This window comes from Drosophila yakuba, chromosome 2L (genome assembly GCF_016746365.2).
Source record: "Drosophila yakuba strain Tai18E2 chromosome 2L, Prin_Dyak_Tai18E2_2.1, whole genome shotgun sequence".
NCBI lineage: Eukaryota > Metazoa > Arthropoda > Insecta > Diptera > Drosophilidae > Drosophila > Drosophila yakuba.
In genome coordinates, this window is record NC_052527.2 from 24,805,933 (window position 1) to 24,950,111 (window position 144,179).

Consider the following 144,179-nt stretch of genomic DNA (forward strand, 5'->3'; position numbering starts at 1 on the left):
GAAAGCCGCTATCACGATTTGCACTAGACTAATGAATTTCACTAAGCACTAAGATTTACGTGATTCTTTTTCGAGATAAGTTTAACAAGGGACCGGTAATTGCGGTAAGCTTGTAGACAGCAGCAGGGTTGCATTTTGGACGATCTCGTTAGGTGATGTTAATTATTTATCATAGACACAAGTGGCAGAGTAGAATAAGTGGCGCCAGAATAATAGACTGGAACTCCACAAGTTATCGATTTATAATTTATAAATTTAAGATCTTAACTTGTTGAAATGGTTTTAACCATCCTCATACTCCATAACCCATCGCCTAAAGGAAGCTCAGATTAAATACGAATGGATACAAGTTTGAAGCCTAGTGGATGTATATCAGCACTTCTACATCCAGAATGACGTGTTCAAAGATTCAAATCGAGAACTAGTTGTTGTACGTTCGGCTATGAAAAATGAGATGATTCAGAACGCACACAATTATTATTATTATAATTTTTATACCCGTTACTCGTAGAGTAAAAGGGTATACTAGATTCGTTGACGCCGCGCAAGTTTGTCGATTCATGTTGCCACGCCCACTCTAACGCCCACAACCCGCCTAAAACTGCCACGCCCACACTTTTGAAAAATGTTTTGATATTTTTTTATTTATGTATTGGTCTTGTAAATTTCTATCGATTTGCAAAAAACTTTTTGCCACGCCCACTCTAACGCCCACAAACCGCCCGAAGCTGCTACGCCCACACTTTTGAAAAATGTTTAACTATTATTTATTACTGAGAGGTGTAGCCAACTAACTAAGTTGGGTCTATCAACATCATTAGTTAGCTATTATTAATACTAATATTAAAGCTTTCAACAGGATAGAAGTATCGACCAACAGCCTGAGGGAACATCAACAGCATACAGGACCAAAATAAGAATGCGTTTGATCCGATATTGAAACAAGAGCGTGTCAATAAAATACAGGTTTTTGTAGCGATTAAGAGAACCCCGTAGATCTTAGGACCTTACAATATAGATCGAACAGGAGAAAATGAGGATCCCTTTAGAACATCTACTGTTGCTGTAATGACATTTTTAGGTTCCATCGAGGCAAAAAATAGTCTGGTGGGCCGAGTGTGGGATTTGAACTAGGCGGGCTTTCTTGGTGCTACTTAAAAATATTTTACAGTAACATTAATAAATTCATACAAACACCTATGCGCGAATGTCTAGGTGCAAGCGATCTGCCCCGAACATGCTCCCCAAGTTGGAAGAGGTACAGTTCCAACTATATCGGAATCAATGGGCAGAAAGCCTGGCTTGACGACGGCTCCCTTGATTAGACCAGTAGCTGTACAGACCATAGCTACGCTGATGATGGCTTCCCCACCGGTATGACATCCCGGATGCACCCAAGCTGACATCTCAACGGTGGAATAATATCCTCCTTCAGCAAAACTATGTTTCCAGCCTTGATGTTAGACGTATCAACGCGCCACTTGCTCATTTCTTGCAGCCATTTCTCTGCCAGTTGTATTGTTGCATCTGGGTCACCCTTTCCCAACTGCTGGAGCGGGCGAAGATGAGTGATGTCAGGCTTAGGAAACTTTGTGTAGCTAAAGAAAAAACCGCCGGCCTTAGCACGTAAAGACTTTCAGCTTTTTCTAAAATAAGAATGGGAAAAATCTCATAAGCAAGAGTTTTTAAATAATCGCCGCAAAAAATGGATGCAACGACGAGTCTGTAGAATCGAAAAATAGCCGACTTAACACCAGCCTCCCATAAACCACCAATGTGGCCTACAATAGCCGACAAAGGCCCTCCTGTAATATGAAATGCTCGATTAGGCTGCACTTGATTTGCTGGCAGGCTTCCCATTAAGTGATCCCAAGTCACAGGCTTCATTCTAAAACATTGGACATTTATTGATGACGCTTGCATGAAACGTGCGGCCTCAAATCAGGAAGAAGCTTTGCCGTAATGTGGCAAGCAACACCTGTGATTCTGCATGCAAGTATTACTCATTATAATAATAATAGATACAACGACAACTGTTTACCTTCGCCAGCCGCACGCCCGTCGCCATTGCCTGCAAGGTTTTAACTCCTTTTACCGTGATTCTTATTTTGGTGGGATACCTTGACTTTCGGGTGCTTCCCCCCGGGCCCGCATTCGCTGTCGCCGGGCCTGAATATATATTTGGTTTTCTGACCCAAGAGAATATAAGAAAGCTCAACGGCCGAGCAACGAAATATTAATAATTGTTTTCACATATACATGTCCGACGACATCGAGATCTCAGATCTTCTTGCCTACACGACCGTTTCCAATTCTGTTGTCCATTTCGCAAAGGGCACCATCCGCCCGCGCAACTTTCGACAGTTTCGGATCCGCTCCGGAGCCGCGGTGCACATTTATTCATGTACCACACAGGCCGTGTCATGTTCACGTAACTCGTCTCTTCTTTCGGCGACGACAAGCTTGTCGCGCCAAGAGCCTTAGTGTGACCGTCTTGCCGCTTCTTCCAAGGCACCCGTTGCCCAAGTCAGGTAACAAGCCCTGATCAGCAGAAGTCGATTCTGAGAATGCCCACGGGAGGCGACAAGAAGCCGCATACGATCCCTTCGATCCGCTTTGACAGGTCACAGTCTGCATCTCCGCACCCGTCTCAGTTAAATCCAAAGGCTACCAATTAACAGGCAAAAAGTGATGAATTCGTCAATACCTCCCCCGGTCCCTCATCAAGGTTGACTCGATCGGTCGCATAAATGGCGCAAAGTGCGGAAGATGTCGCATTGCAACGACGGACCGAGTTAGCTTATTCGAAGCTAACGAACCTGAGAGACCTTCGCGGCAAATGTGCCGAGTCCATCTGGACGAAATCAAACCCTTATGGGAAAATGTGAAGAAGGGCTATGATAGCAGCTCCGATCGAGGATCCGCCGAGGATCCCGAAATCTTCACAGTGCTGGAATTCAAATACAGCTACTGTTATTCCGTCTATTCGAGGTGTGTTGCCAATCTAGAAAAGGCGGCAGTCCAGGCCAGTCCGTCAGTGTTCCCACAACTTCGACGACAGGGTGTCGTCTACCGCCAGTGGAAACCGAAGTTTTCGCTGGTGATTATCTTCGGTGGCCCACATTTCACCGCGATATATATCCATAATCCCCGTCTCACACCGGTGGAAAGGTTCTTTCACCTGCTTGCCAAGACGAGTAGCGATGCACACGTGATAGTGTCGAAAGCACCTGTGACGAGCTTTGTGTGTGGCGAGGCCTTACAGATCGCTATAAAAAACAGACGCTTGCTGGTTAACAGCCACTTGAAGATTTTACACAGCCTCCCAACTCCACCAAGCGTCCGGGACCGCCTTAAGAGACTTACAGAGCACAATTCGAAGCTGTTCCAGTTTAGGCTTGGGATTGCCTCTTGGTGTTTATGGTGTCCGCCAAACTTCCTAAAACCACACTTTTCTTGTGGGAGCAATCAATCCACAAGAAGGCCGAAATTCCAACTTGGGATGAGATGGATGCGTTCCAGACTGAGCGCCATCATACTCTGGAGGTCGTCGACGACATCCGGCCTAGCGCCGAGATCGGAAACTGCGAGCGCCCCACCGAGCAGGCTCAACTCATACGAGACCAGAGTGGCTTCCGCCCCCAAGGGGTGTGATCTCTGTTCCAGGGAGAACCACCATACTCGCTTATGTCCACGGTTCCTCGAAATGGATGTAAATGGTCGCTCCGACTACATCAAGAGAAGGCAGCTCTGTCTTCTTCAAGTTCGACTGCGACAGCCAGGACTCGGCCCGCACCTATTCCAGAAGGCACGGGCGCCTCAAAGAATCCCTCAGATGTGCAAGTATGCTTCGCTTCCGGTTCAAAAGCCGTTCTACTGGGCACTGCCCTCATTCACGTGTGCCATCTGGGGGCAGTTTCCAAGCGCGAGCTCTGACTGACCCTGGGTCCGAACCAACCTTCATTACAGAACGGCTGTTCGACTTAATCATGTGGGCAACTGCAAAATAAACATTTGTGGATCCCTTTCCGGCCAGGAAACCATTTTTGGTTGGGTGTTGACAGGCCCAGTCCATTCAGCAGACCCACGGAGGCTATCCGCCTTCTCCAAACGAGTTACCTGCGCCCTCGAAGACTCGCTGGACCAGCACCAGAATGACGCTGTGATCCCAGAAAAACTTGGCTTAGGTCACATAGCCTGTCCACTCCAATGTTACTCGTCACTGTAACGTTGTGTAATTAGTCCAATTCGTAGTTTTACCAGTACTGATTTCCGCTTCTATCTCCGTCCAATTCCTCCAGTCATATCAAGCACGATGTCTCCACGTCCGCGCACCGCCAGCGCATTGGAAAGAAGATGTACTCGAGGTACTAACTCCTACCGTTGCCGAGTCTGCAGTGGTATCCACCCGTTACGGAAATGCCGCCGATTTCTGCGCTTGAGTGCCGAGAAGCGGCTACGGGCTGTCCTCGCCAATCGGTACTGCCCCCGCTGTCTGGCCCACGAACACTCCGACGGAACGTGTTGGCGAGGGGATGCCTACGAGCTGCATCGACGCGTCGCTGGCGACAGCGTTCAGACTGCCAACGACCAGAGTTGGGGATGAGCAGGTTTGCTCGGCCACCGTGAGCTCGAAACGGGACAACAGCGGCCGGTTGAGCTGGTTTTGAAGGTCGAGCCCCACGTGCGCATTCGCACTCCAATCCGGGAGTTGAGCGAGACAGTGCGGGCCCACTTCCGGGACCTTTCCTTGGCCGACGAGCGTTTCTACCTACCCGCTACGATCTCCGTGGTCCTGGGAGCAGACCTGTATCCGCGAGTGATGCAGCCAGGCTTCCTGAAGATCCAGAACGGACTGCCGGTGGCCCAGAGCACCGTTTTCGGATAAATCGAGTCCGGAGCCTGCCACTAGCCATAGCAATGACCATGTTGCCATCCGGGTGATTGCAAGGGGGGGCGGAATGTTTATGTGAGGGGCCACTGTACGGCCTCTGCGAACAGAGCTTTCTCTCTTGTCCGCTTGCCCGTCTTACGCACTTACGCTCTCGCTCTCATCCGAGCTCGAGCTCTCCAAGCGCACCCGAGCCCGCTTTAGCAATGTAAAGCGGGTAAGAGCGCCGCTTTAGTTTTTAGTACAACAATTATGTATGCACCCGAATAAAACGCACGTCCGCCCCCGCTTGCTGTTCTGCTTCTTCGGTGGTCCCCTTTCGATCTATTCGTTTGCGCCGTGGGAATTTGTCCCAATTCGGACTGACTGTAAACACATCTTGGAGGACGAGCCCCTCTACACATATCGTAATATTGTTTTCTGGTTGAATATTTTCATTGACATTAGTTTCAAGGTGCGGATGTTCTTCTTTTTGTTTACAATATTTAACAATAATTTTTTTAGGTAAATATATGCTTATATGCTAAATACAGAGTCAAACTAATTATCATAATGACAAAAGTTGTAATGCATATAATTTTGAGAGAATTTTATCATTTGTTTCTAAGTGTTTTATTGGTTGTAAGCGTGTAACATCGTTGGTGATGTAAATAGTTTGTGTTAAATCTGCTACATTATAAGAAATTAGGAATTTGCATGGTACAATTTTTAATTTTAATAATGTTGTTTCCTGATATTAATATTTTGTTGTTTGTACAATCTTGGTTGACAACTGTTTCAGGAATTTTCCATTTTAAAAGTATTTTTGGTTCTATATAATTTATTTCAAAATTTCTATGGGTTTTAATGTATTTGCATTAAGTTTGCTCTTGTTTAATAAGTCCAACAATACATTTGTTGATTATTAATTTATCTGTATCTTTATGAAATACTTGATTATCGAATATATAAAATTTATCGAATATTTGCTTTGAATATAGTTATGTTCATCTGGGTACGGAACTATTTGAAATATAGGAACTTTAGTGACCTCGCTAGGAGCGTGGGATATAATCAAAATTTCGTTCGTGTCTGTCTTGAGCCAAGTTGATGTTTTTATCTTTAGCATTTTCTCCGAATTTACGTGTTTCAAATAATCGTGTTTTAGTAAGTTTGGGTTAAAGATTCCTAATCTGGTTAATTGCATACCTATGGATTCTGTAAACTGCTCTATGTTGAATATCAGTATCGCAATTTTCTCTTTTTCCACCTTGATCCTATTAATTATGTCTATACCGCTGTTGATTAAGACGATAACCATGTTTATATCATGGGTTTTCACGGAGTCTTCTGACATGTTATTAATTTTTTCCTCTAACTCCTCCCTGTCGTCTTTATCTAATGATTTCGGAGTTGAGAGCGATGATAGCCGAGCTCGGACATCAGAACATCAGAGTCGTAGTTAAACCAGAAGCAACAAACCCGGCTCTCGTGGAAATAGCAGACGTCGATCAAAGTCCCGTGACGATTGCTTTTGTTTCTACCACAATCGGTTCTGTGAAAAACCGAGGAAATGCAGATCGCCTTGCAAGTGGCCAGCGGGAAATTAACCGCCACTTCGCAAGAGGCAGCATGCGAAGTGGACGCGATCCAGGCCAGACGTCTATTCATATTCGACATAAATTCGAACACTGATTATTTGATAGACACTGGCGCGGACATATCAGTTCTGCCCGCCAACGCATTCCCTCACCTAAAACCTTCGTCAACGCATCAATTATACGCAGCCAATGGCACACCAATTAGCACCTACGGGACTTGAGCCCTAGCACTCACATTTGGACTCCGACGACGTTTCAACTGGACGTTCATTTCATCTCTCGCTACGGTCTCATCATCGACATCAAGCAACGCAAAATCATCGATGGAGCCACCTCACTGTCTACGGTCTGCGAACTTCGTCATGTCCAGTACTCACCCATCTCGACCGTTGCCACCGAATGTGAGTACCATGACAAAATTTTACAATATAAAGACCTGACCCTGCCTCCTGTTTTCGATGAGGAACTCATGCAAAATACCCGAGTGCAGCAAATACGGCCAGCCCGTATTTGCAAAGGTCCGCCGTCTGAATGCTGAGACTCTAGCTACCGCCAAAAACGAATTTGCACGAATGCTTGAAGCGGGAACATGCCGACCGAGCAGCAGCAGCTGAGCATTGCCGTTACATATGGTGAAGAAAAAGAACGGCGACCTTGTGGTGACTATCGTCAGTTGAACGCGATCACTGTTCCTGACCGATACCCGCTCCCACATGTCCGCGACATCAACCAGGTGTTCGCCGGCAAGTCCATATTCTCCACCATCGATCTGGTCAGTGCCTATCATCAGATCCCGCTCGCACCGAAAGATCGGGAGAAGACCGCCATTATCACACCATTCGGACTCTTCGAGTTTAATGTAATGACATATGGCCTCCGCAATGCATCGCAAACGTTTCAGCGGCACATGAACAACATACTTGGCGATCTCGACATCGACGGCTTCGGAAAGCACGGTTGGCGCACCCAATAGCCAACGCACCCCTTGCTCTCCATGTTGACGCCAGCAATTAAGCAGTCAAAGCAACGCTTCACCAGGTCAACGACAAACAACTGCAGCCCCTGAGTTTCTACTCTTAGCGCATGACGGAGCTACTAGCGATTTTCCAAGCCGTCAAGTTCAATCGTTTCATGATCGAGGGACGCGCTTGCACTATTTACACCGACCACAAGCCATATGCGTTTCGACAGGATCACGAGAAAGCATCATCACGACAATCAAGACAGTTGTCGTTTATCGCCGAATTCTGCACGAAAATCGAGCATATTAGTGGTGCTTCTGTGGCAGACGCCCTAACCCGCATTGCTGGAATCGAACAAATCGACATTACCGAGTGAGCCTTCAAGATGCAGACGACGAGCTGCAGCAGCAGCGAGACTGGCATCTCTTCGTTGCAATTGCGTAAACTCCAGCTGCCGAACTTCAACATATATTGTGATGTATCATCGTCCCGTATTCGTCCATACATTCCATCGCCGATGCGCAGAATCACATTCGACGTGCTGCATGGTATGGCTCATTCCGGCAAACGCGCCACTGTCAAACTGGTCACTGAACGCTTTGTGTGGCCCAGCCTCATGGCTGTGACATCGCCTCATGGTCGATGTAAGGTATATCGACATAACAGAGCCGCCCTCAGCAATTTTGATGTGCCTGATGCCCTTTCCAGCACATCAACATAGACCTGATTCGCTACGACCATCCAATGACTATCGCTACTGCGATATCGGTTCAGCAGATGGCCAGCAGTACAATTGACTGAAATCACGGCTGAAGAGGTAGCACGCGTACTCCTGCAGGGTTGGATCGCACATTATGGTGTCCCGATTAGAATTACGACCGACCAAGGACGTCAGTTCGAGTCGGGCCTGTTCAAAGAGCTTTCGCGTATCCTAGGCATAAAATTAAGCAAAACCACACGATGCCACCCACAGTCGAACGGAATCATTGAGCGCTTTCATCGTACACTAAAGGCAGCATTGAAATGTCATAATACCGTCGACTGGCACCACCATATGCCTGCCTGGTGATCTCTTTGAGTCTAGCCGGATCGAGGACTGCAATTGACGCAGCTTCAGCCGACTCAAACCTCAGACCACGCTACAACAAGGACCTCATTCGTCGACAAACACTTGCAGACGTGCTCCCATGTCTTCATCAGAGACGGCACCGTACGCGCCCCGTTAAAATCGCCGTACGATGGTCCATATCTTGTCCTGCAGCGAAAGAATAAATTTTTCGACGTAGATGTAAAAAGCAAACGTTTAAGAGTCAGCATCGATCGACTCAAGCCAGCAGTCCTACCCGACAAAGAAGGAAACGAAGGACGTGCAACGACTCAAGCGACTACACCAGATGCATCTGCATTATCGAATAAGGCCAAAATAGCAAAGCCTACAGCAACCAGCGACCCGCTGCCAACATCGACTACAGCGCGAAATGGACGTCATGTGCAGCTGCCGGCTCGCTTCAAGAGCAAGTGATCAGTCCAGCAATCAGCAGTGCTGATTTCTGGGGGGAGTGATGTTGGGACCACCCACCAAACTTCCACACCGTGCCTGCGTCCGTCGGTGATTGGCAAACAGCCAACACCGCGAATGGCACTTTTCGACAGTTAGCTTTTTCGATAGTTTTCGAGGACGATCTCTCTCTTCCACCAGCAGCAGCCGCGTGCAGAACATACGTACTCTGATGTCAAGTTCATAACTTAGTCAATTTCTTATTCATACTCCCACATGTTTATACTCAAATAGTGGCATTCGTAGCTGGTTGGAATTTCCATCGTTCCGGATTGGTATATAAGATATCCATTCTTCGCACTTATTGGGTTTACTTCAATATTGCTGCATTTGACCATAGTGATATGTTGCGTACTTTGCGCTTATATGGCTGGTCAGGAACTATCGTATTTGCTCTTATTAATCTTCTTTTGTTTCTTAAATTTTGATTTAAATTGAACGATTTTCCTGCCGCGGTGTGTTTCCTCAAAATGTTTACTGTCCACTTGTTCAATCCTTCCTGTCTTTTTAAATAGATTGGTAATTTTAATTTTTACGAGTGGAGCCTGTCAATATTTTATATCAACTTTAAAATCATGCCTATTCTTATTAAGATATTCGATCTTATCGATTTTGTTTTGTTGTACATTTAAGTCTGGGCTGCCTGCATATAGAAAAATGTCTGCCGGAGATCGCTTGGTACTATTATGTTTAGTTTTATGATTATAGACGTATAAGATTGTTTCGAATATTGTACATCTACTTCAATATTTTGTTAACAACCGATGATTCTCAGCTTTTCATTTACGGTCTTGTGAAATCTTTCTATATCAGATACACCATTTTTGCTGGTTTTTAGAGAAATTTTTACGCCTTCGGATCTTAACCAGTTTTGCAAAGCTATGCACATAAAAGCTGAATCTTTGTCCGCTTTAATTTCCTGTGACTTTCCCATATCAATGAATATTTTAGTAATAACTCTTTTTGCTTCTAGCCAATATCTACTTTTTAGTTCAACAAGTGAGGCAAATTTCGAATAAATATCAATACAAGATAGGAAGATCTGGTTTCCTGTGAGATAAAAATCTTTTCCCTTGTGTTCAATATTTCTGGTGTTGTTTCATATGTCAATTTTGTGTCTCGATGTTCTGTTTTTGCCAGATTACAGATTTCACATTCATTGATAATATTTTGAATTAGCTTTTGACTATCCGGGTAATAGTATTTTTCTTTAAACCAATTAATGGTTTTTTCTATACCTGGGTGTAAAACTTCCTTATGTCTCTTTAGGATTAAATCCTAAATTTCCGCATAAGTTAGTATAGGGCTTATGATTTCGGTAAATGCCCTCTGGAAGATTAAAAAAATTCTCATCATTAGGGAAGTAAATTGAGCTTTCTTTTTCATCCGCGACATAGTTTTCTTTGCCTGGAAGATATTTTATTTTATAATCAAATTCGTTAAGTTTGATTTTCCACCTTTGTAATTTCATGTTCGGTTCTTTGATATTATTGAGTTATACCAATGGCTTGTGATCACTCATTATTTCAAATGGCCTGCCGAATAAGTATGACCTGAAATATTTTGTCGCCCAAACTATAGCTAACAATTCTTTTTCAATGGTAGCATAGTTGATTTCGTGTTCGTTCAGCGTTCTGCTGGCATAAAAAACGGGCTTATGGTTCTGTGATATTACTGCACCTATAGCTACATTACTCGCGTCAGTTGTTAGAGAAAAGGGCTTCAAAAAATCAGGGTAGATTAATATCGGATCTGAAGTTATCAAAACCTTTAGTTTTTCAAACGATTCAATGAAGTCTTTACATTTGATATCTATTACAGCACCTTTCTTTAGTTTGGGTTTAACTATCTTGGAAAAAGTTAGGAATGAGCTTGCGATAGAACCCACATAATCCCAAAATTGATTTTATCTGTTAAGGTGTCTTTGGTAACGGAAAATTTGCATTAGTTTTGTTGGGGTTTGGTTTAATGCCATTTGTTGTGACAATATGTCCCAGGAATTCAGTTTCTTTTCTCATGAATTCACATTTGTCCAGCTGCAATTAAATAGGCGTCTCTCAGTTTCTCAAAGACTTTCTTTAGAGATAAAAAATGTTCCTCCAATGAAGTGGAGTAAACAATAATATCGTCCAAATACACTAAACAATCTTAGTAGATCAAATCTTCCAAAAGATTATTCATACATCTCTGAAAAGTAGCTGGAGCATTTTTTAGGCCAAAAGGCATACGTGTATATTCGTAATGCCCATGTTTAGTTGAAAAAGCTCTTTTTGCAATAGAATTTTCGTCCATCTAGATTTGGTGAAACCCCTTAGCTAGATCAATGGTTGTAAAATATTGGCATCTACTCAATTAATTCAATAACTCATCCATTCGAGGAATGGGAAATTTGTCATTAACAGTTATCTTGTGAGATTCCTGTAATCAACCACCAACCTAAATGTTTGTTTCCCAGAGGCGTCTGCCTTCTTGGGGACAACCCAAATAGGAGAACAATAAGGGGACTTCAATTTGCGAACGATACCTTGTTCTATCATTTCGTTGATTTGTTTGTTGACTTCTTGGTCAACACTTTGGGGGTACTTATAGGGTTTACGGTATACTGGATCCTCATGCTGAGTCTGGATGATATGTTTAATAGTACTGGTGAAGGTCAAATTTTCGCCTTCCTTGTACTGAATGTCTCTATATTCGTATAGAACCTTCTTTAAACATTCAATTTCCTCTACATTTAGATGCTCGAGTCTATTCTCGTTACATTCGCGTAACTCATTGTTAATCGCGAAGTTGACTATATCGTTGTCAACGGACATGGGATCGAGATGTGTGACATCATTGTCCACTGTGTCACTAACAACTTTTGAAGTGAGGCTTTTTGTAATGCTTTTTGTAATGCGGTCTCCTTCTTCTGTTGTTGATGCTTTGGTTTAAGGCACTTAGGTGAGGTCTTAACCTTTTGCATATTTGGATTGATTTCCTCCACTGGAGCAGAATTATCCTTTTGCTGTGGGTCGAGGCATTTAGATGCGGTCACCGCCACCTTTTCTCCATACAAAAACTTAAAAGGTCTTGAACCTAGAGTTACCGTCTCGTTATCATAATCTATCTTAACTTTCGTATTCTCCAGATACTTTCGACCTAACAGGAAATCATATTTGTCGGAAAATTTGTGGATATATAATTTCTAAACAGACTGAAGTGGGCTTTATTATTATGGTTTTTTAAAATTTTATTGCCCCTTTAATGGTATACACTGTTAGATCTTCTTCTTTTTCTTCTAAATTTTCAAAATTTTCCCTTATGATATTTGTTGGGTCATGCAGCCGCCAAAACTGTGCAGTAGACTAAATTTATAATCTAAATTTTGTCATTAATAGCATTAATAGCAGTTGCGATGCCCATAGTGCATCGCACTCTCTCTCTCTTTGTTATCTACTCTTTCTTTGTTATCTACCTACATTAAGCTCGGGAGCTGCATTTCGGCTGTCTGTTCCGCCAATTGTTACTTCTTCGTTTTTCGGCAAAGACTCAACTTGTGAATTTAATATAGCTCTTGATCGGCCCTAGCTGCCAGTATAATAAACAAAACCAACAGTATCGGAAAATATTCGGCTATTTATTATTCGCAACAGCTATTGTAAAAGCTCAATAGTTAAACATTTGGTGACCCCGACGTGATCGTGTTAATTTGCATACAATAATTAATGCACCTATCTCGTTTATAAATAAATATATCAATATATTAAAACGCAATAGGTTGGACAAGTGAGTGGTGATTTATGTGATAGTGGCTGTGTTAAAGCGAGCTAGCATTATGTACATACATACATTGCTACATATATCATGTGCAGCCGCCCCGTTACGTGCATTGACTCCGCTTGCATTTTCGGCATTTGTTTTGTGCTCATCTTACAGTGAGGCTGGAGCAGATTGATGAGCTGCAAAGTGCCCTAATGTTCCGCATACAGAACTGGAGGAATTGGATTTCGACGAAATTGGCAGTGAAATGAGCGCGAATTTCGATGAATTCAAGGCTAGTGTGCGCGCGGAAATAGCCAAGCGCAATGTGCATTTCGCGCCGCACTCGACGCGTGCGGATGGTGTTGTGCCGAGGCTGATGCCGTTTCCGTTGCCGCCTGTGCAAGAGACTAGCACTTTGACTAAACTGCCTAAAGGCAGGTCATCAGCTACGGCAATGCATCTCGAGCCGCTGCCGCACCTGTGGAATCAGGCATCATACGCTGCTCCATCTAGATGGTGTCTTCAAGCACCCACACTGAGCCTTCTGCCCCGCTTTCGACTTCTTCTACTCTAATTGCCAAGGATCTCGGTAGTGACCTTGTGCTGCTAGCCACTGCAACCGTTCTAGTGCAGAATCGGTCGGGACTGTTCGATCCCTGCAGGGCCTTGTTAGATTCTGGCTCTCAACTGCACTTGGTCACCTCTCGGTTTGCAAATCAACTGCAACTTAAGAGGTCGAGGTCGTCTGGCTCCGTCACTGGAATCGGGGATTCCAATTTCGCGACTGATGAATTCTCGGTAGGAATTGCGATGCGGTCTGTCACATCGAATTCCTCAACGAGCATAACAGCTGTTGTTCCCAATATCACGGATCGCTAGCCCAGCTTTAATGTGGGCATTGGGGATTGGAAGATTCCAGAAAACGTGCAGCGCGCCGACCCGGAATTTCATAAAGTTCAGCGTGTTGACCTGTTAATAGGAGCTAGCCTGTTTTGTGAGCTGCTGTGCGTAGGTCAGATAAAGTTGTTGCCAGGACTGCCACTGCTTCAAAAAACTCGTCTGGGCTGGTTGTATCTGGAGGCTGCGCGCGCCCGTGCGGTAGCGCCTTAATAGCTTCACGCGATCCTTCTTCAGCCAGCGAGGAAAACACTCCCGGCCCAATAGTTCAAGCCGCGAAGGAGGAGCTAGATTGCAAGTCGTCAGTCTGGGCGCATGGACCAACCTATCTTATGGAGTCTGAAAGAGATTGGCCAACAGCTGTTTGTCCTGACAAACCGGTGCTCGAGCTTTGTCGAAGTGTGTTTATCGTAAAGTCGCCATACGTGGATGTAGTTGCTAGCTCAAAATTTGCAAATTCTTGCCTCTCACTGCAACAAGTGTTTGCATACATTTACAAATTTTGTAGTGGAATTCGTCATCCTGGGCTCACCGTCGCACACATTCAAAAGGGTACTCAGATGATGCTGGGTTTGGTGCAGCGCGCGCATTTATGGGAGGACAGGCAGTCTCTAAAAACGCTTGGAAGAGTTTCCTCGTCTAGTCCCATATCCTCGCTTTCGCTGTTCCTGGATCAATTTGGACTTCTTAGACGATAGACTGGCGGTTCATCCCTCTACGGTCGCCCCATTTCGGTGGACTTTGGGAAGCGGCGGTGAAAACGGCAAGCATCATATCAACGGCGCTGTGGGTACGGCGGTTCTGACCTTCGACGAGCTGAGGACGCCACATCTCGGCAGTTATTAACTCCAGACCTTTAGTTCCCATTTCAGAGAACTCTGCCAATCTGGACGTCCTCACTCCTGCGCATTTTCTTAATGGTGCTTCTCCATCGTCGTTTGACGAGCCAGATATAACGGCTCTTAACTGTAATCGGCTTGACTCTTGGCAGCGCATCTGCTTTCTTCAGCAAATCTTTTGGTCGCGATGGAAGGAAGAATACTTGACGTTGCTCCAGCAGCGCTCCAAGTGGCGCACCCCAAAGCCTGGCGTAGCCGTGGACAGCGTCGTTCTTGATAAGGACGAGAATCTACCCCCAATGAGATGGCCTTTGCCGAGAGTCATGCAGTTGATTCCTGGCAGAGACGGCGTCGCTCGAGTTGCAAAATTGAGGACCGCGTCTGGATTAATAAGGCGGGCAGTGAACAAGCTGTGTGTGATTCCCCTTGAGGAAACGGGGGAGGATGTTGGGTCATGCAGCCGCCAAAACTGTGCAGTAGACTAATTATACCCGTTACTCGTAGAGTAAAAGGGTATACTAGATTCGTTGAAAAGTATGTAACAGGCAGAAGGAAGCGTTTCCGACCATATAAAGTATATATATTCTTGATCAGGATCAGTAGCCGAGTCGATCTGGCCATGTCCGTCTGTCCGTCCGTCTGTCCGTCTGTCCGTCCGTCTGTCCGTCTGTCCGTCCGTATGAACGTCGAGATCTCAGGAACTACAAAAGCTAGAAAGTTGAGATTAAGTATACAGACTCCAGGGACATAGACGCAGCGCAAGTTTGTCGATTCAGGTTGCCACGCCCACTCTAACGCCCACAAACCGCCCAAAACTGCCACGCCCACATTTTTGAAAAATGTTTTAATATTTTTTCATTTTTGCATTGGTCTTGTAAATTTCTATCGATTTGCAAAAAAAACTTTTTGCCACGCCCACTCTAACGCCCACAAACCGCCCAAAGCTGCCACGCCCACACTTTTGAAAAATGTTTTGATATTTTTTCATTTTTGTATTAGTCTTGTAAATTTCTATCTATTTGCCAAAAAACTTTTGGCCACGCCCACTCTAACGCCCACAAACCGCCAAAAACTGTCCTTCGCACTTACACTAGCTGAGTAACGGGTATCAGATAGTCGGGGAACTCGACTATAGCGTTCTCTCTTGTTTTATACTCTTTATATTGTAAGCCGAAATAGTCATTAATAGCAGTTGGGATGCCAAAGTGCATCGCACTCTCTCTCTCTTTGTTATCTACTCTCTGTTTGTTATCTACCTACTTTAAGCTCGGACGCTGCATTTCGGCTGTCTGTCCCGCCAATTGTCACTTCATCGTTTTTCGGCAAAGACTCAACTTGTGATTTCGATATAGCTCTTGGTCGGCCCTAGCTGCCAGTATAATAACCAAAATAATAAACAAGTATCGGAAAATAAACAAACAAACTTTCTTCGGCTATTTATTATTAACCCGAAACGAGAGAATATTAAGAAATAAAATTGTTAATATCATGAAGTCGAACTAAATATTTTTTCTTGGAAGCCATACTAATCCTAAAGGATGTCCGAAACATAAAGTAACTTTATAAGGGATCGCCAGCCTTGGCTGTAGGAAGCGATCATGGTAATGTGGGGTTAATGGGTGCTAAACAACAACTCAGCATCCACAACTTGTTGCCTTCTGCCACTCTCTTCCGGTTTTCTCTCTTCGGTCCCTTCCTTTCTTTTTTTCCCTACCCCTGCACGCGAATGCATATAATTACTAAATAGAATCGGTTGCGCGAGCCTTTGCGAAAGCAGCTTCTCTCTTACCCATCTACCGAACCGGACCAAGCGCGTGCAATCTTCTGCTATCTCACACTACCATCTGCTCGCATATCAATAACATTCGTTGTATGTTACATGTTCTCGTATGAATATGCAAGGCATAAATATTATATATTAGTCATTATCTACTTTTGAGCAAGGTTAATTACATTTTTCAGCTATATTTACCATCGGTAATTAATATCTATTTACTATTATTCATAAAGTTAATTTTGTCATAACGTCATAATGATTTGAAAATTTTTTTAAAAAAATATATTTGTTTAGTCGAAAAGTGTTTTGGAATACTAAACTCATATATTTATTCAATTGTTTCAAATTTTGTATGATTATTTTTGATTGGATAATTTCAGAAGTTAACCGTTATTTAGTTTATGATTGAACATACATCAATATTTTATTATGCATTTTGAATTTTATTTCTGTGGTATTTCTTCCGAAGATATTTTTTAAAAATTCTCGAATGTGTGCATTGTCTTGGGCTTGCGTTGCTGATCTGATTCTAAGTCTCGGGCACGTTTTTGGGGAATACTAATCATCTGAGTGCTATGGAAACCTTTTCTTTGATTGTTGTGATATTTATACCCGTTACACGTAGAGTAAAAGGGTATACTAGATTCGTTAAAAAGTATGTAACAGGCAGAAGGAAGCGTTTCCGACCATATAAAGTATATATATTCTTGATCACGATCAATAGCCGTGTCGATATGGCCATGTCCGTCCGTATGAACGCTGAGATCTCAGGAGCTACAAAAGGAACTAGAAAGTTGAGACTAAGCATACAGACTCCAGAGACATAGACGCAGCGCAGGATTTAACGCCCACAAGCCGCCCAAGCCTGTCACGCCCACAATTTTGAAAAACCTTTTTATCTTTTTTTCATATTTTTAATAATCTTGTAAATTTCCATCCTGGTTCCCCACAAGCTCTTATGTATGTAAATGTATGTCGACCATATATAAGGTAAATATATATATGTATATAAGTTTATAAATATATTCGATCGGGGTATTAAACATCGATTTCTTGTGAACTATAAAAGCTAGAAATTTGAGATGTAACATGCAGACTTCAGTTACATGTATTTAGTTACACAGTTAGAGAGCAGATTAATTGGCATTCAAGTCGCTACAACGATCGGCTTTAACCCCACACCAACCACCTAGCGGCTTTACTGGCTAACCTGACGACCAGGGAAAGAATGAAGAGGCGTCATCCAGGATACCTTTGAACTAGTCTACTTAATCTAAACTATTATTCCAAGTTGTAATTTATCATTTCTGTTATGCTTTCATGTTATGTTCGTTGCCACTGTTGGTTCCTACGTTTTAAGGTCATTCAACTGGTTGAATCTCGTAAAATAAAACAAGAGAGAACGCTATAGTTCTCCGACTATCTGATACCCGTTACTCAGCTAGTGAAAGTGCGAAGGAGGCTCTTCAACATTCACAATTTTTGGCGGTTTGTGGGCGTTAGAGTGGGCGGGCAAAAAGTTTTTCTGCAGATCTATAGAAATTGACATTACTAACAAAAAAATAAAAAAAATATCAAAACATTTTACAAAAGTGTGGGCGTGGCAGCTTTGGGCATTGGAGTGGGAGTGTCAAAAAAATTTTGCAAGTCGGGAGAACATGACACGTCTAAAGTTTGGTTGTGAACATTACCCATATAAACGATAATTGTAAAATGAAAAAACTAACTCTCGCACTAATGAACGCATCGACTGACCTCGTTAAACATTCTACAGCGTCTTACCCAAACATATTGTTTAAGGGACACCATGGGAGAGAGAGACTGTTGGCAATGCTGTTAGGATCTGGCTGATGAAATACACTCTCAATACATCTAGGCTGCCTAATTATACTAACTTTCACCAATCCCACATATGTTTGTATGTAACTTAACGTTTATGGGCATACAAAGTTTCTTTCCTTTTTTGTATACATTTTGGATTGTCATATCAATATGCTTTATATCGTTTCGTTCTGCGTAATACATACTTTTATACAATTTTACTCTACGAGTAACGGGTATAAAAAGTTATATTATTTAGATAACTAGAATCGCCATAGTTGTGACCCCGACTAGTGTAAATTGTGCGAAAATTTGAACACAATTTTTCGTTCTATTGTGAAATTTAAGTGCCCGCACACTCACACACATACGTTGACTCAAGTCTACGCGCAACAACCGTTACAATTTGCAAAATTTACAAAGAAGACGCCTGAATTTCAACGACGAAAGCGATCATACCGTTTGCACCACATTGTCGACGACACTGACAAGTTCGACTTGGTGACACTTCATTTGGAGGAAGATGTGGTTTTAGCTGTGGAGGATTTGGTCACTCGTCCACCGGCAGATAACAAGAACGCAGCAATCAAAACAAGCTTGCTGCAGAAGTTCGTTGAGTTGCCCGAATCCAAACTGCGACGACTACTTCAAGGAAAAGGTGCCACCGGCATATTTGCCGCTTAATCTTGGCAAATATGCGACGAAAGCATAATTAAGATGCTAGCTTCCATTCGTCCGCTGCTCCCCTTATGGCATAAGACGGACTTGGACAAGCTTGCGAAGATCGCAGACAAAATGCTCGAAGCCGTTAGGACGTTAGCATGTGCCATCGGTACATCCAACTATTGTTTCTCCTGCGAATCCGGCTATCTGCGCAGTTTCCCCTGCAGACTTTGAAAGTACGTTCCGACAATTTACGTTCGCTCATGCAAGATGTCACGGCATTGAAAAAGGATGTCAAGCGCATCCAATCACGCACCCGGTCACGCAGCTCATATGCTTTATCAGACGTGGCGTCAGACCGATAATTCCGTTCAACAGACTTCATGAGCACAGGAAAATCTTTGTTTCTACCACAAACGCTTTAGTAACAACGCAAATAAATGCCGACTACCTTGCGCAGGAAAAGCTTTGTTTCTACCACAAACGCTTTCCTAACAACGCAAATAAATGCCGACCACCCTGCGCACGCTCTACGCCGTTAAACTAGAGGACAGGACAGCAGCAGCAATCCATCAGTTCAGTCAGCTGTTCCACGGGAAACGGCAAACGGCAGCGTTTACACGTCACCGATCGTACCTCCATCAAAGCACAGGCGAATCAAACATCCGTTTCTACTGTGCAGGGTATTTCTAAATTTCGAGACATATGGGACACCCGTTTCTGACTGACCAAGACGCCTATCCGGAGATTAACTTGCAACTGCGTAAAAGGAAATTAACTTTCTGATCGAGCAAGGCATATATCCAAAAGTCCTTTGTCCAGCCCACTCCTCATGGTCACCAACAAGACGGTGGCTGGAGAGCATGCGGCAATTATCGTAAGCTCAACTCGATTACGATACCAGATCACTATCCGATTGCACCCACGACTTCACCGAACAGCTACATAGTGGGAAAGTCTTCTCAATGCTTAATTTGGTAAAGGTGTACTACCAAATTCCCATGGCAGAATATATACCGATATGCCAAATAGATTGTGGAACTTTCTTCTTTGCAAATATTTGTAAATAATCGACGCTTGTCAAATTATAAAATATAAATATGCACGTTAAATATATTTTTATAAAACCGTTGTTCTATTTACTTTCATAGTTCCACAACTCGTTAAGATGGGGGTAATATTTATATACAATATAAAAAGGTACATGCTGTAGGCACCCAAGTACGGGTGGTTGACGAAGTAGCAGAAGAACTCAAGCTCGTACTGTAATTTTTAATCAACTTATAATTTATTTTCTTCTCATTTTAGAACTATCTATTATTAGACAAAAGTCATTAAAAAGTGACCAAGAGCTGGAAATATCATATAGAAAAGCAAAGGAGTTAGAAATATTTATTAAAAAATTTACATCGAAATTGGAACTACTTAACGACAAAATATATAAAAAGAGGATTTACCATGATGTAGAGGAGAGTGAATTCGACCACGAACAGTCTGAGCAAACTCAAAAACTAAAGGTATACTTTTCGGCCTACTAATTTGAATTATAAATAATAGTATTTTTTCGTAGATTACAGAGCTTAAAATTCTAAAATTGGAAGGAAAAATTATTGAGCTACAAAACGAAATTGAATTTTACAAAGATTTTGTAATAGATAACCACAGGGAAACACTATCATGGGAAACAAAATACAAAATGCTTGAAGAAACTATTAAATGGGCGAAAAAAGAGCGCTCTGTTAAAGGTGAAATAGGTCTGATGAAAACTGAAATACACCGCATGAATATAAGATATAGTCAACTTAAACGAGCCCAGGAAAGTCTTGTTTTAGATCTAGAGCATTGCGTTATGCATCGTGAACAAATCTTTGTCAATGCATCCGTCAAGGAGCACTTACAAACAAAATTTAAGCAGAGAAAAAATGCTTCTCAAATTCAGGTAAGACTTGATGAAGTTCACAATAGGACTGAGCTGATAAGTAATGAAATAACATTTTTATCGGAAAAGCAATTAATTGATGACGTTAATAAAATTGAACGTATGATTTATATGCTCCGTAGAATTCAGACAGATCTTAACGATATAATTAAGGAGGATGCCAACATTCAGGATCGAATAGAAGAAGGAGTGTTGGCTAAACATGCTAACCTGGAGCAAATAATACGAAAACAGATGAGAGCAAAAGCTTATAAAAAGCTCAATTCATTAAAATCACAGCAAGTAATACTTCGTTCTGAGCTGACAGTTCAACAGATATCTCAAAAGCAAAGCGAGCTAAATTATAATCTTACAGAAATTTCAAAGGCTCTTTTGTTCTTGTGTTAAAGTACTTCATGTTCTTAATGACTAGAGATATAAATTTATAATTTAAAATGTATCAATACAGATAAAAATTGTGTTGTGATGTTTGCAGCTTGGGGTTGGAATCAAAATAAAAACATCGGAAATACCAGAATGTGGCATACAAGTTTAATACAACTGTTTTAACACAATCTGGGAGGCCTGATAATGGGGTGTTTACTTCGTTTTTGAAAATAATAAACATACATAAATATAGTGACATATCCATAAGTGCCTAAGACTTGAGCACATGCCTGCACACTAACACATACAACATGTACACACAAACACACCCCACACTACTCTGGATGTACCCAACAGATACCAGATACCTGATAAGTCACCCACTGGTAGACTAACTATCCGTTGCCTAATTTAAACATTCCTTGCTTAAGCCCTCGCATCATCGTCACGTTCTCACGTTCAAAGCTCGGTCTCGCAATCCCGAAAAAACAGAAGTATTAGATTTCAATAAACAAAATAATAGGAATCTAAGAGCACTTGTATCCAAGAGCGAATGCACTTGAATCCAAGAGAAATCCAAAGACAATTAAAGTCAGCAACTCCAAAGCTTTCTCTCTTCATTTGATTAGAAGCCTAAAGTCTAAAGTCCATATAAGAAAAGCTCGAAACCGAGGCCTGAACGTCAATCAAATCAGAGTAATTATCAGAGTTCAGTTTAAGGCCTAATTATAAGCGATCGGTGTTCTTCTTAACTAAAAATATTGTAATCATTCAGTAAAATAAAAATATATTTTTTTACATATGAGTAATGCGATTATTTAATCATATATAATATTAAAACGACTGCTATAAGCAAAACTTATGGTGAGGTTAAGGCATTAATGGATAGTAACATCCATCTATTAAACAATGTCAGAGTAAACAAAAGACACAAAAAAAGGGGTGTTCAGAAAATATTCCATAATAAAAACCTAAGGGAAGAGACCATGGGAAGAGAGAGAGAAACAGCAAATTGAAGAGACGCATAAAAACTGCGCTTCTATAACAGTAATGAGTATAATTATATAAATCCAGTGTGCAGAAAGGACTGTAAAGGGCCACTGTCTGAGCCAAACCTGCCAAAAAATATATAGGGAGAGTGAGCTTGAAAAAGCTAACTAAAACTTAACCCCTTAAAAAACTCTCTAGAGCACGCATCGGACGATCTAGATGGAATGGCAACATGCTGTAAAAGACATACAAGAAATAAGATCAAACTTTGACCAATTTTATAAATGTCTTACGCAAAATCGAAAGCTTCAACAAAGCACAATAAATAAGCACGTAACCAATTCTGATCGAATGCTTCAATAAAGCACGACAGATTATTTTCGACAATAGAGAAAAGTTGACCGCTAAACATTGATCACAAGTATCTAAAGTCTTTCGTAAGTTACGGCGAAACTTACAAACACTAACAGTTAATATAGAATCAGCTGCAAGTGATGAAATAGAGGAAAAGGAATTCGAGACAAAAATATATTCGAGATATATTCGGATATTCTGAATTTAACGATTCCTGCTGTCATAGAATTGGCTGAGAAATTTGAGCAGAGATGGACGAACAACTCTCTCTCGCTCTCGCGTTTCGTAGTTTTAGTTCATTATGAATTTAACAATACACCAATCCTAACTAAGCCGCCATTTCAACTGTCAGAAATGTCAACTGTCATACAGACGTGTATAAATTAGCTTATTCCTCCAGTACGGATGTTTTCTGCGACTCAAGACGCTGGAATTGTCTTTTTACTAAGTCCTCGGTGTGTCCGGCTGCTAAGCCAGAGAGTGATGACTTCTTATGGAGGTTAGGATGGAGGGTGTGACTCAGTTGGGGCGCGTCAGCATTGTTTGCATAAAGCTACTTAGTTGCTAGGGCATTATGAACGTTAACAATGTGGCTGCCGACTCAAATATATTGACCGCTCTATTAGATGTTATCTACTCCCCCCCTCAGATTATGACCATCCTCGGTTATATTAAGCTTATCGATGGTTTGTTGTATTTCGACGGAGGCTCGCTTTCTCCTTAATGCCAAAAAAAGGATGAGTGAACCAATCAGACCAACGTTCAGGAGTACTCCAGTTCAGGAGTACATCTGACCTTGACCCTAGGATAGTATTAGTATTAGTATATATTATATATATATTAATTATATTATAATAATTAATATAAAATGAAGTTACTAAATCCATTTTTTAATAAGCTGGATTAATTATAACCACATCAAGAAAATGTACATATTTCCATTTTATAACTTAGTCGGGAGCCAAAGCTTTTTGGTGTTTTTGTGTGACGACCTATTCTCATTATTCAAGTGCATGTATGTATGTATGTATATATCGCATTACTTAAATACCAAGCACCTGTACAACTGTTCATATCGTTAAATATTAAACCATTTTTCCACCGACATGGGGTAACAGCCCCGTCGAGAGTAAATATCTTTGAGTACTTATTAGTACTTGTTGCTAAAATAAATAATTATTTAGCTGTGGAAAATTTGGATATTGGACATGTTGGTTAAATATCGAATCGTTATCACCACCTAAAAATAAGATGTGGGTTAAAAATAAAGTAATACATAAACAAAATTCCACGTTTTGTTCCATTCAGGTGGCCGACAACTCATTTCCCAATATACTCGCTATTCTCAGTGGATATTCGGCCAGTACGGCAAAAAAAAATGTGTGTGATACTTTTGATGAAGGCTGCTTAGACAAAATGCCCATGATATGGAAGTATTTCGAGAATGCCTGTTATTTGACAGGATATGCGGAGGACGAGAGTGACTCAAATCATTTTAGCTACCTAAAGCCCGGCTTCTCGAAGAAGCCGATGGACTACTACTTTCGTCCATTGCTTAGGGCACTGGAGTCCGAAATGGATGTGTATCGATTGTGTGTATAGAAAATGTTATCGGACTGAATAACCCTAATTTTAGAAGCTTCTAATAAACTAACTATTGTGGTGTCATGTTCAATTAGTGATTTCAGATCGGCATGATCAAGGATATTGGGATTTACTATGTTAGCTTTAGCCAATGTTACAGTGAGAATTAAATTTTGTTTCTCTGTTGTCAGCATTCTATTCCTCGCTAGTAGTGCCTCGTACAGATGCGGGGTGTAAACCAAATTGTTATTTCGGTCTTTAATAATTTTGTTCATGGTGTCGGTCAGTCTGTTTATCTGCTTCTGAGTTTCGGAGTTTATGTTAATCTGCCTGGAGTTTGAGTCCACTATCTGAACTTCAGTCATTCTGATTTTTAGAAAATCTGAGGCGTCAGGAGTTCACGCAGCGGCTGATGATCCGTATAAATGTTAATATCGCGAGTGCCGTATAGTTAGTGTTGTAACTTGCCTAAAGCCAACACTATGGCCAACAATTCTCTTTCATTCGTGGCGTAGTGTGACTCGCTCTCATTTAGGGTCCTCGAGATCATAGTGATGGGTTTTTTATCTTGCGATAGAACCGCACCAATACCGTTCGCGGTTGCTCTAGTGCCTCAGGCAAACACGATGTTCAAACACCAGTACATCTCCATCTGTGACGGGAATGTATTTGTCGGTGATCCGTGCACTTGCCCCTGCCAGGGTGATGAGCGTTATGAAGGCGAAACTGCAATCCAAACGTAGAATGAGACCACGGCGTATTTACTTAAATCTGGCTTATTAAACAATATGGTATAAGCAAATTAAAAGTGGGAATCTTATTTGAGGTTGTCCTTATGGACCACCCTCCCCTTAATAAGAACAGACGTTCTCAGGTCTGCCTGCACTATTTTTATTGTTTTTGAAAAAACCCTCGTCTCCTACCTCAAAAACACGGTTTTGCCAGCTGGGTTGCATCTGTTGTTGTTTTGCTGGGCCTTTATCAACCTGTCTTTAATGCCTAGGCAGCGATCATCGGAACCCTTGTGGAGGATCTCTAGCGGTTTCACTTGGGTGTAGGGTCTTATTATATTCTATCGTTGCCCTCAAGATTAGTTCTGTCGTATCGCGGAATTTTTTTGTCTAACTTAAGACACCTGGCTGTCAAGTTGCTGTGGAATCGTTCCACTTAACCGTTTGACAAGCTATGCAGCGGGGCCGCGTTCACAATGTCAATGTGGTAGCTGTTTTTAAGTAACGAGGTCAGGGAACTCGACTATAGCGTTTTATCTTGTTTTGTACTAGCTTTCTTTATTAAAGACGTTTACTTCATTGCCCATAAACTGCAAACAGTTTTGTTTTTACGTATGCCTGATTTCTTGTTTATTTATAGTGGAAGGCAAAAATGGTTGATATTAGGAATATAACAATAAGTCAAAAAGTTTTAATGACCTCCAACTCATAGAAAAATGTTGTTTAAAGGTCTACGGTACGGTTGTGTGTACGGTTTACACTCTGTTTATATCTTAAGACCGATTTCTTCCTTTTATAATGATTATTAACCAAAAAAAAAAAAACACCCTAACGCAATCATTAAAATAATGATTAGAGACAAATGTTGCATATTTTTCGTGAAATGGTTGCTACCATTCTGCCAAAAGTTGATGTGCTCTGTGGGATTGGATTATAAACCAATCCTCCTCTGACTACTGTCGTTAACTTAACATGTTTTTCATGATTCACACCGTCGATTTTGATAAATCATATTTACGCGTTTGTCTTTAGAGTGAATTAGAAGTTTATATATTCATCACTGAATTTAAAAACTTTAGGTACACAATATTAAAATACTTTTGTTCTGCGTATTTTTGTTTATTTGGATAACATAAAGTTAATTGAAAATATTCAATTGCAAGAGTGTTTCTACAACCTACGCATACATACATCGCCAATTGTATTATAATATATTTAGTATTTCAACTTTTCCAGAAAAAACGTTAGAGATGGAGGAATTTAATTCAAACGGATCAGTGGTTAACGGTACGGGATCTATGGAAGTTCCTCAATCTAATGCTGAAGTTATAAGGGGACAAATATTTGAAGTGGGTCCTAGGTATATTAAACTCGCCTATATAGGTGAAGGAGCTTATGGAATGGTTGTGTAAGTACCTATTAATGATTTTCAGCATACAAATGTAAAAATGTGTTTTGTAGAAAATTTATCGAAACAAAAAAATTGTTTTGAAGAACGTCTTATTGTTCCTTTCTTCAAAATTCATAATTTTGAAACTTGCCCTATATCACTATCGAAACGCACGGTCTTATCTTTATTTAATTCTCAATTTAAATAAAAGCTGAGTAACGGAAATATTCCAAATCGTCTTCTCTTGTTTTTATTTTTCTGTTTCATGTAATTCATTTTGTTCCTTTATAATCCTTTAAAAATAGTATTTTTTAATCAATGCTGTTTTCAAAAATTCAGTGCATAGAATGTCATCAATCATCTGCAGTACTAAGCTATGACTAAGCTGCAAAAGTGTTTCTCCTAACATTTTGGATAATTTTAAAATTTTGTAAATCTTTTTTTTCTGTCTTGACATGTCAGTCATTTCTTTTATGAACTTAATGTTCAAGGGTCGACAAAAGCGAGTAGACTAGACTGCTGGACTTGGTTTCCACGCATAGGTTTAAAGGTACAATGGACGTTATAAAAGCAGAGGAGTTAATAGCTTTTGGGTCGTGTAGAGCTGTGTTCAACACTTCCCTACGTAAAAGAAACTGTCTATGCCACAACTGAAACAGCTCACCTTCGCCCAGTGAAATAACGTGCTTAAAACTTTTTTCCTAAATATCTCTATAGCCGCACAAAATCGGAAGATAAAGATCTTGGAGAATTTTAAATTAAAAACCAAGTCAGCAGTCCTTGTAAAAGTCGACCGGGACTTTAACACAAACGATTTTTCACTAAAATTGGCTTCGCCTCGTCGTATTATCGCTGGTTATTATGATTAGAGTGATTTACTAATAAGCTAAAAAAGTTAATTTGGAACATTTTATTAAATGCTTTTTTTTAAAATTTTTTTATTTGCTGAATACAAATACATAGTAACAAAAAATAAATATCAGTAGCAACCTGAATCGACATACTTGCGCAGCTTCTATGTCTCTGGAGTCTGTATGTTTAATCTCAACTTTCTAGTTTTTGTAGTTCCTGAGATCTCGACGTTCATACGGACAGACAGACGCACGAACAGACGGACATGGCCAAATCGACTCGTCTATTGATCCTGATCAAGAATATATATACTTTATATCGTCGGAAACGCTTCCTTCTGCCTGTTACATACTTTTCAACGAATCTAGTATACCCTTTTACTCTACGAGTAACGGGTATAAAAATTATTAAAATGGGACGAGGAAAGCATGTCACTTTAGATAATCGTGATATGATCAAAAAACCAGTTTTTACGGAAAATCATTCAGAAATATTTGTCGAATCCTTTAATGCTCGAACATAATGATACGAAATGCAATCTCGTACAACGAGAAGCTTGAAACACGTGGGAGAAAACAATCACTGGGCACCCATTTCTTCAAAAGGCTACTTCCTAGTAGCAAGAAGGAACCATTTAAAGCTGCTACCGAACTGAAAAAGGATCTCAACATATACGCAACAGTGCAAACAGTTCACACATGTCTAAGGGGAACATGGTTTAAAAGGCTGTAGTTCAAGGAAATTCCCTCTTTTAAATGGGAGACACAAACACAAGCGCATTAAGTTTGCCAAGGAACATTTAAAATGGCCATGCGAAAATGAAGGAACTTTTTATGGTTAGATGAGAACAAGGTTGTTATATTTGGATCTTCATCGTATGTAAGGCGCCCTAAAAACACGAAATATAAGCCAAATTACGCAGTAGAAACAATTAAACACCGAGGATCCCGTAAAATGTTATGGGCTTGTTTCTCGTAGTATGTAGTTGGGGCAATACATTGGATAAAAACGGTGTTTTGCTGACGGTACCCTTTGCCGAATACTATCAACAAGACTATGACCCCAAGTACACCAGCGGGAAAGCCAAGGACTAGTTTTATAATAAATCTGTTCCTGTTGTCGAGTGGCCTGCACAGTTCCCAGGTCGTAATCCCTTTAAAAACCCCTGGTCGGATATGAGAAAAGCAGTTGTACCTTCAAAGCCAACTAACAACGTATAACTTTGGGCTATAATTAAGGAGTCATGGAGCAAAATATCCCTAAAACAGTGCCCAGCCCTAGTTGATTCCATGCCAAAACGTTGCGCTCCTGTTATTGGTAATAAGGGATACACAACCAAATATTAAATTATTAGGATAGGTGTAGCTTTAATACCCAAGCATTTGTTATAATTGAATTTGTTACTATGAAGTTTAAAATTTAACATTTTAGCTTTTTTCATGAAGTGGTTCTGTTTTATTTTTCGCCTAATTTTGTCGTTCTTAATAAAGTTCCTTATTTAAGATAAGAATAAACAGAACAATTGTAGTTCTTTTTAATTTCCTAATAAGTTAAATGTTTAACCTTTCTAAAAAGGTATTTCGGTTTATATTAAACTCTAAATTGTAGGTAGAAGACTTATTTAAAGTTTTACTGGGCCAGTCAGCGATGCTGTAAATTAAAGTAATTCAGTGTGGTTTTAACTGAAGATTGCTGTGAGCAGGTTAACTGGCCTGTTGCTAGTCTTGGAGTTAAAGAACAATAATATATATATAAATATATTGTAAGCGCGCTACATACAAAACTAAACCAAAAGCCAGCGGCAAAGCGGATGCATAGCCCAAAGAAAATATAACAATTATAAGAAATTATACAAAGAACTTAAAGCAACAATAATTCGGAAGTCGACTTGGCGATAATGCTGCCCTTGAACATGCTCTAATGTAATATCTCAATATATTACGATGACAATTTAGTGACAGCGTTTAACTCGGCTTTTCGCACTATGACTTCATTTATCGGCCAATGTTTTCGGTTCTTTTTTCTTAACTAGTAAAGAAACACTCGGTTACTACTCTCCCCTTAAGATTATAAACGTCCCGGTTATATAAAAGTCTTTAGAAATTCCCTTGTTGGTCGCCTTTCTCTTATGGATTAAAATAGGAGGAGTGAGGCAGTGAGAATGATACCAGCTCCGGCAGCAAACCAAGCTCTGGAGGGTTCGGTCGGCTTCTTAATGTTCCTTAATAATTTGTGGGTTGTGGGTATTCAGTCCCCAACACAGCAATGGTGTAGCCTCTACTCTAGAAACGTATTTAATCCCGTATATGATGACCTCACGGTCGAATGTGCCGAGGAAGCTGCACTTTACCATTTTTTGAAAGCTGTTAACGGTGCATGACGCCGTCGTCTGCCAAGGATGGAGTCTTCAGGTTGTTGGGTTAAGTGCGGCAAAGTGCTTTACTGGCATATTGACGCGTAGATTGTTCTATCGCTGTCAGATAGGGCCAAGATCGCATTCAGTGTTTTCTTGTCGTGGAAGTATAGTGTAGTTATAGTTATTTTATATGATATTTTTCTGGCAAGCTTAGTATAGGTACCTTTGTGGGGTGCTCAATAAGTACAGAATTCAAGCTTTTGTGGACAGCGTGAAAAAAAATCGACTTAAATGGATTTTAAAGCCCTAAGATAAAATCGTGCCACAAGAAACCACCATCTCTCATGCAATTAATTCATTCACGTTTTTCCCGTGCCAGCAACGTTTTAAAAATATAATTTAAGGCTGATTATTTTAGATCTTCTGAATTGTTGTTGTAATAGTTTCCAGTTCGTAATAAGAAATTGAAGCGCATTTCCGGCCAGGAAACCCTTAAACCCATAGTCCGAGCAGCTGGCTGAGCAATCAGTTTGAATGCATTCAAGAAATATGTATAAATATATATACAGTAGCGAGAGCACTGAAGAGATTTAAAAGTAATTGATGAAGAGAGCAGCTGACTGCGCAACAGGTGACCCCGGTCCATCGACCATAGGGATAGCGCTTTTCTAGTAGACGCACTAAGCTCGTTGCTATTTAGAGCGGGAGCTGGTAGCATTGAATGATAATGAAACTCAATCGACGAACCTGCTTGAGCAAAATCTCCAAAAGCCCATACGCATCTGATCCAGAGACCGACGAAAGCGCAGATCCACAGAGAGCGATGAGAGCAATGCTATTCGCAAATAGACGCATGCGACAAAAAACAACAACAAAAAATGAAAACGAATTAAGGAGAGAGAGAAAGTGTAGACAAAACAGAGCGCTGTGCGGCAGGGCATCAACTTCAAATTGCATACAAATGCTAAATAAAGCTGCTCAAAGCTGAGATTAAGACAAAAGACGGACGGCGAAACTGCTGATCGTTGAAATTGTCGTTTGGAATAGAGCGGTAATCCCAGAAGAAGCAAAGTTCAATTAAAAAGTTTTTTGAGTTTTTTTGCTGCCGCCTCCATATTAAATCTCTTTCACAAAAATGAACAACCAATCCAGAGGTCTGCTTCTGGTCTGGAGGTCTGGATGGATATTATTAAAGACAGATTGATAGTTGACAAACTTAAACTTATTTACATCTACGTCTATTTTATCTAAGGGATTGCATGTTATTAAGTCAACCTTAACTTATCCGCAACTTTCAACTTATTCGCAACAATTTAGACAAACCCTCAAGCTTTGTGTCTACCTTACGACAACGCAACGATTCGAAGGCTGGAAGTGGGCAGCAGTAACTTCGCAATTACACTCGGACAAAAAAAAACGCGTCTGCTCACAACGAATGCTGATCAGAGACTATTTTGTTAGAAACCAACGTCAACTGTTGCTTGACTTCATCATAATACTGCACTTGACTGCACTGCTCCCTGATGCAGAAGCTAGATCAATGTCTTATCGACAATATAAACTAGCTACTAATAACGAACTTTATGTACCTTGTAGCTCGTTGCTAATAATAGATCCACTGCTGGCCTCGATTTAATAACTATACCCATTTGTGGCAGAAGCTACGCACTCATCTTATGATCCATCGAATTCAAGTGTTATCTTTATTATGTCTAGTTTAAGATCCCATGGGATCTATGGAATTACGGAAGTTCTGAGATACATCTAAAATTGAGTCTGAAGTGTCTATTTGCGTCTGATGACGCAAGTGTAATGTAGTACCGCGCAGTAGTTCATCCTGGCGTGTGATCAACTGAAGATAACGATGTAAAGGTAATGACTTCCAGCTGCTAATCTTGTACATATATAGGGTGATTGTTTAGCTAACATGTTTTTATCACTGGTCTAGAACTCGATTTTTTTTTTCATACACACACATACATACATACATTTACATACTTTACACATGTTATTATTATGGTTTTTGATAATTTGCAAACAAAAGTTTGGACCAGGTTTTATAATGGATCCGAGGAATCTACAGCTCTGTGAAATATATAAGTCATGGAGTTATATAAAAATTGTAATAAATGGCGAGTAAAATGGCATATAATTAATTTAAATGATCTTCGCTAAAGCTTGTAGTAGATGCCTAGTTAGTTAGTTTTGAGAAAAGCTTTTCCAGCTCTCTGGGAAGATATTTATAAATGTAACCATTAAAACTACCGATTTTTTTTGTCTATTTCCTTTCTTATCTTGAATTCCAAAGCGTTTTTATTATTTTGGTGTATATTCAATCCGATACACATTGAATTTTTCGATTTTCGAAGACAACACTCACAAGTACAATCTGGATCAATTCGTTGCTTTCAGCATGGAACACCTTAGTTATATTCCTTGAAAGACGGAGAACGCATAAATTGGACATTACACAACACTAAATTCCAAGAACGATATATAAAATAAAAATATACATTAGACACCTTAAAGATTATTTTCCATAAGTTAGTTACATTTTCTGGACCAATTTAAAACATTTTATGTTTTTACGTTCTTGACCGGTCAATTGGCCTCCTAGATCGGACGATTAAAAACCTTAAGGCTATTATATGTAGGGCTATATTAAAGTGTATGTTTATACAGCCAAGCCCACTTTAATTGACGCATTGGAAGGCAAATTTAAAGCAATTATTTGTAAGATATCTTCCGAAATGTTAAAATAAAATATACCAAAATTGGAATAAGCCGATGGACGGGTTGTTTCCCCCCGGGCCCGGACTTCTGAGGGGGGCCTGGATTTTTGACGGAAACATAACTTATATCATATAGGCCCGGGCCCGCCGACAGGGGGGGGTGGGACGTGTTGTTTCCCCCCGGGCCTGTATTCCCTGTCGCCAGGCCTGCCTCTTGCGGTATGTGAAATTACAAGCTACAAATCTAAAGCAACAATAATTCGGTCGGCAAATCGACTTGTCATAATTAATAATTCTGTTCTTGCGGTATGTGTAAGAAATTAAATTACGATTTGCTGACAATTCACTCAAGCTTTGAACGCGGCTTTTCGCTTATTTTGCAATTCTCAGATAATTTTTAAAGATTTTTTTTTTAATTTGTCGCACTTGTTAACTTATAAGGCACATTTCCTTTCTCGTTTCGTGCATAAAAAATTATAATTTCTACAGTTCTTCTATAGGTATACAATAGTTTTTTTTTTAACCAGTACACGTAGAGTAAAAGGGTATACTAGATTCGTTGAAATGTATGCGTAAACGATAAGTAGGTAAGGAAATAAAAGGTCAGTTGCCTATTTACCGTTTCGTTTCCGAATCAATTTCCTGCATTCACAACTAAAAAAACATTTTTAGCTCAGTCGATATAAATTCTTGTCCACTTCTATCGATTGACCTAAAAATAAACTTAAATGCACGATTCTAACATTCTTGACATTCATAAGGACAGATTGACACGACACATGAAGACAAAGGATTCTAATTACATATTTTCAACAAATCTGGTATACCCTTGAACTTTACGAGTAACGGGTTGAATAATGTATAAACATTCACGATATGTTAATTATTCTTCCATGCTACCGTATAACTAAAAATAATATTTAGATATTTAATTTTCCTTGAACTTCTCCTTGAACTCCAAATGAATTGATGTATGATCGGATGGCTGTATTTTGAGATTTTAAGTAATCGGCCAATATTTCCTGAAAAATTATAAATTAAAAATAATTCCTGAAATCATTAACCGTTTCACAGTGGCGCCTTAGATACTTCTGGGTTACAAAAATCATAACTCTCGAACCAGTTGAGATATTTTTTATAATAATTTTTTTTTTAGGTAAGGTAATTTTAGTACCTTTTGATTAAGTCATAAAATATGGCGTGATAAATATTAGATTTTATACTCGACAATTAATGTTTTTGGATGCAGTTTTCTCAATTTTTATCTAATTTCGACAAATACTTTTCATTTGTTTTCTCCGAAAATGCTAATATGGTACATATTTAATGTTTTAAAAATAAAAAATAAATAAATTTTAAAGAAAATAATTTTTATTTTTTTTTTATTTTGTCATTTTTACATATATTTTTACCTTTTTTTTTTCATTATACATTCATTTAAAATCATAACAAAGTTAGGGATTGAAAAACAAGGCGCCAATACAGGAAAAAATTTATGCCCGCCATACAATTTTGTACTGCAGAGCGACTGCGCTTGAAGCAGAATTTGCACTAAGCCGCGCGTTTTTTACGCTGAGTTGAAAGTATCTTTTGCATGGGAAATTCGTGGAGGGACGTCGGGGGACCCGATCTATGATAAAGAATTATGATTATGATAAAGAACATATTCAAGAACACCTCATACGCCAAACCCAAAATCCGGTAAAATCCCATTTTTTGTTTTCCATCAAAGTTGAAAAATATGTGAGAAATTAGTACTTCGGTTTGTCTGCACTTGCAAAATAAAATACTTTTATTCTACCTTGGTTTTACAAAGATTTGATCACCCTTTCATTAGGGACCATAACCAAGCCGGTCGGTTACACATTTTATCTAAAAATTTACCGCAAAGTCCGAATTTTTTTATAAAAAACACCTGCTTCTTTTGTAACCCAAAACTTTCAACTTTGAACACGTGTGACTTCTAAAATACTGAACCGATTTTAATCATTTTTTGGATTCAACCCCTTTGAACTATTACCTGTTGTCATCAAAATTGTTGTATAGTATCTGTATCTGTATCTTTTGCGCCATTGTGCGTCTGTTCAATGGAATGCATGTTTTCTTAATCCTTTGTCAGATATACAAACCTATACCATAGTGCTTGCAGGAACCTTTTCAGGCATTCATCGCCGACACTAACATCCAATTAGCTCTATCGTATAACATGGTGGTGTCCAATTGCCTATATGTCTATCCAGACATCCTTTTTTGTTTATTTTACAAAGCAGTATCAATGGTTTTTCCTTGGCCTATGAATAAGAAAATCAATTGTTTATAATATATAGGATTCTTTATTGAAACCATATCCAACTGACGGTTTTTTCAATATTCTGCAACCACTCTGAAACGATCAGCCCTAACATTTTGGGGCAGTTTCCTTCAGTTTTATTACCCCATTCACAGATATATACAAATGTAATTGATTCAATAATTAATACTCTTTCGTTGCAAATATGCTCACCACGTGCCATTATTTTTACGCTATAATTAATTTGCAATAATTTAAAATTTTAAATATATTCCATAAGTTTTATAAACAAATTGTAGTTCTTTTGATATAATCATTATACTCCGCACCCTTCGAATTAATATAGCTAACTTTGTACTATCTCTTAAGATATGTTATCTCTTAAGATTGATTATAACATATTTTTCTTGGAAATAAAGTAAAAGGAATTCCCTTTTAAGCAAAATACATTGGTATGAGTAATCTGTAAAAAGTATTAAAAGAATCGTTGTTTGGCAACGCCCATAAATGGCAAAAAGTCCATAATTTTGAAAGTATTTTGAGTACGAAATGAATTAAGTGTGCCAAAGGCACAGACTTTCCAAGAAAGTGACGGCAGCCTGAGATCAGCTTCGTAGCATGCGAGATTGCTTAAATCTTCGTCTGAAAGACGCTACACCAATCCGGTATTGCGAAGGAGAGTTCTACGTATTGGTCTATCAATATTCCGGTACCTGATCCCACTACAAAACGGATTGACAATGTAAGTAATAATAAGAAATAACTAACCTGATACGTTTCGTTACCCTATCTCTTGGAGTATTAACCCGTGAGTATTAACCCGGGACTTTGGCTTTAATATTCGCAGTGCGTCTAGTCACAATGCTTTTATCCACTTGGGAAGTGGAATCCCAGAAAACTTGAACTCTCGACCTTTTGGTTTGCTTAGTGGGTTTTGGTATTGGCCGCTAGACAAGCGAACCTAACCTATTCCATAAGAGGGTATAGATGACAGATTCTTAAGGCAGGCCCCGCCTCAAGTAAAGCTGTCAGAGAAAAAGCTTAACTGATTGGTCCCTTGGTAAGGAAACCACTTCCCATTCTTGGAAATGATGACCACCCTCATCATCTCTCCACATTCTGGAAATATATTCTGGAGAAGACACGCCTTGAAAATCATTGGCAACCAAGTTCATGAGTTCCATGGCCGTTCGTTTCCACCGATTTGTAGGGTATTGTATTATATTACTTTAATAATGAAAATACAACCAATTTTATAGTTGTTTTCTAACCATGTCTGAAAGCATTGCAGATTCATTACTAGACATAACGGCACCGCTGGAATCGTTAGCACTATATAATGTGCTTGTTCCGCGCTGAATGGTTCTGTCCTCATAGCAAGTACGTCCCTGTGAAGCCATTGGTCTATTCAGTGTATTGTTTACGTTATTTGGTGAACTTGGTGGAGTATTATGTGCAGTGTAATGTTTACTAACAAAATCTTGCTCTTTCCATCCATTTTTTTTATAAACGTCTCGCAAATCATTATGTTGCCACATGGTGTATAAGACTTGACTTGCAAATTTCAACACACAAGAGGTATATTTTTCTTTCCGTTTTGTTATGTTCATAAGTCTATCTATCCCACCTGAATCCAACAAGGAACGAGAAAACTCCGGATTTTTTTTTATAACCTCATTAATTGTTGCTAATACAGCTGTGATTGTATCATCTGATGTATTTTGGTCATGTTGTACATTTCCAGATGGAAGTTTTTGAACTAAGTCACGCATTGCGTACTTTCCAATTAGTTCTTTGTTGCGTTGATCTATAGCCAAATTGCGTAGTGCTGTAGCGACTGCACAAACTACGCGATCCACTTCCATTCTTAGAAGCTCAACAAGTATCGGTAGACCTTTTTCCTTACGCACTGTTGCGCGAATATCAATACTAGGTTGCCAATAACATGCAGACAAATTTTGAATTGCTCCAGCAGCGGCTTCAAGTGTTTCCGGATTAGAACAACTTTGCAACAATGACAAATAGTATTGAACTACTTCAGGTTGCCATAATTGCTCGTATCCCTTGTTTAATTTGTTATATGTGACAAAACTTTTAGAATAGTCAGCCGAAATATTATATTCGTTGAGAGCATCGGAATTGTTAGCTTCTTTTTTTTTTTTATTTGTTCCAAAACAGCCCAAATTGTCTCCTGAAAATAAGGAAATAATTATAAAACTATATAATTGCAAAATTTGAAATTAAAGAGTATAATTTTAAAATTGTATCTTCATAAATTTTTTTTTGCCAAAATTTTACGTAAGTGATTAATAAAACATCGTTTTGAAATATAAAGGTTTTTATATAAGGTTGTCAAATATCTCCCTTCCGCCTTTTTGTCTTTTGAATTTCGCGGCTATGTACAAAGCGCTACAGAGCTCGTATCTGGCAATACTATACATAATTTGAAAGGGTTGACATAACCTACAAAACGACGCTATGCATGATTAGTTTGGATATTGCGTTCAACAGTTATAGACGTGTAAACATGGAGTTCACTAACGCCGAAATTCGCGCTATTTTAAAGTTTTCCTTCGTTAAAGGCAAATCCGCTAGAGAAACGTTCCGTGAGATTAATGGTGTTGATGTTTGGGTGCCGCATGATTTGACGCAAAAAAACCTTCTGGACCGAATCAACGCCTGCGATATGCTGCTGAAACGGAACGAACTCGACCCATTCTTGAAGCGGATGGTGACTGGCGACGAAAAATGGATCACATACGACAATATCAAGCGAAAACGGTCGTGGTCGAAGGCCGGTGAATCGTCCCAAACAGTGGCCAAGCCGGGATTGACGGCCAGGAAGGTTTTGCTGTGTGTTTGGTGGGATTGGAAGGGAATCATCCACTATGAGCTGCTCCCATATGGCCAGACGCTTAATTCTACCATCTACTGCGAACAACTGGACCGCTTGAAGCAGGCGATCGACCAGAAGCGTCCAGAATTGGCCAACAGGAAGGGTGTAGTGTTCCTCCAGGACAACGCCAGACCACACACTTCGTTGATGACTCGTCAGAAGCTACGGGAGCTCGGATGGGAGGTTTTATCGCATCCACCATATAGCCCGGACATAGCGCCAAGTGATTACCACCTGTTCCTGTCCATGGCGAATGCCCTTGGTGGTGTAAAGTTGAACTCAAAAGAGGCTTGTGAAAAGTGGCTGTCCGAGTTCTTCGCAAATAAGGAGGGGGGCTTCTACGAGGGAGGTATTATGAAGTTGCCGTCTAGATGGAAACAGATTATCGAACAAAACGGCGCATATTTGAACTAAATCCGATCACTGTAACACTTTTTATAAAGCATTGAATAAAGAGCAAAAAAGCGGAAGGGAGATATTTGACAACCTTATATTATATTTATACCCGTTACTCGTAGAGTAAAAGGGTATACTAGATTCGTTGAAAAGTATTTAACAGGCAGAAGGAAGCGTTTCTGACCATATAAAGTATATATATTCTATATCAGGATCAATAGCCGAGTCGATATGGCCATGTCGGTATGAACGCTGAGATCTCGGGAACTACAAAAGCTAGAAAGTTGAGATTAAGCCTACCGACGGCAGGGACATAGACGCAGCGCAAGTTTGTCTATTCATGTTGCCACGCCCACAAACCTCCCAAAACTGCCACGCCCACACTTTTGAAAAATGTTTTGATATATTTTCATTTTTGTATTAGTCTTGTAAATTTCTATCGATCTGCCAAAAAACTTTTTGCCCCGCCACAAACCGCCCAAAGCTGCAACGCCCACACTTATGAAAAATGTTTTGAACATTTTTCATTTTTGTATTAGTCTTGTAAATTTCCATCGATTTGCCAAAAAAATTGTTGTTGTGTTGAAGACTCTCCTTTGTATTTCTAAAAGCTGAGTAACGGGTATCAGATAAGAGGGAACGCTATAGTCGAGTTCCCCGACTGTTTTCTCATATAGTCTGCCCTTATTAGTTTGTAACAGCTAGTGTAAGTGCGAAGGACAGTTTTTGGCGGTTTGTGGGCGTTAGAGTGGGCGTGGCAAAAAGTTTTTTTGCAAATCGATAGAAATTTTCAAGACCAATACAAAAATGAAAAAATATTAAAACATTTTTCAAAAGTGTGGGCGTGGCAGTTTTGGGCGGTTTGTGGGCGTTAGAATGGGCGTGGCAAAAAGTTTTTTGGCAAATCGATAGAAATTTACAAGACCAATACAAAAATTAAAAAATATTAAAACATTTTTCAAAAATGTGGGCGTCGCAGTTTTGGGCGGTTTGTGGGCGTGGCAACATGAATCGACAAACTTGCGCTGCGTCTATGTCCCTGGAGTCTGTATGCCTAATCTCAACTTTCTAGCTTTTGTAGTTCCTGAGATCTCGACGTTCATACGGACAGACAGACGGACAGACGGACATGGCCAAATCGACTCGGCTATTGATCCTGATCAAGAATATATATACTTTATATGGTCGGAAACGCTTCCTTCTGCCTGTTACATACTTTTCAACGAATCTAGTATACCCTTTTACTCTACGAGTAACGGGTATAATTAACGACACCGTTATGGAAGCTAACAAGCCCTAATAACGTTTCTATCGCATTGTTGCTGTAGACGCATATGTCTTAAGAATTAAATGCTTCCCATGGCTTACTTTCCGCGGCATAGACAGTCCTAGCCTTACGCATGATCCAATAGATCCAATTCTTCCCAAAGATTCAAATCTAATTTAATCAAAATCGGAATTCTTTATCAAAAAGGGACAGTCGGAAAATAGTAAAGTAGTTATTATAGTTCCGATGTTTTGATTATATATCGTTCTAATTCGGTAAGCACCAGCTTTTTTATAATATAATTTTTCAAAACAGGACGGCTGTATAATATAATATAATATGCCGCCGTAATAGAAAACAAATCATAGTTAGTAGTAATCGATCGTAAAGTGTTCTTATTCTATTCTTTTACAGAAATGATTCAATACTGCAAGCGTAGACTCCATTTTTGTCTTCAAAGGTTTTAAAATAACAAAACTTCTTATTCATTTTAAATTATATCAATAAAACGAACGGGGTGCTCATTATTGACCGTACAATCGTACAGGCGATATGCCAGAGTATACAACCATTATCAGTTATCTTTCGATTGAAAGGACTTTCGTTTGTTGGGTTTTAGTGCAATCGCCTTACAACTGAAAGTTTAAAGATGTTTGCTTACTGTAGGTTTTCTTCTATCCCATGCGTCTTATTCATCAATGCTTTAGTTGGAGACCTGTTCCTTAGGTAAGCAGCAGTATGCACTGCTTCAGCCCAAAACTTTTCATCCAATGCTGCATTTGCTTTAAAGCCATTTCAATTAAAGTGCTGTTCATCCTCTCTGCCACTCTATTCTGTTGCGGTGTACGTCGAACAGTTAAGAATTCCATTTCTTTCAAAAATATTGTAGAACGCGTTATTTACATATTCAGTTCCGTTATCACTTTGCAATATTTTAATTGTTTTTCCCGTTTGGCATTTAGCCATTTTCTTTAACGATTTAAAAATATTTATGACTTCCGATTTATATTTTTACTTTTCACTTCACTTTACTTTACTTTTTTTTTAAAACTTTACTTATGCACGTAGTTGTGTTAACGTTTAAGTGCCCATACCTTTTATGCAATTTTATAAGTTTTTTTTATCACTGTTGCAATGTAATTGTAATTCTTATGCTTCAAACAAATTATTCACTTGTATTGCCCTCTGCAAGTTTTCTTTTTTTTTAATTTTTTATTAGCACTTTACAGCCACTATTTACAACTTTGCTAAGTGATATAATATTACACTCTAATTGCGGAACATGGAGTACATCTTTAGAGGTTATTTCACATTTGTGTTTTCAGTTTTATGTTTCCACGACCTTCTGCATGAACATATTTGTTGCCAGCGAGATTTATTTTATTATTTTATTTTTCGAACCGATCAAATAATTCCCGCCGCATGCATATGTGAGCCGTCGCTCCACTATCTAAACACCATATATTTTTGTAAAGTGAAGTGTTATTGCTCAAACTGCATAGGGAAAAACAAGATTTAGCATTCTCGTCTTTATATTTGTCTTTTCCTCTTTCAAGCCTATACTTACTTTAAAGCTGACATTTTTGGACCGTTGATAATTTTTCAGCCCTCTTTCAGCGTTATTCGATTCAGCGCTTTAATTCTTTTTCACAAAATAACAGTCACAATTTTTTCGGCGTTCCCTTTTTTTGAGCAACTGTATTTTCAAATTTGTTAAACAATGGCACTATTCTCACAGGTCCCGACGGCAGATGCATATCTTTTAATAGTGTCGAGGCTTCTTTGCTAGATTAACATTTTGTGTTTGCTAGCTCACTGGTTTAAGCGTAATTGCTTCTAAGGCCTTTTCTTCTTTTAGTTTGAAAATTTTTAAATTATTCTTGTGGCTACTAACCACAGCTCTGGATGCACAAATACACTTTTCATCTGCACACAACACGAATCATAATTTGACTCACTTAATTTGTCTATATTATATGTATAACTCATTTTATATTTATTTTTGTTCACGTAAAGAATAATGTATATATTTAGAGATCAATGCACACAGGAATGATCGACTTCTCTAAACATATGAGGACATCTTTTCTGCAAAGGGTTCAGAAGAACAAAATTCATATTGGAACAGCTATCTATATCCTCTAATATGTATTACATTAACTTCATATACTAGTAAGGGTTGACTAAAGTAGTTTAGTATTTATGTATTGCAGATGCTAACACTATATGTATAAACATATATTTTTTTCAGGTCTGCAGATGACACGGTAACTAACCAAAGAGTTGCAATAAAAAAAATATCGCCGTTTGAACATCAAACTTACTGTCAAAGGACTCTCAGAGAAATAACCATATTGACCAGATTTAAACATGAAAACGTAAGTACATATAAATATATAAGATATAAATTTATAAGATAAAAAACTCTTTGCATTAAAAAATAAAACTTATTTATAAACAAATGTTTTGGCTTTCCCAGAAATTGAATTCTATATTTTCTGACCTTACTTAATTTTTTTGCTATGCTTAATTTTTTGAACCTTCTCATTTTTGAGACTAACAATAAGTGTATCAAATCTTATAACTAGCAATCATGTAGACTGGAACAGTAGAAATGGCCCTGACAAATTATGGCTGGGTTGGATGGTCTGCACATTGCAGAGGGGTTTGGTTGGAAACCCGATTCAGACCCGTGCGAGGGGATTAGGGTGTGCAAAGAGTTTTTCATTGTAGGACGCTTTTTTTGCTTGTCTATTTCATTTTATACTGCGAGAATGCCGAGGTCACTGTAGATGTTTCGGTTTCGAATATACCATGGTGCAGATCGCAGGATCTTGGATTGAGCGCGCGGTATGAGGTGGAGGTGAAGAGCAGGACCTTGTAGACCAGACTCTAGGGCGATCAGGCATTTATGATCCAGTGGAGGCTGCTGGTTTTCAGTTTTAGATGTAGTTTCTTGTATTCTTGTTTCTGTCGAGGTGGATGCCGAGATACGATACTTCTTTGACTTGAGGGATCTGCTTGCTATTAAGGCAGAGCGGAGGGCAAGTTTGCCTGTTAAGAGTTTGCTTGCACTTTTGTTCGTTTTTTTAATACGCCAGTCAGGTAGCCACTATCATGACTATCATGAGGTGATTGGCGAGTTGGCTAGTTGCACCGACTGGACATCTAGAGCGGCTAAGGATCGCAGTGTCGTCAGCAAAAATGGATGTTGTTATTCGGTCACTCGTGGAAATACCCGCTGTGTAGAATACGAATAGAGTTGGCCCAAGTGCGCTGCCTTGTGAGACTCCAGCTTCGATAGGGTAGTTGTCGCATATTGTTGTATTGCACCTTACTGCAAAGGCTCTGTTGTTAAGGTTAGGATTTAAGGAGCTTATGAGTGTACCCATTAATTTTATGCATAAGTCCGAGCCAGACGCGGTCGAATGCTTGAGATACAGCGAGGAATATCGCGGTGCAATATTATTCTGTTAGCTTGCTCGATAGGTTCGTGTGTTTCTCTGAAGCCAAATTGGTGGGCTGGGGTACTGTTGTGAGTTTCCGTATATGGTATTATGCGAGTTAGAAGGCATTTTTCGAATAGTTTGGACAGGCATGAAAATAAACGTATTGGTCTGTAGGATGACGGATCATGACGTGTGATCTTTTCCAAGCTAGGTATTATTATAATGATTGATTTTTTCCATTTACTTGGGTAGTAGCCGAGGCTTATGATTCCGTTGAAGAGTTTACAGATGACCTTAACAGCACAGTACGGAAGTTTCTTTATAATGTTCGTAGTTATTAAGTCGCCGCCTGGAGCATTTTTCGGATTCAGCTCCCTAATATCTTTTGTAATCTCATTCGGCTGAAATGAAGTTGTCGTAGGTTCCAAATCGGAGTGGATTTGGGGGAGAACAATAGCATTTGCTAGGGGGTTCGCCTGAAAGACGCCTCATTTCCAGAACCAGCTAGCAGGCTGGTTTTGAACATTTTATTTTCCACATCCTTCCGTTTTGATGTTGAGATTCTGGCTTCTGTGACGAGTACCTCTTCCAGAGCGGCGGTAGAGCAGTCAATCAATTAGATCTCGAATCTTTATGGGGTCTGGATGCCAATATGTGGGGCTACCAGTAGAAGTTTATTGCTCCTTTTATAAGTGCATTATACAATTGCCTTCCCTTGGGAGTCACGAGGCGTAACCCCCAGGGCGTGTGTTTGGCATTGTAGTTTTCAGCAGCTATGAAGTGATCCCCCAGAGGGTTCTAGAAGTCAATGAACTCACCTTCAGAGATAGTAAAGAGAGGTGGACAGTAGACATATGCATTGCAAAGACTGCAGTTTAATGGACGTGGCTTGCAAGTAATTTTTTGCAAATCTTTTGTGAAAGAGGTGTTTAATGCGTTCTCTGATTAAGATGCCGGTTCCGCCGTGGGTTTTACCATCCGGATAATCTGTGCGGGAGAATGTAAAACCGCTTATATGGAAGTTATATCGCCCAGTGACGCGCGTTTCAACCAGTAAGGAATTTAATTGACTCCTTATATTCCATAAAGTGCTCCTTCATGGTTTCTGCAATAATATTGACTTTTTGGGTCAGCTTTCCCAAATTCCGGTTTGCTTCTATCGTAGTTGCTCTTACTAATTCTTCCGTGGCATTGATGACCGAGGTCTGATTGTCAACATATTCCATTAGATGTTTTTCGTTTTTTATGATCGTTTGCATATTTTCATGTATTCTATTTGCATTTCCGATATCAAAGAACAGTATAAACGTTTTCTGTCGGTTGGTACGGTGCCGTAGTATTTTGTCTTTTTCTTTGATGTTGTCAATTTTTGTCCGTATTGTCGTGCCGAAGGAATCGCAGTAGTCCTTGAAGTCTCCCGTTTTTTCGCTAACCAATCGCGATTTTTCCAGGAAGTCCTCTGATTGTTTTATGACATCAAAATAGGCTTGCATGTCATAATAAAACAATAATTGCCAACTGGATGTAGCGACTTCAATTTTACCAATTTTGTTTACCATAACTGCAGCTTTTGCGTTGATGTCGTGAATTTTCCCAAGTTCTTTGGCCTGTTTTCGAGGTTCCAAATTTTCTGTCGCAACATCAATACACAGCATAGCACAGTTGCTATACTTCCTGTGCCATTCCTTTTGTCTTTTGAAACTCGCTGCCTAAGCTTCTTATCCTTAATGGACGCGAATTTAGCAGTGCTTCGATTTGACATAGTAACGATGCAAATTCTTCATATGTAAACCTGTTTTCACCAATAACTCGTTTAAGGTGATTCTTCACTGATTTTACACCGGCCTCCCATAAACCTCCCATGTGGGGCTTCCCGGGGGAATAAAGTGCCACTTGATGCCTTCTTTTTCTAGTGTAGGTGCTAACTCATTATTGTTTTTAATGGCAGCTACAATTTCTTTGTCCAATACTCTTTGAGGCTCCCACGAAGTTTGTTCCATAATCTGAGTATAGGTTCTCACTCTTGCCTCGTCTTGCAAAGAACCGTCGAAGAGCCTCCAGGATTTTGTCTGACGAAAGGTCTTACAGCTTCCAGATGTATCGCTTTTGTTGCCACACAAACAAATACACAAATGTATCCTTTATACGTTTTTTGACCTCTTCCCTTTGAGCAGCGAATCTGAAACAGTATTTTGAAACGAGTAATCAGCCGTTACTCGATAAACTGGTAAATTTCCCATCAGTTGACTGGACATCTCTTGCTTGTATCGTATGCATACAATACATTCCCTTAAATATTTCTTTAAGGAATTTTGTATGCCAAATATCCAGAACCCCCTTTGTATATAAGTTCTCATTATATATATTATTCCGCCATGCAGAGTTTCTTTATGAGCATCCTTTGCAATTAACCAAGTCAAATGTGACTTACCCAGTATAATTGGATGTTTTACATTATAGGGTTTGTAGTCGTCCACCAACTCGAAGTACGCCATCACTTTCCATAAACGGATTTAGCGCCTGTAACTAACTCTTTGGGTCTAATGGTCTTTTGTTTTTGAGTAGTCTGACTTCGTGTCCAAAATCCAGCAGTTGTTGTATTTTTACCACGGCAATCTTCGCTAGATTTAATTCCTCGACCGTAAGATGTGACGGCTGTTGCGAGTTTCCTCTCAGCTTTGTTATGAAGCGCAATACATACGCCATTACTCTAAGAAGTTTGTCGATCGATGAATACGTCGATAAAAGATGATTTTGCATGTTTGTTTGTGGATACCACAACAATTTCCGATTCCTTTTGAGTGGGCCAGTGTTGTGCATCTATAGCTAGCCAATTCGGCCCTCTCCACCAAATTTACAGATTTTAAGAGCTTGCGGTGATATCCCTCTTGAAGCCACGTCTGCTGGATTCTCTTCCGATTTAACGTAATTCCATCTGACATTGGGAACTAGTTTATTGATTTCTTCCACTCTAATTCTGACGAACTTATCTTTGCGGCGCTTGTTCTGTATCCAAGCAATAGTAATTTGCGAATCACTCCATGCATGCGTTGTGATTTTGTTGCTCCATATAGCCTGCACCTTAGCTAATAACTTTGCTAATAAATGCGCAGCACATAATTCCAACTTTGGAATTGTTTTCCTTTTTTTTATAGGATTTACTTTGCTTTTTGCTGCTAGCAAAGTAACTCTGCCGCCTAATTATGTATACACAGCCGCTGCATATGCTTTCTCTGATGCATCGCAGAATCCGTGTAGCTCCATAATACCTTTGGAGCATCCAGTCCAGCGTGAAATGCTAATTTCTTCTAAATATGATAGACCTTTAGCATATTCCATCCACCAGTTTGCTAAGTTGGATTCCAATTCAACGTCCCAAGTCATCGGTAACTTCCACAGTTCCTGAATAAAACATTTGCCTTGAATTGTTACCGGTGCCAACCATCCTAGTGGGTCGAAAATTCTGGACAACTGTGATAACACTAACCGCTTTGTTATGCGTGTTAGCATTGGGTTTTCTGCCGAAAACGTAAATGTATCCTCCTTTGGATCCCATTGAAGTTCTAAGGTTGTGATCGATTCATTCTCCTCAATGCAGATTTTCTCCGTAGCACCGTCGTCCTGAATGTCGGCTAAAATACGTTTGTCATTTGCAACCCATTTTCGCAGATGCATGCCGGCCTTCTCCATCACTTGTCTCAATTTCCTTTGAAGTTCATAGTACTCGTTGACTGAGTCTCCACCAGTTATGAGGTCATCCATATAAAAGTCGACTCTAATTGTTTCTGCTAAGACGCTATCCTCTTGGCAAAAGCGATCTGCCAACTCTCGTAGACATCGGACTGCTAAGAAAGGTGCTGCCGATGTGCCATATGTTACGGTTGTTAACTCATTGATCGGTAATTTTGGATCATCTCTCCATAGGATATATTGGCATTCTTGGTCTTTCTCAGCAACCTTTACTTGGCGATACATTTTTTCATTGTAAGCTGCCATAACATATTGCCACTTGCGCCATTTAATTAGAATATCGAATATATCCTTTTGAATCTTAGGGCCAGCTATAATAACGTCATTTAGGCTCAGTCCATTTGTCGTCTTTGCGGATTCGTCAAAAACTACTCGTAGCTTCGTAGTTAAGCTTCCAAGCCTGATGATTGCTTAATGGGGTAAATAGTATTTACCTTGACCTGTTGTCTTTACAGATTCCATATGTCCCATCTTAAGGTATTCTTTCATGAATTCGTTGTATGCAGCCGAGTTCTTTGGGTTTCTTTGAAACTTCTTTTCCATTTGCATAAGCCTTGCCATTGCCTGTTTGCGAGAGTCTCCCAGCTTTGCCTCTTTGTGGAATGGAATTGAAACCACAAATCTGCCTTCCTCGTTGATGACAGTTGTTTCTTGGAATTTTCTTTCGCATTCTGCATTGTCTGTAATCGTCTCATCGGCTTCATCTTCCAATTTCCAAAAGCGTTCCAGGTCCTTTAGAGTTATTGTTGTAGTGGCACTTATAATTTTTTGTTTTGCTGCTCGAGTTACATTTTCGGACACAATCCATCCAAATCTGGTTTTTTGTCCCAAGATTCCATTCACGGTTTTTATTTTCTTCATCATAATCAGGGGAAATATATCCACACCTATCACCATGTCAATTCTGCTTGGCTTGTTGAATCGTGGATCTGCTAGCCTGTAGCCCTTCCACTCTTTGTTGATATCAATATCAAACTTTTTTCTGGGAAGGGCTCTATGGAGTTTTGGTAAAACCAATGCTTCCGTTGATGTTTTGAAGCTGCTTGCAATTTTTGGTTTGATCGTCAGGTGGACACTATTTTTTGATAATTGAGTAGTCTGGGAGATACCTTCGACCTCTATAGTACTTCTTACTCTGGGAATCCTTAATATTTGTGCTGCTTCCTCTGAAATCAGCGTCTTCTGGGATCCACCGTCAATAAGCGCCCTCAACTCGTTGTAACCTCCAGCTTTGTTTTTTACTAAAACAACAGCTGTAGCCAATAGTGTGTCTTGGCCTTGCTTAAGGCTATTGCTGTTGATACTGCGTTTTGTGTCTTCATGAAGAAGGCTGTTGTGTCTTTTGGAGCATCGATTGCATGTAATTTCCTTTCGATAGCAATATGCTTTTCAAAGCATCTAAAGCACATGCTGTTCTTTTGAACGAATTCTTTTCTTTTTTCGATTGATTGTGCTCTGAATTTGAGACACTTTATCATATCGTGGCCATTTTTAGAGCAAAAGGCACACGATCTAACTTGCACTTTTCTTGTAGCAAGCTGAGCGGTATTTTTGGTAATGGCATTTACTGAGTTCTATTGTTGCTCAATAAACTCTAGTACATCTTGTAAGGACTGTATAGCTCTTGCCTTTTTTACATGCTGTTCATACAGCTGCAAGGCTTCTGGCGAAAATTTCCGCAGCAGAATTTCTGCTAAAATTACGTCAGCAGAGCTTTCTTTTTTTCCTTTTTCCATTATGATGAATATGCTCTCGGTCGCAGTATCCGAAAACTTCCCTAAATTTTTCTCATCATGGGATAGCAAGCACTCCAGTTCCATTAATTTGTTAAAGTGTTGGGAGAATATTTTTATACCCGTTACTCGTAGAGTAAAAGGGTATACTAGATTCGTTGAAAAGTATGTAACAGGCAGAAGGAAGCGTTTCCGACCATATAAAGTATATATAATCTTGATCAGGATCAATAGCCGAGTCGATCTGGCCATGTCCGTCTGTCCGTCCGTCTGTCCGTCCGTCCGTCTGTCCGTATGAACGTCGAGATCTCAGGAACTACTAAAGCTAGAAAGTTGAGATTAAGCATACAAACTCCAGGGACATAGGAGCAGCGCAAGTTTGTCGATTCATGTTGACACGCCCACTCTAACGCCCACAAACCGCCCAAAACTGCCACGCCCACACTTTTGAAAAATAATTGATATTTTTTCATTTTTGTATTGGTCTTGTAAATTTCTATGGATTTGACAAAAAACATTTTGCCACGCCCGCTCTAACGCCCACAAACCGCCCAAAGCTGGCGCACCCACAATTTTGAAAATTTGTTTGATATATTTTCATTTTTGTATTAGTCCTGTAAATTTCTATCGATTTGCCAAAAAACTTTTTGCCACGACTAATCTAACGCCCACAAACCGCTAAAAACTGTCACTGTTGAAGACTCTCCTTCGCACTTCCACTAGCTGAGTAACAGGTATCAGATAGTCGGGGAACTCGACCATAGCGTTCTCTCTTTTTTTTGATATGCAAAGAACAAGAGCCCTCAGAGCGACGCACAGTGGCGCATTAGATACTTTTCCTAAATTAAATTCAAATTTTGATGACAACGGATCGTTGCGGATATCGCATTCGACAGGTAATAGTAATAGTATCAAAGTTTAACATTTTTTGGGTTGCAAAAAAAGCAGGTATTTTTTGCAGAAAATTTTGAAATTAGGTAAAATATGTAACCGACCGGCTTGGTTATGGTCTCTAGGCAAAGGTTTATCAAATCTCGGTTAAATAAAGGTAGAATAAATGTATAATATTCTTTCCAAGTGCAGGAATACCTGTTTTCCCGAAGCACTAATTTTCACATATTTTTCAACTTTGATGGAGTATATAAATCGATTCCCTACCATTTTTTCCAGTATTGGCAGCATGTTTTTCAATCCCTGACTTTGTAATGATTTTAAATGAAGGTATAATGAATAACTATTCTTCAAGAATATTAAATTAAGTAAAATTGAATTTTTTGCTTTTCCAACCTAATGCGTTATTTATTGGATCTTCTCTTATTATGAGACTAACATTAATTATTCAAATCTTATTATATAAATTTGTTTAAGTACTATATTAAATAGTTGTATTAGTTAGAGACGGCCCTAGAATTTCTTTGCTGGGCTGGAGAATCTTTGCGCTTTAGTCTGCTGTGACTACATACACGCGTGAGCGACTTCGCGAGAGGATTTTCGTGTACGGCGAGCTTTGCTTGATGTTTACTCTTTCTCATCTGGATTTCCTCGTTGAAGAGGTTTATTATGAGGTCTCTATGGATGCTTTCGCTGCGTAGGTACCATGGTGCCCCAGTGATAGTTCGCAGAATCGCTGACTGAGCTCGCTGTATAATTTCAATGTTGGTTTTGGACGCGTTTCCCCATAATTCACAGCCGTATGTCCAAATGGGTTTCAGCACGGTATTGTAGAGAAGTACTTTGTATTCCAGACTAAGCGGAGAGTTGCAATTAATAAGCTAGTGGAGATTGCCTGCTTTAAGCTTCATATGAGTCCTTTTAGATTCTATATGTCGCCGCCAGGTGAGGCGTCTATCTAGGTGAACCCCGAGATATGTTACTACGTCTGATTGTGGGATGAGTGTATTGTTTAGGGTACATGGTGGGCAGGTTTGTCTATTCAGTGTGAATGTTACATGTCTGCTTTTGGTCTTGTTTATCTTAATGCGCCAGTCCGCAAACCATCTTTCCACTGTTTTAAGATGACAGTCAAGTTTTTCTGTTGCTCTTGATGGGCATTTGGATCGGCTGAGTATTGCGGTATCGTCAACAAACGTAGAGGTTGTGAGCTGATAGTTTGTAGGCATGTCTGCTGTATATAAAGTGTAAAGAACGGGGCCCAGCACACTTCCTTGGGGAACTCCAGCATTGATGACGCGGTCGTGTGAAGTCGAACTGTTACACCTGATTGAGAACACTCTTTTGAAGAGATAAGATTCGAACACTTTGTGCGGAAGCAGTTTTGTGGGTATTCTGCGGAAGCAGTTTTGTTATCTTGTACATTAGTCCTTCCAGCCAGACTCGGTCAAATGCTTGTGCGACATCTAAGAATATTGCTGAGCAGTATTCCCGGTGCTCAAAAGCAGTACGAGTTTCGTACCTGTTCGATCGTCCCATGATTTTTGCGAAAACCAAATTGAAACACAATATTTCGCATTCTTAAGTAGGGAGCTAGGTGTTTTAAGAATGCCTTTTCAAACAGTTTCGAGAGACACGATAGGAGACTGATTGGTCTGTAGGATGAGGGTTGCGTTATGTCTTTGACCGCCTTTTTCCACCTTTGGGGATAGTATCCAAGTTTCGTAATAGCGTTAAAGAGATTGCATAAGGTCAGAACCGCACACGGTGAGAGTTCTATGATCATTTTTGGTATCACCAAGTCGTGTCCAGGTGATTTTTTGGGCTCAAGATCTTTTATTATAGATGCTATCTCACGTTGACTAAATGTTATTGGATTCATTGGTGGCTGGATTTTAATTGCTACAGGTAGGACAAATGAGTTGCTAGCAGTATTTGGTTGAAATACGCCTTGAAGGTGATCGGCGAATGCACTTGCTCTATCTTGTTCGCTGCGTATCCAGCTTCCTGAGGGGCCTCGCAGTGGAACGACTGTTTCTGCTGGTGGCTGAATATTTTTGTGTGCTTTCCACAAAGGGTTCTTCTTGCTGGTGGGCGATAGTTGTTCGATATATAGATGCTGGGCGTTTGCTTCCTCAAGCTGAAGTGCCCTGGTTAGACCACGTGTTGCTATTTTTAGCTGTTCCTTAGCCTTTGGGGGTCTGTGATTCTGCCATTCTCTTCTTAGTCTTCGTTTTTCAAGTACTAGCTGTTCGATTTCGCGAGTTGTCTTGGTATGATTTGTCATTTTGTGTGTGTCTGAAGGAGTAGAGGCCTTGGCTGCAGCAACAAGATTTTTCTCCATCAATTCGGTCAGGCGATCAATATCCTCATGGGTAGATACTGTTTGAGTTGGTACCATGTGAGTACAAACATATTTCGTGTACCTTGCCCAGTTGGTCCTGTTGCCTGTCAGCCTGTAGGTGTGCTCAGTTATATGTGGTCGATGCCTGTGGGCAAGTAAAACTGGTGAGTGATCTGATGATAGTTCTGCAAGTGACTCAGCCGTAATATTATTTCTAGGGATCTTTCTTATTATTGCGAAGTCAATGAGATCCGGGAGCTTATTTGGATCTGCTGGCCAGTATGTAGGCCTACCCGGAGTGACATAATCGATCTTATTTCGAGGCTTAATGAGCGCGTTGTAAAGTTGTTTACCCTTTGGGTTTAAAAGGCGTGAACCCCAGTGCGTGTGCTTGGCATTGTAGTCACCAGCCGCTATAAATCGCTCACCGAGTGAGTTGAAAAATTCCAAGAATTGGTCTTCAGAAACTGCAAAACGAGGTGGGCAGTAGACTGCGGCCAGAGTGACGGGGCCGATGCTAGATTGCATGCTTATGGTAGTGGACTGCAGGTAGTCCGTTTCAGTTCTATTATGAAGGTGATGTTTGATGCGACCTCTGATAAGTATGCTAGTGCCGCCATGGGCTTTTCCGTCCGGATGGTTAGTGGCGTAGAATAGGTATCCTGGAACATGGAAGTTGTGCTTGTCTGTTAGATGTGTCTCGGAGAGGAGCATGACGTCAATATTTTTTTCGGATAGGAACTGGGCAACTTCGAGTTTATGCCGTGAAACGCCATTCGCGTTCCACATAGATATTTGAAGTGGAGACATTATGTTGATTTTGATGACACGAGAAGCTGTATCAGCATATTTTGGTTTCGCATAAGCTCTTGCGTTGTGGTTTGCATGAATGTCATAAGTTCTTTTAGGGTTTGCTGGAGTGAGATCATCATTGTTTCAATGCCAGTTGATATATGTTGCGTTTGATCGTTCGAAGTAGTTATTTCCGGTTCTTCCCGCGTAGTAGTTGACTTTTGTGTTATTGGATTCACGCTTTTATTTCCCGATCTTAAGGCAGTAGCGAAGGAAACGCTAGGATTGGTACGATGTGTAGGAAGGCGCAGTGTGACTGATGTGTGTGGCCTGAGCTCGTGTTGATTCTCCGTGTTTGTTAAGACGGTTCTTTAGTTCCTTATATACTACACAGCCACGCCAATTCGCTGTGTGACTTCCTCCGCAGTTGCTGCACATTTTAACAGAGCTGTCTTCCTTGTTCTTATGACAGTTCGCTGTGCTGTGGGCATCACTACAGACTACTCAGATAGAGTTCAGTGTACAGTAAGCCTTAGTGTGGCCATATTCTTGGCAGTTAGTGCACTGCTCTGGGCGGTTGCGCTTGTGTGGCTCTTTTACTGTGATACGCCGATGCAATATGAGCTGTAACTTGTAGATTGGGTGAACTTCATTTTTTTTTTAGTACCTGGCTCTCTGGCTCCAACTCGATTTTGAACATTGGTTTTGGTTCCTTATTTTTGTTAAGTTAGCGCTTCTACGATTTCAGTGGTCGAAACAGTTGCCTCAATCCCTTTGAGAACAACCTGTAGGCCCCTTGCGCTTTTTAGTTGGTATGTATAAAAGTTTTTTCCTGCATCGTCCAGGAATTTGGTTAGGATACGATGGCTAGCCTCGGTGTGAGTTTGAACTTTTGTTCACTAAGGCATTTGAGGTTTTTTCGCGAAAGTATATTGGAGGAGGCTTAACCTTCTTAGGTTCCTCTTTGGATGGCTTTGCCGTTTGTACACTTTCATCAGTAGAATTTGCCAGAAGCTCAAATCTGTTGGTGTTTGCTGGCGTTTTATTAGTGACATCGTCTCTTGTAATTTTTGCCTTATTTTCGGATAGTTGGTTTTTATTATTTTGAAGGCTGAGTTTTCTTTTTATTGTTATGTAGCGATCCATTCCAGTCTGTATGCGGAGCAAGTACTTGCGTCGACGAAATTGAGCGAGCCGATGATACCGTTCCAGTTGTTGTTGTGATTGCAGTTGCAGTGGTTGTTGTTGTCACAGTACTAGTCACCGTAGGCAAGCGTAAAGAAATTTCGCAAGCTTGCTGGTTTTGTGACGAAGCTAGTAATGAGGGAGAGCAAGAACGCGCTCTTTCTTGACTTGTTGGCAAAAGTAAATTCGTCGAGTTAGGGGTGATTGACCGCTCGCTGTCTGCAGAAGTCGCGGAGACGTATGAGAAGTACGCGTTGTTTCGTTGCAATGAGAGCCGGCGGTCGTCTTGCTCGCGTTGACGCTGAGCGCGAACGTCGTTCTGACTCATAGTTGTTGTTTTTATTTGCTTTTTTATGGTTTTTGGTTTTTTTGTTTGAAGTTGTAAAAAAAAAAAAAAAAACTACTTCTTTGTTTCAAACACAGAATATGTATTCGAGCGATGGTGGATCGCACAGAGCGTCTCTTTCGCTTTTGATTTATTTATTTGTTTTATATTAATAGCCATTCACTCAGATTAACCGATACGGAGCTCGATTAAAAACACGTCTTCACACGTCAACGAACGGCATGCCAGACATTTAATCTCAACTTTCTAGCTTTTGTAGTTCCTGAGATCTCAACGTTCATACGTTCAACAAAAAATTCAAAAAAGACAACATTTTAAGTTTTAAAAATTTTTGGAAATTCCATATCTTTAAAACTGGACGTGGGCAAAAATAAAGTACAACAAGAGAGTACAACAAGTCGAGTTCCCCGACTATCTGATACCCGTTACTCAGCTAGTGGAAGTGCGAAGGAGGCCTTCAACACTGACAGTTTTTTCGGTTTGTGGTCGTTAGAGTGGGCGTGGCAAAAAGTTTTTTGGCAAATCGATAGAAATTTACAAGACTAATACAAAAATGAAAAAATATCAAAACATTTTTCAAAAGTGTGGGCGTGGCAGCTTTGGGCGGTTTGTGGGCGTTAGAGTGGGCGTGGCAGCATGATTCGACAAACTTGCGCTGCGTCTATGTCCCTGGAGTCTGTATGCCTAATCTCAACTTTCTAGCTTTTGTAGTTTCTGAGATCTCGACGTTCATACGGACAGACGGACGGACGGACAGATGGACATGGCTAAATCGACTCGGCTATTGATCCTGATCAAGAATATATATACTTTATTAGGTCGGAAACGCTTTTTTCTGCCTGTTACATACTTTTCAACGAATCTAGTATACCCTTTTACTCTACGACTAACTATGATCAGCACCTTTCAATCACGTGGGCCGTGCTTTAGTTTTTAGCATTGAAACCGCTCACAATGAATTCATTGCATTTTGTGATAGTGCATTGAGCGCATCGAGAAAATTATATATTTTCCCTCATAAAAGAAGAATCTGAATAATAGGTTACCTAACCGGCCGTCGGTTATCCGACGCACTTAGACCATTAGAGGTCCGTTGTGATACCGTGTCTGTTTTCTCGTTTATGCCCGTCGAGGTTCGTGTGAACTTAGCAGTTTCCCCAGCCAGAGGCGCTGGTGAATTTTTGTATCCGATGTCGGACAGGTCGGACGTGTCTATCAGGAATCTGCTTCCTAATTGAGCAAGTCTTTTCGCTTGCAGTGCTGGACAGTGGCATAGTAGATGCTCCACCGTTTCTTCCATTTCTTCGTCCCTACAGCTACGGCAGAAATCATTATAAGGGGCATTTAGTCTTCTGGCATGGGTGCCTATCAACCAATGCCCTGTGATGACTCTCATAGCAGTGCTGTGGTTTGCTCTCGTCAATCTTAAAAGTTTCTTTTTGAGCTTATTTTTGGCCATATTTGGCGTGTTAGCCGACAGTGTGTGGTGTTTTCCCATATTGTCTGTTTGTTACGGTTTAGATTTTCCCTAAGTAGTAGTTAACAAGTGGCTTAAGGCATACTCATGCCCTCCATCTCTTGTACGATTTGATAGCTGCTTGTCTGTCACTTTAGTGATTTTAAGTGTTTAGGGCCTCCCTTATTGCTGCCACTTCAGCTTGAAAATCGCTGCAATGATAGGGGAGTCTGAACGAGATGCCTAGGCCTAGCTGTTCGGAGTAAGCTCCTCCTCCTACTCTGTTCTGTAGTTTTGACCCGTCCGTATAGAAGCATATAGCATTCCGGGGGCCAGGTGTTCGTGAGTTCCAATCGTGCCTCTCTGGGATGATTGTGTTGAAAAGTGTTTGTATGTACTCCGTTGGAGTGCAGTAGTCTGTCCAGGATACATGAGTGACCCGCTTCTTGTGGGTTCCACTGTTTGGTATCTCTAAGCCTGATTGCCGCTACTGTAGCCTGTTCCATGCCAGCTAGTTCTGGTCTTGGGAGGTTGAGTATGGCATTTAGGGCTTCGTTTGGGGTGGTGCGTAAAGCACTGCTGATGCATTTTTGCTAGCATTTTTATGCTGGATTTCTTTTTCAGAGCCGGCCACCATACCACGACCCCGTACAGTAGTATTGGTCTGACGTGCCCCATTTGAGCCCTATTGCTTTCTTGCACGTGAAGAGTGTTATTGAAGCTTTTTTATATCTGTCTGTGAGATTCAAGTTCCAGTTTACTTTCCTGTTACGCCCAGGTACCTTGCGCTGTTACTGAAGGAAAGTCAGGTGAGCAGTTGGTTTATGAGTCCCACCAAGTGGCGGTCCACCCCAAGCTCTGTCAGGGCTTGTCCGGTAATCGCCGTTGGGATGACGTTGTTAAAGGCTCGTTCTATGTCCAGGAAAGCTACCAGTGCATATTCCTTTTGCGACTTTAATTTTTCAATCTTGGAGACGAGAGAGTGTAGTGCTGTCTCTGTCGATTTCCCTTTCTTGTAGGCGTGTTGCGTGTCTGTGATGAGACTAGGGAGCCATCTACTCTTTTAAGGTAGCCTAGGGTTGTGGCCGATTTGGACAGTATTTTTTTTAAGTCTGGCTGCTTCAGTTGTATTTTCAATTTCTGAGCAGAAGGAATGCCACGAGGATCGCTTTGCTTTCCTGATGGCTTTTTTGTAGTTTGCAAGGGCTCTCTTGTAGGCGGTCCACAGGGCCTCCTCATTTCCTGCCTTGGCCCTGTTCAAAAGGGTTCTGCAGTCCATTCGGAGTTCTGCTGACCACCAGGGAGGTTTTCTTTTTCTTTTGGGCTTGCTATTGGGGCAGGTCTTTTTTAGTGCATAGTTGCAGGTTTCTGTGAAGATTGAAACTAGTACGTTTAGACTAGAGATTGTTTGGGGGTATGGAGGGGGATCCGTTGGGACTTTTTCCCTTAAAAAATTTATGTATTTTTTCCAGTCTGTTTTCCTTGGGTTTGTGAAAAGTGCTGGTTTTGAGGGGTTGATTGTGAGTGTCGTTTCTATGTACCTGTGGTCCGAGAAAGAGTGCTTATCTAGCACCCTCCAGTGAGTTACTGTCTCTAATAGTGGTTTAAAGACGAGAGTTAGGTCTATTACCTCTTTTCGGTTCTTAATGATAAAGGTGGGGTCATTACCTTTATTACATATGAAGAGATTTGAAATGAAGATAAAATTAAAAAGAGACTCACCGCGGTCGTTTGTGTCTGTACTTTCCCATTGTGTATGTTAGGCGTTAGCATATGTTTTGCTTTTCGCTGTCTTCTACCAGTCTCCTAACCAGTTCATCCGCCTGTTCTTGCCTTTCGTAGGCCATGTATGATGACAGCACTCGGAACGGAGATGGCTGACTCTCCACGGTGGCTGCCGCGTTGTCTGCATCGCTGTACTTATGGAGCAGAAAAATGCTAAGGTGCTTTTTGGCTAGAATGCAGGCTATTATTTTACCTTCGCTGGGAGCTGTAAGAAGCTTATATTCCTTAGTCCCTAATCCTGAAACCTTTCCTCCCATTATCCAAGGTTCCTGGATTAGGACTATGTCGACTCCATCTTCAGCCAGATGGAGTTGAAGAGCAGCGGAAGCTGCCTTACTGTGGTGGAGGTTTATCTGCAGAAGCCTCACGGACATCTGCTGTGGGCCTCTCCACCACGGTTGTTTCGGCTACCTCATCGTCCGATGTGTCTAGGTCTGTCAATTGACCCATGTTCGCAAGGCTGCGGAGGATTGAGGCATCGGTCAAGTAGCCGTCCTCGGTTTCCGATGCCTCGATCTCGGAGGCGATCTCCTCGATCACTCCTCCACTGCCTTCCTGATCCTCCTTGGCGGAGTCCGGTTTGTAGACCTTTATGGTCACTGAGCTAAACCCGAAGATTAGCTTCCCGTGAGTGACCTCAATGGGAGCTAGGGACTCCTTGTTTAGAATAAGGATGGCCTGGTTTGTTGGTCCCTCCATTTCGTCGACCTTCACCACTCGCCAGTCCGAGGTGGGAAGGTGCGGGTTGCAACGCTGCAGCATGGTGAGGATCTAGTCCGGCGCCTTGATGGATGCCGGGATCCAGATCCTTGCACGGGGTCGGCAAGGTACGTCGGACCAACTCACCGCCACAAGTCCGGCGCCCTCATACACCTCCCCCAGTTCTTTTACTGCGGCTTTGTATAGACCGTCACAGGCGATCACCTTGACGCCGCCTTGGAACCGTCCCACGTCTTTGCAGACAGGAGGGGGGCCAGGTTCCTTGGCTAGAATCTCGAAGCAGTTTATGGCTAGGGCTACCTGCACCCACTTCCACTTATTACGTGGAATCCTGCCACTCGGGTCGTTTTTGTCGACCACGCCCAGGAGAATGCGGTTTTTCGCGATTGCCACAAAGGATCCCCCTGGCTGTTCGCGTTGCCGCTTTGCCGAGGGGTCGGAAGGGACGTCCTGGGAGCGCTCCCTCTTAGGTGGAGGACGCTTTTTGACCTCTGTGGGCTTGGGTGGTTTGTGGGCTTCCTTGCCGAAGTTTGGCAAATCGGATTTAGCCCATTCCACCTTCTTCATCCACTCAGCCGAAGAAGCCGTTTTTGATCTCTCCTGGCTGGGTAGGATTTGACCCGCATATCGTTCCTCTGCGTAGGTATGTTTGCCTTTACCGAATGCCACTGGGTGCTTGCCGTCCTTGGCTGCGCCTGAAGGGGGCATCATGGCACTAGGGCCTGGAGATGTTCCCATGGCGACGGCTTTGGGCGGCTTGCACTTAGTCGCCTCAGATTTGAGGCGGTGTTCACCCGAACCCGATCCTGTGGTGTTGGCCAGGCAGGTGGGCTCACTCACCAACTTCGCTGCCTTGAAGTTTGTACGGCCAGACTAGTAGACCGGGTAAGGCTTCTTAGAACAGGGGGTCGCCAGGTACCCTGAGCTCTCCGTTTGAGACTGAGCTATTTTGTGACCCGGGCCCTCAGTCAGGCTGACTCTCGGCACGGGTCGAATGACACCTTAGTCCGGCCCGGGACGCCCGACTACCATTTGCCAGCATCCTCTGGCAGAAACATAACCTTGCCAGGGGACCTGTTTCCAGCCGCCCTTGCGCGGAGGGTATAGTCGCAATTCCGGGTGTATGGACAGTTACGGCGCGTTCTTCTAGCAAGCTTTAAACTACACGTTATTCCCCTTGTCCATCACCCGACTGACGGATATCTGAACAATAAGTGAAGACAAATTTCTCGGTTGTGATAAAGAACCAAGCTATTTCTGCTTTGGCTTTAATCTAACAAACGCAAGCTTGACAAAGTTCGTTTCATTTATCGACATTTTTTTATTTTAATTTTATTTATTCGGTGTGTTTAAAATGTATACTTGTTTCATTTCAGATTATTGATATTCGTGATATTCTTCGGGTTGATAGCATAGACCAAATGAGAGATGTTTATATAGTACAGTGTTTAATGGAGACTGATTTGTATAAATTACTTAAAACACAGGTAAGGATGATCTCGGATATTTAATTATAACGTATTAAAAACCCATGGTAGTTATATCGGATATGTTTGGCTGTTCAATATTTAAGGCCATGTCTTTGCTATATATCAAACAACAAATTTGTATGTATGTACTTTTACGCTCTCTATAAGCATGGAAGCTCTTTTCTACAAGGCGTAAGGAACTGTTTTACTACGTTCTGCCCCCTACAATTTGCTGACCGGCTAACTCAGAGTTGGAATGTGATCAGCAATAGGGCTCAAATGGGGCACGTCAGACCAATACTACTGTACGGGGTCGTGGTATGGTGGCCGGCTCTAAAAAGAAATCCAGCATAAAAATGCTACCAAAAATTAAAAGAGCTGCGGCACTCTGCATCAGCAGTGCTTTACGCGCCACCCCAAACGAAGCCCTAAATGCCATACTCAACCTTCCAAACCCAGAATTAGCTGGCATGTAACAGGCTACAGTAGCGGCAATCAGGCTTAGAGATACCAAACAGTGGAACCCACAAGAAGCGGGTCACTCATGTATCCTAAAAAACATTCAAATAGTCCTCTCCAGGACAGACTACTGCACTCCAACGGAGTACATACAAACACTATTTAACACAATCATCCCAGAGAGGGACGATTGGAACTCACGGACACCTGACCCCCAGAATGCTATATGCTTCTATACGGACGGGTCAAAAATACAGAAAAGAGTAGGAGGAGGAATTTACTCCGAACAGCTAGGCCTACGCATCTCGTTCAGACTCCCAATAAGGGTGACCATAAAACACTTAAAAACTCAAAACCAGGAAAACTCACATGTAAACATTTTTAGTGACAGCCAAGCAGCTATCAAATCGATTGGCTCAATCTTAAGTCACTCGAAAACAGTATCGAATTGCCGCTCATCTTTACACGAGATGACACAACAATTCGTAATCAGCCTTATATGGGTACCCGGACACAGGGACATAGAAGGCAACTGCGTCGCAGATGAACTAGCTCGAGAAGGCACTACCGCGCCACTCATACAAGAGATGGAGGGCATGAGTATGCCTTTAGCCACTTGTAAACTACTACTTCGGGAAAATCTAAACCGTAACAAACAGACAATATGGGAAAACACCACACACTGTCGCCTAACACGCCAAATATGGCCAAAAATAAGCTCAAAGAGAACGTCAAAACTTTTAAGACCAAAGCAAACCTCTGCACTGCTATGAGAGTCATTACAGGGCATTGGTTGATAGGCACCCATGCCGACGACTAAATGCCCCGTATAATGATTTCTGCCGTAGCTGCAGGGACGAAGAAATGGTAGAACATCTACTATGCCATTGTCCAGCACTGCAAGCGAAAAGACTTGCTCAATTAGGAAGCAGATTCCTGATAGACAATTCCGACCTGTCCGACATCGGATACAAAAATTCACCAGCGCCCTTGGCTGGGGAAACTGCTAACTTCACACGAACCTCGACGGGCATAAACGAGAAAACATACACGGTATCACAATGGACCTCTAATGGTCTAAGTGCGTCGGATTACCGACGACCGGTAAAACCTAACCTAACCCTAGAGTCTTTTAAAAAAAAACCTCAATTTTTTTATAAATACCTTTATGTTGGCATTGTGAAAGATCTTCAGAACCCAGTAGAATTCGCCGGTCTGCCATCGGAAAATAGTTATTTCAAAAATGATGGCTGCATTCTTCAACTCCGAATGGTAGTATACAAATCTTTTTTTTTTTAATCACCGAAATCGATGTTTGTTTGCGTTCGCGCTCATTAAGAATAATTTGATGATAGCCAGCCTTGAAGTCTAATGTCGTATAAAAATTTTACCTTACCTAGGGTCCCCAATATTATTGTAAAATTTGGCATGGGATGTCTATCACGAGACGCAAATTCCGATTACCCGCTTCGTCGACTCATACTACGTTATTGTACGGCAAGATTGATTACCATTTTTTAGCTGATTAAAATATCCAGAGTCCTGACTAACTACCACCGACGTGTTGTAATGAAGAGCTTTGTAAGGGGTTGCAAGCAGTCCTTTAGCATACTTAGAAAAACAGTCTAGAGGCTAAAGGCGGTCCGTCTGAGCAATCGACGATAGTGAAATTGACATCATGGCAGGTATGGTGTGATCTGGTGATGTGCAGAGCTTCCGGACCCCATTTGAGTTGAACTAAGGAAAGGCACTGCGATGCCCCTGCTTGTTTTAAGAGGGCAATGCCTATTTTTCCGTCGAATGCTGACAAATCCGGTAAAATAAAGAATCTGACTTTCGTATTTCATAAAGACACGAAGCAATTTTTTCTGACTCAACCTCTGGTACCAAGGCTACGGCGGATGGCATGTCTTTTGATTTTGCTGAGAAGAGCACGTCCGCGAGATTACGTCTTCAAGGAACTTGTCACATAGTACCTACGTCAAACCTGCCCCATGTGTTATAATCACCTCATAGGTCTGCTGTTTTCATTATACCCGTTACTCTAAAGATTCGTTGAAAAGTATGTAACAGGCAGAAGAAAGCGTTTCCGACCATACAAAGTATATATATTCTTAATCAGGATCAATAGCCGAGTCGATTTGGCCATGTCCGTCTGTCTGTCCGTCCGCATGAACGCTGAGATCTCAGGAACTACAAAAGCTAGAAAGTTGAGATTAGGCATACAGACTCCAGGGATATAGATGCAGCGCAAGTTTGTTGCCGCAGCGCAAGTTTGATTCATGTTACCATGCCCACTCTAACGCTCACAAACCGCCTAAAACTGAACCTCTGATAAGTTCTTAATCATAAGCTTTACAGAACAATCTATGACCATCAGTTCATCCATATAGACGAATGCTTGTGTAGGCTCGAGACCAGAAAATGCGATAGTCATCAATCTTTTAAAGTATTGAAAATCACGTTTAGTTCAATATCCTCATCAATAAGACTAGTATCTATGTGTATTTTTATGTTTATTATTTGTATTCTTTAATATTTTATATTTCCTTATTTGCAACACCATTCACCACCATTCACCAGAGATCAAAACGCAAGAGAGATAGAGAGAGCTTGTTTCCAGAAGGCGATATTATTAGTGTGGCCAAAACCGATATACAATTAAAATACTTAAATACAAAGGCCACTGATATTTTTGTAAGGGAATAGCGATAATTCAACCCCTATTTCCCCCTTCAAGAATTGCATTAATAAATTTATAAACTCAAGATCAACAATTCATTTGTAATTATAATTTACTTATTCTTATGTGCATTCTGGAAGTAGTTAAATGATCCAGCATTCGCTGCAAAGGATACGGGAAACACCCAGAAAAACCGAATCAGATCACGGTTTAATTTAATGTTGACAAAAAATCGTTTCAAAGTATAGCAAACAAATAACTCGATAAACTAATTTAACTTTATTCAGCATTAGCAAGTCTGGTTCAATTATCACAAGTCCCAATTGATTTCGAAGTTCCAAGAATTTTACTGCAGGCAACGGCTTCGTGAACATGTCGGCAAGTTGATTCTCTGTGAAAATATACCCAAAACAGATAACATTAGACTCAATTTGCTCTCTCGCAAAATTATATTTTATATCTACACTGACGAGCAAAACTGTAACACGAGTTGTATATTCTAACTTCAACGGTCAGTATCTTCTCTCCTATTTTATGTACGATAATAATCTTAGTCTTGTTTTGTTGCTACTATATTTGACTATCGCTTGTGAAAATATGAAGCGATTTGATAATCTGGAATAAATATGCCGAAGCAAAATGTAAAAGAAGTCAAATGTTACAGTTTTGCACTGGGGTGATATATTAAACGAAAATTTTTTTTTAAATTATTTTAATAATGAGTCCACAGCCCTTTTGATTTTTTTAGCTCCGATATGCGATTTGGCATACTTTGGGTATACCGTAGCACCATTTCAGGAGGAATAGCGTACCAGACGTCCTTTGTTCTTTCCCACAGCTCCATCATTCCACTTGGAGGGGCTGCATATTTTGCCAGTTGGGATTTATACACAAAAACGGAGTTGGTCCCTTGGTGTTAATTGAAGGTATAATGCGGAAGGAACAGTACCTAAACATTTTGCAACAAAATCTTAAAGAAGTGATTCAAAATATGGGTATTGCTGCTAAAAAATGCATATTTCAGCAAGATAATGATCCCAAACACACTTCGAATTTAGTGAAAAATTGGATGGAAAAGCAACTTTTCAGTCGCTGAAGTGGCCACCGCAATCTCCGGATATGAATCCAATCGAAAATTTGTGGAGCCATGTAAAATTCCAACTGGCAAAATATGCAGCCCCTCCAAGTGGAATGATGGAGCTGTGGGAAAGAACAAAGGACGTCTGGTACGCTATTCCTCCTGAAATGGTGCTACGGTATACCCAAAGTATGCCAAATCGCATAACGGAGCTAAAAAAATCAAAAGGGCTGTGGACTCATTATTAAAATAATTTAAAAAAAAATTTTCGTTTAATATATCACCCCAGTGCAAAACTGTAACATTTGACTTCTTTTACATTTTGCTTCGGCATATTTATTCCAGATTATCAAATCGCTTCATATTTTCACAAGCGATAGTCAAATATAGTAGCAACAAAACAAGACTAAGATTATTATCGTACATAAAATAGGAGAGAAGATACTGACCGTTGAAGTTAGAATATACAACTCGTGTTACAGTTTTGCTCGTCAGTGTATATGTTTACTACGTTTATGACGAGGGATTCATGGCTATACTAATGCATCCTTGTTATCTTCGTAAATTTTGATTGGGATTTTAAGATCGATGCTTATACTTTTAAGAAGAGGTTTTACCGCAAGGCTTCTCTTACAGCCTCAAATAACGCCATATACTCAGCTTCAGGTGATGAAGCTTCAAAATGAGTTCTGCCCCTTGGTGTTCCAACATATTAGATTACAATCAAACATTTTTAACGAATTCCCTGTTTTACTCTTCCTATCAAACTCGTTACCTCCCTAATCAGAATCTACATATCCAATTAATGTATTTTCAAATGATGAATTTTTTCTAAAACTAGTTTCATTTCACTTGGTCCTTTTAAATATCTAAAAACCCTTTAAGACTCTGCCATAGCTCAGAGTTGTTTTTGCTGCTGTATCGACTTAATATATTTACGGACGTATACAAAGCATTATGTTCATTTAACACCCTATAAGATTACGACACGGAGCATTGCATTTTTCGTCTGAGTTAAGTAACTCATAATTCCGTTTGTTTGGTAAAGGAGATCCGACTGCATTGCATTTATCCATGTTAAATTTGTTTAAGATTCTTTTAACATACGCAGCCTGACTCAATTAAATTTTATCTTCATGCATTTCTATCTTAATACCAATAAAATGTCGTATTTCTTTTAGGTCAGTCATTCAAAACTTTTCCATTAAATACTTTTTGAAATTATTCACTGTTACCATATTTTCTGTAGCTATCACAACGTCATCAACATATAAAAGCACAAAAATCTTTTCTCTGATGTCATCTTACGAACCAACACTTCAAACCAGCACCTAGCGGCTTGTTTGAGCCCATTTGCCTTATTCAATTTACATACACTGTCACCTTTAAATGGAATACCCTGAGGAAGTCTCATATATATTTGCTTCTTTAACGTGCCATTTAGGAAAGCAGTTTTTATATCCATTTAATGTACTTTCAATTTATATTGGACTGCTAATGATAACATAGATCGGAAACTTGAAATTCTAGCTACAGGACCAAAAGTCTCTTCGTAATCTACTTGGTATTTTTGAGTAAATCCCCGTTGGAACAAACCTGGCTTTATACCTAATTGGAATTCCTAGTTCGTTATATTTCAGGTATTTCTGTAACTGTCCAGGTATTACTTAAATTATGGGCATCCAATTGAGTTTTAATAGCAGCTTCCCATAAAGATTTTTCACTTCAACTTTGTATTTCTTCAAACGAACTTGGAATGTCGTTAAAAATAGAATGAGCATTTAAAATGTAATTGTAACAATCAATTTTATCTTCCATGTACGATATTTGTGGCTTGTTCTTTAGCCTATCACTTCTTCTGGACACACATTCATCACTTTCAGTTGGTTGTTCTATAATCAAACATTCTCCATACTGTTATTCTGTATATCTATTTCATTGTTTTCTTTACTTTCATATAGTTTACAAGCTGCATCATTAGCCTTACTCTTATTCGGAATACTTTTTTTTATCACATTCCTTACTCTTATTTAGGATATTAACTTTATCACAACTTTTTTTTATCAGTTTTCTTACTCTCATTCGGGATATTAATTTCACTTTTTGCAACTCTAGAATTAACCATATTTATTTCATCTACAATTACATCTCTTGCGACAATGAATTTCGTATAATTGACGTCCTGTTTGGTTCATAAGCAACATAAGCAAATAGTTTTGTATGACTTTTCATCACTGTTAGGCCAAATATTTTTAAATATTTTAGAAGAGGTTTTCGATTGTGCCATGCCTCATACGAGGTTTTTGAACAATTATTAAGTGTTCTAGTTGGAATCCTATTAATTAAATAGGTGGCTGTCAGAACAGTCTCACCCCAGAAGCTTTTATTTAATTAAGCACCATTCACCATGCTACGATCTTTTTCAGTTATTGTCCTGATCATTCTTTTTGATACGCCGTTCAATTGCGGTGTATACGGCACAGTCAAGTGATAACTTATCCCTTTCTCTACACAATATTGACGCATGTCGCTATAAAGATATATATAGAAATGAACCATTTTAAGGTTGAAATGCGCCTCACTTTTGGATAATAAATCCTAAATCCAAAAATTGTAAAAACATCAGATTTGTGTTTCCTAAATATGTCAAACAATAATGTGTGTATTGATCAACGAAAATAATGTAGTAGTAGTAGTGCTATGTATTACAAACAGGGGTATATTACAAACAGACGTAATTTTACTTGTTTACCATTTTAACATGCTTCACAAATCTCATCAACTGCATTAACCTTATCAAAAAGATTTGCCTTTACTAATGTGACCTAATCTCTCATGCCTTAACCCGATATTCATTCTTTTTATTATTCCCATTTAATTTAGGCTTTAAATTTAAGAATCGGGGTATCGAACGTACCTGAATTTTCAGCAACAACAGATTCATTTTGGAATATCTTTACACCGGTATTGCCAAACATACGGGCATGCAAGCCTATTGAAGTCGCTTCACAGATATTACATTTTCTGCAACATCCTGGCAATAGAGCACATCTTCAGGCGAGATTTGGTTTCCATTGTTGAGTCCAACAATTCCACGCTTCGTTGCAAAAATAGATTCGCCATGTTTGGCAACTGCAATTTTTATAGGCGCCTCCAGGTTGATGCAATCCAAAAAAAGTTTTTCGTCATTATTTAGATGGTAGCACCAGAATCCAAAAATTTGGTCTTATTGTTTTCAAAACGATTTAACACGTTGCTGTGTTTGCTTTCTTGTTATTTTCTTTATTTCTATCATTTATAATTCTTTTTAACGAATAACAATCTTTTTTAATTCCACAGTAATGACACTTGATATTATATTCTCCTTTTCCCGTAAATGGTTTACGAATTACGCTGTTACTATTTTTAAATGATTTTTACATATTATTGTTGTTATTATAAGCAACTGCATTCATCACTTTCCTACTTGTGTCCCTGCTATCGTTTTTAATTTTTATCTCGTGATCGAGCAATCTGTTCTTTACGAAATCTAAAGTCTCAATCGTAGTTATTACCCCATTGTATGACAAAGGCAAGGTCAAAAGTAAGTAAGACATTTGTCCATCTCTTCGATTTTCGCTCCCGACGCTAGAAATTCACTCATCGAACGTCTTAAAATGAGAAAGTAGTGCCATCTCACTCGGCAGCTTCAGAGACAATAACCTTTTTCGAACTGCTAACTGTGACGCGAGACTCTTTCCCTTGATAGTACATCTAAATTTCTAAGAATCTGTTGCGCCGAGTTGTCGCTCGTTGCAAAATTAAGAAACGAATCACTAAGATATTCTATTATAGTGCTCTGCTTTTTCCTAGGAATCGTCAACTTTTTGCGGAATATCTTTATCAATTACTTTTAAAACATTTAATTCGGCGAATAGGGCTCTGATTCTAAATGTTTATGTTTCGTTTTGCCTTTTCTATTTTTTGTATAAAAAGACATTCAGATCTCTTTATGCGGTAGATTTTCACAACTTAAAGCAAACCAAAAATGAATATCACAATCTAAGACACACCGTAATCTCGGCCCATAACCTATTGAAAATCATGTTTATGATTTGTATTCTTTTATATTTTATTTTTCCTTATTGAAACACCATTCACCACGAGCTGCACACAGCAGAGATCAAAACGCAAGACAGATAGAGAGAGCTTGTTTCCGGAAGGCGATAATATTAGCGTGGCCAAAACCAATATATAATTAAAATACTTAAATACAAGGGCCAATGATATTTTTATAAGGGAATAGTAATATTCCAACCCCTATTTCCCCCCTTAAAAATTTCATTTATAAATTTACAAACTCAAGATCAACAATTTATTTGTAATTATAATTTACTTATTCTTATGTGGTTGGTGTGGAAAGGAATTATGCGCTAGTTTTAAAGCAAATGGTAATGGCTTAAAACGGTATGAACCGTTTATTGTTGAAAATGAAGATATATTTCTTGCAACGGGCAACAGTTTTTAATTGTTTTGACGACATTTCTTTTTATCTAAGTCTGGGAGAGATTTTATTGGTACTAATAATCGATAAATTGTTGTACTTGTACCACCCCCACAAAACGCCCAAACCTGCCCGCCCACACTTTTGAAAAATGTTTTGATTTTTTCATATATTTATAAGTTTTTTAAATTTGAATCGATTTGCAGAAAAACGTTTTGCCACGCCCACCCTAACGCCCACGAACTGCCCAAAACTGCCACGCCCACACTTGAAAAATGTTTTTAATATTTTTTCACAACTTTGTTACTCTTGTAAATTTCTCTCGATTTGCCAAAAGAAAAAAACAAATTTCTCCCTCGCACTTCCACTAGCTTAGTAACGGGTATCAGATAAACGGGGAACTTGACAAAAGAGTTCTCTCTGGTTTGTCATCTTTCAATCTCAGTTTCTGCTTATATATGTAAATTGTTTGGCGATACTGGTTCTGTCGTCAGACCAAATATATCTGTTTATTTACCATTCAGCATTTCCAACTGTGTTCTATTGTGGCAATTGTTAGTTCGAGCAACACCATAGTTCGAAATTTGTTCATATTCTAAGTTAATCAAAAGGTAATGTGATAACTTGTCCATTTCTTCTATCTTAGCACCCGACGCAATAAGCTCTGCTATCAAGTCATCAAAAAAATGGAAATGACTCACAAGACAAGTATCGCCCTTTAACTTCAATGCCAGCAACAGAGAACTGCAGCAAGCCACCGGCACCCTAAGTGCACCCGCTAAACACCGGGAGTCTCCGCACCCGGGTGTTTGGAAACACTATATTTTTAGCAATGACAAATACCCGGGTGTTTTGCCACCAGGGTGTTTTTTGTACTTGCACGAAAACACCCGGGTGTCAGCTGTGCAATGAAGTTTAGAGTGAGTGACGCGCAAGCAAAGATCGGACATTTCTGTATGCATAAAAATTGTATGGGTAGAAGCGAGTCGGTTCAAAAAATTTAGGGTGAATGGAAACACCCATGAAAAAGGTCTGGCACATGTTTTTGCGTTTTGATGTATCTAATGTCTTAACAAAAAACAAACTTATGTATTATTAAATAATATATTATATATATTATTAAATAATATATTATATATATTATTAAATAACATAACATAACAATATTAAATAACATAAAACATAATATATGTTTACCGAAACACCCGGGTGTTTCCGAAACAAAAGGCACTTGCCTTTTTCTGCATGTTTGCCTTTTCTACCCTTCGTTATGAGTGGCGAGTGATTGGCACCCGCGAGGTAGGGTGCCGCATTGATTCGGGTGCATAGGATCCAGGGTGTTTGCAGACACCCGAATATTTTGAGCGGGTGTTTGTAAGTACCTGCGATGACTGGTGTGAGTGTCACCCGCACTTAAATTTGTTGAGTGTGATTAGGGTGGCAAAAAATGGCACTCTTGCAGTTCTCTGGCCAGCAACTTCTTCCGTACAGAAAGTTGCGAAGCCAAGCTTTTACGTTCATAAATGGCATCAAGATTTTCCAAAATCTGCTTGGCATTATTCTCTGCATTGGCGAAGTTAAGAAACGAATCGCTCAAGTATTCAATTATAATATTTTTAGCATTGCTGTTTCTCTTTTTCCATTGATCGATCTCTTCTATTGCGTCTTTCTCAATAATGTCCAATAAATCATTTTCCTCTAACAGAGCTCTAATTCGAAAATTCCAAAATGAATACTTATCACCGTTAAATGCCTTTATATTCCGTTTTCCTTTTTCCATATTCCTTGTCTGATAAATTTCGGCGTCTAATTTTTTTTGTTCTTCTTGCACTTTATGCTTTAGCACGTAGTTTCTGTAATCCGTGTGCACTTACACAACCTCAAATTCAGCGTCCAAATTTTTTTCTTGATTTTTTTTTTTCTTTTTTTCTTTTTGCACTCTATGCTTTAGCAGTTCCTGATTTTTTTTGTGCACTTACACAAGCACAAATTTGGCGTCAAATTTTGGTTGTTCTTCTTGCACTCAGTTTCTTTTGCAACAGTTATTATTTAAAATCACTATTATTTAATTATTTTGTGTCTGGGCCCATAACCTATTGTTTAGACCAAGAATACAACCAAGAAACATATATGATCATGTCAAAACCATTCTCATGTATACAATTATACACATAGATATATGGACATTTACAACAAAAGTAAAGTATCAGTATTACGTGTGTTAAGTATTACGACAAAAACATTCTTTGATGTTGCAATTGACTTAAAAGCCCATTCTCAGGTTGATTCGGTGTACACACCATAAAAGCCGTTGACAAAGTTTGTCATTTTGCTTTGCGGGCCAAACTTTCCAAGCTTGGTAATCATTGTTCCGTTTTAAATTGGATAACATCATATAGCAAATAGGACTTATTATCGAGATTGGTGGGGTTGCTACTTCTGGATTTCCTCAAGGTAGTTATCTGTGCCTTTGCTTTTCATTCTCTAACAATCCTTACAATTCTCTAATTACCTGCTATACGCAGATCAGCTCAAAAGCTATATGACAATTAGCACTATTAGCTTCTTGCTTCAGTGTGATTTGGATAGAATTTGCAAATGGTGCACTTAAAGTAAACATCCTTTAGATATAAACAAATGCAATTTTGGTACAAACTAGCAAATGCTTGTCAAGAAGTGCTTATTCTTGCTCCATAATTAATGAACCTTTGTCCCTTTTAAATGAGATTTTGGACTTGGAAGTTTATTTTTTTGGGAATTCGAATTATATTCTTCCAAAGACTAATGCAATGTTTGGGTTTGTTAGGCGAAATACCATTCAGTTCAGAGATCCGTACTAGTGTCTATCTGTGTACTATCCCTTCGTCCGTTTTAGGGTGGAATATGCTTCCATTATTTGAGGCCAACTGTTCATGTCAATAGACTTGAACGGCCTGAGACAAAATTTATAAAATTTGCACTCCAGTCCCTGCAGTTCCCTCATTCCCGTCCTTGCTCATTGGAGGATCGCCGTTCAATAACTGGGCTGATGTTTGTTAATGATATATTGAACGGAAACATTAATAGTTATTATTTTTTTTTTGGGGTTCATGAATATAAATATTCTAGCAAGAAGTCTTTGCACCTTGATCCCATTTAATAAACCCACTGTGGAGACCATTTATGCGCGAAATTTACCCATCTATGAGGCGTTGCGATTATTTTAATCTCTTGCTGCAAGCATTTGCTTTAGTTGGGGAGCTTATAGACTAAAGTTTAAAAAATACCTTGTAATTTATTTTTTATATAGGATATAAGCGTAATGTATATTTGTAAGTAGCCAGACAATGTTCTATGTTTCCGTTGGCGTATATAAATATTAAAAATTGTTTTGATTTCTTTAATTCTATTAGTTTCCTTTCTAATTTCCATCGATATGCCAAACAAATTTAATTCTACAAATAAATATTTACTCCGCACCAGACTAAAGCTTTTTTTCTTCTTTTTTGCTATATATATACACTGACGAGCAAAACTGTAACAAGAGTTGCATATTCTGACTTCAACGGTCAGTATCTTCTCTCCTATTTTATGTACGATAATAATCTAAGTCTTGTTTTGTTGCTACTATATTTGACTATCGCTTGTGAAGCGATTTGATCGTTTGGAATAAATATGCCAAAGCAAAATGTAAAAAAAGTCAATTGTTACAGTTATGCACTGGGGTTAAATATTTAACTGGACTGTGGGATCTCTAGTCCAATACCAAGAGCGTCCATCTGACTCGAAACGATTAATTTTGATTTCATCTGACCATATAACCTGAAAAACCAAATTTCGAGTCAGATGGACGCTCTTGGTATTGGACTAGAGATCCCACAGTCCAGTCACCAAGTAACGTGAAGCAAACCGTGGAGCACGGTGGCGGATCAATAATGGTTTTGGCTGTACATACAAATACATACAAAAATGATATTAATCCCAAAAAAAATTTTTGTAGCCATGTAAAATCCCCACTGGCAAAATATGCAGTCCCTCCAAGAGGAATGTTGGAGCTGTGGGGAAGAACAAAGGACGTCTGGTACGCTATTCCTCCTGAAATGGTGCTACGATATACCCAAAATATGCCAAATCGCATAACGAAGCTAAAAAAATCAAATATTCCAAACGATCAAATCGCTTCATATTTTCACAAGTGATAGTCAAGTATAGTAGCAACAAAACAAGACTAAGATTATTATCGTACATAAAATAGGAGAGAAGATACTGACCGTTGAAGTCAGAATATGCAACTCTTGTTACAGTTTTGCTCGTCAGTGTATATATATATTTATTTTACCTCGTATTAATGATAACCATATTTGCTTTCATTTCAGAGGCTTAGTAATGATCACATCTGTTACTTTTTATATCAGATATTGCGTGGACTTAAGTATATCCATTCAGCAAACGTCTTGCATCGGGACCTAAAGCCAAGTAATTTACTGTTAAACAAGACGTGCGACCTAAAAGTATGTAAATAACTATTATTATTATACTATAAAATATATTAATGTAGAGCGCTAAGCAGCTGGTAAATGGTGTGATTAATACATCGTAAATCGTAAAGTTTAGGCAAAAAAAGACTATTATCCAAGAGAGGAAATAAGCCTTTAATGTGGAGTCTTTCGTTCGAAAAATATCGTTAGCTAATTAAGTAAATATGGACGAAAGCGAGAATTAGATGAGACAGAACTAATGTTTGGGATTGTTAGGCAAAATACTATGCAGTTTACACTTTACACAGTTTACCATTTAGAAATGTGCATTCCATAATACAGGATTCCGGGAATCATACTCAGTATTAAGCAGTAGTTAATGCTAGAGGGTAAATACTCTCAATTTCATCGAAAACCATAATGGACACAGTTGGATTGGAGTATGAAAATACTTTAGACTTTAGATACTTTTGCTTTATTAAAATCATAACTCTTGAACCAGTTGAGAAATTTTCATAATTTTTAATGAAATTTTTAATTTTAAATGAAAGGTAGTTTTAATACTTTTCGATTAAGAGGTAATACAATATGGTGTGATAGTAGATTTTAGACTCGAAAATTAATGTTTTTAGAGGCAGTTTTCTCAATTTGTATCCAATTTCGACAAATACTTTTCATTTGTTTTCTCTGAAAATGCTAATATGGTACATATTTCATGTTTTAGAAACAAAAAATAAATAAATTTTAAAGAAAAAAAATTTGTTTTATTTTATTTTGTATTTTGTAAATTTTTTCATAAATTTTTTACCTTTTTTTTACAAATAATTAAAAATAATCATTCAATTTTACTTCGTAGCCGTTCGTTGACGTATGAAGACGTGCTTTTAATCGAGCTCCGTATCGGTTAATTTTGAGTGAATGGTGATTAATATAAAACAAATAAATAAATCAAAAGCGAAAGCGAAAGAGACGCTCTGTGCGATCCACCATCACTCGAATACATATTCTGTGTTTGAAACCAACAAATTTTTTTTTTTTTTTTTACATCTTCAAACAAAAGACCAAAAAAAAAAAAAACAACTATGAGTCAGAACGACGTTCGCGCTCAGCGTCATCGCGAGCAAGACGACCGCCGGCTCTCTTTGCAACGAAACAACGCGTACTTCTCATACGTCTCCGCGACTTCTGCAGACAGCGAGCGGTCAATCACCTCTAACCCGACGAATTTACTTTTGCCAAAAACTCAAGAAAGAGCGCGTTATTGCTCTCCCTCATTACTAGCTTCGTCACAAAACCCGCAAGCACCAAACACTTGCGAAATTTCTTTACGCTTTCCTACGGTGACTAGTACTGTGACAACAACAACCACTGCAACTGCAATCACAACAACAACTGGAACGGTATCATCGGCTCGCTCAATTTCGTCGACGCAAGTACTTGCTCGCCCTGAGCCAGCGATCAAAACAAAAACGCAACTTAACGGTTCTGCTGTGCTAGCAGAAAACCAAAACATAAACAAGAACGCCGGGTCGACCATACAGACTGGAATGGATCGCTACATAACAATTAAAAGAAAACTCAGCCTTCAAAATAATAAAAACCAACTATCCGAAAATAAGGCAAAAATTACACGAGACGATGTCACTAATAAAACGCCAGCAAACACCAACAGATTTGAGCTTCTGGCAAATTCTACTGATGAAAGTGTACAAACGGCAGAGCCATCCAAAGAGGAACCTAAGAAGGTTAAGCCTCCTCCAATATACATTCGCGAAAAGTGCCTTAGTGAAAAAAATAGCGACATTAATAGGAGAAAACTCGTTCTACATAATCCCCCTAAGAAAAGGGAACATTTATAAAACAAAAGTTCAAACTCACACCGAGGCTAGCTATCGTATCCTAACCAAATTTCTGGACGATGCAGGAAAAAACTTTTATACATACCAACTAAAAAGCGCAAGGGGCCTACAGGTTGTTCTCAAAGGGATTGAGGCAACTGTTTCGACCACTGAAATCGTAGAAGCGCTCAAGGAAAAGAACTTTAATGCAAAAATGGTCATTAACATACTTAACAAAATTAAGGAACCACAAACAATGTTCAAAATCGAGTTGGAGCCAGAGAGCAAGGTACTAAAAAAAAATGAAGTTCACCCAATCTACAAGTTACAGCTCCTATTGCATCGGCGTATCACAGTAGAAGAGCCACACAAGCGCAACCGCCCAGTGCAGTGCACTAACTGCCAAGAATATGGCCACACTAAGGCTTACTGTACACTGAACTCTATCTGCGTAGTCTGTAGTGAAGCCCACAGCACAGCGAACTGTCATAAGAACAAGGAAGACAGCTCTGTTAAAATGTGCAGCAACTGCGGAGGAAGTCACACAGCGAATTGGCGTGGCTGTGTAGTATATAAGGAACTAAAGAAACGTCTTAACTAACACGGAGAATCAACACGAGCTCAGGCCACACACATCAGTCACACTGCGCCACAATCGGGCCCCTCTTACACGGCACCCCTTCCTACACATCGTACCAATCTTAGCGTTTCCTTCGCTACTGCCTTAAGATCGGGAATTAAAAGCGTAAATCCAATAACACAAAAGTCAACTACTACGCGGGAAGAAAAGGAAATAACTACTTCGAACGATCAAACGCAGCATATATCAACTGGCATTAAAACGATGATGATCTCACTCCAGCAAACCCTAAAAGAATTTATGACATTCATGCAAACCACAATGCAAGAGCTTATGCGAAACCAAAATATGCTGATACAGCTTCTCGTGTCATCAAAATCAACATAATGTCTCCACTTCAAATATCTATGTGGAACGCGAATGGCGTTTCACGGCATAAACTCGAAGTTGCCCAGTTCCTATCCGAAAAAAATATTGACGTCATGCTCCTCTCCGAGACACATCTAACAGACAAGCACAACTTCCATGTTCCAGGATACCTATTCTACGCCACTAACCATCCGGACGGAAAAGCCCATGGCGGCACTGGCATACTTATCAGAGGTCGCATCAAACACCACCTTCATAATAGAACTGAAACGGACTACCTGCAATCCACTACCATAAGCTAGCATCGGCCCCGTCACTCTGGCCGCAGTCTACTGCCCACCTCGTTTTGCAGTTTCTGAGGACCAATTCTTGGAATTTTTCAACTCACTCGGTGAGCGATTTATAGCGGCTGGTGACTACAATGCCAAGCACACGCACTGGGGTTCACGCCTTTTAAACCCAAAGGGTAAACAACTTTACAACGCGCTCATTAAGCCTCGAAATAAGATCGATTATGTCACTCCGGGTAGGCCTACATACTGGCCAGCAGATCCAAATAAGCTCCCGGATCTCATTGACTTCGCAATAATAAGAAAGATCCCTAGAAATAATATTACGGCTGAGTCACTTGCAGAACTATCATTAGATCACTCACCAGTTTTACTTGCCCACAGGCATCGACCACATATAACTGAGCACACCTACAGGCTGACAGGCAACAGGACCAACTGGGCAAGGTACACGAAATATGTTTGTACTCACATGGTACCAACTCAAACAGTATCTACCCATGAGGATATTGATCGCCTGACCGAATTGATGGAGAAAAATCTTGTTGCTGCAGCCAAGGCCTCTACTCCTTCAGACACACACAAAATGACAAATCATACCAAGACAACTCGCGAAATCGAACAGCTAGTACTTGAAAAACGAAGACTAAGAAGAGAATGGCAGAATCACAGATCCCCAAAGGCTAAGGAACAGCTAAAAATAGCAACACGTGGACTAACCAGGGCACTTCAGCTTGAGGAAGCAAACGCCCAGCATCTATATATCGAACAACTATCGCCCACCAGCAAGAAGAACCCTTTGTGGAAAGCACACAAAAATATTCAGCCACCAGCAGAAACAATCGTTCTACTGCGAGGCCCCTCAGGATGCTGGATACGCAGCGAACAAGATAGAGCAAGTGCATTCGCCGATCACCTTCAAGGCGTATTTCAACCAAATACTGCTAGCAACTTATTTGTCCTACCTCTAACAATTAAAATCCAGCCACCAATAAATCCAATAACATTTAGTCAACGTGAGATAGCATCTATAATAAAAGATCTTGAGCCCAAAAAATCACCTGGACACGACTTGGTGACACCAAAAATGATCATAGAACTCTCACCGTGTGCGGTTCTGACCTTATGCAATCTCTTTAACGCTATTACGAAACTTGGATACTATCCCCAAAGGTGGAAAAAGGCGGTCATAGTGATGATTCCCAAACCAGGCAAAGACAACCCGCAACCCTCATCCTACAGACCAATCAGTCTCCTATCGTGTCTCTCGAAACTGTTTGAAAAGGCATTTTTAAAACACCTAGCTCCCTACTTAAGAATGCGAAACACAATACCATCCCATCAATTTGGTTTTCGCAAAAATCATGTACTAATGTACAAGATAACAAAACTGCTTCCGCAGAATACCCACAAAGTGTTTGAATCTTATCTCTTCAAAAGAGTGTTCTCAATCAGGTGTAACAGTTCGACTTCACACGACCGCGTCATCAATGCTGGAGTCCCCAAGGAAGTGTGCTGGGCCCCGTTCTTCACACTTTATATACAGCAGACATGCCTACAAACTATCAGCTCACAACCTCTAAGTTTGGACATACGGCTGTGAATTATGGGGAAACGCGTCCAAAACCAACATTGAAATTATGCGAGCTCAGTCAGCGATCAGCAGTCACAGCAGACTAAAGCGCAAAGATTCTCCAGCCCAGCAAAGAAGTCCTAGGGCCGTCTCTAACTAATACAACTATTTAATATTGTACTTAAACTAATTTATATTATAAGATTTGAATAATTATTGTTAGTCTCATAATAAGAGAAGATCCAATAAATAACGCAATAGGTTCGAAAAACAAAAAATTCAATTTTACTTCATTTAATATTCTTGAAGAATAGTTATTCATTATACCTTCATTTAAAATCATTACAAAGTCAGGGATTGAAAAACATGCTGCCAATACAGGAAAAAATGGTAGGGAATCGATTTATATACTCCATCAAAGTTGAAAAATATGTGAAAATTAGTGCTTCGGGAAAACAGGTATTCCTGCACTTGGAAAGAATATTATACATTTATTCTACCTTTATTTAACCGAGATTTGATAAACCTTTGCCTAGAGACCATAACCAAGCCGGTCGGTTACATATTTTACCTAATTTCAGAATTTTCTGCAAAAAATACCTGCTTTTTTTGCAACACAAAAAATGTTAAACTTTGATACACGTGTTCATACATTTCTAAAATACTGAACCGATTTGAATTATTTTTTGGATTCAACCCTTTTTAACTATTACCTGTCGAATGCGATATCCGCAACGATCCGATGTCATCAAAATTTGAATTTAATTTAGGAAAAGTATCTAATGCGCCACTGTGCGTCGCTCTGAGGGCTCTTGTTCTTTGCATATCAAAAACAAAAGAGAACGCTATGGTCGAGTTCCCCGACTATCTGATACCTGTTACTCAGCTAGTGGAAGTGCGAAGGAGAGTTTGCAACAGTGACAGTTTTTGGCGGTTTGTGGGCGTTAGATTAGTCGTGGCAAAAAGTTTTTTGGCAAATCGATAGAAATTTACAAGACTAATACAAAAATGAAAAAATATCAAACAAATTTTCAAAATTGTGGGTGCGCCAGCTTTGGGTGGTTTGTGGGCGTTAGAGCGGGCGTGGCAAAATGTTTTTTGGCAAATCCATAGAAATTTACAAGACCAATACAAAAATGAAAAAATATCAATTATTTTTCAAAAGTGTGGGCGTGGCAGTTTTGGGCGGTTTGTGGGCGTTAGAGTGGGCGTGGCAACATGAATCGACAAACTTGCGCTGCGTCTATGTCTCTGGAGTCTGTATGCCTAATCTCAACTTTCTAGCTTTTGTAGTTCCTGAGATCTCAGCGTTCATACGGACGGACAGACGGACATGGCCAGATCGACTCGACTATTGATCCTGATCAAGAATATATATACTTTATATGGTCGAAAACGCTTCCTTCTGCCTGTTACATACTTTTCAACGAATCTAGTAAACCCTTTTACTCTACGAGTAATTGGTATAAAAATATGTAGGTGTTTAAGGTGTGGGTTTGGCAGTTTTGGGCGGTTTGTGGCCGTTAGACTGTGCGTGGCAACATATGTCAACAAACTTGGGTTGCGTCTATGTCTTTGGAATCTTCTTGCTTAATCTTTCTAGCATTTACACTTGCCAAGAAAAAGTGGCCGCAATGTTAATAAACCTAGTTAGTGTGGAACATATATGGCGCATATAATTTAAGTACAAAGAGCAACCATATATTCAATGTTTCTAACGTCCTGCCCCATATGCAAAGTCCTGTAATATTTAGCGATCGTATATGTAAATTGCCTACTCGAAATAGTCAACTTTTGTATCTTACTTTACACTCATAGAAAACATTATTTGAAAATCGTCCTAGAAAAAATAAAGCCCACAAAATAAAAAAAAGTTCCATAAAGTCAAGAGAACACACCCTAACAGCTAGGATACGGAACCTGAATTCAAGACACGCGCCATGAACATGTTTTATTTCTTAATTTAATAACGGGTATTTAGCCTTAAAACTAAGGCCATTTGGACATAAATGTCTCTGTTATTCTAATTATAGATTATTGATCCTGATCAAGAATATATAAGTTAAAAGATATTTTTAATTTTCTTTTAAAAAAAAGAACACGTCGGATTTTATTGGTGTTAATTTTGGAACTGACTGGACTAAGTTTTACAATTAATAATTACACCTATTCTCTGCCGACGTCGCTGATGTCGTCGAAGCCGTCGCTGCCGCTGTAGCTTTGCCGCTGCCGTTGTGGCTGCGCCGTTGTCGCTGATGGTGTCCGATGTCGTTGGAGTTCCCACGACTTGGCCGGTGCAGACATTCTGCTGATGCGGCGCACGTGGCGGATGCACTGCCGTCGTAGCTGGAGTCAATGTGCCTGTTCTTGCTGAGCTGCTGTTTGTTGTGCAATTTCTTGGTTTATGTTGGGCTGCATTGGGCTTGTTGTTGTTATTGGGACTTCGTTGACTGTCTGCTCGTGGCGGATGTACTGCATGTGGTGGAGTCGTGATCGAGATTTGGGTTCTTGTGTGTTCTTATCATATTTGGTCTTAACTCCTCCCCCTTTAGACGCAGACGTCCTCGGATGCGATGTAGAGGCGTTTCCGGGTTGGTCCAGTAGGTGTCTTTGGTTTTGTTTCCGGTGTTTCAACTTCCTTATTTAGCTGGTTGCCCCTATGAGATAGCTTTTGTTTTGCTATCCAGCCGATTGCCGCGATGAGTGCCAAAAGCAGAGTCCCTGTCACCGAGACGTTGATTGTTGCTGTCTTGGTGCTGTCGTCTCTTATCATCTCAAGCTCCCTGGTATTGTTCATATTGAATTCCTTTAGCATTTGTAGCGAAAGAACTTCTTCCACCTTGCTCTCTCGTGCTTGGAGTTGAAGAACTGGGGGTGCAGCCTCGGCGTACGTCATCATCTTTGTCTCATACACGTCATTTGCTATGACGATTGTAGAGTTCTGGGATTGGACTAGGAACGTTCCTTCCAAAGTTGTCTCCTCCCTGTCGATGAGTACGGTGCCTCTGAAGTCATTCAGGAGAATGGTGCCGGTCAGAATTTCCTCGTGGTCCGCTACGTGTTGGCTATTGATGATCTTGCAGTTAGGTGTTCGGCTTCTTAGTAGCGGTGTGATACACGTGTCGTTGCTTAGGTCTACTAGGTTTATTTTATTACAGATTGACTTATCGTTATGGGTTTCACAATTTCCTTTAAGGCCGTAATTTATTTGGTTACATTGGATGATTTTAGTGTATTTTATCTCGTATATTATTTTACCCTTTTTTATTGGTTTTAGAATTGTATGTGTACAGGTTTCGTTCGAAATTAAAGGTATGCTAATAATGTACAATAGGTTTTTGCCGTTGGTGGCTATTTTTATTTTGGAAAATTCTAGCAGTTCTTCTATGTTCATGAAAACAATTTCTTTATTGAATAGGTTTTCGATTTGTTCAGTTTCATATTCTGATAATATAATGGAATTTATGGTATCTGTTTTTGCCCAATCTATTGCATGGACTAGGTTGTTAAGTTCTTCTTTAAGTATGTGTAATTTATATTGCAACAGAGAGATTTTTTCGTCTATAAAATTTTTATTTTCTGATGTGGCCTTAATTATATTGTTGGTTATTAAGCTTAACTGTTTAATTCTATCATTTAGTACTTTATTTATTATTAACTGTTTATTATTGTTCTCGAGCTGTTCGTTTATTTTATTGATTATTATTTCTTTGTCATGGTGGTCCGGTGAACCGGCCAACCATTTCCATGCCGTTCCCAAAGCATCTATTGCCCTTTTTTGTTTTTTAAAAGGTTTAAGTTTTCTTAAGTCTGATTCCGACTTCATAAGTTCGAATTTTAAGAAAGGGAGAAGTGGGTGCGTTTTATTAATTTCATTTAATCTGTTCGATATGTCACCGAACGCGGATTCGTATTCTTCAATGTTGAACACGTGGATAATTTTAAATGTCCCGTTTTGTAGAACAGCGGTTCCCGTTTTTATGGGAATGAGTTGGGAGTGGGTGTAGTCTAGTATGGTAACCCGTCCGAAACATGTTGGAAATAAGAGTAACCTGCGAATGAATGTTATTTCTTAATATTATTTTTGTGTACTATTCTCCCTGAATGTGTTTTTATGGTGGTGTTCCTATCCTCTTGGACTATTTCTTTTCTGTATCTCGGTGTTAGTTTTGACCCTAACCTTTTATCTATTTTCACATAAACTGTTTCCCCCACCTCGTATTTCTTTATTGGGTTCTTTCTTTGGTTGTGGTATTCTAAGTCGGTATTCTGTTTTTTTTCTATTTTTTCGCTGATCTTTTTCCTAGCATCTTGAAGTTCTTGGGGGTTTGCGCTTAATTGGTTTCCGAAAAATAAGTCTATTGGTTTTTTTTGTGTTGTTGAATGAACTGAAGTATTGTACTCTTCAACTGCTTTAAAGAGTAGTTCTTCAAATTCAAGTGTGCTTTCGTCTAGCTTAAGGCATCTCATTATCTCTGTTAGAGTTGAATGAAATCTTTCAACTTGCCCATTGCTAGTCGAAGTATAGGGCGGTGTCGTGTAGACTTTTGCCTGCAGCTGCTCTTGCAGCAGAAACTTGATAGCTGCTGAATTTAGAGCCTTTTCGTTGTCTGTTACAATCTGCTTGGGCATACCGAATGCTATCATGATTTCTCTTAGTGGATGTTTTATATCTTCCGATGCTTTTGATCTTAATAGTTTTATCTGGGCATATTTTGAAAATTTATCTATGGCCGTTAGTACTAGCTGGTTTTGGGTAGTGTAGATGTCTACATGAATGATTTGTCCGGGGTACGTCGGTATGGGGGTTGGTTGAATCTCCCCATGATGCGGATGTCTGTCATATTTGGCTATTTTGCAAGTCCCGCATGCTTTTGCCGTGGCTTCTGTTTTTTTTCGAAGGCCAGGAAAGAAAAACTTGCTTAGTATCTGGATTTTATTTTCAATGGCGTTTCTATGCGCCCTCATGTGTTCGGAAGCTACGATATTATCCTGTTCGCTCTCTGAACTCACGTCCGTGACTTGTTTCTGCGTGTATCTAGTTTTGTAATTGTTAAAGTGCTGTGGGTAAATATTCTGGATTTTGCCCATTACGTGTTCGGGTGTGAAGATCCCGTTCACGATTTTTGGGTTTAGATGTTTTTTTAGAATATCCACCAGATCTTCCTCGGAATATGATTTCTTTTTTATTATGTGCCTATGAAAAGTAGGAAAGGGAATTTCGAACGACTCTTCCTCTTCTTCTGATATCAGGAGAAATAGTTGGTTTTTGAATACATTAATGGGGACATTTTCGACTAGTATCAAATTATGCGAGGAACTTTCGTCGCTATGAACCGTCGCCGTTGTACTATGTATTTGGGGGTTTGTTGGGATTCTGGAAAGTGCGTCGGCTACTACGTTAGAGGTACCCGGCTTGTATCTTAGCTCGTGGTTGTATTCCTCTAGGTAGCTTTTCCATCTTTTAAGTTTCCCATTATGGTTCTTTGAACTAAGAGCGAAAGTCAACGGTTGGTGGTCAGTGTATATTATCACCTTGGCTGTACCGTAAAGGTACATTCGTAGGCTCTGAAGTGCCCAAACTATTGCTAGCATTTCTTTCTCATTTGCTGCGTAGTTTTCTTCGGTCTTCGAGAGCGTACGGGAAATGAAAGTGATCGGTCGGGATTCTTGTTCTAAGACGGCGCCTATGGCGAAGTTTGAGGCGTCCGTTGTTAACTTGAATTCCTTACTAAAGTCTGGGTACGCCAGTATGACGTCTTGTGAGGCTAAAGTTCTTCTTATCTTATCAAATGCGCTTATCGCGTCGTTGTTCAGATCTATCTTTGTTTTATTTGAAATATTTTTTGGGAGGCGACCGTTTTCGCCTCTCAATAAGTTAGTCAGTGGTTTTGCGAGTTTAGCATAGTCGCGAATAAAACGCCTATAGTAACTTGCTAGACCTAGGAAAGATCTAAGTTCCTTTAGTGTTGTGGGGATCGGAAATTTTTCTATTGCTTTAACTTTATCCGCGTTTGTTTTGACGCCTTTTTGTGAGATAGTGAATCCCAAGAAATTTACCTCCTCTTTGAAGAATTCACATTTGTCCATCTGCACTTTCATATTGGCTTTTTCTAATGTGGCAAATATCTTATCTAAGTGCGTGGTATGTTCATTTTCGGACCGGCTAAAGACGATAATATCGTCGATATACACGTAGCATATTTTTCCTACGTGTTCCCTTAGAATATCGTCTAATGCTCTCTGGAAAATAGACGGTGAGTTCTTTAAACCGAAAGGTAATCGAGTGAATTTTCCGCCGTTGATTGCGAACGCAGTTTTTTCTATGTCCTTTTCTTTAAGCGGTATCTGGTGGAATCCGCTTTTGAGATCTAGAACGGAGAAATATTTATTGTCACCCAATTGGGCGATTATTTCTCCAATCTCAGGGATAGGGTACCTATCCGAAATAGTTACGGAGTTAAGTTTTCGATAGTCAATGACTATCCTATACTTCTTTTCTCCGGACGCGTCGCTTTTTTTGGGGACTATCCATACGGGTGCGTTGTATGGTGACCGTGAAGGTCGTATTATGCCGTCTTGTAGCAATTGTCCCATCTGCTTTTCTACCTCGGGCCTTAAAGAAGTTGGGTACGGGTAGTGTTTACTATACACCGGTGCATCCGATGATGTCCTTATTTCACCTATTACTCTGGTAGTGTAAGTTAGTCTTTCATCTGGGTCCGCAAATAAGTTCAAATGTTTCTGGGTGAGTGAATTTATAAGATTCTTCTGACTGTTCGACATATGCTCCATTCTGAGCTTTATGTTGTTTACTGATTGAGTCACTAGTTGTTTCACTCGGATATTATAGTTTCCATTTAATGTTAGTATATCGTTTTTAACGTTAATAACCGCGTTTAGTTGTTTTAGTGTGTCGTTCCCTAGGATGCCGTGGAAAGTTTTGAGTGTAGGCAGTAAGAAAAATTTGATGGGTCTATCTCTGTTATTGAACAGAGTGAGAAAAGTATGGTGTGTTATTGGGGTTTGTCCTCCCACTGAATTTGCGAAAAATTTCCCTTCGTTCTTTTTTGGGTGTGGCACCAGATTTGGTTGGATGTAGTTCTGGTTCGATCCGGTGTCTATGAGAAAATTTAGTTTGGTGCCATCTTCCATGATGCATTGGAAGTATGGCAGAGATGACCCGTTTAACCTAAAAAATGAACATCCGAAGCGTCGACGGGAGTCGATTCGCTTTCCGGTTCGTTTTCCTCAGATTGCTGGTCACACAAGCCCGTAATTCCCTCGGAATCGGCGCTAGCGAAATAGGTCTGTTCCTCGGGGTCAAGGTAGTAAAAGTCGCCCTCTACTCCCTCGGATGCCTCTTCTGGAACCCCCGTGGCAATGTGAAACTGCCTAAGGATTTTAGGTGGAGGTCCGTTTAATGGGGCAGGTCGTTTCCCAGAGAAGTCGTTACCATTGGGTCTATTCATGTAATTGATGTTGCCTGAACGAATGGAGCCGTCGATGTCCATTGGTAAGGGTTTCGGTTGTGGTTTAGGGGCCGTTGGACGCGGAGGCGGATAGAATTGCCGTGCTGGCTGATAATTTTGATTTGTGGGATACTGGGGTCGTTGACCGCGTTTCTGTTGGTCAGCTGCTCCCGTTTGCCAGATCGGTGGATTTCCGGTAGTGCGTGGGTCTGTCGTATGTTGGGGAGCTGGACTATAATATAGTCTAGGGTTGAAAACTCTCAAATTTCCCGCAGAGTCTGCTGTAAGCAATCTCCTTGGTATGGACCTGTTAAAGGCAGGCGGCTGCGCTTGCCTAGGAGGTACAGGAGGTGCATGCTGCCTGAATTTGGGCGTGAACGCGTTCCTTTGTTCCTGATTGTCAACCAATTCACACAAGTGTAAGGCGTGACCGAGATCTCTGGGTTCTTTGATGGCCAAGAGTCTGGGCAAGTCTCCATTTAATCCCCGTATGAAAGTATCTAAGGCCTTTTCTCGATAATTTTGTTTCAGGGCATGGACACTATCAGGTTTTAATTCTTGCACGCTGATTTGATTAAGGATCAGCGATAATTGGTAGTAAACGGCCTGATAGAATTCGGCAATGGTCAGTCGTCCTTGAGTCATCGAGAACAATTGGTACTCTAGGGTCTTGAGGTCGCGTTTGTCAGCGAACTGATCCGTTAGGCATTTTGCAATCGCCTTCCAGTTCAGAGGGGTATTATAGGATTCTAACACGGCATCGGCCTCGCCGGTGACTTTGTTCCTAATCGCCAACGTTATCAAAAAATATGCGTTGGTGTTTTCCCTACCCTCGTACAAACTCATTATTCTAGATACATTCTTCTTCTAAGAACCAAATTCTGTGCGGTTTCCTGAAAATTCTCTGATTAGTTTTGTAAGGTCTGGTAGTTTTTCGGACTCGCCTGGTAGTGGGCCGATAAAGGGGACATCTTCTAACATTTCTGATGGTCTGGCTTTATTCAAAAGTTCCCCAATAAACTCGGTTCCGCCTAATGCCTCTTTGATGAGAGACATAATTACCTGTTTTAGCTCTGGGCTAGCTACCGGTGTACTGGTGGCCGTAGGCCTGCTTCCCCCGGGTTGTTCCCCGCTATCGGTACCTATATTAAGTGCAGCTTATGCACTTGCCAATTCTCTATCTTTTGACATGTTAAAGGCTTAAGGATTTGTTTATTTCGGAAAACAACTAATAGATGTTTTGGGTTTTCGGGTGTTTTTTCTTTTTGAATATCGATGTATTTTTTCTAAAATTATTTAAGCTTATTGTATATTTCTTTTAAGTATTTTTGTTTAAATTCTATTTTGACTTATCTTCAATAGATTATTATTCTCATAAGATTCTTATCTTTCTTGTTTTAAAATTTTTTCTTGTTTTTAAATTTACTTTTCTTTCCTTTTTTTTTAATTCCTCTTGTTAGTATAGTAGTGTTTGTTTTTAAACTTATTTTTCTAGCTTACGCGATAAATAACATTTTCGGCGACGTTCCCTCGATGACCCCTTGGGTTTGATCCTTTTTGTCCCACGTTGGGCAGCGACGTAGCGGTGTTCGGGTGTGGGTGACTCGGGACCCTTGGTGGCACTGAGTTCCTTCGAAGGCTCCTGCGGACGGACACTGCAGGAGAGTCGGCGATAGTTCTTAGACCGGTTAAACTGAACCTTAGGATCTTTCGCACTTGTTCACTGGACGCACTTGAGGTTGTGGCTTCTTTTTTAAAGGCACTTTTACACTGTGCGATTTTTTGTCACTTCTACTTATTTTTTGTAGTTGTTGATTAGTCAGTGTTCACTGTGGCTATATTTTAGGCACTGCGACGCGAACTTGTAGCTGCTTTAGGTACTTTAACGTTACGCGTGATCCTTTCGACGAAGGCTCTGTTTACCGGTCCCTGTTCGGGCGCCAGTTAAAAGATATTTTTAATTTTCTTTTAAAAAAAAGAACACGTCGGATTTTATTGGTGTTAATTTTGGAACTGACTGGACTAAGTTTTACAATTAATAATTACACCTATTCTCTGCCGACGTCGCTGATGTCGTCGAAGCCGTCGCTGCCGCTGTAGCTTTGCCGCTGCCGTTGTGGCTGCGCCGTTGTCGCTGATGGTGTCCGATGTCGTTGGAGTTCCCACGACTTGGCCGGTGCAGACATTCTGCTGATGCGGCGCACGTGGCGGATGCACTGCCGTCGTAGCTGGAGTCAATGTGCCTGTTCTTGCTGAGCTGCTGTTTGTTGTGCAATTTCTTGGTTTATGTTGGGCTGCATTGGGCTTGTTGTTGTTATTGGGACTTCGTTGACTGTCTGCTCGTGGCGGATGTACTGCATGTGGTGGAGTCGTGATCGAGATTTGGGTTCTTGTGTGTTCTTATCATATTTGGTCTTAACTTATATACTTCACATGGTCGAAACCGGTTCCTTCTGCCTAATACATACTTATTACCGAATCTCGTATACCCTTATACTCTACGAGTAACGGGTATAATTAATGTAACATATTATTACACCCAAAACCAATATATAGGCGCCTCATGTATGATAAGGTAGTATTTAGCAAACTTATGCATTGCTTCAGCAGATGCCAAATGTTGACACAAACATGCTTTTCAACTAAATTTGCAAGTAATAGGAAAAAAACCGATTGTGTCAAGCTAACTATTACTAACAAAAAATCTGGAATCATAATGTCACGGAAAAAAAGAAAGTATTTTCTTCGATCCACTTCTATTAAATAGGATGCCTAAGTAAATTTGGGAATGTATCGACAAATAATAATATCAAAACTATTGTATAGTGAGGCTTTGGTTTATACCCCGTGCCAAAGTGTTTAAGATTGATATAGATTATTAGTTTTTGGTTTTTTTTTACTTAACTAAAAGTCGTTTTCACTTTCAAATGCTACATAATTACAGATATCAGGCGAAATAGAATATCATTTAAACCTAGTTTTTAATACTTTTGGTTGATTTTTATTTTAATGGTACTCAAAATGACAATATAAAATGTGGATAACTCTAAATAAGAACAAGAGAGAACGCTATAGTCGAGTTCCCCGACTATCTGATACCCGTTACTCAGCTAGTGGAAGGGAGAAGGAGAGTCTTAAACACAGTTTTTGGCGGTTTGTAGGCGTTATAGTGGGCGTGGCAGAAAGTTTTTTGGCAAATCGATAAAATTTTCCAAGACTAATAAAAAAATGAAAACATATCAAAACATTTTTCAAAAGTGTGGGAGTAGCAGCTTTGGGCGGTTCGTGGGCGTTAGAGTGGGCGTGGCAAAAAGTTTTTTGGCAAATCGATAGAAATTTACAAGACCAATACAAAAATGAAAAAATTTCAAAACATTTTTCAAAAGTGTGGGCGTAGCACCTTTGGGCGGTTTGTGGGCGTTAGAGTGGGCGTGGCAAAAAGTTTTTTGATAAATCGATAGAAATTTCCAAGACCAATACAAAAATGAAAAAATATCAAAACATTTTTCAAAAGTGTGGGCGTGGCAGTTTTGGGCGGTTTGTGGGCGTTAGAGTGGGCGTGGTAACATGAATCGACAAACTTGCGCTGCGTCTATGTCTCTGGAGTCTGTATGCTTAATCTCAACTTTCTAGCTTTTGTAGTTCCTGAGATCACAGCGTTCATACGGACGGACAGACAGACGAAGAGACGGACGGACGGACAGACGGACATGGTCATATCGACTCGGCTATTGGTCCTGATCAAGAATATATATACTTTATATGGTCGGAAACCCTTCCTTCTGCCTGTTACATACTTTTCAACGAATCTAGTATACCCTTTTACTCTACGAGTAACGGGTATAACAATTTCTGCATACAAAAGTAAAATGAAATGACGTTTCTTTAAGCCCCACTCCCAATATTTTATCGAATCTTAATAAATTATCATTTCTATTCTAAAACATCTTAGCGAAGAATTATTAAAATTTTGAGATTGCATTTATTTATAATGAAATAATAATACGCCTTTTATAAAATAGGTATGGTATTCAAATAATAATTTGTCAAAAAGCTGGTACCAAATTAAAGCGATCTGGGATCGACTTTATACTACCTACAATAAAAGACTTTTTGGAAAACTGAGAGACAAGCTTGTGTAGAATCGGATGCACAGCTGTTGATAGGGATCAAGAACATACACACTTAATGTGGTAGCAAATGTTCCCTGGAACATTTTGGAACGTCAAACTGAAAGCAAACTTGCTCTGCTTTTACATATGTCCTAAAATCTGCATGCTGAATCTCCACTTTCAAGCTTTTGTAGTTACCGAGATCACAGCACTCATACTTACGGACAGACAGACGGACACAGATCGACTTATAACACATCATTGATAATATGCAAAGGTTTTAGACATACTGCAAAAACAAGTTTTTTTTAGTTTGGCGTTATCAATTACAAACCACGATATGAAATGACACCGAAGTCATATCATATTATACATTCATACAAACACTTCAATAATATATAATATATATTTCTTTCGCAATATGAATCAAAACCGGAAATGTTTTAATCAGGTTCGGTTTATAAACGAACTTACAAACTTCTTCTTTCGTGTTATGCATCAATAGAAAAGTATCAAACATTTTTACTGCGACTATATTTTACTCTACATATTAAGTATTTTTATAAGCACTATAAACTATACATCGATAAAAAAAAAGTAAGCACTCTTATTCTTGCCTGCTACAGACTTGTCTAACTCATTCTGTAACGATGGCGGGTATCGCTTAAAATATGAGATTTCATCTTGAAAAATGTTTGATCAGATGCCGTTTAAATATTGTGCATATCGTACAACTTTATCTGCAATTTAATTATCCTATGATTATGATTAAATTTGAACAATAAATAGCTAATATATTTTGGCTTTTATCAGAGTATATTTTAGATCAGAGAAAATGTGCTTGCCGATCGAGCTTTTTTTACTTTCTTTAACATCCTCTAAATTGCTGCATTCCATCGCTAGTAATGGGGTTTAAGTGGTCGGTATTCCTTATATATGAAATCCCGGCGTAGGAGTTTTTATTGTTGTTTTTATAGTAAAGTTTTCAATTTTATTTTTATTATTATATTGATTTCAAACATGGTTTTGTATTATTTTTATACCCTTTATTCGTAAAGCAAAAGGGTATACTAGATTCGTTGAAAATTATGTAACAGGCAGAAAGAAGCGTGTCCGACCACATAAAGTATATTTATTCTTGATTAGGATCGATAGCCGAGTCGATCTGCCCATGTCCGTCTTTCTGTCCGTCTGTCTGTCCGTCCGTCTGTTCGTCCGTCTGTCCGTCGGTCTGTCTGTCCGTATGAACGTCGAGATCTCAGGAACTACAAAAGCGTTGATATGCAGCATGCAGACTTAGACGCAGCGCAAGTTTGTCTATTTACCTTGCCACGCCCACTCCAACGCCTACAAACCTCCCAAAACTGCAACGGCCACACTTTTGAAAAATGTTTTGATATTTTTTCATTTTTGTATTATTTTTGTAAATTTCTATCTGAGTAACGGGTATCAGATAGTCGGGGATCTCGACTATAGCGTTCTCTCTTGTTTGGTGCTTAACTTTATTCTCAAAAAAAATGAAGAGCATTTAGAGAGAGCAATAAACATGTTCTCCGTTTTCGCGGAACTTTCGTGAATGTTATTTGTGCATTAATTGTTGTAACAACAATTACATTACATCAGACTTGGACGATTTGGAGGCGAAGCCTTCCTCAACATTTCTTCTGGTAAGTATATGTATTCTTTAAATTTAGTGTATATCAATACGCGAAAAATAAAACAAAATTAAGGTAATTTATGTAAAATATTTTTTATTTTTTCCTTTATTTTAGCATCTTAACGAAAAATTCGTTGAAGTCTACTATGAAAATTTCGGGAGAAACGGCAAAAAATTTAAGTAATATCCTGTTTTTATACCCGTTACTCGTAGAGTAAAAGGGTATGCTAGATTCGTTGAAAAGTATGTAACAGGCACAAGGAAGCGTATATATATTCTTGATCAGGATCAATAGCCGAGTCGATCTGGCCATGCCGTCTGTCCGTATATTGATGGTAAATTTCTATCAATTTGCCAAACCACTTTTTGCTATGCCCACTCTAACGCACAAAGTTGACACGCTCACACTTTTGAAAAAGGGGTTGATATTTTTTTCATTTTTTTATTAGTCTTGGAAATTTTTATAGAGTCGGCCACGCCCACTCGAACGCACACCAACCGCAAAAAACTGTTACTGTTGAAGAGTCTCCTTGGCACTTCCACTAGCTAAGTAACGGGTATCAGATATTCGGGGAACTCGACTACAGCGTTTTCTCTTGCTGTTATAGTATTCGTGCAACGAGCATCGCATGTATGAATGCCTCGTCACTTTTACAGCAGTCTAACATCTTGACATCTTTTGCAATTTTCTCCAACAATAACACAAATATAAATCAGTACAAGTTTTATTTTTAAGTAAACCTTTTGATTAAATATTTTAGTGTAATATATATACTTATTTATATAATTAAAACTAATAAAAAAGTAAAAACAAAAAATAAAACATCTTAAAAAAATATAAAAACAACAATACATCGTTTTATTTGGGAAATTTTTTTGAAAAAAAATGTAATTCAGGGCTTTGAAATTACCCTCAATTTAGGAACATTTTTCAAAATTTTTTTTTTAAATGCTCTCGATTTAAAGTGCACCTATACTTTAATGGAAATAATCCCAATGCAAGAAAATTTGCCATACATTTCAGAAAATGGCCTACTTCAAAGTCAACCTACCATAAAACTAAAGCAATATTATGCTCTCTTTTGAGTGTTAATTTTTCTTAAATTGAGCGCAAGTTGGTAATGGCTCCTTTTTAGGGATATTTTCTGAATTTACAGTGTAATTTTTAGGGGGATTTCGGGTAAGCATTTTTATGTGTGTAAAATACTTCGCTTATTGGGTAGATAAAAAACCTATAGATACGAGTATATAAAATCATCTCTTGTAAGAGCATCAAGTAAGCAAAACGTACGACCAAGGAAAGGGACCAATCAGAAGGTTCTAAAAAAATATGATGTTATGTATGCATAGGACTCCACTTGTTTGAGGATTGTGATTTTTTTACAATTACCTGTGAAGTAATAGGGTATACTAGATTTCCTGAAAAATATGTAAAAGGTTAAAGCATTTACAAAAAATAAAAAAACATGTATGTAAGGTATTAAAGCCAGTTTATTAATAGAATTATGCTGGATGTGTAACAAAAGCTTGCGGGATGACAATTAACTGAGATGGCGCCTCCTCGGCTCTGCTGGCGATGGCTGCAACTTGAAGACTCAACGACTCGACGACTTGACCCTCCGACACACCAACTTATATGCTCGGACTTGATCCCTCGACGACTACTTTCAACTTGACAACTGGACTCTAACTTTTTACGATCTTATGGTAATTTTCTGCTCTTCGTATGCCTTGCACTCGCTATATTTTCTCGACGCTAGTGATGTTACTTCCTTAAAAACTATCGTAATGCTATCCCTTAGTGGGCACGTTGATAGCTATCGATAGCCAACTCTACTTTACATTCGGCCATCCTGATAATCTGAGTCTGACCCAGACGACGCAGCATCTTCGTTATCCGCTACATATTTCCAAAGCTTCATGTTATCAACACTGGTAGAAGTAAGAGCTGGTCCTTCACCGAATGCTGCCTTCTTAACATCGTAACGCCCATTTCGCTTCACCTTGGTTACTGTGTATGGACCGATGAACGAACTGGCCAATTTTTTACCAGCCACAAATTGAGTTCGCTTAATAGCAACCAGGTCACCTTCTTTGTAGAGCCTTTCCATGACTCGGTTCTTGTCGTAGTTCCTCTTGTACGTTTTTTGGGCTTCTTGAATTTGTCTTCGGGCCTCCATTCTCATCTGGTTTCTTTCTTGATCGAAATCATTGGCTATTTCTTCCTCCAGCAACGACAACACATTATCGCTCACTTTGTTGTGCATTTGTACCCCAAATAGTAACTGGAACGGGGTCTTCTTTGTGGAGCAGTGGACATGCGAATTTATAGCTCCTTGAACTTGCGCTACAAACTTATACCACTTGGATGGATCTTCAGCAGACAATTTAGCTATCATTGAGATAATGCATCTGTTTACACGTTCAATTTGTCCGTTTCCTCTGGCAACTCCTGTTGTAGTCCACACATGCTCAATTCCATTTGTGGTCATATGCTCTTGGAATTGATTTGACGTAAACGCGACTCCTCTATCGCTTATGAGACGAAGTGGGTGGCCAAAGACAGCTGACCATTCCTGCAACTTCTTCACGACCTCGTCGCTTCCAGTGCTTTTGGTTGGGAATAACCACACAAACTTGGTGAATGCATCCACGGCTGCAAAGATAAACCTATACTGCTTAGAAGTCGCATCCATCGGTCCGAGATGATCAACATGAAGAGTATGTAGTGGCTTATCTCCCTTGTCAATACAGAACAGCTGACCTTCTTTCTTTCCAACCTTCTTGTTTAACAGAATACATTTCACGCAGTTGTTGATGATTTGGCCTACTTTTTTCTCCATATGCGGGATCCAAAAATGTTGCTGCAAGGAATGCATAGTTTTCTGCAGGGCAAAATGCCCAATATCATGTGCTTCCTTTATTATTTCGTTCTCCATTGATTTAGGGACGACTATGACCTCATTACCATCCACTACTTTGAAAAGTAATCCTCCCTTTAATTGGAAGTCCTTGTAGGGCTGCGACTTGAGAACTTCGAGAACTGCTGAGATATAGTTATCTTTCTGCTGAGCTGCCTTTATTTGAACTGAGATCTCCGACGCTACTACAAAAACATCCATCGGATAGCGACTCAGACTGTCGACGTGTTTCATTTTATCTCCAGCACGATGCTCAACTTGGAATGTGAAATCTTCAAGATACAGAATCCATTCAGCTACTTCCCTGGGTACATCCTTCTTCTTCACCGTCTGAGAAAACGCTGAGCAATCGGTGAGCAACTTGAACTCGACTCCCAGTAAGTAATGGCGAAACTTCTTGACCGACAGATACGCAGCTTTAACTTCTAAAATATAACTGTGGCGCTTTGAATCTGCTGCTGAAGTTTTCTTGCTCCAATATGCAACTGGATGAAGTTCGCCTCCGAATCTCTGCATTAATATGCCACCAAATCCATTCATAGAAGCATCAGTATGTAGTTCGGTTGGTGCTTCTCTGTTATACAACTGCAGGACAGGTTCATTCGACAGTATATCCTTCAGCTGGTTCATTGCGCTCATTTGCTCGGCTTCGAATATAAACTCGGTGTCCTTCTTTAACAAATTTGTTAGCGGTCGGGCTATTACTGCATACCCTCGTACAAATTTCCGGAAGAATCCTGTCAATCCTAAGAACGATTGGACATCTTTAATGTTTTTGGGTCGAGCAAACTTCTGAACAGCCTGTGTTTTTTCCTTTCCTGGCCAGATTTTGCCGTCCTCCACTGTGTGACCCAAAAAGCTGATCCTCTTTTCCAAGAAGGAACACTTTTTCCACTTAATGCGCAATCCATATTTAGCTGCCTCCTCCAGGACTTTCTTTAGCTTGACTATGCACTCCTCATTTGTTTGAGCGAATATGATTATATCGTCGACGTAGATCTGCATGACATCTTCTTGTATCAGGTTTTGAAAAATGGCATTGACAAAACGGTTAAACACGGCAGGTGAGTTGCAAAATCCAAACGGTGCTTTACAGAACTCAAATAAACCGTCTTTGGTGATAAACGCAGTGTAGCGACGACTAGACTCCTCGATCGGTACATGTAAGAAGCTGTTCTCGAGATCCATGACAGTGAATACTTTCGCAGATTGCAGCTTTTCTAGCACTTCATCAATTAAGGGTACAGGGAAACTGTCTCTGAGTACCATCCGGTTCAGCTGACGAAAATCAATACAAATTCGGTTTGTTCCGTCCTTCTTCTTCACAATGACAACTCGACTTGCGAAATTTGACGATGACTTCCGTACTACTTCATTCTTAAGCCAATCGTCCACTTGATCTCTAACGGCGGTCGCTTCCACAGCTGAATATCGGCTTGGTTGGTGACGAAATGGTTTTATTTGTTCGTCCGGTACGATCTTCATCTGAACAGGGCACTCGATAGGAGATTCAGCTGGCTTGTAACTGTCGACCAACGGCTGAATTATCGGCTTGAACTGTTCGGAAACGCATATGTTATTCTCGGTCTCGACAATATTGTAAATACTTAGCTCATTATGTCCAGCGCTGTCTGGTCGCGCTGACACCTTGGTGAAAGTGAATCCCTCTTCGTCCAACGTGACCCGGAACTTAGAAGCGAAGTCAAAACCAAGCAGTGCGTCATCTTCAATATTTTTATCCGGAACCACAAAAAATTTTTGTTCCACCTCAGCTCCATCGACGCTCACAGCTCCCGTAAATGTACCCAGCGGCATGGTTTTAACATTTCCTAGGCCTCGCAGTACAGTGAAACATTTTTCCAATTTCACGTCGGTCAGTTTCCTATAAACTGAGTTGCAAACGATTGACACATCCGCTCCAGTGTCCACCAGACAATTTATTTCAATTCCGTTCACGTTAATCGCCTTATGTCGTTTTGAAGACTGAACCACCTGCACAGATCTGGATATTTGTGGACATTCTCTTGCAATATGTCCTACGCCTTCACATTTAAAGCACTTGGTATCCATCTTGCAATCCTTCCTTAGGTGCTCCGCTGACCCGCAATTAAAGCAACGAGTATTTCGGTGACTGGCACTGGATATGTTTTTCTTGCCACCACTGTACGACTTGGCTTGATTGGACATGCACTTGCGTTGATATATCTCGAATTTCTCTTTCAGTTCGTGAAATTCTTTACAGCTGTACAGGTTAAATTTGAATTCACTTGGTATATCTAACCCGTCCACAATGTATCCAATAAGAGACTCTTCATCAATCGTTCCTTGTGCTGCTATATTTTTCATTATCAAAATATACTCTTGGAAGCTCTCATCTTTCTTTTTCTTTCGATCTCCCAGTTGGGCATGTAAATCGGCACTTCTCATTGTACGCCTAAACTCTCCTATTAATACGTTTTTCAGCTGCTCAAACGTATTAACAACTTCCGAATCCAAGAACAGTTTTGCCAACTTTGAAATCTTTCCACGTGCTTGTACGTATTTCTGTTGTTCGCTCAGGCCATATGCCTCGGCATTTTGCTCAAAGTTATTGAACCACTTCTCCACAGGAATAGTCTCTCCGTCATAGTCCGGAACCACATTCGCAAAATTTTCAGCTGAAATTGTGGTTCTATTCCGCTCCCTGTCAGTGGCTTCGTCTGCTTGAATTTTCAGCGTTAGAAGCTGAATTATTTGTTGAAGACTCTCGTTATTCATCTCTTCCTGAGTTTGTATTTCCAGTTCACTTCTGTTTTTCTTTTGATTTTCTCCTTTTCCAACTTCCCTTCCGTTGCGCGTTTGCGATCGTGTTAAAGCATGCGTTCTCTCTTGCTCTCGCTCGTCGTCGCTCATGCTTAAGTACACGCTCTCTTCTGATGACGTACTGACGCTTTGAATTTCACCACGGATTGCAATTAGCTTATGTATCCAACTGATTTGACCGGATCGGGCCTCAAATGTAAGGCTTTAGACCGGGACGAGCCCCCAAATGTAAGGTATTAAAGCCAGTTTATTAATAGAATTATGCTGGATGTGTAACAAAAGCTTGCGGGATGACAATTAACTGAGATGGCGCCTCCTCGGCTCTGCTGGCGATGGCTGCAACTTGAAGACTCAACGACTCGACGACTTGACCCTCCGACACACCAACTTATATGCTCGGACTTGATCCCTCGACGACTACTTTCAACTTGACAACTGGACTCTAACTTTTTACGATCTTATGGTAATTTTCTGCTCTTCGTATGCCTTGCACTCGCTATATTTTCTCGACGCTAGTGATGTTACTTCCTTAAAAACTATCGTAATGCTATCCCTTAGTGGGCACGTTGATAGCTATCGATAGCCAACTCTACTTTACATGTATATTTAATTATATTATGTATATCCCATATGAGATCCCAGGAACTATAAATGCTAGAAAGTTAAGATGTTAAGCATGAAGATTCCAGAGACAGACGCAACGCACGTTTGTTGACCTACGTTGCCAAATTAATTCCTAACCATTCTTTATATTTTTCTTATAATAATCTGAAATGGCATTAACGCTACAAGATGCATGAAGAATATAATAATGTGTTATTAAAATGTTTAGAACTAAAATACGAGGGTCGTTTGATAAGTCCGTGACTTTTTGTATTTGCCGCGCACCTGCTCTAAATACAACACTGCTCCTGTCAGCAGTTATCGATTAACAGCTGACTGTAAAATTTTGAGAAAGCTGCGTTTTTTGGTTTGCGTTTTATAGGCATTGAAAGCAGACGATCTCGTGAATTTTAACGAAAATGGAAAAAAGTGAATTTCGTGTGCTAATTAAGCATTATTTTTTGCGTAAAAAATCCATCACCGAAACCAAGGAAAGACTTGATAAATATTATGGGGACTCTGCACCATCAATTTCAATGGTTAAGAAATGGTTTACTAAGTTCCGTTGTGGTCGTACCAGTACAAGTGATGCCGAACGTTCAGGTCGCCCAAAAGAGGTCGTCATGCCAGAAATCGTCGACAAAATCCATGGAATGATATTGGATGATCGGAGAATGAAAGTGCGTGAGGTAGCTGAGGCTGTAGGCATCTCAACTGAACGGGTACATCACATTTTACATGAATATTTGGACATGAAAAAGCTTTCCGCGCGATGGGTGCCGCGATTGCTCACACACGACCATAAGCGCAACCGTGTGACCATTTCAAAGGAGTGTTTGGCGATGTTCAACCGCAATCCAAACGAATTTTTGCGCCGTTTCGTTACCGTAGACGAAACATGGATCCACCACACCACACCAGAGACCAAAGAACAATCAAGACAGTGGGTTTCTCCGGGTGAACGTGCACCAAAGAAGGCCAAGGTGGGTCTGTCGGCCAACAAGGTCATGGCCACAGTTTTTTGGGATGCACAAGGTATCATTCACATCGATTACCTTGAAAAGGGTAAAACGATCACCGGCGAATATTATTCAGAGCTTTTGGACAGATTCGATATTGATTTGAAGCAGAAACGACCGCATTTGGCGAAAAAAAAAGTGCTGTTCCATCAGGACAATGCACGGGTGCACACGTGTGTAGTCAGCATGGCAAAATTTCATAAATTGGGCTACGAACTGCTACCCCATCCAGCATATTCTCCAGATTTAGCCCCCTGTGACTATTTTTTGTTTCCAAACATGAAGAAATGGCTCGGCGGTAAGAGATTCGAGTCAAATGAAGAGGTCATCACAGAAACAAACGACTATTTTGAGGGCCTTGAGAAAACCTATTATTTGGAAGGAATAAAAAAATTGGAAAAACGCTGGACTAAATGTATAGAGCTAAAAGGAGATTATGTTGAGAAATAAAACGCTTCTTTGACGAAAAAAATATATTTTATTCAAAAAGTCACGGACTTATCAAACGACCCTCGTATTTTAAGAAGTGGTTTAATTTTGGAAAAAAGTGTAAAAGAGCAAAAATTCAGTATTAAAAAAAAAAAATAAGGTGAGAACGATATAGTAGAGTTCTTAAACTTTTAGATATCTGTAACTTATTTATAGCATGTGCTAGGAATTGTGAGATATGCTAGTAGGCAACCGAATGCTTTCAGAGTTGGTCGGCGGCGGTCACATTTAATGCATACGATTTAATTACTCAATACAATACAAAATTTTACAATTTAGACTTAGCTAAATGCTGAAATAGCTCAAATATTTCCAGTCAAGAAGATTTCTGTTCCATGTATACAAGTTTTTATGAATTGTGGGCATTATAATGGTCGCTGCAATGTTCTGAAACAAACTTGCGGTGCTTTATTGTCTATCTCGTAATTTCTACTATATGTAAATTTTATAGTTCCGGAGATTCCGCTGTTCATAAGGACGGACATACATCTCCAGCAAGATTATATTTCTTCTACCAGTCCACATACTTTTAATTATGATACTTATAGCTTAATTTTCCTTGAACTTATACTGTAAGACTAAACTTTCAAAACAAAAAAAACGTAATTATTCCTGTTGCACTTATTTTATAGATTTGCGACTTTGGATTGGCTCGTATTGCAGATCCCGAGCATGACCATACTGGCTTTCTCACAGAATACGTTGCTACTCGGTGGTATAGAGCACCTGAAATTATGCTTAACTCAAAAGGATACACTAAATCAATTGACATGTGGTCCGTTGGCTGCATTTTGGCTGAAATGTTAAGTAATCGGCCAATATTCCCTGGAAAACATTATCTGGATCAACTTAACCATATTCTTGGCGTGTTGGGGTCGCCGTCCCGGGACGATTTAGAATGTATTATTAACGAAAAGGCAAGTAAAAACTAGATTATTAGTTCAAAATAGCTAACAATTTCTCCGACATTAGGCACGGAACTATTTGGAGTCTTTACCATTTAAGCCAAATGTACCTTGGGCGAAACTTTTCCCAAATGCTGATGCGTTGGCTTTAGACCTTCTTGGGAAAATGTTAACATTTAACCCCCATAAACGGATTCCTGTCGAGGAAGCTCTTGCACATCCCTATTTAGAGCAGTATTATGATCCTGGAGATGAGGTACTATATTTAATCTGCAAAATATACATTTATTCATCCTTATACATCCCTTCTCTGAAGTTTCTCAAATAATTTTTTGCTATTTGATGATATAAATGAGAATATATGTAGGCTATACAATTACAGGTTTATATACATTCATAATTTAAGCCATCTATATTTTTTGGAATCAAATCCGTTGATTTTTTGAAAGTTATACTTGAAAAGGTACCTGCTGGTTTCCTTTGGCTAGCAGACGAGGTGCAGCAGAGGAACTTCGGGTTTTGGTGAACTATTTAATAGCTACATGCATACCGTAATAAAGCCCTTGGGATATAAAAAGGAAGGAAGGGGCCAAGAAATTAAAGAAAACGCTGCGAATAGCTAATAATAGCGAATAGTTGAAGCTTAATCAGAGCAGATCTCGAAGTAGAAGTCGAGATCAGCAGCAACAGACAACTCCTTATTAGCAGGAGTAGTGGATGCGTTGGTGCTCGTGCTAGGCTAGAACTTCCTCACACAAGGCGGAGAAGTGCTGGGAGCAGAGCTAAAAGCATTCCGCAACATCAGAGGAACATTATATATAGCAAAGACTTCCCTTGACAGACGACAAACCAATTAACCATAGATACTACCCAAACAATCCAAAGTTCAAGGAGAGATCAATGCGAAGAGCTCTCACAAAGGAAGTACAGCTGGCCCATAGTCGTAATAAAGATGAAAATAGGCAAGTGGAAACTGTGCCTGGACTTAATGAAGATCCCCGCGAAGTCTATAAGGAACGACTACTTAATGCCACTACTAGAAAAGCCATGTATCAGCCCGCAAAAACATATCTACATAGGTCCCTGCAGACGCCATTTATAAAACGCGTTTAAGAAGTTTCTCGTCGACATGTATATAAAGCAGCAATTTACGGTAAAAACCATAATAGCACGGCTTTCCGGTTAAACCCAGAAGAACTGTGATGAAAGTATGGCCAAAGTGGCCGGTTACTCGCCAGTGTTCCTGACGCAAGGCCAAGAGCCGATCGTCGATCCAAAGCAATAGAATTAAACGAATGAAGTTAGCATATACGGACAAAATACTTTTCGGTAAAATTTTGCCTTTATTTTTATGTACCTTATGTATTAAATCTCTATGTATTACTCTTTGTGTTATAGGCTGGTTTTGTTGGAACTCGGGTTAAATGGAATGTATATGAATGTTGTCGTTTCGATCATACTATTCTGCCCAAGATAGTTCTCAGGATTTTGAATTGTGGTCGCCAGTCTGACAATACGAGTAGTTCTACTTAGATGTGCTAAAAATGCTTTTTGCTACGCCTACTCCAACGCCCACAAACAGCCCAAAACTAACACGCCCAAAATTTTGATTATTATTTCATTTTATTTAATTATTTATTCCTTAATTTCTACCGATATTCCAGAAAATGTTTGAATTTCTCGTTTGCCCTGACGGTTAATGTTTGTTGATTTAATGATTTAACATTTTGAATGTAATAAAACGGTCGCTATATACAACATCAAAGCGTCCGCGTTTAATTATTTGCCTATGTAATTCCAAGTACAATATATCTTAATTGTCGGAAATACCCTATCATACGTCTGTCAAAATTTTCGGTTTCGTTTTCCTTTTTCCCAATCCCTTTGCATTTGCATTCGATTGTGGCGTGTGAAGTGTTTTTTCCAAACATTCATAAAGTTAATTATAACAAGTGAGAACGCTATAGTCGAGTTCCCCGACTATCTGATACCCGTTACTCATCTAGTGGAAGTGCAAAGGAGAGTCTTCAACACTGACAGTTTTTGGCGGTTTGTAGGCGTTAGAGTGGGCGTGGCAAAAAGTTTTTTGGCAAATCGATAGAAATTTACAAGACTAATACAAAAATGAAAAAATATCAAAACATTTATTAAAAGTGTGGGCGTGGCAGCTTTGGGCGGTTTGTGGGCGTTAAAGTGGGCGTGGCAACCTGAATCGACAAACTTGCGCAGCTTCTATGTCTCTGGAGTCTGTATGTTTCATCTCAGCTTTCTAGTTTTTGTAGTTCCTGAGATCTCGACGTTCATACGGACGGACCGACGGACGGACAGACGGACATGGCCAGATCGACTCGGCTATTGATCCTGATCAAGAATATATATACTTTAAATGGTCGGAAACGCTTCCTTCTGCCTGTTACATACTTTTCAACGAATCTAGTATACCCTTTTACTCTACGAGTAACGGGTATAAAAATCCGTGCGCATATAAAATAGACGGCCTCAAAGGGAAAAAAACTTTAAAAGCATTCCCAACTTTTTTTCAAGTTTTGATTGTATGTATATCTGTAATTTTACAACAGAAAAACAAATTATTTAAATTAAGAATAAATAGAAATTAAATTTAAATTAAATGCAGAAATTTTTGCGAGATTTTCATGTATTTTTAAAGGTATTTACAGATATTAGCCAGAGGAATTCTACAGAAAAGCGCAAGGCTTTTTCCTGAGGAACCCCCTAAAGAAAAATTCCTGAGGTAGTCTCAAGGTATTCCTGAGGTCTTTCCCTGCATTTATCATCAAAATTTCTTAAGGCATATCCAGGGAACATCCCTAGGATTCCTCGGAAAAACCTTGCTTATTTTTCGATATTCCCTAGGTATTCCTCGGGAATTCCTGAGGAGCATATTCGTCTAGAACAATTAGGTTTTGTATGTGCGCAAAACATCATCGAAAAGCATCGTAAACGCGCTGATCACCAAATACCCACATTTATATTGAATTCCTTAAAAATTGTTACGTCGGTGTATTCGTGCCTGTGTCCTGTGAAAGGACCAGGCCGAGGGAGGGGCATCCGATGTTCAGGCACCAGGATGCCGGCATAAGCTCGTCGATTTTGGGTCGTGGGTATTAGTAGTGCCTGAAAGTCCTCACTGCCCTACAAGCGGTAGCTTGATCGTAAAACGATCGGGCAATGTTTCGGCCACGTTCCCTCCCCTTCATGCTTCCGCATGCCTGATGGATCATCGCGGGCCGCGCAGTACGATCCCCTTTTGTCAAGGTTGTCCGTCAAACGTTATGTCATCGTTTTTGACCTACTCCACTTCGCGCGTCAGCACCCCTTCTGGATATTTACCTACTCATTTTGTTGTAGTTACAATAATAGCATAATTTTATTGAGTAATAGATTGTTTGCTAGTGCCATGTAATACAAACAAGAATTAAAAAGCTAGCATACAAAATTTATGATAAGTTGGCTATAACTGTTGTTAGCGAGGAGTATCGAATTCATCACCAAGCAAAGGTGCGCACGTCAACAAATTCACGACTACAAACGTCGCTCTAAGGGCTCTTGTTTTTGCATAACAAGAACAAGGCGGATACTCGTCGCTGAAAAGTAATTTTTATTAATTTAAAACAACATGGAACACAAAATATTTAACTCCTATTAATGAAATAAATTGCCTGGAAGAGGCTGACAATAAGATATTTTTCTTTAAACCTGACACAAATATATTTATATGTAGTAATGGTGTTAAAATAAAATGAGCACGGGAATATATGTAAATATATGAATATAAAAAAAACTTGGAACAGGGTTCCGTCAAACTTACCCCACTTTAATCCGGAGCGATGAGATCTCGACGCGTTGGATCCTGGGTGTTGCTATATACATATATAGTGATGGAGTTATACATACATATAGTTTCGTGCACCACTTAATTGTAACCGAACAATAATAAGATATACACAAACACAATATAAAAGCACTTCTCTGTTCTGTTCTTTTGTAGCACGCTTTGGCTGCTATTCGGCTCTCAGGTTACTTGGAGCGAGCACTTGCTGTTGTTTGGTTTTTGCTGATGTTCACATTAACGGCCTTTAATTGACCTTTTAATTGTTTTGCAGTTTGTATTTTTAATTAAGCACTTTGCGGGACTCCGGAGACAATTCTGTCCAGGACATGGTGATGGTCCCTCCTCCGCTGTACGGATCTCTTGTACATTTTTACGATCTTTAACTGAGCCAGGAAGATCAGTATAGCAGCGATGAATTCCAGGGTATGTTGTACTCCTTCTATTTCCTGTTTGTGGTCGACAACCTCCTCACATTTGCTGTGTTGTCGGACTCCTTGCCGCCCATCCTGAGAATATCGTGGAACTATGGTCTTCCTTCAAAGTGTGTTCCTTGTTAGTTCTGTTATTTCCTTTAAAGGATGCTAGTGTCCTTGCTCCTTGACGTTTTTCTTTGAGACTGGAGTTATCCCTGAGTCTTCTCCTCGATGGACAAAAGAATGATTGCCCGGGTATCTGACGTACGGATGTTTTCCCGGGTACCGCCGGACGACGGGTGTTTACCCGGGTAACTCTCCATCTGCCTGCCCTTTCATCGGTGAGCCATGGTCTTTTTATACCGGCACAGAGCTTTTTTCTGATCTATTGGTCTTCTATGCCAAGTGTTCCCACCTAGGAATCATATTTCTCACTTTCCCCTATTTTGGGTAGTCAATACCCCCTTCGGTGAAGTGTACCCGGAACTGGTGTTGATTTTCTTTACTTTCTGCAATCTATTGCGGCCGCTGACCGGATAATCGTTTACTGTCGACTTGCATTTTCTTTGTCGCAATGCTGCTTTTTGATTCCAGCTTTGAATCTTTAAAGTCTTACGATCTTCCAAAAAGGGTGTATGCAACAAAATCCTATTAGAATTGTTAACCAATGCTCTTGGTTGGTATAAAGAAATGAACGCTAGACGTACCTCGAAAACTAAGAGAAGGAAAGTGGAACGATCCAATCGCTTCAAGGTGCATGCTTGGCTGGGGAGTACAAGGCTTCGTCTGAACATAACTTTGCTATGCACTGTCAATGCAACTGAATGAAATTGATAAAGCCATAGAAGAGAGCTTTAACGTTAACTTTTTTTATCCAAAAAGGTTTGTTCCATCGATGACGAAAGAGCTGTTGGCATAGTAAATGTCACCTGCACAAGATTAATGGTCACAAGAAGTCGGGACAAATGTTCCATCAAATTATAATCATAGAAGCATATGCGTTAGATTTCGTCCAAGAATATTTGTGTTGAAATCAATGACCCTTGGAATATCCTGTGCTCAATTCATTGTAAACTATGTTCAAGATAAGAATGCGAAGGAACGCAAACTAGAAAGTTCACGAGCATTTGAAGCCATTTCAGAAGCGACCAAAGTAGAAGCAATGGAGACATACGCTGCCGGAGAAAGTCCTCGGTTTGTTTTGGGAACCGAAAACTGACATGTTTAAATATTTTTTTTTGATTTGCGCGAATGAAATGAAAAGGAAAGTCCTGCTTTTCCAAACCGCAACAATTCAAATTCCAAGACATATAGCTGACACTATTGCACTACACACCTTTGTCGACGCCTGCGATTTCGGATATGCTGCGGTTTGCTATTTTCGCATAAAAAAGATCGTAGACATTACGGTATCGCAGGTTGTAGCAAAAAGCAATAAACCACTTTCTATTCCACGCATGGAACTACTCGGCCACAAAGGTCATTTCTAAACCCAACGTCGCCTAATGGGTTAATGGTCCAATGTTTCTTCGACAACCAAAGGACCAATGGCCAGACCCACCCACTGCACATATTTCACTCAAACAGAGTCATAAAAAAGCCGAGCTGTTTAAACTAACCGTTTGTTTGTACTAAACGTTTACATTGATGATTTCAAAGTATACTTAAAGTATACTTGCCAGAGCGCCATCACATCAGGGAGAAAGAATCTATCATATGTCCTTGAACCACAGCAAATGGCACTGTATTATTCCCACGTGTATATCTATCACACATCGGCTTGGCCGATTAAATTAAATAATGATTAAATAAATGTCCATAAATTAAAAAGTTATGTGAAAAACTTGGTATTTACAACAAGTGCCTTTGGTTAAATGTAAATGCTCTTTTAATATCTGCCGTGTGAAGAACGAATATAATTGGAAAATCAGACTAGGTAAAAGTCCAGTGCACCGTAAAGAAACATTGGAATGCAGTATTCCCGTATTTTGGGATGCCGTTCGTATTTCGGTTTTTATTGTGTTGGCTCGCTCTATAGGCTAACAGCTTTCTGAAAGAGCAAATTAATGACATTTTACAAGGTTAAACTTATTGATCTGTACGAAACTGTATGTAGCAGTAACAGCGGCAACAGAAGAAACCAATGACGGTTGAGACCCTTTATGGACAAATAATTTGGATCGTGGCTGCATATCTGGGCATACAAAGAGATCGATTGCGACACTGTGAATGAAAGCAGGACGTTGTTACCATAGCGTAGAAAAATCCGGGCAGAAGAGATCTACCGAAGTCCAGCCCGGACTCCGATCTTTTTGTACCCTTGCCTTCTAAACTATGATTATTTTACGGATGATAACTAGAATACATAAATGGGAGATAGAGAACATTGCGTATACCTACGTAAGGTCTATTAGTGCTCTTGTCCTGGAAAAGGACTTGTGCAGAGGATTAGGTATCCGATGCTTAGCGACCAGGTGGCCAGACCAAGCTTGCTGAACAACATAAGGAGAATAAACATTAGAAGTGCTTGTAAAATAATTTCATTAGTACCGTTCGTCAGTCATCAGTCCTCCCTGCCCCACGAGCTTAGCTGTCGCCTGATCATAAAACGATCGGTCAATGTTTCGCCCATATCCGCTTCCGTCGGATACAAACGTCGCTCTAAGGGCTCTTTTCGTTGTGCATACAAACTCGCCACTGAACGCAAACTGAATTAATAAAAAGAATATTTATCATTAAACATTTAATTATAATCAGTAAAATCGCATTGACTGGAAAAGGCTTACAATAAATAACTTAATTTCGTTGATGTGTATTCTATAAATATATTAATAAAACGTTGTTCTATTCTTCTTCCAGCCTGTAGCTGAAGTGCCATTTCGGATTAATATGGAAAATGATGACATTTCTCGAGATGCTTTAAAATCATTGATTTTCGAAGAAACTTTAAAATTTAAGGAGCGACAACCAGAAAATGCGCTTTAGGCTTTAAGAATTTAAGTATATAGTAAAAACAATTGCTCCATTAGTGTAACTTTTATCGTAATTTTCTCAGATCTCAGATTAGGGCTTTTACACAAAAAGCTTGCTAAAATGAGACAACCTCCGATTCTTACAATTTTCACTTACGTGTGAATATGAAAAATGGCCCTAAATATTTTCTAAAGATAGGAACTAAAACTATGTGTGATGTTCGTAAAATGCATTAATTTTTTTATTTATTTTAAAATTAACTTATATTTAGGTTACCTGATGTAAAGAACGTGTATAATATTGGGATATTAACGTCGTAATATTTAAGATCTATAAAAAAGTTTACCAAAACAATGAATTTAAACATTTAAGTTTTGTTGAATGGCAGTTGCTTTGTTTAAATAAAAGTTCTAAAATAAAATAATTTAGGCGATCAAAAATATAAAAAAATAACTCGATTGTAGCAAACTAAATACGCTCTTTTTGATTTAATAGTCATAATCATAATAACATTTTTTAATTATATTAATAAGATATTCGAATCACGTCACTTTTTCCAAATTCCATTAAGTACTTCAAATTATAAAAAAGTATTTATGACCAGCTGGCCGCTTTTAAAAAATAATAAAGTTTTTATCATAATTTAATGTGATTTATTAAGACTAGCAGGGAAAGCCCTTCTTCGATGTTTAAGTGATTAAGCTAATCCACATTTCTAAATATGCCATAGCACGAACGATACCAAATTTTAAAATTGTTTTGCTATTTAAAGGTTACTGCAAGACATAAATTTGTGTGCAACCGAATCTTTAAAATACGTCTTTTTGGCTTTTTGTGTGGAAAATAGGATTTTTCTATATGTTAAAAATTTACAATTTGCTATTTAAAGGTTACTGCAAGACATAAATTTGTGTACAACCGAATCTTTAAAATACGTCTTTTTGGCTTTTTGTGTGGAAAATAGGATTTTTCTATATGTTAAAAATTTACAACTCTGTTTTCACACTAAGGATTGGTGAAAAATTTTGGATTTTTAAAAGTTTGGAAAATTTAAAATATTCAGATTTGCACACTTTAATATAAAAAATGTAAGTTATTAATATTATCAAACAACATTTTTAAAGCAAATACTAACAAATTTTAAGAATTCACATTTCAAATAAGATTTACATTTATTCCAAATCATTTTTGTAAAATAAAATTGTATGCAGAGTTGTAAATTTTATTTATATTAATTTTGGAATAATTAAGGTAATTAAATGCGATTTCCAGTCACAAAAAAATGTTTTTGATTACCATTAAATAAGATTAATTTGTAAAGAACTGCTTTGCTCATTTTTTTATAAAGGGTAGTAATCTAGGATGTAGTAATCCGTTGAAAAGTATGTAAAAGGCAGAAGCCGATGTCGAGTCGATCTGGCCATGTTCGTTTGTCTGTCCGGGAACTATAAAAGCTAAAAAGTTGAACCTTAGTATGCAGTTATGCAAATTTCTATTAATATTCGACACACATTTTGGCTACTGCCATCCACTAGAATATAGTTTTCTATTGTAATGTCCACCAAATGTGGCAATTTCTTCCATTCACATCAACTAGCTGAGTAAATCGACTACAGCGTTCGAGAAAAAAACTATTTAATGATGATTTATAAATTTAGATTTAGAGCCTTCCAAAACACTATATCAGCAAAAAAAAAAATTAGATAAGATCTAATTTTGTGTAAAAAGACTTAGTAATGGTTGCTTTAGAAGCACCAGAGAGTCAGAATTAGAGATCAGAACATTATATTTTGTAGGGTTCATCCAGCTAATAGCTACGTAATTTGAATATACTTGTAACACAGGAGTTTAGCCGACTTACCATTTCACTATCAACTTCACCACGAATAAGATTACAAATATGGACGGTTCCAAGCATAGTCCTACAGACGGTTAGAAATGGTAAGTTAACTAACATTAATCGGATGCGATACTAATAAGTTTTCAGTCATGTAAGAATAATCAAATTCCTTTTTCCACTCTTGACTTTCTTGAGAATATGTGAAATAGGATCTAAAAATTAAAGTATTGGGACCAGAAGAACACCAAGATCGTCAAATCGACAAAAGGTCATAAATATACACTTGGAGTTAAGTTATCACGGGACTATTTGGGGTCCAGTACTTTTTGAAAGCTGTTTACATCGGATTGTAAGTCTAAATGGGAAGCGAACTACCATACCAAAATACCTCTTCATCCTAAACATTTAGTCAGGGGTCTAACCAGCGTTATTAACCAATCTCGCCTACAGCACAATACATTGTTAAGCTCAGCAATAAGTATTAGACCCCAAATTGTTTTCTGTTAGTTAAGATTCAATTTAATTTTTAATACACTTATTGTTAGTCTCATTTTAAAGAAAATTTAATAAATAAACCTAAAAACAAGGAAAAACTCGTGACTGGTGGCGAGGAGGCTTAGGGAGGTTGCTTGAGCTAAGGAAAGCGAAACAGATACTGGGCTAGCACTGTCCTGGCCGGTCGCGGCTGTTCGTCTGCTCAGTTAATACAGGCTTACGCCAGCAGTCCAGGTAACAAAGTAGTGCGTACGTACCTATAGACGGCGTCCTTGTCTCTTTCGCATGTAAATGCTGGGCAAAAACACGTTAGTCCCAGGCTCCCCGCTGGAAAGTTCCACAAGTAGGAATGTTTGTATTCCATTTTGCCGGTCGTGATACAGTCTTTTATATTTCCGTGAAGCACTCTGTAAGCATTACTTGAAATGCTTTTGTAAGGATTACTTGAAATGCTTTTGTAAGCATTACCTGAAAGGTTTCTGTAAGAATTACCTTAAATGCTTCTGTAAACATTTCTTGAACGGATGTTTTCCGAAACAAATATTCCAGAATATTTATATTACAATACTGAGGATTGTTTCTGGATAATTTTACGAATTAATTTAAAAATGTCTATTGAGTGCGTTTTAACTAAAATAGAGGAAGTGTTCCCAAAGAATATAACACAGTCCCGGTTCAATATATATTTTATGTTGTCTAAATAAAATAAGTCTTTAAATGTCAGTATCAGTAGCCTTCTTGATTTATCCTGGTAGAGGAAAGGCAGACATCTGCCATATATAGATAATATACATTCATATGACTGTAAATGACGGAAAAAAAATAAAGCTGAAAAGAAAAGAAGAAACCAAAGGAAAAGAAAAACGCATAATTAAATTTAATTTAAATATTTATAAATATTTGTTATATTGTGCTTTTTTTTTCTCATTTTATTTACAATCTGTCTTAATCTGACAATAAGTAAATTATATAATTAAAATTAAATTAACAGGGGTAGTAGTTATTCATTAAGCCCTACTACATATTCTATATTTCACATGTTTTAATAGTTTTTATCTACCTATGAGGGAGATCGAGCAAACTGACAATCTTGACGATTTAAAATTTAAAGAGAAACGCATAAAAACAACAAAAATCGTTTTTGTCATTTACAGTACCGTTCGCTTAATGTGTGACTTCCCTTTGTGACTTTTAGATAATATTTTATATTTTATATATATTCCAGATATTTGTACAATAAATGTACATTTATGATTTTGATTTTTTTTACATATATGTACGATGAATGTGTCCATACATGTATATGTACATATGTATGTTATATTAATATTATTTATATAATATTTTGTATATGTATTATGTTAATATTTACAGTAATAAAAAGACGACTTATTTACTATAATAATTAAAAAAATTCTGGTATTTGCGAAGGCACATAAAAATTGGGAAGTGGACGACTGGAAAAAAGTTATATGGTCTGATGAATCAAAATTCAATCGATACCAGTCGGACGGAAAACAATATTGTTGGAAAAAGCCTGGAGAGTCGCTGCAAAGACGGCACGTACAGGAAACAGTAAAACACGGAGGAGGAAATGTCATGGTCTGGAGTTGTTTTACCTGGTGGAGCATTGGACCAATAAAGAAAATAGAAGGAATTATGAAAAAAGAGGACTATTTAGATATTCTGCAGACCCATCTTTGCGATTTTGTTGACAAATGCGTTTATGATGAGAGTGATATCACATTCCAGCAAGATGGAAATCCGAAACACACGTCCAAAATCGTGAAGGAATGGATCGGAAATCAAGACTTTAAGTTAATGGAGTGGCCAGCTCAGAGTCCTGATCTCAATCCAATCGAAAATTTGTGGTCGATTGTGAAAAGACGATTGGGACTCTACGAATCGGTTGCAGCAAACCAACACGAGTTGTGGCAACGAATCCAGCAAGAATGGAAAGCTATTCCGAAGGAAATTATTCAAAATCTGGTGGAAAGTATGCCTAAGCGAATAAAAAGCGTCATTAGAAATAAGGGTCTTTGGACTAAGTACTAAAAGATAAGCTTTTCTTTAAAAATTCAAATTGAGCATAATTGAGTACATGCGAGTTAAGTTAAATTTCATTTTTTCCTAACGAAGAGAATTACATTATTGTTATTTTTTTTTAAGAATTTGTAAATAAATAATCAAAGAATCAACAGTAAAAGTTTGGGTTCATTTGCTTAACTAATACCTTCTTTTATTTAGGCCAACAGTCAAAAGTTGCAAACATGTACTCATACTTGCACGCCACTGTATGTATGTTATATTAATATTATTTATATAATATTTTGTATATGTATTATGTTAATATTTACAGTTATAAAAAGACGACTAATTTACTATAATAATTTTAAAAATTCTGGTATTTCTGCAGAAACTGTGTGTAGACGAAACGGGGCTCGGATCGTACGATATGCACGATTGTAAAAATGTTGGGTTTTTATTTTCCTTAACATATCCAAAAAAAATTTACATATACAATACATGTCTAAATGTACACCAGTGCGCGTGCAAGTTGGGAAAAGCGGAAAGAAAACAAAAAAAACAGTGCACAGCTCATGTCGGAATGAAAGATTAAGAAGTCCGAAAGCTTACAGAAATATTTTTTTCACATGAAAAAGTTAGCTTTCAGAGGAAATGTAGTTCTCTAATTCAATACATCGTGAATACAAAAAATCAGAGCGAATCTAAAGAAAAACTTAAGTGCTACGAGGTTCCTCGCGGAAAATCTAAAAGTGAATATACCCAATAAATATTCACAAAAAAGTCACGCCAAACTTAAACATGAACTTTAACAAACGTAATGTTACAACTGTGGTGCCAAGGCGCATACATCGAAAAACTATGAAAACGAGAGCAAGGGTGGAAAATTTTTTCACTGTAACAATTTCAGGCATATCGTGTCCAACAAAAGCACTCTGTGAAAATATGGGCGCAGCCAACATGAGAAAGGTGTCATCTACTCCTTCTTTTATGTGCATAACAGTGAAAGTATAGAACAAAAAGTACACTGTGTGGATTGATACCACCGGAAGTAAATATAATTTAATTACCGATGCTACTTACAACAAGTCAAAGTTAAGGGACTGCAACATATGTCTCGTCGGGTATGGCAAATTAGACAAAAACAAGATCAAACCGTTATGATCGTTTGATGACATCGCTTATGTATGGAGTGAAGGCGAATTAACAAAGTTATAACCAGAGATCACTTCCTCCTACCTTTAATCAACGATCAACTCGACAGACTACAAAATGCAGTGGTTTTCAGTTACATCGACTTAAAGATCGCATTCTTCCAAATAGTGCAGGAAATAAACATCGTTCGTTACTCACAAGGAAAAATTTCAGTTTCTGCGAGTACCTTTCGGTCTGTCAAATCCGCCAAGCGTATTCCAAGCTCATGTAAACGCTATCTTCAAAGATTTAAACAGCAAAGGAGTGGCTATACTATGCGTAGACGACATATTAATACCTGCAAAAATCGAAGGAAAACTTTTTTTAAATTAATTAACATCTTTATTTAATATTATTCAGGAACAGGTCAATTAAAGCCTTTAACCTAAATGTTGTCTTAAGTAAATAATCTCTTAATTATAAAATATAATTTGTTTTCATCTTAATATATAGGAATAGGTCAAATTTCGAGTAGTGAGGTTTCAGGTAAATAATATATTCATACTATCATCTTAGAAGCAGCCCAAAATGTCTTCTTTTGAGCCTGCGAATTGGGATAGCCCCCTGTAATCTCCGGGCGAGACGATTACGGTGGAAAAGGAATTAACGAATTAGTTTGTCTCCAACGAAAACGCAAGCTGTGACTTCATTCCCAGAACCAACCAAACTAAAGCAAACGCTTTAATAGATGGATTTGACGTCGTTTTGTTACAGAAATCCCCAGATGAATATCAATGTCATCCCGTATACTACATGAGCAATAAGACTTCCGATGCCAAAGGAAATTCAGAATCTACCTACTTGGTTTGCGCTTTAAACTCATTACTGCTTTGGCTAAAACTACCCAGAAGAAGGACGCCCGCGTAGCTCGTTGGATCCTTCAGCTGCAGGAATTCCAAAACGACGTCGAACACAGAGCTGGCACCCGTATTCGCCACGCTGATGGTCTCAGCTCTAGCTCTGGTCGCGCTAGTATAATGATGATCACGGAGAACGGCACTCACAGTACAATGAAGTATACCCAGGCACAAGCCGACCAACTCAAAGCAATAATCGATATTTAATCGGAGAAGACAATACAACGATTTTTATATCAGGCAAGGTCTTTTGCACAAACTAGTCGACGACAGCGAACATAGTTGTACCTGCGGCTATGAAACTAGAAATCATTAAGCAACCACATGAGCACGGCCACTTTTCATTCGAGAAGACTAAGACTAACTTATGGGAAAAAAGTTGTACGTACCTCTAGAGTTAACGCACAAGGAAATGGACAGATTGAGATGTTGAACTCTACAATAGTTTCAGTCCTTTCAAAACTTTTAATTGACGACCCACGATAATGGTAAAAATTCGTAACAGCGTTGATGACGTTGACGTGTTGTAGTCATCAACTCGTTTGCTAGGAGCACCAAAACTACACCATTCGAGCTATGAACGGGCTCGAGGATAAGCCTTAGTTTCGATGTCAGATGCTAGAGGATGAAATGATTTACAGCTTCAACGACGAATGCGATTAATTTAGAATCCAAGAAAAGAAGCATATCAAAACAAGAACAAATAGAGATACAATCTACGACAAACTAGACTGGCTAGCCAGGCTTAATACTCATTTTGAAGTATTTGGAACTATACCGCATTACAAAGGTTAATTCAAACGGTACTTATTTTATTATACCCGTTACTCGTAGAGTAAAAGCGTATACTAGATTCGTTTAAAAGTATGTAACAGGCAGAAGGAAGCGTTTCCGACCATATAAAGTATATATATTCTTGATCAGGATCAATAGCCGAGTCGATCTGGCCATGTCCGTCTGTCCGTCCGTCTGTCCGTATGAACGTCGAGATTTCAGAAACTACAAAAGCTAGAAAGTTAAGATTAAGCATACAGACTCCAGAGACATAGACGCAGCGCAAGTTTGTCGATTCATATTGCCACGCCCACTCTACCCACAAACCGCCAAAAACTGTCAGTATGGAAATTTCTCCTTTGCACTTCCACCAGCTGAGTAGCGGGGTTTCAGATATTCGTGAAACTCGACTATAGCGTTCTGTTTGGTTTTTTTTTTGTTTATTGAATCTTCCCTTTTAAGGGACTAACAATAAGTTTTAAAATCTTATTTTAAGCGATACTTATGACGTTTCAAAAGATTCCGTATTTAGTGAGGGCCCATTATACTGATGGCTTCTTCCTTGGAGGTGTCGCCAGATATTAAATCGTCAAAAAAAAACTGAAGCATCGACCTCACAGCTCGGTAAGATGACAGATTTGTGCCAAACAGCTTAAACATGCACAGATCATCTTGAGAAGAATCTCTCCACACAATGGACTGGAAGCAGCTATCCTTAACATTATTTAAGAAGTATCCTGAAGAAGTTGATGCCGATCCATCAGAAACATCGCGAAGTTTGGTGGTGGTGCTTTCATGACACAATGATGAGCCTTGTCAATAAAAGCCTTGTATTGTGCCATGACGGCTGGACGATGCTAGAGAGATAGGAATCTTTGCAGAGCTTGCTGGGAGGACTTCCCCAACAGATCTAAACTGAACTTGGCTGGCAATTGAACAGAATAATTCCCAGCCGGCGAGTGAGCATAGTGTTTAAAGAAATGCGCTTCACAGTCAAGCTCTTCCCTAGTAGCACAGACAATGGGCTCGGCGCAACTCTCCACCTCCCAAAACCGCCGAAGCAGCACCTCAAGACGATCCAGTTGGGTTTTCTCATTGGGTGGAACAACCGCGCGCGACGATAATAAAGCCTTGCCATTGGAGCGACTGCAGCCTCCGCAAACAACCCAGCCTCAACAAGTCCTTAGAACCCGGCAGAAGTCTGACTTGACCAATGCATAGCAGGTCGTAAAATAATAAATCAACGCGCTGCGCTGTCTTGAAACTAGAGACACCTATTCCGTTAACAAAAGTGGGCGACTTTGTTTTTTTAAGCTGAAGTAGAGCACGACAAGTAACACAAGTTCCTAAACGGTTATTCACTAACACAGTGGCAGTGGCTAGGAGTACCACATCTTTGCCTAAATCGTGCGCAATAAGCGCTGAATATGGGTCAGGTAGTGCAGAGGGTTCTATCGCATTAAATGAATCTCAGGCCACCGTTTCAGAAAGCTGATCTTTCGTGTGACGAAAAGGAGGCTGAGGCTCCCAATTGAAGCATAGTGTGGTGCTTAAAGCCGAAGTTGCACTGTCTCAATTGACGGCCACCCCTAATTTATACAAAGCGTCAATCTTTTTGCTTCTCGAAATCGACTTGCTGGATTTAGGTTCGTAAAGCTCTGACAATACTAAATTGAGTGCCCCGAAGTATTACAGAAAGCACTTGTCAAAAGGTTAAGATTTGTGGCAAGAGAGGCTGAACTACGCATATTAGATGTGTCAATAAAGGCTGAACTACGCATATAAGATTAGCTCCCACATGGCTGACTGGCGCATAACTTACCGAGACGAAATCCATAGTCTCCAAAATCCTGCATCGCTGCTCCAGAAATGATCCCATGGATTCACATGTTGGAATTAAATTCCTCCAAATGCTCCTCCCATTTGGCCTGACTGTAATGAACATTTATTTAATACTGAGGCTGGATGTTAAACTCAGGAGAAGTGGCTGGGGGGTGGAGAAGCCGGCTGGGCTCGTCGACTATTGGGGGTGGTGGTCTTGCTACTTCTCTTGTCTTTGCCTTTATTCATTATGAAATTCAAATTTGCGTGAAGGGACAAGCCAAAAAAATAGGGGCACGGGATAACACAAATCTTAGTCTAAATACACGGAAAAAGGATAGATATTGATAAGAAAAGGAAAATATATCACTATATCATCACGAACACCTACTTATCTCAGATGGAGTTCAGATAATTTTTGCCCTCCCTACCATGGCCGTTCTATTACCATATTTACCCTCTTAAATTGAACGTCCCCTTCGGTGTTCAGGGGTCTCAAGGGGTTAATGTCATGTCGAGTCAAAAATTACTGTTTTTCTAAAACATAATACAAGTTTATTTAAAAGCTAAAAGGAGGCGATATATGTGGGGACATGCTAAATTGAATATAAATAATTGGTATAAATATAAATAAACATAAATGTGAATGATTATAAAGGTGGATTAAAAGTATATAAAACGTATCGATTAGAATTATGATTATTCAGTAAATAAGGCAAAAACAAGAGAGAACGCTATAGTCGAGTTTCCCGACTATCTGATACCCGTTACTCAGCTAGTGGAAGTAGCTTTTGTAGGTCCTGAGATCACGACGTTCATACGGACGGACAGACGGACATGGCCAGATCGACTCGGCTATTGATCCTGATCAAGAAAATATATACTTTATATGGCCGGAAACGCTAACTAGAGCCAGCATAAAAAAACCCTGTCAAAAAATTGTATAACGGTACGCATCTTGTTATTCTAATGTCTTTGGTACGAGAGAAAGAGCGCGTGAGACAGGAGAGTTTAGATTCTCTCGCAGCTGATCTGCATAGACTAATTAGTGTCTCCAATGTTGGCAATAAATGAAGAAATACATTTAGGAGCTGCAGCCGTATATTACAGCCAATTAACCCATCGAAATTGTGGCGAAAGTTATACTCTAGAAATTCATAAAAAAATTTTGAAGACATGGAGACCTTTTTAATTTTCCAATTTTCATTTTGGTTCCCATTGCTTTCATTTCTATGTCAATGTCAGTTTTCAACATACGGTGAGACTAATCCTTATTTATTACAACGAATTCCTCTCCAGTGTCATACATACATTTTTTCCTGTATTGGCGGCTTGTTTTTCAATGTCTAACTTGTAATGATTTTAAATGAATGTATTATGATTAATAATTCTTCAAAAATATGAAATGAAGTAATATTGAATGATTATATTGAACAAAGAGTGCAAGTTATCAAACCCATGATTCAGGGGCCCTTGCCCAAATTATAAATAATTTTTCGAAATCCAATCTAAACGATTGACCTTCCTTTGTTCTCAAAAGTCGCACTTCGCCGGCCTGCCGCTGCTTATATAAACAAATCCAAACCTTCCCACCAAGTCATGAGAACCAAGCCGTTGCCGGTCCACAGCTTGGCCACTTAGATAAACAAACTAACGTAACGTAAACACAGCCTCCTCTTGGTGACCAAGAACTTATTGCGCTTCAATCTGCAATCTGCATTGGTCAACAAATTTGAATGGCACAATGCGATGAAGCAATTTCATCACCAAGCTTTTAATCTAAACACAAATCAAAGTTAAGGAAGTTTTAAGAAAAGCTCCTGGCCGAGGTTTGAAGTAAAACCGGTCAGTCTGATTCGGGACGATGTAAAGAAAGGTTGAAAATAAGAAAAGTGTCTTGTAATTGAGAATTAAATGGTGGTCTTGCTACTTCTCTTGTCTTTGCCTTTATTCATTATGAAATTCAAATTTGCGTGAAGGGACAAGCCAAAAAAATAGGGGCACGGGATAACACAAATCTTAGTCTAAATACACGGAAAAAGGATAGATATTGATAAGAAAAGGAAAATATATCACTATATCATCACGAACACCTACTTATCTCAGATGGAGTTCAGATAATTTTTGCCCTCCCTACCATGGCCGTTCTATTACCATATTTACCCTCTTAAATTGAACGTCCCCTTCGGTGTTCAGGGGTCTCAAGGGGTTAATGTCATGTCGAGTCAAAAATTACTGTTTTTCTAAAACATAATACAAGTTTATTTAAAAGCTAAAAGGAGGCGATATATGTGGGGACATGCTAAATTGAATATAAATAATTGGTATAAATATAAATAAACATAAATGTGAATGATTATAAAGGTGGATTAAAAGTATATAAAACGTATCGATTAGAATTATGATTATTCAGTAAATAAGGCAAAAACAAGAGAGAACGCTATAGTCGAGTTTCCCGACTATCTGATACCCGTTACTCAGCTAGTGGAAGTAGCTTTTGTAGGTCCTGAGATCACGACGTTCATACGGACGGACAGACGGACATGGCCAGATCGACTCGGCTATTGATCCTGATCAAGAAAATATATACTTTATATGGCCGGAAACGCTAACTTCTGCCTGTTTTTATTTTTTTCTCTGCCTACATAACTCTCTCTATAGCTTTCTTAAGGTTTTCATTTGTTTAATGTTTAATGTGGGGATGGAATAGAGGGAAATAGAATTTCTATATAATTTATTTGTTTGATATTTTCGCTCACCAATTCTCGCCAAGGGCATGTAAACGTTGCAACGCAACGCTGGACCAATTTAAATACTTTTTCGAAGCAAATCGCGCACAACTGCTCTTGATCAATGTTGGGAGGTGAAAAAAAATCTTAGACGCCACCAATCTGGCGCCAACCAAAGAGAGATGTGCCCCAGAGAAGGTTGACATTTGGGCCTATCGCTCTCCTCTGCCTTTCTTTTAGGCCACTTCTTTGGTTCGACCACCCATATCTAGATGGCGCCTATGAATATGCGGTCGTCGATCTTATACTACAAGCGCTACAACAACTCACAAAGCATTGAAATGGAAACCGCTATGCAGTGCCCTTAGCCTCTGTATCTCAGTGACATGCGCCTGAAAAAATAAACGTCGCTTAGCAAATTTGTTTTGTAACAACTCCAAAGCTATAGCATAGTTGCCCTCTGGAATTTTTAGTGAGCAAACGGTTTCCAATGCCGTGTCCCTCTCTTTAATGCGAGTGTGAAATCCATACTGCTATACGGAAGTGAGACATGGCTCACAACGAAAAAAATAACGCAGAAACTGCAGGTTTTCAGCAACAAATGGCTGTGAATCATATGTGGGATATTCTGGCCAAACAGAATAGCCAACACAGAGCAGTGCCGCGTTACGAGCGAGCCCCCGGAACACACCCAAATAAGGAAGAAGAAATGGATGTGGATAGGGCACGCTCTCAGGAGAAACCCTAGTAGCATAGTAAGGATGGTACTAAAATTACCTTTCATTAAAAAAAATTATGAAAATATCTGAACTGGTTCAAGAGTTATGATTTTTGTAACCCTAAAGTATCTAAAACGCCACTGTGCGTCGTCTTGCACCTCAAAAATGTCACGCTGTTCGCATCAGTAGTAACGTTTCCAGAATTTTCCGCGGTCATGGCAACAGCAACAAAAACAAATTCGATAATTCCGTTATTTGGCTTTGTACGCGCTCAAATATTACTCTGTTTGAATATGAAATGAACCAACGAAGTCACTTTTAATGTTCACTGCTATTAATTTTGTCTGAATATTGCAGACACGAATCTAATTAATAAAAGCTAAAGCTTTAAACAGCTTTGTATGATTTTTTTAATGTATAATGCACGTCGGGGTAATCAAAATACTAAGATCACAAGCTTTTTTATTAGCTATTTTTGCGAAAATAAAAAGACGGTTTTATTTTGTAGCGAATTCAAACGATTTTGGTTTATTTTGTTTTGCGAAATTTTGGTAGCGATGCGCTCATGCATAAGTTGCGGTAGCGAGTATTAAATTGATTGCAAAGCGCGCAGCAGAATGCCAAGCCAAAGGTGTAGGTACGAGCAAAGACATTAAAATAACAAGATGCGTAACGGCCACACATTGGTTTTGCTGCATACACTTTTATATTTTTATGTTGATCATTAATAAAATGTAATATATGTAATAATCGGTACTAAAAATCGGTCATTTACATTCTTGTAATTATACCCGTTACTCGTAGAGTAAAAGGGTATACTAGATTCGTTGAAAAGTATGTAACAGGCAGAAGGAAGCGTTTCCGACCATATAAAGTATATATATTCTTGATCAGGATCAGTAGCCGAGTCGATCTGGCCATGTCCGTCTGTCCGTCCGTCTGTCTGTCCGTCTGTCCGTATGAACGTCGAGATCTCAGGAAGTACAAAGGCTAGAAAGTTGAGATTAAGTATACAGACTCCAGGGACATAGACGCAGCGCAAGTTTGTCGATTCAGGTTGGCACGCCCACTCTTACGCCCACAAACCGCCCAAAACTGCCACGCCCACATTTTTGAAAAATGTTTTAATATTTTTTCATTTTTGTATTGGTCTTGTAAATTTTTATCGATTTGCAAAAAAACTTTTTGCCACGCCCACTCTAACGCCCACAAACCGCCCAAAGCTGCCACGCCCACACTTTTGAAAAATGTTTTGATATTTTTTCATATTTGTATTAGTCTTGTAAATTTCTATCTATTTGCCAAAAAACTTTTGGCCACGCCCACCATAACGCCCACAAACCGCCAAAAACTGTCCTTCGCACTTACACTAGCTGAGTAACGGGTATCAGATAGTCGGGGAACTCGACTATAGCGTTCTCTCTTGTTTTAATTAATCTGTTTATTGCAAAATTTATTTTTTAAGGCACGAAATGGCGGACATAATCCAAGAATCATAGTCTTTTTATATATTTCACACGTCGCAAGATGAATTCTGTAATAAAAATTATTCTAATATAAAGTCATTTATTACATTTATGTACATAGTTTCGACTATTATTATTTCTATGCTGTATTCCAATAATTGTTGTGTTAAGGCAAAACTTACGAGCTGGCAATTTATTAAAAATAATATAGATTCGAAATCTTGTAAAAAGAAGGGCTTATTTTGTCAAATATACAAGGCATGAGCATACCCAGGCACACATACAGTGGTCGGCTGTCACTGTATGCGTACAAGAAAGCTGCTGGCTCTAGAGCTTTCTGCTCTCTGTGTTTTGAACAAAAATGCGAGAGAGCCTTGAGCCAGCTTTAGAGCCAGCATAAAAAAACCCTGTCAAAAAATTGTATAACGGTACGCATCTTGTTATTCTAATGTCTTTGGTACGAGAGAAAGAGCGCGTGAGACAGGAGAGTTTAGATTCTCTCGCAGCTGATCTGCATAGACTAATTAGTGTCTCCAATGTTGGCAATAAATGAAGAAATACATTTAGGAGCTGCAGCCGTATATTACAGCCAATTAACCCATCGAAATTGTGGCGAAAGTTATACTCTAGAAATTCATAAAAAAATTTTGAAGACATGGAGACCTTTCTAATTTTCCAATTTTCATTTTGGTTCCCATTGCTTTCATTTCTATGTCAATGTCAGTTTTCAACATACGGTGAGACTAATCCTTATTTATTACAACGAATTCCTCTCCAGTGTCATACATACATTTTTTCCTGTATTGGCGGCTTGTTTTTCAATGTCTAACTTTGTAATGATTTTAAATGAATGTATTATGATTAATAATTCTTCAAAAATATGAAATGAAGTAATATTGAATGATTATATTGAACAAAGAGTGCAAGTTATCAAACCCATGATTCAGGGGCCCTTGCCCAAATCATAAATAATTTTTCGAAATCCAATCTAAACGATTGACCTTCCTTTGTTCTCAAAAGTCGCACTTCGCCGGCCTGCCGCTGCTTATATAAACAAATCCAAACCTTCCCACCAAGTCATGAGAACCAAGCCGTTGCCGGTTCACAGCTTGGCCACTTAGATAAACAAACTAACGTAACGTAAACACAGCCTCCTCTTGGTGACCAAGAACTTATTGCGCTTCAATCTGCAATCTGCATTGGTCAACAAATTTGAATTGCACAATGCGATGGAGCAATTTCATCACCAAGCTTTTAATCTAAACACAAATCAAAGTTAAGGAAGTTTTAAGAAAAGCTCCTGGCCGAGGTTTGAAGTAAAACCGGCAGTCTGATTCGGGACGATGTAAAGAAAGGTTGAAAATAAGAAAAGTGTCTTGTAATTGAGAATTAAGTTTAAAAGTTTCACTTCAATAAAATTATATTAAATAAAAAATTATTTTTTTAAAAAAATTTTTACAACCATAAATTTAATTGGCGCCCAACGTGGGGCGGTGTACTTAAAAGTTATAAATAAATATTAACGATTATAAGTTAAATACAAAACGAAACTCGCGCCACCAACAACCCATATTTTTAGTGGAAAAATTAAAACATCCACAATAATCCAACGACATCTAACTACTATGACAGTGATCGTGGAAAAACTTAACAAGAGAGAACGCTATAGTCGAGTTCCCCGACTATCTGATACCCGTTACTCAGCTAGTGTAAGTGCGAAGGACAGTTTTTGGCGGTTTGTGGGCGTTAGAGTGGGCGTGGCCAAAAGTTTTTTGGCAAATAGATAGAAATTTACAAGACTAATACAAATATGAAAAAATATCAAAACATTTTTCAAAAGTGTGGGCGTGGCAGCTTTGGGCGGTTTGTGGGCGTTAGAGTGGGCGTGGCAAAAAGTTTTTTTGCAAATCGATAAAAATTTACAAGACCAATACAAAAATGAAAAAATATTAAAACATTTTTCAAAAATGTGGGCGTGGCAGTTTTGGGCGGTTTGTGGGCGTAAGAGTGGGCGTGCCAACCTGAATCGACAAACTTGCGCTGCGTCTATGTCCCTGGAGTCTGTATACTTAATCTCAACTTTCTAGCTTTTGTAGGTCCTGAGATCTCGACGTTCATACGGACAGACAGACGGACAGACGGACGGACAGACGGACATGGCCAAATCGACTCGGCTATTGATCCTGATCAAGAATATATATACTTTATATGGTCGGAAACGCTTCCTTCTGCCTGTTACATACTTTTCAACGAATCTAGTATACCCTTTTACTCTACGAGTAACGGGTATAATTAAAAATTAATTAATGCAATAATCCAATTAAGAAGTTAATATAAAAAAAAGGAGGACTGAATACTTAATACAAATTACAAGAACACGATAACAAATAAAAAATCAACATCAACCAAAAACTACGAGTAATTAAGGAGTGAACAAAACCAGATGAAAGATATAAACTAAAGGAAAAGGAAAAACACCCATGTCAAACTGACTTTAAATATTTAAAACCAATACACAAAACAATAAAGAAGGAAGGAAGACCATTTGATACGTGAACAAGTTACATTCTGAGAAGGAAGACCCCAACGGGAAATAAGCAGAACAATTTAACTGAAGGAAGACCCCAACAGAGAAAAATCTGAACAATTTAACTGAAGGAAGACCCCAACGGAAGATACACTTAAGGAAGACTCCATCGGAAAGTATCGTGAGCAAAAAAGTAATATTAAGTAATATTAACTTTAAATTAATAAAATAAGATCAAGATAAAGAGAACATTACAAAGTTCTAACATTACTAAATAAATTTTAAAATATTAATTAAAAGAGAACAATCTGGAAAATTTAATAGAAAGTTTTGAGAATTTAAATTTAAAAATAACAACCTGAGGTTCAGCACCAAACAATTCTGCGGGCGGGTTATCTAGCGCCAGCACCCGATTAATAAATGTACAATTAGGTGAAGTTAGGTGAAGAAAATTGAAGGGATAGAGGGACAATTAACCGCTAACAAAAATGAAGTTGAAGATTATAAAACCCAATCATATGACCGAACTATAAAATGCGAAACTACACTAGAGGTAGTTAAATCTTTACTAAAGTTTACAGGTGAACCAACCCAATATGTAGGCTGGGGAGAAGCAGCAGAAAACGCAATGAATCTGTATAAAATTGAAAGTGAACAATATTTTATCGCTTTAACAATTCTTCGTAATAAAATCATGGGAGCAGCACACGATGCTCTAACTAACCATGGTACCGTTTTAAACTTTCAAGCAATTCTTTCTAGGTTGGATTTTATTTATAATAATAAATAATATTAAGCGTCCTTAGACAGGGACGCATGACCATTACAGATTTTTACAAAGAAGTTAACAAGAAAATGACAATACTCGTAAATAAAACTATAATGACTTATGAAAAGGACAGCGAAAGAACCAAAGAAACTAATAAAACAATTAGGAGCAACGCTCTTCGAATTTTTATTTCTGGATTGAATGGTTTGATCTCAGAAACTCTCTTAACCCACCGGACTTGCCGAACGCTTTGGCTAAGTGTCAAGAATTAGAATCAAATAACTTTCGAGCCCAATTCGCAAATAGGTATTATGGGTTCAAAAATGAAAATAAAAATCAGGGAAATAACCTTAGATTTAACCCAGTAAATTCTAGACAGAATAACAACACTTCAAATAGAATGAATAATAATTGGCCACAAAACGGTAACTGTGGACAAAACAACAATTCGAATTTTAACAACAATTCCAAAGATCAACCCCCAGAACCTATGGAAGTTGATAGCTCCATTAGGATTCAAAATCGTCCGAATAATAACTACAATCGTCCGAATAACAATTATAACAGGTACAATAATAACAGGCAGAATTATAATAATTTTTCGCAAATAAATAATTATAATCAAACCCAAACACAAAAAACTGAACGGCAAGTCCCATTAAAAAGGGAATCAACCGGGACAGTTACTCAGCCAGCTCAAAAAACTATGACGGTAAACAACATTAACGAGGACCATTTTTTAGATCAGCAACCAACAGAGGAATGCCTCATATAATAAGGGTGGATAGAAAAACAAAAAAGGAATTAAATATATTAATCGACACAGGGGCCACGGCCTGTTATATTAAAAAGGGAATTTACGAAAACAAAAATGAACTATCAATATATAAAAGAATATCCACAGTCCATGGGCATTCAATAATAATTATCGTATGATAAATATATTTGGTGTTAGATATTTATTTTATGAAATCGAAGGCCTAGAATCCGATCTATTAATTGGGATCAACTTATTAAGAAGAATAGGTGCTAAACTAGATATTGAAAAAGGAATCTCGAAATATAACGGGGTACAAGAAAAACTTTTATACAAAGACAATGAAGAAAAAGCCGAATTAAGTTTAATTGGGGATAACAATACTCTTCCATTGAAAGAGTATATTATAAAAAATACTTCGATACTCAAAAAGAGTATGAAGAGTAATCAATAATTGGGAAGTAAGTTTATATAGCTTGGGATCAAAGAATCCTGAGCACGCCGACGATGTTAATTCCGTCAATTTAAAAAGAATATCAATATATAAAAGAATATCCACAGTCCATGGGCATTCAATAATAATTATCGTATGATAAATATATTTGGTGTTAGATATTTATTTTATGAAATCGAAGGCCTAGAATCCGATCTATTAATTGGGATCAACTTATTAAGAAGAATAGGTGCTAAACTAGATATTGAAAAAGGAATCTCGAAATATAACGGGGTACAAGAAAAACTTTTATACAAAGACAATGAAGAAAAAGCCGAATTAAGTTTAATTGGGGATAACAATACTCTTCCATTGAAAGAGTATATTATAAAAAAATACTTCGATACTCAAAAAGAGTATGAAGAGTAATCAATAATTGGGAAGTAAGTTTATATAGCTTGGGATCAAAGAATCCTGAGCACGCCGACGATGTTAATTCCGTCAATTTAAAATTGAAAAGTTTGGGAAATAAAAATCCTGAACACGCCGTCGTAGAATTATCCGACAAGCAAAGATTAAATAATTGGTAAAATATTTTCAAATCAAATAAAAGATTTAGAAAATGACATTATAAACACAATCGAAAGGGAGCATTCAAAAATAGATATGCAAATCCCATTTCAAACCGATATTCGAGGTGAAGTAAATACCGAACATGACAGAGCAATATATGGAAAACAATATCCTTATGCTATGTCGGTCTCAGATTTCGTTAATAATGAAATCGATAGAATTCTAAGGGAACAAATTATAAGACCAAGTAGAAGCCCTTACAATTCGCCAGCCTTAGTAGTACCCAAAAAGGGTCAAAACGAAGATGGAACATCAAAACATCGACTAGTTTTTGACTATAAAAAATTAAATGAAAATACGATACCTGATCGGTATCCAATGCAAGATCCATCCGTCATATTAGCGAACCTAGGAAAATCAAAATACTTCTCAACCATCGACTTGGAATCCGGCTTCCATCAAATTTTAATGAAAGATTCCGGTATTGAAAAAACCGCTTTTTCTATTAATAATGGGAAGTTGCAAAAGTTTACGTATGCCATTTGGGTTAACAAACGCCCCTATTAAGAGAACAAGTCGGAAAAACCTGTCATGTTTATATGGATGATATTATAATCTTTTCGAATACAATTGAACAACATTATACTGATCTAATTCAAATAATTAATATTTTACAACAGGCAAAAAGGAAAATTTCTCTTGAAAAATCTAAATTTTTCAAATTACAAACAGCATTTCTTGGTTATATTGTTTCTCACAATGTAATTAAAACTGACCCTGAAAAAATAGCAACTATTTAATGTTATCCAATTCCAAAGAATATCCAAGAGTTACGAAGCTTTTTAGGCTTAGCCGGATATTATAGAAAACTCGTCCGAAATTACGCACAAATTGCTAAACCTTTGAAAAAATATTTAGGAGGAGAAAATGGAATAGTAGCTAGATGCATGTCGCTAAAAATTTCTATAGAACTTGACAATTCAGCTATACAAGCATTCAATGAAATTAAAGAAAACCTAATTGCTCAAGTAGAATTAGTACAACCCGACTACAATAAAAAGTTCACTCTAACAACAGACGCATCAGATATAGCTAAAGGAGCAGTTTTATCCCAAGAGAATAAACCAATTGCTTTTATTTCAAAAACACTCAATAAAACCGAACAACTATATGCTACGAATAAAAAGGAGCTACTAGCAAGTGTTTGGGCATTAAAAATTCTGAGAAATTATTTATATGGAGTAGTAGGGATTGAAATTCAGACTGACCATCAGTCATTGTCATTTACAATTTCTGACAAAAATCCTAACATAGAAAGCTTCACTCCTAAATTAGTCTACAAACCAGGAACAACAAATGTGGTAGCCGATGCTTTATCAAGAATAAAGTTGAATAATATTACCGAGAGTAATAATGATCAATCAGATGAATCAAGCTCAGATATAAATACTCAGCATTCTGCTGAAAGTAGTTACGAAAATACAATTCAAGAAACACGCAAGCCACTGAACCAGTTTAAACAACAACTGTTGCTAACTACTGGGAGTTTTACGGTACATGTTCACACTATAAACTAATGCGTACACTTAATGAGTTCAATTCGGGTGTTTAAATCTAAGTGACTCGCTACTGCGACGGCATCGCCTTTTATTCATTCTTACATAGGTTCTTATCATCTATTTATATAATGCAGCGCTTGTAAGACGCTGCAGTCTGCGTTGGTCAATGCAGATGAGATTTATCTGTTGGGGGGGCCAGTAGTTGTCTCTCATTTATGCGTTGCCTCCGGATATAAATGACCATTATAATTATGATAATCGTACTCAACGCTAGAGCCGATTGTCCGCTTGCCGTGTGGAAAATCAAGTCATCAATGTGTACTTTGTTATTTTTCAGAGTCTGGATGCGCATTTGAAGACTTTGTAGTTCATTAGTGTTGTTGACAATCAAGTGCTTCAGCGGGACCACGTTCCATGTCTCCTTGTCATCTATAATTCGTAAACTGGGGAAGATAGACATTACAGACGCTGTTGAAATTACTTTTTGAGGAGTAATTATTGTTGTATCCCCTAATATTGCTGTGCATCCTGCAGGTAGTTGTATAATGCCTTGATTGGGCAGTCTTATAACTTGATGCTGTTCGTTGCATCTTATATTAGCTGTTGTATTCCGAAACAGTCTAAATAGCCAACGGTTGGATCCACTTATCTCTTTGATGAACGAATTGCCTTGGAATTCCATCATTCCGCATGAGTGTGCCTTGCTTGGTTTCAATGGAGATAATTCGCAAGAGTTATCATCCGCGTTTTTCCATGCCCAAATTTTTTCGCAAAGCCATGTTGTCGAATCCTCTTGTCTGCATTGGTTAATTTCCATTTCAGACATTTATGTCTGAACGTTTATGTCTGTATTGAACGCAAAATATTTAGAATTCAATTTCGGAAAAAGCTTTGTTCCGTTTGTCCACAGTGGTATTGGGATTACTTCAAAGAGATCCGTTTCCTGATTGTTGTATATCAGCAATTTTGCTTCAATGAATAGGACATTATCCTTCAACATAGCTTGTGCCTTCATCAGTTTATAGATCAGTGGTAATTGTATAACTGAATTTCCACCCGGTAGCATTTGTTTTCGTCCTAATTTTTGCTTAACTTTTTCGAGCTCCTCCAGCATTTTGTTAAGCGCAATTAGTGTAGGATGAATTCTTCCTTCACTAATGTCCGTTACCATTGAGATCGCTGTTGCTTGTAGGGTTTCTTCCTCTTCAATCCAGTTTCGCACTTGATTTGATTACATAAGGATTTTAATTGACTCCTTATATACCATAAAGTGCTCCTTCATCGTTTCTGCAATAATATTGACTTGTTGGGTCAGTTTTCCCAAATTCCGGTTTGCTTCTATCGTAGTTGCTCTTACTAATTCTTCCGTGGCATTGATGACCGAGGTCTGATTGTCAACATATTCCATTAGATGTTTTTCGTTTTTTATGATCGTTTGCATATTTTCCTGTATTCTATTTGCATTTCCGATATCAAAGAACAGTATAAACCTTTTCTTTCGGTTGGTACGGTGCCGTAGTACTTTGTCTTTTTCTTTTATGTAGTCAATTTTTGTCCGAATTGTCGTGCCGAAGAAATCGCAGTAGTCCTTGAAGTCTCCCATTTTTTTGCAAGCCAGGCGGGATTTTTCCAGGAAGTCCTCTGATTGTTTTATGACATCAAAATAGGCTTGCATGTCATAATAAAACAATAATTGCCAACTGGATGTAGCGACTTCAATTTTACCAATTTTACCATACCTGCAGCTTTTGCGTCGATGTCGTAAATTTTCCCAAGTTCTTTGTGAATTTCTTCCGAATTTTTTGGCGCACTTATAGCTTGCAACATCAATAAACAGCATAGCACAGTAGCTATGCTTCCAGTGCCATTCCTTTTGCCTTTTGGAACTCGCTGCCTAAGCTTCTTGTCCTTGCCTAGCTGAATTGACTCCGTTATAGATGGCGTTGCAGCTCCAGCTGGTTTTGCTTCGCTAACAGAAAGTTGACAGATCTTGTTTAGCGATCTTTTTACTTCCCCATCGCTTGTTTTAATCGTGACTACCCGGACTTTATCATCTTGTCCTTTAGTCGTACATGATTCTTCCCATTGGCCATCTTGCAGGGTGAGTGTTCTCATGTTTTATAAGAACTAACTGTCCCTCCTTAAGATTTGGCTTTACTTGGCGCCATTTGGTTCGCTGTTGCAATGACACCAGATACTCCTCTTTCCATTTCTTCCAAAAATCACCTCTGATGCGTTGAATAAGCTTCCATCTATCCAAAGAGCTGATTGTCTTACTTTCGTCAAAATGTTCAGGAGTTCCAATTAGAGGTCTTCCCACCAGAAAATGACCCGGCGGTAATATTTCCTCACCATCGTTTTCGCTCCTTACAGCGACTAATGGGCGCGAGTTTAGCACTGCTTCGATTTGACATAGCAGCGATGCAAATTCTTCATGTGTAAAGCTGTTTTCACCAATAACTCGTTTAAGGTGATGCTTCACTGATTTTACACCGGCTTCCCATAAACCTCCCGTGTGGGGGCTTCCCGGGCGATAAAGTGCCACCACAAATGGCGCCATTTAATTAGAATATGGAATATATCCCTTTGAATCTTAGGAACAGCTGTAATAACCTCATTTAGGCTTAGTCCATTTGTCGTCTTTAGGCTTATTTAGGCTTAGTCCATTTGTCGTCTTTGCGGATGCGTCAATAACTACTCGTAGCTTCGTAGTTAAGCTTCCAGGCCTGATGATTGCTTGATGTTTTTTTTTCTCATGCAGTTCCATTAATTTGTTGAAGTGTTGGGAGAATATTTTTCTGCTATTCTCATAGCGTTTGCAGATAAGCTCCCACGCTGCTGCATAGCTAGCCGCTGATCCTGTTATCAAATGGCTAACCACCATTTGAGCTTCTCCTTTTAAGCAGGCTCTTAAATATCCCAGCTTCCCTGTGTTGCTGAGATCCTCCCTGCTGTCTATTAGTTTAGAGAACAGCTCGTAAAATGTTGGCCATTCCTTCGCATTTCCATTGAACGTTGGAAGGTCCACTTTCGGGAGTTCTGGCACGTCGTAGTTGGAACTTTTGAACTGTTCCAACTTCCTCTGAAGTACCATTTCTAGTCAGCTACATTAGATTGCAGAATGTCTGCCTCATCTTGATCAAAGGCAGTTCTGTCATACTTGTTTTCAAGCAGTTTCAGTGTGTCCGTCACGTTGGACCAATGACTTTTCATCATTGCCAGCTGCTTGACTAGTTCAATCTCACTTGAACTATCCAGGGTTTCGTATATTAGGCTTATCTGTTGCCTCACCCTGTCCGCTCTTCTGTCCACCAGTTGAACCAGATTATCAACTGGACTGGAGCTCCGAGCTGATGCGGAATCAGATAATTTTGATCCACTTGGTATATTTATCTCTTCAAGTGTTTATACCTTTAATTGCGACTCCTTGTAGGCCTTGACAGCATCCATAGTTTTAATAAATATTTTATCATTAAAATATTGATGATCGCCAACTCCCAATTTTACCAGCGCATTGTTGTTAGTAGTAAATTGGTCTACCAATGCTTCTATTGCTGGTATAGATGCCTTGTCCTTGATGGCTTGCAGTATTTTGTTCTGCAGCACTCCTTGGTCTTGCATCAATTTCACAGATCTTTCCGACAACATCTTGGGAAAACAATCACTGTGACTTGTGCTTTCTGCTTGTATTCTTTGGCGTGATCCGTTGGAGGATTTTTTGATTGGTCGCCCAGTTGACCTAGCTGTGCCACAGCTGATTGATCAGCCAAGGAAAAGCAAGAACACAATGTTTCACCTTATAGTCCTAGTACTTTAAGGCGTGGTCTTTTATTCTGTGTTTCTTACCACTGGTGGGGGAAAACAACAAAATTTTTCGAAGGACCTTGCTCTTTTTACTTTGAAGCGCTGGTTTCTTCTTCTGTTTTTCTTACCACTGGTGGGGGAAAACAACAGAATTTCTCGAAGGACCATAATGTTCACACTATAAACTAATGCGTACACTTAATGAGTTCAATTCGGGTGTTTGAATCTAACTGACTCGCTACTGCGAGGGCATCGCCTTTTATTCATTCTTACATAGGTTCTTATCATCTAATTATATAATGCAGCGCTTGTAAGACGCTGCAGTCTGCGTTGGTCAATGCAGATGAGATTTATCTTAAATCTATGTTTTTGGCCTATGACCGCGCTAATCACCTCCCGCGTGATCATATCTCTTGACACTTCGACAATAGACCACTGCCATCGTACTTATCTGTAGTTGCCACTTATGTTGTCCCGTGCCATGTTTATTGCAGCCCATAAATAGAACATATTTATAGTTTGTCTACTTATCATGTCTAAACACATCTTTAGACAGTACACGAATCACTTTTAGTCTTTGCCAAAATCAGACACATAATAGAATACGACACACCGGAAAACTGAATTACATTATTAAAGGAATATCTTCCTCCTAACATAACAGTCGGAGTACACTGTACAGTTGAAGACTTATATCATATCCAATTACCTTTAAAATTTAAATTTTTCAAACAAATTTCTTTATACAAAATTATTTTTACAAGATGTTGAAAATAATAATTACATTTTGTCAAATAATTCTGAACTCTCTTTATATAATATTAAAATTTTAAATCCATTCATTAAAGTTAATAATACCAAGATATCATTTTCCTTTATATTATTAATTTTAATAATTATATATTTAATTTTTTTGATTATTATTAAATATATTCACATTATATTTGTAACCAAAAAACAGAATTAAGGGATCACCTAAATGAAACTCGAAATAAATCGGGACGCTCCATTTTAGAAGAGGGAGAGTTATCAAACCCATGATTCAGGGGCCCTTGCCCAAATTATAAATAATTTTTCGAAATCCAATCTGAACGATTGACCTTCCTTTGTTCTCAAAAGTCGCCCTTCGCCGGCCTGCCGCTGTTTATATAAACAAATCCAAACCTTCCCACCAAGTCATGAGAACCAAGCCGTTGCCGGTCCACAGCTTGCCCACTTAGATAAACAAATTAACGTAACGTAAACACAGCCTCCTCATTGTGACCAAGAACTTATTGCGCTTCAATCTGCATTGGTCAACAAATTTGAATTTCACATTGCGGTGAAGCAATTTCATCACCAAGCTTTTAATCTAAACACAAATCAAAGTTAAGGAAGTTTTAAGAAAAACTCCTGGTCGAGGTTTGGAGGAAAAGCGGTCAGTCTGATTCGGGACGATGTAAAGAAAGGTTAAAAATAAGAAAAGTGTCTTGTAATTGAGAATTAAGTTTAAAAGTTTCACTTCAATAAAATTATATTAAATAAAAAATTAATTTTTTTAAAATAATTATACAACCATAAATTTAATTGGCGCCCAACGTGGGGAGGTGTACTTAAAAGTTCTAAATAAATATTAACGATTATAAGTTAAATACAAAACGAAACTCGCGCCGCCAACAACCCATATTTTTAGTGGAAAAATTAAAACATCCATAATAATCCAACGACATCTAACTACTGTGACAGTGATCGTGGAAAAACTTAATTAAAAATTAATTAATCCAATAATCCAATTAAGAATTTAATATAAAAAAAGGAGGACTGAATACTTAATACAAATTACAAGAACACGATAACAAATAAAAAAATTAACATCAACCAAAAACTACGAGTAATTAAGGAGTGAACAAAACCAGATGAAATATATAAACTAAAGGAAAAGGAGAAACACCCATGTCAAACTGACTTTAAATATTTAAAACCAATACACAAAACAATAAAGAAGGAAGGAAGAACATTTGATACGTGAACAAGTTACATTCTGAGAAGGAAGACCCCAACGGGAAATAAGCAGAACAATTTAACTGAAGGAAGACCCCAACAGAGAAAAATCTGAACAATTTAACTGAAGGGAGACCCCAACGGAAGATATACTTAAGGAAGACTCCATCGGAAAGTATCGTGAGCAAAAAAGTAATATTAAGACTTTAAATTAATAAAATAAGATCAGGATAAAGAGAACATTACAAAGTTCTAACATTACTAAATAAATTTTAAAAAATTAATTAAAAGAGAACAATCTGGAAAATTTAATAGAAAGTTTTGAGAATTTAAATTTAAAAATAACAACCTGAGGTTCAGCACCAAACAATTCTGCGGGCGGGTTATCTAGCGCCAGCAGTCTGACTATTGAATTAATGAACCGATTAATAAATGTACAATTAGGTGAAGTTAGGTGAAGAAAATTGAAGGGATAGAGGGACAATTAACCGCTAACAAAAATGAAGTTGAAGATTATAAAACCCAATCATATGACCGAACTATAAAATGCGAAACTACACTAGAGGTAGTTAAATCTTTACCAAAGTTTACAGGTGAACCAACCCAATATGTAGGCTGGAGAGAAGCAGCAGAAAACGCAATGAGTCTGTATAAAATTGAAAGTGAACAATATTTTCTCGCTTTAACAATTCTTCGTAATAAAATCATGGGAGCAGCACACGATGCTCTAACTAACCATGGTACCGTTTTAAACTTTCAAGCAATTCTTTCTAGGTTGGATTTTATTTATAATAATAAATAATATTAAGCGTCCTTAGACAGGGACGCATGACCATTACAGATTTTTACAATGAAGTTAACAAGAAAATGACAATACTCGTAAATAAAACTATAATGACTTATGAAAAGGACAGCGAAAGAACCAAAGAAACTAATAAAACAATTAGGAGCAACGCTCTTCGAATTTTTATTTCTGGATTGAATGGTTTGATCTCAGAAACTCTCTTTTCTCTTAACCCACCGGACTTGCCGAACGCTTTGGCTAAGTGTCAAGAATTAGAATCAAATAACTTTCGAGCCCAATTCGCAAATAGGTATTATGGGTTCAAAAATGAAAATAAAAATCAGGGAAATAACCTTAGATTTAACCCAGTAAATTCTAGACAGAATAACAACACTTCAAATAGAATGAATAATAATTGGCCACAAAACGGTAACTGTGGACAAAACAACAATTGGAATTTTAACAACAATTCCAAAGATCAACCCCAGAACCTATGGAAGTTGATAGCTCCATTAGGATTCAAAATCGTCCGAATAATAACTACAATCGTCCGAATAACAATTATAACAGGTACAATAATAACAGGCAGAATTATAATAATTTTTCGCAAATAAATAATTATAATCAAACCCAAACACAAAAACCTGAACCGCAAGTCCCATTAAAAAGGGAATCAACCGGGACAGTTACTCAGCCAGCTCAAAAAACTATGAGGGTAAACAACATTAACGAGGACCATTTTTTAGATCAGCAACCAACAGAGGAATGCCTCATATAATAAGGGTGGATAGAAAAACAAAAAGGGAATTAAATAAATTAATCGACACAGGGGCCACGGCCTGTTATATTAAAAAGGGAATTTACGAAAACAAAAATGAACTATCAATATATAAAAGAATATCCACAGTCCATGGGCATTCAATAATAATTATCGTATGATAAATATATTTGGTGTTAGATATTTATTTTATGAAATCGAAGGCCTAGAATCCGATCTATTAATTGGGATCAACTTATTAAGAAGAATAGGTGCTAAACTAGATATTGAAAAAGGCATCTCGAAATATAACGGGGTACAAGAAAAAGACAATGAAGAAAAAGCCGAATTAAGTTTAATTGGGGATAACAATACTTTTCCATTGAAAGAGTATATTATAAAAAAATACTTCGATACTCATAAAGAGTATGAAGAGTAATCAATAATTGCTGAAGGAAGTTTATATAGCTTGGGATCAAAGAATCCTGAGCACGCCGACGATGTTAATTCCGTCAATTTAAAATTAAAAAGTTTGGGAAATAAAAATCCTGAACGCGCCGACGATGTTAATTCCGTCAATTTAAAATTGAAAAGTTTGGGAAATAAAAATCCTGAACACGCCGTCGTAGAATTATCCGACAAGCAAAGATTAAATAATTGGTAAAATATTTTCAAATCAAATAAAAGATTTAGAAAATGACATTATAAACACAATCGAAAGGGAGCATTCAAAAATAGATATGCAAATCCCATTTCAAACCGATATTCGAGGTGAAGTAAATACCGAACATGACAGAGCAATATATGGAAAACAATATCCTTATGCTATGTCGGTCTCAGATTTCGTTAATAATGAAATCGATAGAATTCTAAGGGAACAAATTATAAGACCAAGTAGAAGCCCTTACAATTCGCCAGCCTTAGTAGTACCCAAAAAGGGTCAAAACGAAGATGGAACATCAAAACATCGACTAGTTTTTGACTATAAAAAATTAAATGAAAATACGATACCTGATCGGTATCCAATGCAAGATCCATCCCTCATAATAGCGAACCTAGGAAAATCAAAATACTTCTCAACCATCGACTTGGAATCCGGCTTCCATCAAATTTTAATGAAAGATTCCGGTATTGAAAAAACCGCTTTTTCTATTAATAATGGGAAGTTGCGAAAGTTTACGTATGCCATTTGGGTTAACAAACGCCCCTATTAAGAGAACAAGTCGGAAAAACTTGTCATCCTTATATGGATGATATTATAATCTTTTCGAATACAATTGAACAACATTATACTGATCTAATTCAAATAATTAATATTTTACAACAGGCAAAAAGGAAAATTTCTCTTGAAAAATCTAAATTTTTCAAATTAGAAACAGCATTTCTTGGTTATATTGTTTCTCACAATGTAATTAAAACTGATCCTGAAAAAATAGCAACTATTTAATGTTATCCAATTCCAAAGAATATCCGAGAGTTACGAAGCTTTTTAGGCTTAGCCGGATACTATAGAAAATTCGTCCGAAATTACGCACAAATTGCCAAGCCTTTGAAAAAATATTTAGGAGGAGAAAATGGAATAGTAGCTAGATGCATGTCGCTAAAAATTTCTATACAACTTGACAATTCAGCTATACAAGCATTCAATGAAATTAAAGAAAACCTAATTGCTCAAGTAGAATTAGTACAACCCGACTACAATAAAAAGTTCACTCTAACAACAGACGCATCAGATATAGCTATAGGAGCAGTTTTATCCCAAGAGAATAAACCAATTGCTTTTATTTCAAAAACACTCAATAAAACCGAACAACTATATGCTACGAATAAAAAGGAGCTACTAGCAAGTGTTTGGGCATTAAAAATTCTGGCAATTATTTATATGGAGTAGTAGGGATTGAAATTCAGACTGACCATCAGTCATTGTCATTTACAATTTCTGACAAAAATCCTAACATAGAAATGAAAAGGTGGTACTCATTCATAGAAAGCTTCACTCCTAAATTAGTCTACAAACCAGGAACAACAAATGTGGTAGCCGATGCTTTATCAAGAATAAAGTTGAATAATATTACCGAGAGTAATAATGATCAATCAGATGAATCAAGCTCAGATATAAATACTCAGCATTCTGCTGAAAGTAGTTACGAAAATACAATTCAAGAAACACGCAAACCACTGAACCAGTTTAAACAACAACTGTTGCTAACTACTGGGGGGTTTACGGTACATGTTCACACTATAAACTATTGCGTACACTAATGAGTTCAATTCAATGTACGGCCAGTAGTTGTCTCTCATTTATGCGTTGCCTCCGGATATAAATGACCATTATAATTATGATAATCGTTGTCAACGCTAGAGCCGATTGTCCGCTTGCCGTGTGGAAAATCAAGTCATCAATGTGTACTTTGGTATTTTTCAGAGTTTGGATGCGCATTTGAAGACTTTGTAGTTCATTAGTGTTGTTGACAATCAAGTGCTTCAGCGGGACCACGTTCCATGTCTCCTTGTCATCTATAATTCGTAAACTGGGGAAGATAGACATTTCAGACGCTGTCGAAATTACTTTTTGAGGAGTAATTATTGTTGTATCCCCTAATATTGCTGTGCATCCTGCAGGTAGTTGTATAATGCCTTGATTGGGCAGTCTTATAACTTGATGCTGTTCGTTGCATCTTATATTAGCTGTTGTATTCCGAAACAGTCTAAATAGCCAACGGTTGGATCCACTTATCTCTTTGATGAACGAATTGCCTTGGAATTCCATCATTCCGCATGAGTGTGCCTTGCTTGGTTTCAATGGAGATAATTCGCAAGAGTTATCATCCGCGTTTTTCCATGCCCAATTATTTTCGCAAAGCAATGTTGTCGAATCCTCTTGTCTGCATTGGTTAATTTCCATTTCAGACATTAGGTGATATGCGTTTATGTCTGTATTGAACGCAAAATATTTAGAATTCAATTTCGGAAAAAGCTTTGTTCCGTTTGTCCACAGTGGTATTGGGATTACTTCAAAGAGATCCGTTTCCTGATTGTTGTATATCAGCAATTTTGCTTCAATGAATAGGACATTATCCTTCAACACAGCTTGTGCCTTCATCAGTTTATAGAATTTATTTATTTATACAGTGGTAATTGTATAACTGAATTTCCACCCGGTAGCATTTGTTTTCGTCCTAATTTTTGCTTAACTTTTTCGAGCTCCTCCAGCATTTTGTTAAGCGCAATTAGTGTAGGATGAATTCTTCCTTCACTAATGTCCGTTACCATTGAGATCGCTGTTGCTTGTAGGCTTTCTTCCTCTTCAATCCAGTTTCGCACTTGATTTGATAACATAAGGAATTTAATTGACTCCTTATATACCATAAAGTGCTCCTTCATCGTTTCTGCAATAATATTGACTTGTTGGGTCAGTTTTCCCAAATTCCGGTTTGCTTCTATCGTAGTTGCTCTTACTAATTCTTCCGTGGCATTGATGACCATTATGATATTGATGATATTCCATTAGATGTTTTTCGTTTTTTATGATCGTTTGCATATTTTCCTGTATTCTATTTGCATTTCCCATATCAAAGAACAGTATAAACCTTTTCTTTCGGTTGGTACGGTGCCGTAGTACTTTGTCTTTTTCTTTTATGAAGTCAATTTTTGTCCGTATTGTCGTGCCGAAGAAATCGCAGTAGTCCTTGAAGTCTCCCATTTTTTTGCAAACCAGGCGGGATTTTTCCAGGAAGTCCTCTGATTGTTTTATGACATCAAAATAGGCTTGCATGTCATAATAAAACAATAATTGCCAACTGGATGTAGCGACTTCAATTTTACCAATTTTGTTTACCATAACTGCAGCTTTTGCGTCGATGTCGTAAATTTTTCCAAGTTCTTTGTGAATTTCTTCCGAATTTTTTGTCGCAGTTGTAGCTTGCAACATCAATAAACAGCATAGCACAGTAGCTATGCTTCCAGGGCCATTCCTTTTACCTTTTGGAACTCGCTGCCTAAGCTTCTTGTCCTTGCCTAGCTGAATTGACTCCGTTATAGATGGCGTTGCAGCTCCAGCTGGTTTTGCTTCGCTAACAGGAAGTTGACAGATCTTGTTTAGCGATCTTTTTACTTCCCCATCGCTTGTTTTAATCGTGACTACCCGGACTTTATCATCTTGTCCTTTAGTCGTACTAATGATTCTTCCCATTGGCCATCTTGCAGGGTGAGTGTTCTCATGTTTTATAAGAACTAACTGTCCCTCCTTAAGATTTGGCTTTACTTGGCGCCATTTGGTTCGCTGTTGCAATGACACCAGATACTTCTTTTTCCATTTCTTCCAAAAATCACCTCTGATGCGTTGAATAAGCTTCCATCTATCCAAAGAGCTGATTGTCTTACTTTCGTCAAAATGTTCAGGAGCTCCAATTAGAGGTCTTCCCACCAGAAAATGACCCGGCGTTAATATTTCCTCACCATCGTTTTCGCTCCTTACAGCGACTAATGGGCGCGAGTTTAGCACTGCTTCGATTTGACATAGCAGCGATGCAAATTCTTCATGTGTAAAGCTGTTTTCACCAATAACTCGTTTAAGGTGATGCTTCACTGATTTTACACCGGCTTCCCTAAACCTCCCATGTGGGGGCTTCCCGGGCGAATAAAGTGCCACTTGCGCCATTTAATTAGAATATGGAATATATCCCTTTGAATCTTAGGAACAGCTATAATAACGTCATTTAGGCTTAGTCCATTTGTCGTCTTTGCGGATGCGTCAAAAACTACTCGTAGCTTCGTAGTTAAGCTTCCAGGCCTGATGATTGCTTAATGGGGTAAATAGTATTTACCTTGACCCGTTGTCTTTACAGATTCCATATGTCCCATCTTAAGGTATTCTTTCATGAATTCGTTGTATGCAGCCCAGTTCTTTGGGTTTCTTTGAAACTTCTTTTCCATTTGCATAAGCCTTGCCATTGCCTGTTTGCGAGAATCCCCCAGCTTTGCCTCTTGGTGGAATGGAATTAAAACCACAAATCTGCCTTCCTCGTTGATGACAGTTTTTTCTTGGAATTTTATTTCGCATTCTGCATTGTCTGTAATCGTCTCATCGGCTTCATCTTCCAATTCCCAAAAGCGATTCAGGTCCTTTAGATTTATTGTTGTAGTGGCACTTATAATTTTTTGCTTTGCTGCTCGATCTATATTTCCGGACACAATCCATCCAAATTTGGTTTTTTGTCCCAAGTGTGTCCCAGTGTTGGTAAAACCAATGCTTCCGTTGATGCTTTAAAGCTGCTTGGAATTTTTGGTTTGATCGTCAAGTGGACACTATTTTTTGATAATTGAGTAGTCTGGGAGATACCTTCGACCTCTATAGTACTTCTTACTCTGGGAATCCTTAATATTTGTGCTACTTCCTCTGAAATCAGCGTCTTCTGGGATCCACCGTCAATAAGCGCCCTCAACTCGTTGTAAGCTCCAGCTTTGTTTTTCACTAAAACAACAGCTGTAGCCAATAGTGTGTCTTGGCCTTGCTTAAGGCTATTGCTGTTGATACTGCGTTTTGTGTCTTCATGAAGAAGGCTGTTGTGTCTTTTGGAGCATCGATTGCATGTAATTTCCTTTCGATAGCAATATGCTTTTCAAAGCATCTAAAGCACATGCTGTTCTTTTGAACGAATTCTTTTCTTTTTTCGATTGATTGTGCTCTGAATTTGAGACACTTTCTCATATCGTGGCCATCCTTAGAGCAAAAGGCACACGATCTAACTTGCACTTTTCTTGTAGCAAGCTGAGCGGTATTTTTGGTAATGGCATTTACTGAGTTGTATTGTTGCTCAATAAACTCTAGTACATCTTGTAAGGACTGTATAGCTCTTGCCTTTTTTACATGCTGTTCATACAGCTGCAAGGCTTCTGGCGAAAATTTCCGCAGCAGAATTTCAGCTAAAATTACGTCAGCAGAGCTTCCTATTTTTCCTTTTTCCATTATGATGAATATGCTCTCGGTCGCAGTCTCCGAAAACTTCCCTAAATTTTTCTCATCATGGGACAGCAAGCACTCCAGTTCCATTAATTTGTTGAAGTGTTGGGAGAATATTTTTCTGCTATTTTTATAGCGTTTGCAGATAAGCTCCCACGCTGCTGCATAGCTAGCCGCTGATCCTGTTATCAAATGGTTTGGATGCGCATTTGAAGACTTTGTAGTTCATTAGTGTTGTTGACAATCAAGTGCTTCAGCGGGACCACGTTCCATGTCTCCTTGTCATCTATAATTCGTAAACTGGGGAAGATAGACATTTCAGACGCTGTCGAAATTACTTTTTGAGGAGTAATTATTGTTGTATCCCCTAATATTGCTGTGCATCCTGCAGGTAGTTGTATAATGCCTTGATTGGGCAGTCTTATAACTTGATGCTGTTCGTTGCATCTTACATTAGCTGTTGTATTCCGAAACAGTCTAAATAGCCAACGGTTGGATCCACTTATCTCTTTGATGAACGAATTGCCTTGGAATTCCATCATTCCGCATGAGTGTGCCTTGCTTGGTTTCAATGGAGATAATTCGCAAGAGTTATCATCCGCGTTTTTCCATGCCCAATTATTTTCGCAAAGCAATGTTGTCGAATCCTCTTGTCTGCATTGGTTAATTTCCATTTCAGACATTAGGTGATATGCGTTTATGTCTGTATTGAACGCAAAATATTTAGAATTCAATTTCGGAAAAAGCTTTGTTCCGTTTGTCCACAGTGGTATTGGGATTACTTCAAAGAGATCCGTTTCCTGATTGTTGTATATCAGCAATTTTGCTTCAATGAATAGGACATTATCCTTCAACACAGCTTGTGCCTTCATCAGTTTATAGAATTTATTTATTTATACAGTGGTAATTGTATAACTGAATTTCCACCCGGTAGCATTTGTTTTCGTCCTAATTTTTGCTTAACTTTTTCGAGCTCCTCCAGCATTTTGTTAAGCGCAATTAGTGTAGGATGAATTCTTCCTTCACTAATGTCCGTTACCATTGAGATCGCTGTTGCTTGTAGGCTTTCTTCCTCTTCAATCCAGTTTCGCACTTGATTTGATAACATAAGGAATTTAATTGACTCCTTATATACCATAAAGTGCTCCTTCATCGTTTCTGCAATAATATTGACTTGTTGGGTCAGTTTTCCCAAATTCCGGTTTGCTTCTATCGTAGTTGCTCTTACTAATTCTTCCGTGGCATTGATGACCATTATGATATTGATGATATTCCATTAGATGTTTTTCGTTTTTTATGATCGTTTGCATATTTTCCTGTATTCTATTTGCATTTCCCATATCAAAGAACAGTATAAACCTTTTCTTTCGGTTGGTACGGTGCCGTAGTACTTTGTCTTTTTCTTTTATGAAGTCAATTTTTGTCCGTATTGTCGTGCCGAAGAAATCGCAGTAGTCCTTGAAGTCTCCCATTTTTTTGCAAACCAGGCGGGATTTTTCCAGGAAGTCCTCTGATTGTTTTATGACATCAAAATAGGCTTGCATGTCATAATAAAACAATAATTGCCAACTGGATGTAGCGACTTCAATTTTACCAATTTTGTTTACCATAACTGCAGCTTTTGCGTCGATGTCGTAAATTTTTCCAAGTTCTTTGTGAATTTCTTCCGAATTTTTTGTCGCAGTTGTAGCTTGCAACATCAATAAACAGCATAGCACAGTAGCTATGCTTCCAGGGCCATTCCTTTTACCTTTTGGAACTCGCTGCCTAAGCTTCTTGTCCTTGCCTAGCTGAATTGACTCCGTTATAGATGGCGTTGCAGCTCCAGCTGGTTTTGCTTCGCTAACAGGAAGTTGACAGATCTTGTTTAGCGATCTTTTTACTTCCCCATCGCTTGTTTTAATCGTGACTACCCGGACTTTATCATCTTGTCCTTTAGTCGTACTAATGATTCTTCCCATTGGCCATCTTGCAGGGTGAGTGTTCTCATGTTTTATAAGAACTAACTGTCCCTCCTTAAGATTTGGCTTTACTTGGCGCCATTTGGTTCGCTGTTGCAATGACACCAGATACTTCTTTTTCCATTTCTTCCAAAAATCACCTCTGATGCGTTGAATAAGCTTCCATCTATCCAAAGAGCTGATTGTCTTACTTTCGTCAAAATGTTCAGGAGCTCCAATTAGAGGTCTTCCCACCAGAAAATGACCCGGCGTTAATATTTCCTCACCATCGTTTTCGCTCCTTACAGCGACTAATGGGCGCGAGTTTAGCACTGCTTCGATTTGACATAGCAGCGATGCAAATTCTTCATGTGTAAAGCTGTTTTCACCAATAACTCGTTTAAGGTGATGCTTCACTGATTTTACACCGGCTTCCCTAAACCTCCCATGTGGGGGCTTCCCGGGCGAATAAAGTGCCACTTGCGCCATTTAATTAGAATATGGAATATATCCCTTTGAATCTTAGGAACAGCTATAATAACGTCATTTAGGCTTAGTCCATTTGTCGTCTTTGCGGATGCGTCAAAAACTACTCGTAGCTTCGTAGTTAAGCTTCCAGGCCTGATGATTGCTTAATGGGGTAAATAGTATTTACCTTGACCCGTTGTCTTTACAGATTCCATATGTCCCATCTTAAGGTATTCTTTCATGAATTCGTTGTATGCAGCCCAGTTCTTTGGGTTTCTTTGAAACTTCTTTTCCATTTGCATAAGCCTTGCCATTGCCTGTTTGCGAGAATCCCCCAGCTTTGCCTCTTGGTGGAATGGAATTAAAACCACAAATCTGCCTTCCTCGTTGATGACAGTTTTTTCTTGGAATTTTCTTTCGCATTCTGCATTGTCTGTAATCGTCTCATCGGCTTCATCTTCCAATTCCCAAAAGCGATTCAGGTCCTTTAGATTTATTGTTGTAGTGGCACTTATAATTTTTTGCTTTGCTGCTCGATCTATATTTCCGGACACAATCCATCCAAATTTGGTTTTTTGTCCCAAGTGTGTCCCAGTGTTGGTAAAACCAATGCTTCCGTTGATGCTTTAAAGCTGCTTGGAATTTTTGGTTTGATCGTCAAGTGGACACTATTTTTTGATAATTGAGTAGTCTGGGAGATACCTTCGACCTCTATAGTACTTCTTACTCTGGGAATCCTTAATATTTGTGCTACTTCCTCTGAAATCAGCGTCTTCTGGGATCCACCGTCAATAAGCGCCCTCAACTCGTTGTAAGCTCCAGCTTTGTTTTTCACTAAAACAACAGCTGTAGCCAATAGTGTGTCTTGGCCTTGCTTAAGGCTATTGCTGTTGATACTGCGTTTTGTGTCTTCATGAAGAAGGCTGTTGTGTCTTTTGGAGCATCGATTGCATGTAATTTCCTTTCGATAGCAATATGCTTTTCAAAGCATCTAAAGCACATGCTGTTCTTTTGAACGAATTCTTTTCTTTTTTCGATTGATTGTGCTCTGAATTTGAGACACTTTCTCATATCGTGGCCATCCTTAGAGCAAAAGGCACACGATCTAACTTGCACTTTTCTTGTAGCAAGCTGAGCGGTATTTTTGGTAATGGCATTTACTGAGTTGTATTGTTGCTCAATAAACTCTAGTACATCTTGTAAGGACTGTATAGCTCTTGCCTTTTTTACATGCTGTTCATACAGCTGCAAGGCTTCTGGCGAAAATTTCCGCAGCAGAATTTCAGCTAAAATTACGTCAGCAGAGCTTCCTATTTTTCCTTTTTCCATTATGATGAATATGCTCTCGGTCGCAGTCTCCGAAAACTTCCCTAAATTTTTCTCATCATGGGACAGCAAGCACTCCAGTTCCATTAATTTGTTGAAGTGTTGGGAGAATATTTTTCTGCTATTTTTATAGCGTTTGCAGATAAGCTCCCACGCTGCTGCATAGCTAGCCGCTGATCCTGTTATCAAATGGCTAACCACCATTTGAGCTTCTCCTTTTAAGCAGGCTCTTAAATATCCCAGCTTCCCTGTGTTGCTGAGATCCTCCCTGCTGTCTATTAGTTTAGAGAACAGCTCGTAAAATGTTGGCCATTCCTTCGCATTTCCATTGAACGTTGGAAGGTCCACTTTCGGGAGTTCTGGCACGTCGTAGTTGGAACTTTTGAACTGTTCCAACTTCCTCTGAAGTACCATTTCTAGTCAGCTACATTAGATTGCAGAATGTCTGCCTCATCTTGATCAAAGGCAGTTCTGTCATACTTGTTTTCAAGCAGTTTCAGTGTGTCCGTCACGTTGGACCAATGACTTTTCATCATTGCCAGCTGCTTGACTAGTTCAATCTCACTTGAACTATCCAGGGTTTCGTATATTAGGCTTATCTGTTGCCTCACCCTGTCCGCTCTTCTGTCCACCAGTTGAACCAGATTATCAACTGGACTGGAGCTCCGAGCTGATGCGGAATCAGATAATTTTGATCCACTTGGTATATTTATCTCTTCAAGTGTTTATACCTTTAATTGCGACTCCTTGTAGGCCTTGACAGCATCCATAGTTTTAATAAATATTTTATCATTAAAAT

At 39.0% G+C, this 144,179-nt stretch overlaps 2 protein-coding genes and 3 long non-coding RNA genes across 8 annotated transcripts; 3 read left to right on the forward strand and 2 right to left on the reverse strand.

The window, feature by feature from the left end:
• Nucleotides 1–19,561: 19,561 nt before the first annotated feature.
• LOC6539146 (coiled-coil domain-containing protein 40) lies at nt 19,562–21,203 on the forward strand. Its single transcript, XM_043206797.1, has 4 exons — nt 19,562–19,606; nt 19,965–20,246; nt 20,300–20,668; nt 20,791–21,203. The coding sequence occupies exons 1-4, from the start codon at nt 19,562–19,564 to the stop codon at nt 20,806–20,808; spliced, it is 714 nt and encodes a 237-aa protein (XP_043062732.1). The 3' UTR covers nt 20,809–21,203.
• Nucleotides 21,204–25,627: 4,424 nt separating this feature from the next.
• Nucleotides 25,628–107,144, forward strand: LOC6539147 (mitogen-activated protein kinase ERK-A). Of its 4 annotated transcripts, XM_039371328.2 has the most exons (9): nt 25,628–25,772; nt 25,930–26,101; nt 41,124–41,250; nt 58,700–58,810; nt 71,851–71,985; nt 98,310–98,594; nt 98,650–98,838; nt 102,707–102,858; nt 105,708–105,882. In XM_039371328.2, exons 2-8 carry the CDS (start codon nt 25,944–25,946, stop codon nt 102,839–102,841), a joined length of 1,140 nt encoding a protein of 379 aa, XP_039227262.1. In that variant the 5' UTR covers nt 25,628–25,772; nt 25,930–25,943; the 3' UTR covers nt 102,842–102,858; nt 105,708–105,882. The 4 variants fall into 4 exon arrangements, with proteins under 4 accessions (XP_039227262.1, XP_039227264.1, XP_039227263.1 ...); XM_039371330.1 differs by lacking the exon at nt 102,707–102,858 and having other exon boundaries at nt 25,629–25,772; nt 105,708–107,144; XM_039371329.2 differs by lacking the exon at nt 25,628–25,772 and having other exon boundaries at nt 25,920–26,101.
• Nucleotides 40,198–41,127, reverse strand: LOC120320774. Its single transcript, XR_005560319.1, has 2 exons — nt 40,440–41,127; nt 40,198–40,366 (listed from the first exon to the last, which is right to left on the reverse strand). It is a non-coding gene; the product is annotated as an uncharacterized LOC120320774 (long non-coding RNA).
• On the forward strand, nt 90,262–96,019 carry LOC120320773. The gene is made up of 2 exons (XR_005560318.1): nt 90,262–91,320; nt 95,800–96,019. It is a non-coding gene; the product is annotated as an uncharacterized LOC120320773 (long non-coding RNA).
• LOC120320775 lies at nt 104,833–105,698 on the reverse strand. Its single transcript, XR_005560320.1, has 2 exons — nt 105,399–105,698; nt 104,833–105,340 (listed from the first exon to the last, which is right to left on the reverse strand). It is a non-coding gene; the product is annotated as an uncharacterized LOC120320775 (long non-coding RNA).
• Nucleotides 107,145–144,179: the final 37,035 nt, after the last annotated feature.

Bases quoted from the DNA above. Each gene is read 5' to 3' on its own strand.
- LOC6539147 (XM_039371328.2), top strand. From the start codon at position 25,944: ATGGAGGAATTTAATTCAAACGGATCAGTGGTTAACGGTACGGGATCT. The intron at 26,102-41,123 runs GTAAGTACCTAT...TATTTTTTTCAG, and splicing joins GGAGCTTATGGAATGGTTGT to GTCTGCAGATGACACGGTAA. The intron at 71,986-98,309 runs GTATGTAAATAA...CTTATTTTATAG, and splicing joins ACAAGACGTGCGACCTAAAA to ATTTGCGACTTTGGATTGGC.
- LOC6539146 (XM_043206797.1), top strand. From the start codon at position 19,562: ATGGTCACCAACAAGACGGTGGCTGGAGAGCATGCGGCAATTATC. The intron at 19,607-19,964 runs GTAAGCTCAACT...ACGGGTGGTTGA, and splicing joins GAGAGCATGCGGCAATTATC to CGAAGTAGCAGAAGAACTCA. The intron at 20,247-20,299 runs GTATACTTTTCG...ATTTTTTCGTAG, and splicing joins AGCAAACTCAAAAACTAAAG to ATTACAGAGCTTAAAATTCT.